We start from the raw sequence: 144,179 nt of genomic DNA, 5'->3' as shown, positions 1-144,179 counted from the left end.
ACCACAATGCGAACGCGTCAATCATATCTAGTCCTAGCAGAAGCAGGCGTACTGGAGTAACAGAGATCTGGACTCGCATGGTTTGGTTGGCCACACTGACGCTACCCATAAAATTCCCGTCCAGTGCCAGTTTAGCGTCCGATGCTCTGTGAGCAATTATCGATGCTCCTCTCCGCACAGCCAGCACGGATTTTTAGAAACGGCGGTGCCGGAAGAATGCTGTCTTTGTTGGCGTTCCCCCTTTGAGCTGACAGCTAAAACGCGCTCCGTCAAAAGACCTTCGATCATCGCACTGTCTCTCTTTAGGTTCATTAGACGGTGACACTCGGTGGACAGCTGCTGAAGCGTTGTACAGGTTCGATCCTCAATACGTGCAAGTAGTTGCGTTAGGAGATCAGCTTCATCCTCGTCCCTCAGGCCACACACGAACAACAAGCATTTAAAATCTTCTTCGATGAGCTTGCCAAGCTCGAAATCCACTGAAGATTTGTTGATGCGACATGCTACAAACGCGAATAGAAATCATGAGCGAGCATGTCAATACCCGGGCCAGGTAATCATAAAGTAAAGAATACCGCAAATAGGGAATACGATTGTCGCAAGGACAGGAACGTTGTGGTCCTAAACCAACTACGCCTATTCGCTTAGATTATTAGTTTACAACTATCAACATAGTTTACAGCAAATGGCATATGCGCGCGCATCGGGAATGGAAAGATCCAAAACAAACATAATTCGACGAAGCCACATCTAATAGCGAACGCATAAACAAACCGTTAACATCCAGCACCCAAAGCAAGGACATAAGGCATGTAAATGCAAGTAAGGAATAAACAATACAGAACCTCCTAAGTGGCCTAAAATGCAACAGTCTAAAAATGCAGAAGATGCAATGCACTTGACAGGGTAAACGGAATACGCCGAACGGACGGGTGATAAAACTCATTAAAACATATGGCCTTTGACAAGATAAACAAAACACATGGCTTTAACATTACAGAATAAGTTTTAGAAAGGTACAGCCTCCCCGACGATGTAAAATGTGGGAAAAAATTGTTCTATCTCACTTCGATCTTTTATTTCATTTCAACCCACAAACCTTAAGACACTCTGTTAGTATATAAGCAGGAAAAATTGTTAATAAACTTCACTTGTACTTCAAACCTTAACCTGGTATCTTCAAGCCATTGGGTTGGCAATCGAGTTGAACGGAGGTCCACATTTAGATACTTGTTCTGATTTTATTCAGAAGAAAAGGCCACTTGTCCGACCCGAACAATTTCGAGCGCCTTCACTTCCGTAGACGTTCCAGTGAAAGCAAAGGTCCACCGTTAGAAACACGCCCTGGAAAACCAGGGAAATGCCTAACGTTCGATCCGAGTTGATCTGAAAGGTCAAACGAGACTTGGGCGAGAGTTTCAAGGTAGACCAATCTTCGCGTGGTCGATCCTACCAACGGCGGATCTGGTATCCGGTTTGTTCCCGCAGCAACAAATGGTGGCTCCAGAGAGGAGATTACAGTAACTCGCGCGAACAAGTGTAATCTCTTTCGATCGAACTTACGTTCATGGTGTGCTGTCGCCAGAAGAACAGCAAAATAGTTTTGTGTATTAAAGGATTCGTGTGATAATCGAATCAAGTGCAAACGCAGATCCTTTCAATAGGCAAATACGGACCAAAGTGAGGCTCTTAAACTTAAAAAAAAACTAGCAAGAAACTGAACAATATTCAGCACGAAGACAGTGATTTAAGTTGTGCAGCTCCTCAGCCACAGTCGTAATCATCACCAAGGAATACAACCAGTGCATCGAAGGGAAGGTAAATCTATCCGAAACAAACGGTAAGTCAAACCATCCTTATTATAAGCACGGCTGGGAAATCTATAGATTCGTCCAAAATGCTTTACCAGTTTACCGTGAACGACAAGGGAAGTTGTCGTGTCTGCACAGCGGAAGATACCGCTGAAGAGAGTATGATTGCATGTGGGGAATGCGATCGATGGTTTCACTTAGAGTGTGCCAAATTGTCACGTAAACCATTACCAGCAGAATGCTGGTTATGCCGAAAATGCCAACAGATAAAGTATCAACTTAATAGACAAAAGGATGAGCTCAAGGTTCTCACGGAAAGAGACGTGAAAAACAGAGCAGAGCTCAAAGCTTTCAAGGAAAGCAACATGAACCATGGAGAAGGAAGTTCCAGAAAGGGACAATCCCTCGAAGAAATGGTAGCACAATTGATAATAAGCCAACAGCAGCAAACGAAGCAACTCGTTCAGCTATTGGCAACTAACGGTGGAGAATCCGCCCAGATAGGGATCTTGGTCAAAAGACAAGCCCTTATGCAATTACCCAAATTCGAAGGCAACCCTAAGCAATGGCCTAATTTCAAAAAAACGTTTGAAGACACGACACAAGAAGGGGAGTTTTCTAACATAGAAAACTTAAATCGTCTCAATCAAGTTTTACATGGAACAGCTCATAGGGCTGTTCAACAATTGATGATGGAGGCTGAAAACGTTCCAGAAATAATGAAACGTTTAGATGAAACTTTCGGAAGACCAGATTTGGTATATTTGGAGTTACTGAGTGATCTCCAAAAATTACGAAAGGATTCGAGAAATGTGATCTCGGATATGACAAGTGCCTTGGAAAATGTCATAAAAAATGTGAAACTAATGGGGAGGCCGACATACTTGAACGATCACAGGTTAGTGATGGATCTAACGGCCAAGTTACCGCATCACATTCAAGTGAAAAGAGCGGAACATATGGCAGCCGCCTCATCATGACTAGACGTTCAAAATTTAGAAGAATTATGTCGATGGCTCAAACCTTACGCCAAGACGGCGGAGATGATGAACGCGATCACGGTTCATACACATAAGGGAAACGTCCATTTGCACGAACAGGGAATGTCAGGAAGACAAGCCATGAACAAAGAGGGTAAAATAGCAAAACAAACAACAAAGGGTTGTTTGATATGTAGTAAACCGCATAAAACGGTTAAATGCTATACACTAGTGAATTTTCATGGGTTTTTTTTTTGTCTTTTTCCTATATTACTATCATCATTCACTTATCATCAAAACTCAACAATAGTTTATTTATACAAAAATTAATGAGGAAAGCAAAGGTGCGAACCCATTATAAGTAATGCGAACCGTTATTATAACATTATGAAAATCAAATCCAAAATAAAAATACTACTACTACTACTACTATACACTAGTGAGGCGAATTGCATCAGAGCGATTGAAAATTGCAATTGAGAAATAGTTATGTTTTGGGTGTTTGAACTCTGATAAACATAGCTTAAAGGATTGCAAAATCGCTAAACCATGTGGAATCATGGGATGTTCTGACAAGCATAACAAAATGCTTCATGTGAAACAAGTCGTACCAATTCAAACAGAACAAATAAACAACCACCACAACGTGGAGGTAACATGGACGACTCATTACCAGACCTTACCGGTCAAGTTGATAAACGGTAATAAGTCTATACAGACTTACGCGTTTTTGGACCCAGGATCATCATTGACTATGATAGAAGCGGATGTCGCTCGTCAATTGGATTTAACCGGGCCAACAGTACCGCTCCAGCTCACATGGGCGCAAGGAATAAAATCGGTACAAGAAACCAGTCAACAGGTCCAGCTGGTTATCAAAGGTGCAACTAAAAAGGGATTTCGTTTGAAGGATGTGAGGACAATTAAGGAATTGAAATTACCACTCCAATCGTTACGCTACAATGAATTGAGCGCGAAACGCTCTCCTTTGAAAGGGCTACCAATACAAGGATTTGATGTTGTTCGTCCTTCGATCCTGATAGGATCAAATAACAATCATTTATTAATGGGGCTTCAGCACAGATACGGTAAACCTGGGGAAAATATTGGTATGAAAACCAAACTAGGCTTATATTAACGAAAAGTCGGACGGACGATGAGGCAGGATGAAGGATAAATAACGATCGTGCTCGGCCGTTCCCAGTTTACGCAGCATCAGTCGAACCTTGGCGGGGGCATCGATTCGGGAAGCATCGTTCTGAAATCTGACAAACATGTTAAAACGAAATCAAATAAATAAACACAAATGTTTCTTAAGCACAAAACACGTTAAATCTTCAGAATTCTGAATCCCAAAACTCTTACGTTTATCTGTTTTTTTTTTTTATATTTGAATTTTGCAAGATTTTTTTTTAATTCAATGTGGTTTTCTAATGTTTTTTTTTCTTTCGTTAGAACAGCCTGGCCTGGCCGACCACGTAGTCGGATAGTCAGTCCTTGCTACGGGGGATTGGCCCGGATGGGATTTTGGTCCGTTGCGTTCGAGTGACGACCGGCGCCGCTACCATCATGCCACCGCCCCTTTTCTAATGTTTTGCTGGCGTTAAAAATTCTTCTAGCATCATTTCTTTCCTATGTTTTTTTTTAACTCCTCCGTCCACCACGATTTTGGTGTGTGATTGCACGTGTTGGTATTATCTTTGATTATTTTTTTAAGGTCTTTGGTAATGCTGATAATGTTTGTCTGCTCAGAGCTTTTCCACTGCCGAATTTGATGCTCTACTAGTATCTTATTGATTAGTTTGATACTATTGGCAGGAGTGGGTCCATGAATCGTCGTGTATATTATTTTATGCCCACTGTTGCCTATGTGATCGGCAACTATTCTATTAGTTTCCTGTGTTAAATCTAATGATACCATCGTAAGGTCGATTGCAGTGTCCCTTTTATTTGGGGTCGCTACTGATGAAGGTAGGTTCTTTGTTGTGAAAGAGTATGAAGTCGAAGCAAATGATTTCGTGTATAGTTTAGATTCCCTTGGTATCATTATAATGGTTGTCCCATATTCTATGATGAACGTTAAAATCTCCTGTTATTAATGTTTTTCTATTTAATAAGTCCATTATTTTCTTTAGGGCTATGTTGTAAAATATTCTAGGAGTTGATGGTTTTACGTAAGTCGATATTACTACCATATTAGTATTCTTGATTTTTATGCCCACCGTTTGAACAAAGTTACTAGTATGATGGTTGTGTATTGACTCAAATTTGAATTTGTTATGCACTATAAAACTGCTCCCTCCGTAACCATCTGCTCTTGTTTGGTATACGTGGTGGTAATTGGGAATTTTTACATCTTTTGCAGTGTTTTCAGTAAGCCACATTTCTTGTAAGCATGCAATGTCTATGTTTTTATCCATTATTATTTTTTTTCAATTCATCGTTGTTTTTGGTTTTGAGCCCTTGAATGTTTACTTGCATTACTAAGGCCATTTAAAGATGTGAGAGAAAATTGTTCAAGCTTGCTGTTATATTGCGGGTTTTTTTTTGTGCTTTTTTTAATTTTTTGTATTTTTTTTCCTTTTTAAGTACTTTTTTTCATATGTCTTCTTTAGAAGGACTCTGATTTTTTTCTTCTTGGGATAAGGATGTTTCAGGGATTGTTGTTCCGTGTGTTTTGGGTGTTGTGTTCGTTACATTATTTTTTTCATTGTAGTTTGTTTTGGATGTAGTTGGTTGTATTGTTTGTTCTACTGTCTGTATGGATGATTCTTTTTCTGTAATTTGGATATTTTCTGTGATAGTATTGTTTTCGTTTTGTGTTTCTGTCTGTGCTTTTGTTACGTTACTCGTTTCGTTATTTCTTGCGTATGTTTTTTTCGTTACCGTGTATTTTTAGGGGGCATAGGGCATTGCCTATGTCTAATTATTTTTGCTTCATTGTGTGTGAGCCTGTTTGTGGTTTTAATCTTTTCTATTTCCATCTCGTCTACGTATACGGGGCAGTCTTTCTTTAGTGTATTGTGGTTGTCTCCACATCATACGCATTTAGTTATCAAGCAATTGTCCTCGTGAGCTGGCAGGCTGCAGTTGGCACACGTACGTTCACCTTTGCACCATTTTTTTGTATGTCCGATTTTCAGACATGTTGCGCATCTCATAGGTTTTGGGATGTATAAGTTCACTAATATCGGGTATAGTCCAAAATCATTAATGTTCATTAATTCACCTTCCACTTGTCTCTTCATAATGTTCACTTCGATAACTTTTTAATTTCTTAGACCTTCCAGTATGTCCTTTTCGGTCATGAACTCTATATCCGGACAGCGGATTACCCCTTTAGTAGTTTTGAGCGTAGGATGTTCGTACACTTTTACCGTTATATCACCATTAGTGTCCGCTATTTTCTTGATGTTTTGGGCCCTTTCCGCCAATTTTTCGTTTTTCACTTTGATCATGAGCTTTCCCCCGCGAATGCGATTCACTTGCTCCGGTTTGCTACCTAGAGCGTTTTCAATCACTTTTTGCAACAGAAATGGGTTACATCTTGTTAGGTCTTTTCCTTCCACTGCAGATTCCATTACTAACACTACCTCCTCCTCTAGCACGTGGTTTGTGCTATTCGAGGCCATGCTTGATTTTTTCCCAATTTTACGTTTGGGTTCCCCGACCTTGCACAACGCGTCGTAAAAGTTTTTCAGGGGAATACTCCCCCTATTTCCTTGGTCTTGGACCCCCATTTTTTATTTGGTTATCCTCTTTTTTTGCTATTTTTTCCTTTTTCTTTGGCATACTGAAAAACAAACATTCACTTGGAAGCACTTAAAAATGGAGATATTGTGGCTCTCTTTCACTTTTTGTATAATGCGTATATAACGGTACAGTTGAAAAAACGTGTTCGTCCTATTCAGCGTCAAACTGTCGAATCATGCCATCTCGACGGTGCTCGGCTGTCAAATCTCCACGCCTGGATGTCAAACAGACGTTCCCCAAAAGGCGCTGCCGCGGACACGCAGCTTTGTTCATAACGAACAAAAACAGCTGTGGCCAGGCCCTTATACAGGTAGTCCCCGAGATACGCGGTTCCTCTCATACGCAGATTCCAAGATACGCGGTTTTTGGAAAATTGACAGCTGAGTTAGTTTATAGCACAAAATCTAAGCAAAAATGTGTAAAGTTGGTCTAAAATAGCTTCATTATCTCTAAAAACATTTGTTTTTAGTTTATTTCAATGTATTCTATCAAAAAGTAGCCTGGTTTGCTGAATAAATTAAGTGTACAGAAGGAAGTCAATTATCTAACTTTTAAACTTTTATAAACGATTTTACTCCCGGATTCGACTTACGCGGATTTTTCCCGGGTTATACCGGTTCGCTATAATAGCGTATCTCGGGGACTGCCTGTACTTGAAAGTTGTGCAAATACCGCGTATCGTGCAGACTGCCTGTATGTATGTATTGGACGTCATTTTTGTCGAATCGTCCCACTGTGCGATATTTGACTGTTTTGACATTGTAAGGTAACCGTCAGATGTAACAGATGACGGTTTTATTGTTTGTTTTCCTCCCGGCAATTACGCTGAAAGTGCAATTCGGTGGTGGTCTTGAAATTTGAAGATAGGTACACATCGATAGCATTTTCTTTCAAGTAGAAGCTGCATAGAGGAATTGAACAACAACTTCACATTACAAAAAAGGTCAAAAGCTCCGGAAAATTCGTGTTTATTTTCACACATAACTGGTACAAATAACCACCTAAAAGCGTATGTCAACAGTTTTTTAACAAGAATAGATTTATATAAAAAGAAGCTTTATTATTTCAGGATAATCTTTCAGCAGCCCTCGATTATACTGCTATCACAGTCATGTCACACGTTGTTATTGGTAAGTTACAATAAAAGTAGAGCATGACGCATAAATTGTAAACCTTCAAACGATCAACCAAGCAGGGATACAATGGGTGTAATGTTCACCAACTATTGAGTTGCGTTGCGTAATCTGACATTTTCTTAACATGATCGGCTATCGTCCATGTAGAATTACAACACTCGCTTACGATCGAAGTGATCTTCCTTTATTCTTTATTAGTGTTTAATTCAATCGTACCTTTCTTCTTTCAAGGTGGTGGAACCGGTTTCATTGGTCGCCGGTTGGTAAAAACGTTGCTCGCTGAAGGATATGAAGTGACGACGATTTCGCGCATGCCTGGTCCCAAACACATCAGCTGGCACGAACTTGAAAAACACGGCCTACCGAACGGAACAACGGCTGTTGTCAATCTTGCTGGTCAAAATGTGCTCGATCCGACTCGCCGCTGGACACCTGGATTCAAGCAGAACGTTTGGAACTCGCGCATTAACACGACAGCTGCCTGTGCCCGTGCAATCGAACGGGCAACCGTTAAACCGTCCGTGTTCGTCAACATCTCCGGCGTTAGTCATTACGCACCGGGCAGCCAAAAGCACACCGAACTGTCGAAGGTATCAGACTACGATTTCATGTCACGGCTCTGCATTGAATGGGAAAGGGCAGCTACACTATCGGATAACTCAATCTGCCGCAGCGTTCGCATCCGAAGCGGTGTTGTGCTTGGCCGTGAAGGTGGAATGATCCAGTCGTTAATACTGCCCTTCTGGTTCGGTTTTGGCGGGCCAGTAGGTGATGGGCGCCATGATTTGCCCTGGATACACGCGGATGACCTGTGCGGAATAATACGCTTCGCAATCGAACGGCCCGAGGTGACCGGCGTTTTGAATGGTGTAGCACCCGAATTGTCTACCAATGCGGATTTTACCAAAGCATTTGCATCCGCCCTGATTCGTCCCGCCATTTTTCCAATGCCCATATTTGCGCTGAATCTCATCTTTGCCGAGGAGCGAGCAGTACTACTGACGAATGGAGCGAAGGTGGTACCGCAACGAGTGCTCGAGTATGGTTTCCAGTATCGGTATCCGAATCTACAATCAGCTTGCAAGGAGGCAGCCCACCTGTTCTAATGCCAGTGCCACCGTTTTAAATTAAACCTTAAATTCATCCAATCTATTTATTTATTAGCCATTACAAGGTACTTTACCCCCTTTTTTTCTGAGTGAAAGTCAAATTTTCAAAGTCTGTACATATTGAGGCTTCTTTCATCATGGTGGAATAAACTGAATCAGGATACGCTCAATTCCGTGTGTTCGTACCTTAACTTTGAAACCTAATTTGTGGTAAACAAGGTAAGAAACCATATTATCTGGTATTGAGATTACCTTAGACTGTTCAAAATTTAAAAAAACAAAAAAATAGACAGAATCTCTGAATCTACCCTTCACATTTACCATTTACATAAGCATTACTTTCCCTTATTTAGTTCAAAGGTAAGGCCTGAAAAAATACACACCTGTGCTTGTATTTCACGAATTATTAAAATTTCCTGAGTAATATATCGTTGTGTCTTACAAATACATTTATTACCATGTGGAGCAACTATTAATTATTTGGCGAAACGCCGTTTTTTATATCGACCTACGTCATATGGACGCAGTCAGCCCTATGTTCACGGTCATGTTGTAATTCAGATTATCCAAAGTTCAACATAGCAATAAAAAAATTATCCTTTCGCGTTTTACTACATATGTATAGAAATCATAAATCAAATAACACCATCAATTATAATAATTTTAATTGATTTAGCTTTTCTTCTTGGCATAACGACCTACTGAGGTCCTGCCTACCATGACTAACTTCCTAGCTAGAGTTAATTTTACCACGTTACTGGAAGGTCAATCCTTTCAACGGGGTATTGGGCACTGTTTCTGTCCGGTGAAAGCTCGATCCCGCAATCTGCTAAATCGCCAGCCATTAATTCAGCCTAAGCAGACTATTTCGGAAGTGCTCCGTGGCAAAGCCATAAATGAAATTAGATGTGGCGCACAAATATTACACCCTACTCGGTGGTAATCTGCAACACGTGAATCGCTTTTTCTGTAAGCAACAGTAATATTTCGTCCTCGCAGCTAATGCCCAACACTTCTCCGGTGTCCTTCAAACTCACGAACTGATGCTGACCAATCGCTACCTGCATTCCATTACGGTTGCGCAAACCAGCACCGTAGCTACTTTTATAGATGTAAATTCCACGGTGAGACTCACAGATCACTGCATACCCCATGCCGGGTGAACATCCAAGATACTTCTGCTGGCGTTTTGATGCTTGCACATACCCGAATGCGTGCAACGTTCCTTCGTGTTGTAACCTACAGTCCTCCGTACCAATCGATACTGGCTGCAACTGCCACAGGCAAGCATCGACATCGTGCCGCACGGCAAAGGTCGCTGGTAACCCGGCACGTAAAGTCACCGCGAAAAGTGGTGGCCGATTGCCAAGAGATACAGCGTGCGTTACCGCATGGTCCTTGCAGGACAGTCGTTCGAGCGTATAATAGGTCTCCTGTTCACCTTCAAAGTCGCACGATTCCAGCGGAGCGCTTAGGTTCGTGACGGGTGGCAAATCGGACTGTTGGCTGTGATTGTCGGAAACTCCCGGTACAGCTTCCTCCGGGCCGCCGGGGAATAGAAATGGCCACCCAATACCAGCATTCTGCTTCTGGAGTGTAATTTCCAGTGTCTTCCAATCCATCGCCCAAATGGTCTGTTCGTGATCTATCTTTGAGCAGAGTTGCGACCCATCAATCACAAGTACATCGTTAGCAAACACCTTCAAATAGGGTTCGGTGTTCGGTGATGGCGGTTCAATCATAACTCGATACTGAACATCAGGCTGTTTATCGAACGTAACGTTCACTTCTTCCAATGTTTGCGTCCACCGGAAGGGAAACTGTTCCCAGGCAGGTTTGTCTTGTGTGTTGGCGGGCATAGAGGGTGTTTCCAGCATAACGACGGGATGCTCCGAATCGTGCAAGAAACGAAATGGCTCATCGCACGCCACCAATATGGCTGTTGCATGGTAATCGAGCACACAGTACCTCGGGTAGCCTTCACTTTGCAATGTCCGCGAAACACTCATAGCCCACGTCGATGGTACAGATTGCTCAAGCGTGAACCAATGTAGAAGCGATTTTGATTTTGCAACAGGCTGGTGATCGATTTGTAGCATTACAACGTGCAACGAACGCTTACCATCCCGCACGAGGAATCGCCCATCAAGCAACACACTACCACCGGGCAGCACACCTTCAGTGAGATTATGCTCCAGTGGTCTGAATGTACATTGTAACTTCCACTCACGTCCAATTGTTCTATCGCCTGTCTCTAGTACACGTACGGTGCCGCATCCATCCGAGAGAAGGCACAGCTGCTCGGAGGGGAACACCAGCGAACAGTTATAGCGGTGGTTGGCAATCACGTCATCGTGACCCCCATCAGGGGCCACCAGCGGTAGTTTAAACACTGGAACGAGCGGACGCATCCGCCCTAGCATAGTATCGTAAGACACACGCTGTACAATGCCAGTCACATCGATGTAGTAACACTGCCCGTTTGCCCATGGGTCTCGCACGAGATGATTCTGCATGCTAAAAAGCCGGGCATGGTAGTATGAAAACTGCTGTTCGTTAGGTTTTACACGGTGCGGGCCATTGGTGTTGGAAAAATCCGTCGAAAGTACCGGCACTGGCTCGAGAGATAGTTTGTATCCATCAAAATTCGTTTTTAACAGCTTCCGATCGGGCACTAGCTCAATGTGTGGCATAATTAGTTGTTAGTTATAACTCCATTCATTAATGCTGAAATGTTTAAAAGTGTTTCTCTATTAGTGTTAGGCTTAACCGATGTAATTTAACACTTTCACCGCCGTGTGAAAATCGTTTAGGGCAAATTGCATAGAGCATCACCCAAACTCGGATGAAGTGGCGCTGAACGAGTTAACAATATTATCTTATCTCATACCAGATATGTCACGCCGTCACCAACGCGATTCGCTTGGTTTTTAAATCCGACCCACGAAGGAATGATGAGAACTTCGTGTACACTGCTTTATACAATTTACTTTAGAATCGCTCAAAATATTGATACAGGAGCGGATTGCAATGTCAGCAAAAACGTGTATGCGGCACAGATTGACATGGAAATATATTGAAAGCTAGAGCAAGTTAGCTTTCCTTCGACGCCATTTTCAATTGATTTGACAATTTGGGTAACTATATACAGATGCTCCCCGATATACGCTATTGAATAGACCCAAACAAATACGGTTTTTGAGATAAAACTTGAGAGTATCCAACCGTGGTTAAATTCTACTTTTATTTATGCTTTCTTGTTGCTGAATACAATCCTCACCTGGACCACTACTACTTTGGTACCGGTCGATTCTATTTTTGGGGAACTTGATCGAATCCAAATTGTATCGATAGTTCCTCTTGCCGGTATAACATCCACATCTTGACCTCAACTCCCCGTCGGAGTTAAAACGATACAGGAATGCAACTCCCCTTCGGATTTGTTGGAAATCTAGTTTTATTCATCGTTCCTCTAGCTCGTATACCATCCACATCTTAACCTCAACTTACCGTCTGAGTTCAAACGATACAGGAACGCAACTTCCTGTCGGATAAGTATCACACAATCTTCCAACAATATAGTTGAAATACCAAAGTGACAGTATTAAAAAAATTTGCTTAACCTTCATTTCAATGACCACTTACCCGGGTATGTTTTACACTTTTAATTCTTATCATCAATAAATATAATAGAGCTATCCGTTTGAAACTTTAGGAATGTCTAGAAAACCATGTTATTCATCAATTCGTAGATGCAAAGATTTTTTTTTTTTTTTGAAAACATGTTTTTAATTTTATATTCGATTCGTACTCCTTAATTCTATGACCACCGTCCCGGGTAGGTCATACATTTTGTATGGGAGTTAGCACCTTTTCGTGTTGAAATGCGGGATCTCTTCAGTTTTAATTGATGAAATGTTTAATTATCAGTAAAGCTGCAACACATTGTTGTGTATAATATGTTTGAGATACAACAGTTTTAGTGCATGTAAAATATATTTCAGTCTGTTATTGATATTTTATACATGAAAGGATTTACACCCCAAAAACCTGTTACAAATCCATAAATTCTCATTAATTCATGATTGTATACTTCAAGTTTAGTATTAGCATCACAACTTTAAAGAACAGGAAAAGATAAAAAATACGCGTTTTTACGTTATGTAGTTCTATTTTCACTTATTACAGTAAATTTTGTTCCATGTGTGTGAAGCGCAGACGGGGGTTTCACATTTTTCACATGCCTTTCTTGCAGATCGCCGGTTTTCACACATGTAACAATTTCCTTATGTTTTACACGACCTGACGCATCACGGGTTTCTTCTACATCATGGGTTGGATCTACATTTTCTCTCAAAGATTGAAGCTAAAGATTGTTTTAACATACTTTCTACTCCACTGCGTGGTCCAAAATGTCGCATTATTTGCATATTTTCTGAACGTGGTTGTATTTCTTTTGCTACTAATTGCTTGCAAAGGTCTTTTAGAATAAGGCGTCTGTCATATAAAATGTATGACCTACCAGGGTGGTCTTAGAAGTCAGGGGTATAAAAAGCTTCGAATGAAAAATTTATATGAAATAGCATTTTTATAATTATTATTTTTTTTAATAGACTAAAAAATAGTATTGTGAAGCTTTACTAATAGTTTGAAAACATTTCATCAGCTAAAACTGAAGAGATCCGCATTCATCGCGAAAAGGTCCTAACTTCCATACGAAATGTATGACCTAACCAGGTAAGGAAGAAGTAAGGGTGTATTTTTGGTCATTGAAACAAAGGTTAAGCTGTGGAATAATACTGTTAGAAACCTCAAAGAAACTGCGAAACAACCAACGCTGATATTATAGAAATTCGATAGTAAACTGTTCAGTGACTTGTAGAAAGTTGCAATAAAACTTTATAATAACTGGCCAAAGAAATCTACCAGAAATCCAGAGGACAACAGAGAAAAACTCATTTTAAAAAATAAAACCCCGTAGAACGTTTCAGCAAAATCGCTGTCAAATCGCACGTTGACTCGATTGTTGATTGCAGTATCGACTACTGAAGGCAACACAAGAGTAATCCGGAGTCGCAGTGGTTTAATGAATTCATCCGATATTTCTTCTATTCCTTCTATTTAGTTATCTAGTATGTTGGGAACTACGTGTATTTCCTTTTCTCATTCTACAATTGAACCGAGTGGTTCTTGTGCGATTTAAATTGTTAAATTGTTTTGTATTGAAAATGTTTATGGAATTACAATTACGATCGAATATTAAATCCCTCGTACGCAAGGACTGACTATTCAGCTACGGGTAAATAAAGTCTCAGAAAGCCAGAAATGGTAGGCAAGACCACTTGAGGTTGTTATGTCGATAAAAAAGAAGAATTAAATCATTTTTACTAGGAACATAGCCGTTTTATGTTATATAGAACCGCTACAGTAATACGCCAACACAAGCAGAAATATTAATTGGTCTATTGCTGTCTGAGCATTTACCATGAAACGCTAGTATCGTAAAGCTTTACAGTTCTTTCAATACTTCAAATCATTCGTTCATCCAAAGCTATATTTAGACCCCTTTCATACGTCTAAAGTATATTTGTATATTTTATTTACGAAAATGGCTTTTTCTTAGGTTGAAAATACTCACGTAAATGTAGACAAATAAAATGGACAAAGCAAAATAAAAAGTAGATCTCTTCAGTCGAGTAAATTGCAGTACAAAATACGTAAACCGTACATACTTCCAAATACATTCTTCTAGCGCAGCATTTTGACCCACCACATACCTGGCGTATTGGCGCATAAACCTGGACTGTGAGGACGGAATACGGAATACTAAAATGCCAAGAATGGCGGTGAGCCCAAATCGAGTTTCAATTTGTTGTCAATCCTTAAATAATCCGATTATCACATAATTCTTTTCTGTGTATGTAAGTAGTTGTTGCCCTCTGCGCGCCATTCGATAAAGTTTGCTATCGCTTAAAATAAAATTTATCGTCCAATAGATCATTACAAATCCTATCTTGCAGTAGCAGTGTCTAACAAAGGCGATGGGGTAAAAGGGTTCTTAATATATCTTGTTTAAATGCTACAATTTCCATAAACATGCACAACTGTTTGTTTCGGCTAGTACTACTAATGCTACCATGTAAAAATTCACCAAAAATAAGTCACCAGTTTCGGCTCCTTTTAATGAGACTTGTAATGTAATTAAAATTCATTTGAAACAAATTATTGTTGTCAAATTCCTAAGCTCGTATACACACTCTCCTATCACTGCTTAAATCTTCTGAGACATGTAAAGGATTGAACTGATACGTGAGTGCATAGTTTTGTGAATAATATTGGCAGTATAGATTGTCCTTATCTTATCAATCCGCATTAGATATCTGATAAATGAGACATCAATATCTTTGCTACTATTGCTGAGCTATTGTCAGGTGTGGGAGCTAATCATGGCAGTTCGTATTAGAAATTGCTCACACAAAGGAACTAAAGCCAGGCAGTGGAGCCCGTGAACGTGCCATGTTGTTCATAATGATTTGTCCTCCGTTCAGGCTCATAACAGCCGATCCTTCAGGATCCGAGTCAGTGTAGCTAGAATAATTGCGCACCGGCTTTTGACGTTTCCAGGATTGCCGCAACAGATCATTGTTGACGTAATGGTTCACGAAAGAGTGTGGATCCGACCGGACACTTTCGTTTTCACTTTCCGATGCCTATGGAAAATATGTTATAAAAATGGATTTGAAAAATAAGCATAACGTGCAAACATGAAATGTATAGCAGTGTATAATAATTATTTACTGACCTGTGAATCGCTGGAGCTCACCTCGGACGGTTTTTCCGTAACACTGCTATCATCTGGATTTTCGTCATAACATTTTAAGCTCTCTTCATCACTGTGGTAGGCAACAGATGCGGGTGATGGTCGCGGAGGAGACTTGCCCAATGAAGCTGCCGCTGCTGCTGCAGCTGCCGTACTGGAACCCGCCCCACCACCACCCTTTCGACCTAGTATTGTACCGGTTCGGCGCCCGAGAGTGCTATGAATCATCGTGCCGGTGCCACCATTGACTCCATTCATTCCACCGTTCGTCGACACACCGTGACGAGAACGGTAAAGCTCCAATGCCAGCTCTTGCCGCTCATCGATGGACATAGCGATTGATTCTTCGAGAGTTTTCTGAACCTCTTCTATATGGATAAAATTTTAAAAATTGTTAACATGATACCTTAAAAAATATGATGAGAATAAAAGACTATCTTTGCCAAGCCATCCCATAATTAAATAAAAGAGCTTTAACAAATTAAAATTAAATTAAATTTAATTAATAAATTTAATTAAATAAAAGAGTTATTTTAAACAAAAAGATAATTAATGATAGTGTCCGAATAATTGCAGCCGAAACAGTGAATCATCATGCAAATAGTACTGGTTACCCAGGAGACGCATTGTAGCTTCTAAAATTAATAAAAATATCAACTCTTTGTTTCTTAATCAACAAATAATATATCAATTACAGTGTTCACGGGTTCAGTTTGATTTAACGATTTGAATCCTATATATATCAAAGTATTTTTAAAGTTAACCTTCGACCATTCGTAACAGAAATGGGACGAAGAAAGAGAGAATAAAGAATATGAAGTCAGTCGAACAACAGACGTGAAGGATGTACATGCAGTTCACTCAAAGAAGTACCAAAATAAAGAAAATCACAACGTAAGGAAAAGCGTAAGGGAAAGTAAGCAAATCTTATTTCTTTAATTTAATTTTTAAAATAATGACTAGCTAAAATCAAACACGAAATCTAGCATGCTCTGGATCAAGTAAAACACAAGGAGGAAATGCCTTGAGAGAACTGAACTCTCTTGAGTTCATATGCGACTGATGATACGGCGAAGAGTCGTGATAATTTTAATAACCAAATAAACAAATAAAATGGGGTGGCTCGGAGGGCATGATGGTAGCGGTGCTGGTCTTTACACGATAAGACCAGTCCAAAATCCCATCCAGCCCAAACCTCAGTACGCAGAACTGACTATCCAGCTACGAATCCTCGTGCCTGCCAGAAATATTGCCAGTACTGCCAGAAATGGCAGGCTCAGACCTCGAGATTGTTGTGCCGATGAAGAAGAAGATATAAATAAATGATAAAATAAGAAAATAAAATATAACCTAACATTCGGCCCTGGTCGCTCTTTCTTATTATAAACTAAATAAATCATAGGCATACTCACGTTTGTATTTATAACTTTTGCTCTTCACACACAACACGGCGATCACCATAATTACTATCACGATGGAAGTGGCCGCAAGTGCCACCATGAACCAAGTTTGTCGATAGAAAGGTTTCAGCTGCAGGTAGCCGTATTCCAAATACAGCTTCGAAGGTGTAAGGACGGCATCATCGGAATAGACTGGACAGCTTATACCATAACGGTTGTAAGAAATCACGCGGAATTTGTACGCAGTCGACGGCAATAGATTTTGAAAACTGACGGTAAATTCTTGTATGGGGCCATTCGTTGTCCGTGCTACTGTTTCCCAACGCAGATCATCTACCAAGAAAAATGCATAAACTTGAAATATATCTACATTTGCAAGATACACGGTTGATAGAATCCTACCTCTTTTTTTAGTTTCAATGTAATAACCTAAAATCGGCCCTTTGCCTGACTGTCCGTTGATCCAATGCATTTGTACGCTGGCCTGTGACTTTGCAATCATTAGTTCACGAGGCGAGCCAGGCGAACCATCCTGCGGTCCCGTGGTTACATTTCCACTGATTGCCGGACCATAATCAATGGTTTGTGCGCGCACTGTAAACGTGTAGGTTACTTCTTCCTCCAAGTTCTGTACGATCAAATTAGTGCCGGTTACCTTCTGTTTCACCTGTTTGCTAAATTCTGTTTAAGGAAAATATAGAAATTTAAACATTGCAAATTAATAAAATGCTACATTTAATTGTAACGAGGGAATACAGCATACATACTTTCATTATCTTCCGTTGTTTCGTAAGCTACAATATACCCAAGTATGAGGCCGTTTCGCTTACGGGGCACATCCCAGCTAACTGTCAAACTGTTCATTGTAATGTCCGAAAAAAGTAACTGCGTTGGTGGACCGGGAAGCCCGGCAAGTGTCTTTACGGTTATTGGTGCAGAACGTGGCCCATCGCCAGCTGGATTGAACGCTAATATCTGAATACGATATTCGGTATATTTGTCAAGAAAAACGAGATTGTGCGTCGTATACGATGCTGGTACAACTTCAATCTCCTCTTCTGGAGTTTTATTACGGCGTGCGACACTTCCACCATTAACTCCACCGACATCTGACGACGGTCCTGGTTCGAGATCTTGGGCCGATGAGTCGGTAACAAGATAAAATATCTTGTACCCCAACAGTTCTCCATTTTGTGTGTTTTGCTGTGGTGGATTCCAACGCAATCGTACTTCAGTAGAGGATATTGCTATACCCTCTATGTTGAGCGGTTCTCCAATTGGCACCGCTTCGCCAACATATACCGCAACGGGAGGCGACGGTGGCCCAGAGCCTTGTGAGTTGAATGGCTGCAGGATGATTTCATAATTACGATCTTGGGTTAAGTCAGCAAGTACAGCCGACACCTCATTCACACCAAGAACGTCCATCTTCGGTGTACTCTGCAGCGTGGAAGGAAAGTCTGATAAAGGTTGATAGAGAATACGATAGCCACCAGTCTCCGCATCACCGTTCCATGTGTTGGACCGCAAAGCTACCCATTGCACACGTACACTCGTCGTGGTAATAGGAACCACTTTTAGACCCGTTATAGCTTCGAATGGAGCGGCCGGAAGGGTACGAATTTGAATGCTCTCTCTACTGTAGCTAGATGGGCCCAGATCGTTCGTGGCTTGTATGCGAAACTGGTAATATGTATGGGGTTTCAAACCGCTCGCCGTGTAGGATGTTACGGCTGGATCTACACGTTCTGGTATTAGCGTCCAGGAGCCTTCATTTTCACGAAACTGTACTGAATAATAGCGCAGAGGAGCGAACCCATCACGCCCTGGTGTCCAACTGAAGGTGATCTGTTCTGATTGAACCTGAGAGCGTGAAATTTGTGGCGCTGAGGGTGACTGTGGGATTTGACGGTTGTTAGTAGTATAAACCAGGGCAGCCGCTGTCTTTCCCCATCCCAGTCGTGTCTGAGCTGTCACACTGAACAAATAGTATCGCTCGGCGAGCAGCTGCGTTGCACGGAACGTTCGGTCGGATGGAGGAAACTCTTGCGTGAAATTTAGATTCTGCGACCCGTTCAATAGGTACGTTACACGATAAGCCAAAATTTCACCATTGGGTTCTTCGGGCACATCCCATATAATGCGCGCCATGCTGAATGATACGTCCGGAAACGACACGTTCGACGGTGCGCCCGGTGTATCCTCAAACGTTTGAATGCGTACCGGGGGTGTACTGAGGACACCATCGCCGAGCCGGGTATATGCCAGCACCTGGATGTCATATTGCACATACTTTTTCAGCTCGGTTAGTGTTGTCGTAAAGGTATAGTTGTTGGCGATCGTTTTGTGTAGTACAGGGGTGCGACCTGCTACCGAACCATAGTACACACGGTAACCCTCAATTTGTCCATTCCGGTGTACTTTCGGTACTTCCGTCCAACGTACCACAATGGTTGTAGATGAAGTTGCATTAGCTTCTACTACAGCCGGACCCATCGTTGGTACTGCCTCGCGTGTACGTTCAAATGCATGTGGACTATCGTTCGATTCTCCAACTTCGTTCACTGCCGTCATAGCGATTTCGTACACTGACCACTCTTCTAGTCCATCCAAAACGTGTGAGTTGGCAGTAGGATCCTCAATTAATACACTACGTCCCCATAAGTTGCTCTCTGAAACGCCTGCAGATGTCCAATTGCCTTTTCCTACATCCACCGCCCTAATCGTGGTTGACTCAGATGAACGTAATATATCGTTCTCATGGATGTTCCGATAGGTGATGTTATAACCTCTCGGATTACCAAACCACTCAGTTTGCTGCAGCGGTATCCATCGTACACGCAATTCGGTGGCGCTCATTGCCCGTACTGTCACGTTAAAAGGAGAATGTTTCGGGCGTGCCTGGATCGTTTGGAAATCTTTCGTTGGTTCTGATGGTTCCGAGCGACCGACGACGTTACAAGCAGTTATACGCAATCGATATGTTGTGAAGGGAGTTAAGCCTAAAACAGTCACCGTTGAAGCGTCCGGATCGTGCAACTCATGCACTACAAACCATGTAAGGTTCCGAGCGGTTTGTGCCTCGACGATCCAACTAGTAATGGATGAATTGCCGTCGAAACCTGGTGTAAATTGTATAACTACCGAAAAAGCTTCGATATTGGACAGTGCCAGCTGATAAGGTGGGTGCGGCAAAACTGGTTCGATTCCCGACTGAATTGTAGCGACTTTCGGAGGTCCAGCTCCCACAACCGTCCATCCATTCACTTCAAACGTATAATGCGTCGTTGCCGTCAAATGTGTTACTTTGAGGCGTGTTTGTTCGGCCGTTAAGTTAACTAAACGTACTGTGTCCGGTTGATCCTTCACATAGTAACGAACTTGATATCCGATGAGTATGCCGTTGGTGCGTCGCGGTGGTTCCCACGCTACACTCACTTCACGATCAGAAATTCCACTGAATTGCAAAGCACTTACTTCGTCAGGAACATCTTCTAGCGTATGTACTGGTACTGGTTCGCTACGTTCACCATCTCCTGGATCGGTAAAGCACAGTACAGTAATATTATATGACGTATATTTCTCTAATCCGCTTAGCACTTCACTCTGTTCAGCCAATGGATCCAATAAATTCGGTGGTACGGTAAGTGTTTTCATTTCTGTCTCGATTAATTCATTATCATCGTCATTAGTTCCCCCAGTTATTACACCTCCAACACTAGACCCAGCAGCCGAAGATTGAAGAGGTGGCTTTTCGAAACGCCAGGCCTGCAACTTGTAACCCTGGTTTATACCATTAATCTGTTGCGGGTTAGGAGGGGTCCACCAAATACGGATAGCAGTCGAGTTGAGTGATTGTGCACGAACATTTGTCGGTGGCGCTTCTGGAACACCTTCTTTCGTCTTGATTTTCGCCCCGTCTGTGTAGTTACCAACACCCATATTGTTATAAGCGGCTATCTCGATAGTATAGTCCTTCCATGTGATTAGCTCTTGGATGAGATAATTACGCTGTGCCTCATTAGTAATGTTGCGATAATTCCACGGGCTCTTATTGTAGCCGAAAAGTCGATATCGAATAATATAGCCATGAATCTGCCCGTTCCGATGTTCTTCGACGGGTGGTTGCCATTGTATAATGATTTCAGTTGATGAACGTGCCGAACCAACGAATCCTACAGGAGGACCTGACGGAGCTGTTGAAGATAAATTATAAATATGAAAAAAAAGTTAATCTATTGCTGTAAGTTAAAATCACATAATTTACATAGTAACAAATTTTGTTATTGCAAGCCAAATGCCAGATTAAAAAACAAAGTGCCAAAAAGAACAAAAACCCGACACTGATAAGATTAATCAATAAAACGAATACAATAAATCCAAAATCTTTATTCCACCCTGCTGATGGTTAGAAAAAAGATGAGGATATGTTAATCAAAACAATATTCATTTACTGATTAAAATAAAAACTAAACATAAATATTTGAAGATAGACGTTAGATAAAACTCATAAATAGTAATCTTAACGAGAAATTTTTCTCTGATTATTCTGGACATTTTTCAAGATAACTTGAATTACATTAACCAGGGTTTTAAATATATAACTTGTGTGTTGAATGATATAAATACAATTATTTCTGTAAGATGAAAATAAATAAATAAAAACTTACGTTCTTGTGGTAATTTCACTACATTGCTCGGTTCCGACGGAGAACCCTCACCGACTCGGTTGACCGCGCTAATTCGAAATTGGTAAGCCGTTGCTGCCTTTAAATTTGTTAACAAAATCCATTTTGCCTGTGCGGACACGTTGGCCGCTTCTGTAATCCAGTTTAGTAGCGGATCGGGAAGGGGTCCTAGTTCTGGTACTTCACGTCGCTGAACGATAAACTTAATAATTTTACTATTGCCGTCAAAACCGGGGGTCCAGGACACATTGATCGCCCTGTTTTGAGGCGTGCTAAGTCGCACAGCCTGTACGTTTGACGGTGCAAATGGCAATTCAATGACACTCAACCTGGCTGAGCGTGTTTCATTTCCACCAGGAGAAGTTACGATACATGAATATTGACCAACATCTGAAGGACGCACTTCTGTAATTTCGAGTGTACCGTCTCCTTTAACGCCAATGCGTTGGCTATTTTTGATAGGCAAGCGACTGAAATGGTGAAAAATATATCATTTATGTAGCTCGTACAATGAATACTGCTAATTACTTACTTAGGCTCTCGATACCAATCGATATTATACGGTACCGTGGGATCGCTTGACACACCACATTCCAATGCGGCCGAATGCCCAAGCAGAACGGTTGTATCTGCTGGTGGACGAACAATTTGTGTTCGAACTAGAAAATAATAAAATAAATTACATAATTAGCTCTATACATTAACGTTTATGTGCATCCAGACAATTGCAAAGCTATTACTTGGATTATTATGACTTGGATTTATTACGGATGGCTCAGAGTAACTTGAAATGCCTTTCAATACGGTACGGTTACACGATACAAATCTTTAACTGCAAATCTTACCCATACTATCGCATAAAAATATATTATAAATATATATTGACACGCGTGTGTTTCGTGTTCAAACGATACTAATCCTTTATGAATATATTTACCTTTTTTTCTGGCAACTGAGATCAGATATCGTTCCTTCAGTACAACTGAATTTTTAAATGAGTTGTTAAAAGATTGTAAGCAAAAGATCTGTGCTGTCCACCAAAGTTGGCCAATCTTTTCTGTTCAAAGAGATTTACTATCACTGCTCGAATACGTTCGTATAGGATATCGTATCGAATAAATTCGCAGAGGGTGAACAAATCAGTAGGAATTGTATCGTGTGAACATACCTAACGTTTGATGCTGTAAGAGGTATCGATCACACCTTGGAAAATATATCAATAATAATATCTGTCTAAATGGCTAACTACTGTGTAAGTGGACCCAGGTTGGTTCAACCAATGCGGCGCGCGGGTTAAAAGTTTGCAGGCACATTATCTAGAATAAGTTCAAACGACAAAGAATAAGCAATGCTATAGTACTCTAAATCATTTACAATCGTCTTGCATCAGGTCTGTTGCAGGTTTTTCTGTTTATGCAGTTGTGCAAGATCGTACACGCTTGCAATCCATGCTTTCTGACTGAGTCATACCCATTTCAAAAGAGACTGAAGGGTTGAACATACACGCAGGACAAATAATATATGAATCGACCGGCCGTCAGTACTTTTATCATTCGAACCCATTTGTTTGCGCAGGGGTAGCGAAGGTATTTATAATTCCTACGAAGAGCAACATGCTTAACAGTGAACAAACTGTGATATTCCCTGAACGTTATGTATGAAAATTTCAATTGTATAATTTGCAAGAATCAATGACCATGTAAGTACCAGGTGCGTTTCAAGGCCGATATACTACCCTAAAACTTGTAGCCATAACGCGGCTCCATACATGAATGGCGTATAATGGCCATGACGAAATGCCATTGCTGCGATCCGGTACAGATTTGATGGCGGACTGAATGTATACAATCTTAAGTAGTGTATTTGAATCATTTTCTTATCTTTTTTTCTTTTGATATTCTTTTCAGCAACCCCGTCCGTGATAGCGGGCAAAGTATTTTAGTGTTAAACTTTCGGGAAGAATACCAAGAATTTACATATACCCCGCAGTTCTGACCTGTAATCATTCCGACTAGCTAGTCACAAAAGTATCACAAACACATAAATAGGCAAAGTTGTACATCACATACCTAGTACGTTTAAATATCCTGATCCAGTAATACGCCCTGCTTCATTTTCTCTTATACACGTGTAAAGCCCACTGTCGGCTTCACGGACGTTTGATAATAACAGATCACCCGAATCAAGAATCTGCATTCTGGCGGTAGTTTCAATAGGATATGTATCTGCAAATCAACAATAATGTTAAATTTCGTATCGATAAAATGAAGGATGTAAGTATGTAAACAAGCAATTAAAGTATGCAAGAAACTAGCCATTGAAATCATTTCTATTGTACATACCGTTGTAGATCCAATAAATGCTTGGTGTAGGTGCTGCAATCGCTCGACAATTCATTGTAGCATCTTTGCCATCAAGAACCGTCTGATTTGTCGGTGCCATTTCCATTATAGGGGTTGAGGCTAAATAGCAAAAAGAAAAGATTAATTAGAATAAAATACATCTCAGTGCTAAGAACAATAATCAGTAAAACTTACTTTTAACCTTCAGCCAAGTGTAGGCCGATTTTTCACCAGCCTCGTTTGAAGCAAGACATTGGAACATAGCCGTATCATCCATTCCCAGCTTGTATATTTCCAGGGAATTATCATCTTGAATGGTATACCGACCAGCTACAGGTTCAATCGGTCGCGCATTTTTGAACCAAGTTATTTTCGGCAGCGGTGCACCAATTACATCACATGCTAATACGGTTCGCGATCCGTACTCGCCTAACGTTTCGGTACGCAACGGTGTCACGAACGTAGGTGGTTCCTGCACGGTAACCTGCGCCACAGAGAACACGATCGGATGACCCCCGGTGCGCATTTGCACCTGACAGGTGTACTCACCCGTGTGTGTCAGGTTCACGTGAAGCAGCGTGACAGTGCGATTCCAAGGATCGGTTTGCGTGTAATGAATGCCGGTATTCTCAATCAGAATGCCATCCTTTAGCCAAATAGTTTCAAGCTCGTGTAGTGGACGCGCATTGGCAATGCATTCCAATTCGACCGTCTGTGCGCCACGCACAACCTTCATGCTCTGCGGATGCACAATTATCTCCGGTGCAATCTCGGTATACTGATTGCCAGTTACATTTAACCGCACAAAACCGGTGCTTTCCTCGCGGCCAATTTGTGTATTAAAGGCGCGTGCTCGATACGCACGGATATCTCCCTCATCAGCGCTCAAGATAATCAATTGGTTACTGGAAGTTTGCGCGTACTTTATGTTGTACTCTAACGGGCCTTCATCTGTTTGCCATGTCACTGAGGGTGCTGGGACCGATTCTATGTATGAAAGGTTTAATATTGCAGGATAGCCTGACACTACCGAAACGATTTTTTCAGACAAATCAACAAATACACCCATATCTGGAAGGTAACAATAAAGCCATAATATTTTAATTTATTCAGTCTATGAGAAGCCTATGATAATAAGATTGAGAATATGCTTACAAGCAACAACAACATCGATTTTTTCGCTAAAAATGGTCCCAGCTTTGTTTGCTGCTTCACACTGGTATGAACCGGCATTATCACGTGTAATATTCAGTATTTTAAGATACTGGCTATTGCTGAAGTTTCCTACCGGGATGCCATCTTTGATCCAACGATATGTAGGCTGTGGATAACCTATAACAGCCAATGATAAGTTAGTAGACAATGAGACAGACAGTTTAAAGATAAATTAGTAAAAATACAACCGAATTGGGACCTCAATCGGTATGTCTGCCTTGCAACATGCTTATTTCACCATGTTCATATTTTACATTTGCTTTTCAAGCATCAGTTATTATGAAGCTTACCTAATGCGTGACATTGAAGAATCTTCGTTCGACCTTCGTTCACAATCGAACCAGACGAAGACGGTTGAGTGGTGAATCGAGGTGCTTGAAGTTGGGTATCTGAAACGATTTTTTTTTGCGTTGCATTAATTTTCCTTCGCTTCACAGTTCACATTGTAATGGGAAAGGCATGAAAAAGAGCTAATCCAATGCATACATTGCAAACGGATAATTCATCTGGAAGGTAAAACAAGACGAACGAACGTAAGTGTGTACATCCATAATAGGTGAAGGTGGTAAAAGCAGAGCCGAGTATACAGAGCTGACCAATGTAGTTGAGCATTTCAAGTCATTTTTCCCGACTCGATTTTTTTTGTTCGTTAAACGGCCAAGACGACGTTAGAACTGGTCAGAACTGGTCACGTAGCCTGATAGTCAATTTTTGTTTTGGGCTAATGGTCCGGATGAGATATTATCTCGGTACTGTCGTGTGCGATAAGCGCTGCTACACCCAAATACACCAAATACACCCACCAGACCACGGCGACTCGATCTTGCTCGATATAACTTTGTTACAATTTCTCAAAAAAAAAAAAAAAGTCTACTACTAAACAAAAAATCCAGTTTCTACGAAGAAAAATGACATAAAAATATAACAAATCACAAAAAAATAATACCACATGAAGTGCATGTGCGATACATGTAGAAATACTTGATGCAATTTTTTTGTTATTTAAAAGTGGAGTTTACACATACTAAAGAGTATTGCGATTGAGAAACTGACTGTTCTAACATGCATTAAAGAAAATAAATAAACAGCTACCAGAGATGGGTTGCAATGTTTCCGTCTGTGATTACTTAACAATCCACATCCCCTCATCCACCTGCAAACTTTCTTCTTATTCGCATATTTTTCCTGCTAATAATGCTGCAGAATAAGAGGAAAACTCATACACGTCGTACAGTGTTCTTAACCTTTCTCTTATTTTTCTCAACTTCTTTAATTGTATTTCTATTTCTTCTTTATGCCCTCCATACTCGAAGCATAGCTCTTTGTGTCGTAGGTAACCCAACAAAATAACACATGGAAACGATTGAAAACAGGCATTCCAACACTAACACATTCTGTCCGAAATTATTAAATCCTGCGAGTATGTACGCACACCAACACGTACGCTTCTCGAGTGCCTGTGCATCTCAAAGTATGCTTCCGCTGAAATCTATCTTTCTTCTTCATGGTCTTATTATTATTGCCTTATTGCCGGCGTTAAAGTTATGCTACGCTATGATCAAATGCAAGCTGCTGCCACCGTGAACTTCATTGGTATACGTGTGTATGGCGTAGCATACTGCCGTGCATTTAAACATTACGTTGCTTAGCATCAAAAGAAAAGGAATCCGGACGTGAAAATTGTCTGTACAGTTTTTCTTCTCTGCTTTACTGTATTTTGTTTAAGCGATGGTGGGCGAGTCTGGGATTCTTGATTTGTTTGGTTTCAGTGCATTAAACACCGGTCAGTTAGTATGTAACGACATGGAAATGTTTTGTTTTCTACGGCAAACTTAGGGGGGTAGCTAAAAAACAGAGCATAAATACAGAATCGACGTCTGTTTTGAGGCTTCCTCGTTGGATTAATACAGGCAAGACGTCAAAGTGTCTTAAGCTAATTTGAACAGTATAGCGAATGATATCATAGAGTGCAACAAGGAAGGGTACCAGTAATGCCTAAAGTTACACTACCTACAGTCGTGAATTATTTTCATCAGTAGAACCAAAGTTCTATTGATCTAAAGAACTTCTTTTTTCTACTTCAGGAAAAAAAAACACAACGATACTAAATTGATGTACGTTGTTGGATACTTATTATAATCAGTAAAATTTACTTATTTATTGATTTACTGAATTTACCTAACTTCCTTTAAAGAGAACTTCGTATCCTTCCATTAAAGACAATTTACAAAAAAAATCAATTAACACATGACTGTTCAAGTTCAAGAATAACGAGGTAAATTAAATGAAGTATTGCCAGGGAAGTTATCAAACTACAGTGAATCCGGTATCCATTTGCATGAATTGTGCGCACAATAAGCAAATCTAAAGATACGAAAACACCCCTTTTGAAGAAGTAGAATCCCGCATAACAAGCATGTGCTTCCTGGAACCTCTGTTTTTTCGGTGCATTAGTCAATGCATTGAAGAACCTTAGGCCTGTTATAAAGTGTTCAGAAGCTAATCAGATCAATACCGCCAGACAACCAATCATAAATGAACTTGTGTCGTTGGGATATAATTGAGGATGAGTTCGTAACAGAGCACATGGAAAACTCCCAAATTAAGTTCCTTCGAAGAAATTACGGAGTTACTAATGCCAAAGAAAATGTTTACGCAACAGAAGGTAAAACAAATCCTCAACACACCGAAAACATGTTGAAGGTATAGAAAAAAAACCATGGGACATGGATTCGTTTTGTATTGACAAACATCTTGCTGACGAAGCAGTGGCTCTACGAGGAAATGACGAGCATGGGACGAAATGACGAATTAACATCACGAAAATAAACAATAAATGGTAAATAATTAATTAAGATAGTATATTTGAATAACCTTTGATTTGATGTAAAAGAACTCCAGTAAAACGAGTGAAGTGAATCAAAATAGCTTCAAGTGAGTTTAAAAAAAAAAACAAAAAAAACATTCACGAGGAAGAATTTATTTGATTACGGCAAAAGCCATCATACTGGAAATTAAATAAAAAAATATATTTATATGAAGCTAAATTTTAAAGTATATTCAAAATACCTTTCTATAATATACATTTTTAAAATAGCTTTAAGACCACAAGGAATCAATCTAGCAAACAATAGGAAAAGTGTACACGAACATTTTAATGGACTGTTTGCAAACTATACGAATAACATTATAACAGCTCTTAAGCTTCTGTTTTTCATCAGAACTTATAATCATTTCTTCTCACACGTAAGATTATTAGGCTGAAAATTAATACTTCTTTAATTTAAAATGATTTATGTTGACAAAAGGATAGCTATTGGATTTTGGAGTTATCTGTTACGGGAAGCTAGAATCCTACAAGCAGATCTCAGAACCGGAGTTTTATTTGTTTGCTATATTCCAATAAGGAAGTCGTGGGAAACTATTAAGAGCGCATAAAGCACATTCTGTGAGAAGGAATAGAACTGGGTGAGCAACAGAAAGCAACGGGAATATGAAGATGTCTCTAAAGAGAGCAGTTTCAGTTTGCAAGCCTTACCTGGTGACATGCTAAAACCGGTCACAGTCCCAGTCAACGGATTCTGTAGAAAACAGAACAACATCAGCAAGTGCATCATCGTCATACTTGTCGATCGTCCGTTGCTCCACAATAGTTGCCGTCGTCGTCCTCGCCGGCGTCTCCGTGATCGATGCGTTTCTTCTCTGCTGGGGTTCATCATTCCTACTGCAGTCCGGAGTATAACGGACAAATTTGTTTGCATCGGTCTATTTCCTATGACTCTCGTCAGTAGCCGCTGTTCGCTGTTTCGCCCCCGTATATCCACGCCCGTAAGACGCGATGCCATGTGTATCACGTTGTTGTATGTCGATCTTTATATATCGTCACGACACCACTGCTTAAACTCAGCCACGCCGTCCTCCACCTGCTGTACGATCCTGGATGGTCATACTTAACTACCAAAGTTACGCACTTCTCTAGATCCACCCTAACCAGCAGGAAGCCTGAGAACAGCTTGCTACGATAGCAAATTAATTGCCAAACGTCTCGGATTCGGCCACTAATTGTTAAGTGACGTTATGGAAGAGATATTTCTTATGATGTTACTATCACTTTACACCTCATTTGTGTAAATTCCCATTCAAAAATATGATTCAACGTATTACATTGGGCAGGTACGGACCAATGCAAAACTACACTTACACAGCCACACACTTTCACATAAAAAATCAACGCGTCGCTAGAAGCGTGTGCACGTATACATTGAAACTTCAACCGACCTTCTTACCGCGATGCACGTATGAAACAAAAGATTGTTCTCAGCACTGAAGCATGATTTATGCAGCCAAAATTCAACATAGCTCAAACTCTCATGCTTATGTATAACTGTATCTTGCGTATTTCTTGTTGTACACATGCATTAGTTAACATATTCAACAAAATAGATTGATTGTTAGACGCCCAAGCTGATCGATGACGGGGGTGTGTTTCTTTACATGAACTACGGCTTGATTCCAGGTATGTTTCTTTCCGTTCCGTTGCTATATAGTTGATCGGTGCTAAGACATGATCACACTGAATTTGATTTGATTACAACAGCTTTTAGTCACAACGCTGCTCTAGGTACGTAAGGCACAAAAAAGACACTAAACACAACACGTTATTCCTAAGAACACTAAAGAATTCACAGCGTTCCAGAATTTACACTGCTACGATCAGCCTGGACGGTTCCGAATGCTAAGAATAAGATGAAGCAGAATGTCGATTGTCCGTGGCTCACAAGCACAGCACGAATAAAAAAAAACAAAAAAAAAATCGAAAAGGGGAAAATCCGTCCGTCAAGCGTTCGAGCACTTTTACAATTTTTTAGTGGGAATTGGACACCCAACAAACAAATGCGATCAACGTTCAGATTTGAATTTTTGGGTGGCGGTGAATTTTAAATTAAGCTTGGATTATTTTTTTTATAAGCATATGGCATATAAGTCAGCATATGCAGCATATAATTTTTATATTCAAAACCATTAATTTATATGTCAAATATACAATTTGGAAATTCATATCGAAAAGAGTTGAAAACGAATGTTTCGATCTTTCAGCTTACAGGTATATACATATGAAACAACCCTGACAGTCAACCTTGCTAACCAAATTTCATGAATTTCCCAGTCAACCAAAGTTTGTTAAATCCCTCTGAAAATACCTTTAAATTACCGGGTTTTTAAGGAAAAATTAACAGTCGGTAATTTACCCTATCGAGCAGTTTTGACATGTTTACATATGTTTTTTTAGTTGTACTGATTTTCCCTTAATTTACTGCTAAATTAAACGGTAAATTAAAGGAAAATCTTTCATTGCAATAGGTTATGTGACGAAATAAGATAAAACGCAAGCAGACTAAACTTTTTGGCGAACTGAACAGCGAGTTCTATTTAGCGCCTGCTCCTTTATTTTGGTAGTTGCAAACCATATGAATTTGCGAAAACAAATTCTGAAAAATCTCGACCAAACTGGTTCCTTGCCATACCGATATAAAAATCAACTTCAAATAGTACACCTTGTGTTGTACCGTTACAATGGATTCTACTGTAAGTTGTCTGCACATGTCAAATGTAGTCAGTCAAAGCAAAAACATTCCGAGAAATCCGGCGGCAAACAAATCAAAATTTCATCGATACTCAATCACACGGCGTAAGAATCATGGCGACTAAGCTGGATGTAGTTGACTCCGAGTCAGCTTAACACTGGCAGCTGGACCAACAGGAAGGTGGTTAAACGACGAAAATTGTACTGCACAATGATGCTGACCTGGCGGTAGTAGGTTCACTGTGAACCGTGCCGCGTTTATGGCACGATAGTTGGTGCGTATAAAACGCAAACTCTCGGTCTAGCTGTTGTTGAATTTTCCATAGAAGCGTAAGACAAACCGCACAATACTAATATGGAACATTTTGTATAATTAATTATGGTTCTTTTTTTCAGTGAAGCCGTACTCGCTGTTAAACATGAGGCACGGATGTTACTACTATGCAGATCTGGTAAAACCAAATGAAGATTCCGCCCTACCATTAATGGACGAGGATTGGGAACAGGCCAGTTTAAAGCGTAGGTTCAATGTGGGCCTTTCGTTGCCATTGGTGATTAACTTTCTCTTACAACAATCGCTACTACACAAGTTTACATTATCGTGCGACGGACGGTTGCTTAAGACACGCAAATCCTGAGTTGTTTTTTCGCATCTAAAAAGAACAGAAGCAGTTTGAAACGCCCAAATTAATGTACTATCTTGAAGAACTGTAAAAACGTAGTAAGGCTGCAGAAAAAAAATATGCTCACGAACGAAATCGTTTTGATGGGGAGTTTTTTGCGTTCCGCGCTCGTTGCGAAATTAAGCATTGTAAGGTTTGCAAATGACTAGGATTTAGTTACTGTAAGGATTATTGTTGTTGCATAGATCATCAGCAGGAACACCTTGAGGAATATAATCTCATCTGTCCGTCAGGAGGTCCCGCGGGTGACAAACCAACGGAAATTAAAGATGACACAAATGTTGAGGCAATAATGACTAATATGCTTAAGAAAGCCTCTTCCGACAAAGGTAGAAGTAATTAATACCGCTATTCTAACACCGGATCGAATTTATCGATGTATGAACCGCTTGGTGTGTATGGTCGGGTGTTGGTGGCTAATATCGGCACATCAATGTCAAAGTGTGTGTTCATTGACTACGGGACAATTGCGTTCTTTAGCAATGATGCTTTACTGCCGATCGACGAAGCCAAGCTAGCGTTTCGGAAAGTGCTCGTGTACAAGCTAACTGATATTACAAACGAGCAAGGATACCGGGAAAATTCTGTACAGTATCTGCGTGATCTTGGGGACTGTCCTTTGTGGATGAAATATCACCTCGAGTATAACAATATCGTGAATTTGCAGCTGCAAGCACCCAAAGGAGAAAGCCTTAATGACATGATCAATAAATTGAACAAAATAAATCCTATCGCTAGCAAACGTAACGATATTTTTGTTATGTATAATGTAATGTGTAACGTTGAACGATATCTTACCCAAATTTTGATCAAATTTCTATTTTTTCAGGACTTGTTTTTATCAAAACCAACGGCGGGTGAAAACAAGCACATTCTGAATCAAACAACCATCCTGCTAGACAGCCGAGTAACGCGGATATCGATGGACGATCTTCCATACCCAAAGAACCTACAGAGCATATTACGGCAAGAAGGTGGTCGAATTTAAACATTCGTATTTATCATGGCACTCGGTGTTTTCGAACGCCGTGTGCTAAGGACGATCTTTGGCGGTATCTTGGAGCACGACGCTGAGCTGTTTGGGGGACCTGACATCCTCACGGTGGCGAAGGCCGGAAGAATACGCTGGTTGGGGCACGTCATGAGGATGCCGGACTCGTGCCCCACCAAAAAGGTCCTCGTCGGCGACCCGTTCGGCACGAGACGCAGAGGAGCGCAGCGAGCCCGTTGGCTGGATCAGGTGGAGCAGAACCAGTCGGAGATCGGGTGCAGCAGAGGATGGAGAGCGGCAGCCCTGGATCGAGTCTCCTGGAAACCTATTGGTGACCAGGCCATGTCAGCACGACGTGCTCAACAATAAGAGCGGGCCAAAGAAGAAGAAGAAGATTTATCATGCGTAGGAGAAATAAGTATGGTGCAGTGCCTTAACCATTGGTACCGTGGCGTTTGCTACGAAATGGCTGGCGATGGTAAACCGGCCATCTTTCTGTTCGATTACGGTTGCATGGTGCTAGTAAATCTTTCCAATATTCGCAAAAAACCGATTCATCTGGCAATGCAAGTGGTCAACACACACGACGGTATGGTAGCCAATCTGGGCGAAGCAAAGACGGACGAGTAAAGGTTTTCATTTGCCCTAAAATAAGCCGTTCGTGGTGGATATAATCGCACGGTACCCAGGTAGAATCGCCAGTACTCAGGAAAAAAAAACAACGTGCTAAATGTGCATGAGTTAAACATTTTTTTAATCTCACGACGTTAGCCAATGATAACGAAAGCATAGGAAAGGGCTCAATTTTCCGTGTAACATGTTCCTCATATCCTGTGTAACAAATCCATCATCCTATCTTTCTTTGACAGATTCAGTTGTTAGTTAGGCATAGTGTGAAAGTAGGATGATTTTTTCCGCAGGATAGGATAATGAGTTCCGAATGCAACGATATTTTGCCATTGTTTGCCTTCTTTTTTACTATTTTTTCAATACCAATTTTTACTTCCATTTTGCATTAATTCAAGTAAATAAATTAAATGAAAGTTTAAGGGCGACAGAATCAAATTTGAATTAAAAAATGTACTGAATTGTACCAAACATTTAAAATAATATGAGCTGTAATGAACTGTTGTATAACAAAAAGCAAAACAAATGAATAAAACAGACGTGCTTAAGCCCCGTCGAACACCTTATTGATGGGACATGAGTCCGACATCCTCTTAACATAACATGCCCCAGCTATCGTACCCTGCCGGCCTTCGCCATCCTCAGGATGTGCGGTTCGCCGTGTAGCTCAGCTAGCTCTTGGTTCATGTTTCCCCTACACACTCCATGCCCGAACACACCGCCAAAGCTGGTTCGGAGGATGCGTCGCTCAAACACGCCCAGAGCGCAGCAACTTGGTCAGCGCAGCAACATCGTAGAATTAAGAGCTTTTGGAACCTATTGGAGACTAAGTCTGTGCGTCAAGAAATACAGATAATGATATATTTGCTATGAAATGATAGTTTGTTATATTTAATGGAAAACCGTTATTTAACATGCGCAAATTGAATGTTTCGTCTCTATTGATTTAAAAATGAATGAGCTACACATTTTCATTTTCAAACTTAAATAATTCTGCATTGGAATATCGCAAATAAATTTCTTTAAACGTATCAATAGAAAAGATAACTCTCGTTCAAAATTTATCAAAGATGTGGGTTTTCGAAGGTTGGGAATACAATGTTTTGTTTAAGTTTTTCTCCACGATCTCTACGACCGGTCATTTTAAAACTTTAATAACTTGGATTATATTGCAAATACAAATTTTGAAACATAATTATGGGCATTAGTTTTCTTTCCAATCCACAAGAAATTGAAATTTCAAATTTATTCATTTAGATATTAGATGTTTTTAATTTAAAAATTTACTCCTCTGGCCAAACTAACTAACTAACAAATTAAAACATTTATTTAGTATTAATTTACATATGATTTGTGCATGAATGCATTTGATTGGAATATGCGTAGTTATTGGCATTAAAATCCGGTTGCAGAGTTGACGTTAAACGATTAAATTCAAAGGATGCTATGGCATAAATCCATGTATATGAAGCATCATATACCTACAGATGTCGCTGTGTATGTTATAACGTGCGTCATCTGTTGACAAATCAGAGCATTTAAAGCTGCATGTTAAAGTCGTGCGCCATCTGTTATGGATCGATTGTAAAGTTTTTTTTTTTAATTTATTTTAGCAGTTAGAATTAGAATTACCAACCATTGTACCAGATATCTGTAACATTTTCACTGCTTATAGAGAGGCGAAAGTAGTTTCAGAAACGCAAAGCCTCTATAAATAAACGATAAAAAAATTGCACTGCGCGATGACTTCCAATTGGCCCGCTAAGCAATTTAGAAAACTTTGAAATTTTATATAATCTGGTCTAGATGTATCAGAAGCCACATCATCATCGCTATACAAATTGTAGTTGGTAGTAACGTAATGCTGTAACGTTTCCATGGTAACGTTATTTCGCACAATCTTGGATCATTTTCTGAGTGGTGCTTACACCATTTCACATTTTTGCAGCAGACCTTCCCCTTTCAATGCCTTCTATGATCCCAGTGCTAACAATGCACTTTTTTCGATTAGTACTGTGGTTTTATCATTGGAAGATATTTTTAATGGAATGCAGTATTTGATTAAGTTATATGGTACAAATTTTCACGAGTTACCACAGGTCGTTTTCATCTGAGTTTATATTGAATTATAAACACTATAAAAAATGTATCATTCCCGAGCTACCGGGTGTCTGGAGACGTAGACTGTTGTAGAACCAAGTTCCAATGGTCGTGATGCCTACAAACAATAGGCAAAATATGTAATATCGCCAAAAGCTTCAGGAAACTTCGTCAGAATGGAAGGCTCGGTTAAATCATAGGTACAGGGTATCCTGCAAATTTTTTGACAGTTTCCCAAGGTATTTCGGATGCGACCTAACTATTTTTGAATTTGTCGCGAGATTTTTCAACTGCGTCCTATCAATTCTTGAATGCAAATGAGAAGGATTTTTGGCCCGTATATGTGGAACGACAATGAAAGAGCCGCTATAATGCCGAGTGCTATGAGCTGTACGGCGAACTTACTGTCGTACAGCGGATTAAAAACGCCAGGCGCTGTAGGACTGCTCACATCATGAGAATGACACCGAACGACCCAGCCCGTAAAGTCCTTTTAGACCGTCCACACGGACAGAGGAGACGTGGTAGGCCCAAATTGAATTAGAGTTAAGGTGCTCGACCGTTAGCGGTTTAGAGGACTCTTGTAGCAGGTGAAGACTGCGAAGCGGTTATAGCGCCGGATAAGTAAGCAAGTAAGAAGTACGCGCCATGAAGAAACATTTAGAAATATATGGCAAACCGCAGAAAACCTCGGGATGAATTCAAAAATATATGGGACGCAGTCAAGAAATCTCGGAGCCGATTCAGAAACAGCTGGGAAACTATAAAAAAATTGCGTGATACCCTGTAACAATCGTCAGTGCAAATCACACCAGCCAAGCACGATTGGTTTTCACCATCATCTTTATACTTAACCGGATCTAAGTACTTAACCGGATATTTCGGGTTTGCGATTGCTTAATTATTAGCGTCCATGTTTGGATTATTTACGGGACGAGACAATTTTTAGTAGTGTAAATTATTGTTTTTTAGCCCATCGTCTGTGCTTCTGTAATCCATTACACAAGCTAGGCAAAACCTTAAGAGATAAAGGCCTGCTAATTATGGTTTTTTTTAACTGTTTTTACCCTTAACCTGGACATTTGTTCCTGAATTGGTGCCAATAGGTTTCATAATCTGATGCAAAATTGTTAAGAACAGCGTAAGTGTAATTTGAAGTACTCATGTTAAAATGATACGTTGCATATGGGTATCACAGTCCAGGTTGGAGTTGAAATTAAACAGGATGTGTCGTATATTTTTACGATATATTTCATTCGTGATAATCGATCAAGGTTCAGGACTGATCAACTACAATGACCAAATATATAAAAAAGGCATCTAGCTGTCCAGATCAGACGAATGGCTATATTAGACTAAGAGACGAACGAATACCCTAAATAAGAACCTAATACCCAAGTTCTGCTGAAACAAATAACTGCTACAACAGCTTTATGTGATTTGTATTATGCTTTGCCAAACAATTTTTTACACGTCAAGGTCGGGCAGAAATTTAACAGCTTATTAAACTAATTAAAGTAAAATTAACACCGTTACTTATTGAAAAAAACACTTTTCCAATATCATTGAGTTTGCGTAAACATAGTTCTGTTGCATAGCCCTGCAACCGGGCCGATTAGCTAGTCGCTGTAAAAATAGTAGTAACGTAACGCCATAACGTTTCCAATGGCAACATCATTTTCCAACACTCTTGGATCATTTTCTGTGTGGTACATTCACCATTTCACATTTTTGCTGCAAAACTTCTTCTTTCAATGCCTACTGTGATCCTATCGCTAACAATGCAGTTTTCGATGAGCACTGTGGTTTTATCATTGGAAAATATTTTCTATGTATCTAAACTTTTTACCACAACAATTTTCAACCGGTATTTTTAAGAGATTTTCAAAATGAATTTCCTTTCACTCTGTGAAATAGTGGAAACGATGCCGAATTCAGAAACAGTTTCGAACAATATATTCTGCTCTATTTGAGTTTTTAGCAACTGATTTTCACTCGACCACTGGTCGTTTTCATCTGAGTTTATATTGAATCAGTTACACTATTAAAAATATATCATTCCCGGGCTACCGGGTGTCTGGAGACGTAAAATTTTGTAGAGTCAAGTTCCAATGTTTAAGATGCCATCGAATGCAAATAGACAAAATATGTAATATCGCCATAAAATTCAGGCAACATTTTTAGAGTGGAAGAGACGAGACGAGCTTTAGTAGTGCAAATTATTATTTTTTAGCCGGTCGTCGGTGCTGTGCTCCATTCCAGCAATCCATTACACAAACTGCGCAAAACCTCAAGAGATTTAGGCCTGGTTTTTTAACTGTATTCTGGCTTTTTCTAATTCAGGCTTTTTTTAACTGTAGTTACCTGTAACCTGGACATTTGTTGTAGGATTTGTTTCAACAGGGGGTATAGTCTGACGCAAGATTGTTAAGAACAGCTTAAGTGTAATTTGAAGTACTCATGTTAAAATGATACGTTGCATATGGGCATCACAGTCCAGGTGGGAGTTGAAAGCAAACAGGACGTGTCGTATACGACCCGGCTAAATAAGCATGTTGGTCTTCACTGCAAGGAACCCGGTCCGCAAGAGTGATACTACATGCACAACCGGCCCGGCGAGACAAAATTATTTTGTGTTCACTGCCTTAGACTGACGGCGGCTTTACACTGTAGATTCAGGAGAAAGGGAAATAATTCTTAGATCAACCGAAACATGCAACAAAAATGAATTTAAAAGTTTCAAAGTGTGTGTTCGATTTATATATATTTTTTTTCTGAGCGAGAAATTAGAGAGTATCAATAGAGTATTGGGAATATAATTTGTGTCCTCTATGTTAAGCATCACTACGAAACTAATATTTGATACTTTGTTTCTATTAGTAATTACCATCATGAGCATCTTTTAATCTGAGGATGTGAGTTCTATGCACCTAATGATACAAAACATTTCTTACTGGGAACTCTTATTGGACTGCGCGATAACTTTACACATCAGTTAGTAACTTATGTTTCACACACAACCCGATTCGGTCTATTACATGCTTCGATCGTTTTCGGTAGGTTCAGTAGGGATCAGTAGGGTTCATTTAATTAAACCTGATTTAAAGATCATACAGAGTTATTTTAGCAAGGTGCAAGACGTATCGCATATCCAGCGCTCCGCTGAACATAACAACAACTAAAACCTGTTCCGCTACTTGCAGAAGCCAACATGTGTTTGAAAGACGCTGCATCACGTGTCCACCGTCACTCTTCCTTCAGGTTGATATTTTTCGCAATGATGTCTAACAGCGCCAGTAACCGAGATAATGATGGTGCGATTGTTCTAATAGAAATTGTTTAATTCATACAATACCGTCGGATAAGTGTGGAACCTACACTTTGGTGGTCAGGTTGCGTGCAAGCGGAAAGCGTGAAGGAGATGGTTGCTAGATTACATTTACACATATATACACACTGAATTACTGACTATCGAACGGTCAAGTTAAACAAGTACGTAGTGAATGTATAGAATGGCAACCAAAGAATGCAGTTTTAAACGCTTAAGCGGAGGAATTCCTATCAGTACGATGATGGGCAAGATGGCGTATCTGGCAATACAATGAATCGACGGGTAATCGAATATTAATCGCATAAATAATAAAATCGAATTAATTTAGCTCGGTCACTTAATGCCACGTAGCAATGCACGGCGTATTTGAGAAAAGGCAAATTATTAGGAGATTACAAATCTCACATAATTTGTCAAATTACACATAACACAAATGACCAGAGATACTATTTTCAAGGTTTGATTTCTTTAATAATCTTCAATCTTCAATTTTATTATTGATCATGATTTTTGATTTTATCAACACATTTCAAATCACAACAAACACATACAGATATAATATATAATATACTGTCGTAAGCACCTGAACTGGATATTTCGTAAAGATTGCCGTAACTAAATAAAGGCAGCCCCCGAGATACGCGGTTTGTCTTATACGCGGATTCACAGAAACGAGGTTTATGGAAATTTGACAGCTGAGTTCGTTTATAGTACAATACCTAAGCAAAAGGATGAAAAAATTATCTCAAAAACTTCATTAAACCATACAACAAGTGCTCTTCTCACACTTGTTCTTTCGCGACACTAAAATTCCAAGGAATCTTAGCCCGCCATTTCTGAAATACCTTGGCTTAATTTGCCCCTAGATGGATAGTGTGTTCTGAATACACCCCGAAGTTATACCCCGTACGAGATTCGGTGTCGATCCTATCGCGTAAAGAACGATATCGTTTCAGCTCTATTATTGTTTTTTCGTGTTGTTTATTTACCCCGATCAACCCTGCAATTGAGTCGTAATTTACCCACTGCATTGTTGAGCGGGCAATAAAATAGTTACAGCAATTCGAGCGGGATTTGTCTTGATGCAATGACAGCAGGTAAGATACATCATCCAAGGCGATCGAGAAAACGAAGATATGATCTTATCGATTCATTTCAATTCGTTCGTATATCAAGCAATAGAAGCCACCTTACAGTCACCTGGACAGCCCCGAGCGGCAGTCATCTCGCATCGATTATTAAGTAGCGGTCAGCGTAAACGTACAAACACATCGTGCTGCTCCCAAACCGGCCACAAAGTCAAAGGGGCGCACATGTAACATGCGGTGTCAAGTGCCGGCATTTCCTGTAGCTACAATTAAGCCGACTTCATTTAGTATAATGTGGACACAAAACGGTACTCATGCGCAGCCTGAAACGAAACCGGCGGGGTGGGAAGCTGTATTGCAAAGATCTGCTAGATCCCTCAGCAGCTCGCATCGGCAGTATTGCATTTTTTCCCTGCATGTGCACTCATCAAGGGCGATGTAGCTACTTGGATGTAGTTATGGCAAAACGTTTTTTTGTGTTTGCTATACAATCTTCCATCCTGCTCTGTCTGACGTTGCGACAGTAATTGTAAGAAGGGATGCCATATTGTAGACCACGGGTAATAGTACTTAATAGATCTTTCCTACAAAATCGAATGCAGTTCGATTACAATGTGTGGGGTCGTTTAGAGGTAGTATCTAACTAGTTAGAGTTTATTAGCTTTTCTTTTCTCACAACGTCAGGAAAAAAAGCTCAAGTGGTTTTAAGAGCAATTTTCGAGGCGGACAAAGGCGTCAGATTGACTTTAAGCTACCCTGTAAAGCACGCGTGCTGTATCATGTATAAACATTGAATAGAAATATTTGTGGAACATACAACCAAACTAATTTATTATCGAAAAATCGTGTCGCAAAGAGCCTAAACAGCACTGGTGTATGTGTAAAAACACTACTATGTCAACAGCACTAGTATGAAAATTGCTACTCGCTATTTCACATTCTGTAGCAGTAGTCATTTGTAACACCAACCGGTTCTGGTATGAACCTTGTACCATTGGGTGCACTTTAGTCCCAGGTGTGCTTTCAATTTAGTGAGAGCAAAAATTACATTTCAAAAATGAAAAGGAAGGAAGATCCCACAAGAAATAGCAAGATTGAAAAGGAATTACCAGGCTCGGACATAACATTCATCAGGGATCTTTATGGGAAGAAAAGATGACATGACAACCGTTTCCATTGGCTTTTTTTAAAGAGATTATCCGTCAATGATACTATTGCATACATGGACAACTCGCTCCGAAGTGTAAGGAAGGAACTGTACTGTACTGTGCATCACCCTGCTCGGAATGTATGTTTCTAATCCCAACCTACTTTTTCCCCCGTTGCCCATACTTAAATTTTGGGTATAAAATGGAAACATTCATAGCGTGGACACGCCATGAATAGGACCGATTCGGGTCGTATAACAGCTGTTGGAAAATTTGGAATCCCACGCAATTTGTAAATACAGAACACTATTGGAGCACCAGCGGCAGTAGCGGCATCTTTACTAAGCAAGAGAAGAGGTACTTGTTTTGAAAAACAGCTCGTTGTTCCTGAAATGGATGACTTAGGCGAGACAGAGGACAATGAATGATTCTCATTAATGGATGATAACAGCATGATCATTCGTTTTTGAATGTTTTAGATTTTTTTTTTAGAGCTGGTCGATGTGTTTTCGTGATGGATGACAGGATGACCATTGTATTGAATCTATTCTATGAAAGTTTTGTTTCACAAAGACCCCAGCAGTTGTTAGTATGTTCAAACTATGAACATTCTCGTAGTTAGTTTTGAATCAAAAGACGACAACTACATTACCACGTTTTCAGTTACTTCATACTTTACTTTCTTTCATTGCATTCATAAGAGTCACAATTGGTTTGTCTCATTACACATTATTAGTTACATTAGGTGGCGCGGATCGGTGGCATGATGGTAGCGGCGCCGGTATTCACACGAACGGACCAGACCAAAATCCCAACGGGACCAATCCCCTGTACGCAGGACAGCCTATCCGGCTACGGATAATCCAAAGTCAAAGAGAGCTAGAAATGGCTCTTCTTTTCTTTTCTATTAGAAGGTCTAGCCTGATAGACTGATATTTTGTACCTTGAATTACCCCATTTCCCAAACAATCAATCCCGTATATGGGTATTCCAGGCGAGATTTGAAGACAGACTGGTTATGTTGTTGCCATGCTATTTTCCTGCTCAATTGTGTTATTATTATGTAAAAGTATGAGTTTTGTTTCTTGTCGCATTCATATGAACTACTTATGACCGTACTGTACCGTACTTACAAGAAACCTAAGCTAATTTTACCGTTATTTGTAACAGTTGAGTTAATCCTAATTATTCGATTGTAATAAATAAAGTAATATAGTAAATAAATTCTGTTCCTGTATATATGCCTGAATAAAACATTATTATTACACCATATTATATTTTATCGTTAGTGTGTTCTTAAACTTTTATAGTTTTAATACGTAACAGTGTGCAAACAAAATACGTAGTACAATTTGCATGTAATTTTGTTTAACTATTTTTGTATATTAGGATATATATGTATATGCATTAGGAAAAATGAATGCGAGCGTGTTAATAATTGTACTCTCCGTAGCATACCGAAATAACAGATTACAGGGGTTTTTGCCACAGTTGGGAAACGGGTGTGATTTTTACACGTATGAATAAATACGTTAAATAAGTTCATTAATTTCTTTTATCTTTTATCAGTTTAGTACGCTCCAGCAGTATTACCTAAAATTATTAGTAACTTTAATTTATTCGTTTCCAAGTCAAATAAATTAGGAGACATTTCCTTCGGCAAACAGGGAATTTTATCCCGGGTATGTTGGGCCTGTTAATTCGGTCTGGTTTTAGACCCGCACAATAAAATATGTAAATCATGGGTTGTGTCGAATTTAAATGAAATTGGTTTTATTTTGTTTCGTTTGTTTGTTTTTATTCGGAAGGAATGGGCAAAAATATGTTTTATGTTGACATTAAATGCAAATATTTGGAAAGGATATGCTGCTCATTATATTGCTATTGATTGATAACAAAGTATTTATAAAATGAATTTAAGAAACAGATCCATAACACTGTAGAGGAAACCTCTGTACATGGCCCAGTGTTGTATTTGGTAGCGGTGCCGATCTTGACACAACACATCTTGACCCAAAATCCCATCCAGACCCGTACGCAGGACTGACTGTCCAGCTAATGTTCAGCTTCGGTAAATAAAGTTAAAGAAAGCCAAAAAAGACAGACCTAGACTGATTGAGTTTGTTGAGCCAGTAAAGAAAAAAATCATACATAAGGCATCATTACTTATCTGGACGTGATAGTTTTTTTTTTCATTAGAATGACTTTAATGTAGCTGAAATCGCATAAATAATTATGCAGTTAAGCTTTTTTTCGTGGGAACGGTCACGTCATGCAGACAACGACTAAGTTGGTTTAGGGTATAAATCATTTTACATCCCTACGGTTGCGGTTTGTAAGTTGTATGTTACTTTTGAAATCCACTTTGAGTAATTAAACTATAATTGGTCTATATTTGCTATGAAACATGATTTAAGTTTACCATACTGGCGTTGGGCTTGAGTGTTTTAATTATTGTTATTTTATTTATTTTTTGTGTTGTTATAATAGAATTAAAAGGTATTACTTTCATTAAATGCATGAAACCCCTGTTGTCATGGAGTATCAACTTTCCAACGAATGTATCGGAACGAGATGACACGAGCAAGAGAGTGAGAACGAGAGCAACTAAGCCTCGTTCGGTAGGTACGGGCTGTTGGACGTTGCACTTGTGTTCAGTACGCCACGTGTTACCGTGTTTTCAACAAGTCAAGCGCTCGGTGGATCGTGCTCATGGAGTGTGCGTTTGGAGCGTACGAAACATTGCAAACGATTGGCTACATGTAACTCACTGGAAACGTGTTATTTCCGCTAGTTTAGCGCGTTCAGTTCACTGTTAGATTGCCTTTTCGCATGAAAGATTGGTGAAGAGCAATGCGACAAAAAGTTTATTTCACCGCCTGCGGATACTTAGGCACCAAATTCATGCAGCTTATGACCAAGTGTTTAAATGGTGCCATAAAATAATTTCTCGCCGTTAGAAAATCATTGCGTCTAAGTGTATGTGATGGTGCTGGTTGTGAGCAGCGCGCTTATGCACGGAGTTTTAGGACAGTGGTTATAGTGCGTGTATAATGTTTCTAAACCAATAATTTACTAGAATTTATGAAGGATATCCTGTTCCGACAGAAGTCAAGAAGAAAAAATACCACACGATCAACCAGAGCAATCAAAACGGAAGCAATGGATACATTAAAAGAGAAAATGCAAATCGAATTTTAGAGCTTTCAACTGAGTGACCACCCATCAAAGTGCGCTGTAACAGTCTATTGCGATTATCGTCCGAGGTTAAAGTATGTTTAAAACCGAGTTCTGTGACCTAAACAAAGTATTTCGACAAATTGTGAAGAGTAAATTATGTTGTAAGAAATTCGGGTGAGTGTTGTGATTATATTAAATATATTAGCTTACGTCACTATCCATTACGTTATCAACAATATAATGTTTCAATCCGTAAAAAAAACTCGTAAAATGGTAAAATTGATTACACATAATTCAACCCGAAACGCAAAACAAAAAAAAGTTGAGTATGCACTTATCGGCTTTATTTTCCTTAGCTACAGAACAAAAGGATTTTTGCCTTGAACAAAAACAAGACTCCTTCAATTCATGACACTTCATGATGATTGAAAAGCCGTAACAGTGGATTAGTAATATCTGTTTCCTATTCTTCAGCCTTCGCACAACATACTGTTTTTTGGCATGTCTTTCAATATCTGCTTCAGAACCTGCGCAACCTGAAATAAAAAGGCTGTTTTGTTCAACTCGTGCGGGTGGCTACGCTGTAATCTTGCAGTCGGGTACCTGTTGTGTATTTATTTATTACAGTTGCCTCGTTTATTCGTTTTGCAGTAATCTTTGTAAATCGGGTCCGACTTGCAGGATTGTTGCTCGGTGATGCCTTAATTCGGCGAAGATCTAATGTACTTTGGCTTCACATTGCAGACTTAAAATGTTGGGGGGAAATGCCCAAAGAGAAGCTAGGTAATTCAGCTAAAGTGTTTTCTTCGAGTGTGTCTTTCGAAAAGTTGGTCTCACTTTTGCCAACGCCCTTGATCATTCTATATTGTTGCATGTTTGGTTGAATTGAATGGTAAATCTGTTCCTTGTTCTTGGAAGTACGAGAGAGCAATATCTGGTGATGTTGCATGAGTCTGGGTTTTGTAGTAATGAAATAGATTTATTGGACAAGCGCACGCTTTTTAACACTTATGGTATTTTGTGGAATCATGTATCCAGGTCTAGAAATATGAGACTACATCTGTAGATTGGAACTGTATATAAAATTGTACATTCTTTACAATTGAAGTGCAGCTCGGAGAAAGGAATGTCTCCCAACCAATTTGAAATATATCCTAGACTAAATTACCTATACCAATAATAACAATACCAATATCAATAATACCATTAAGTAAAAAGGCCTGAGGCATGAAAAAGTCATAATGGAACGTATGATGTAATACGAGAATACGATGCTATGCTATGCTAAACGTTCTCCGTTAATAGCATTTTTTCACAATTGCAAGTATAATTATAATCACAGTTAACTTAAACCATTAAGATAGTAAAACCATAGAAACGGGCCAGTTAATTTAAGTTTTAACTAATATCTATAGACAAAATTAATCAGCTGATTCCAATTTTAACTCATAACCGAGTAAAACCTCATAACTCATAACCGAGTAAAACCTTCCAAAAGGGGGCGGCCCGGTGGCATGATGGTAGCGGCGCCGGTCTTCGCACGAACGGACCGGACCAAAATCCCATCCGGGCCAATCCCCCGTAGCAAGGACTGACTATCCGGCTACGTGGTAAAATAAGTCGATACGGCCAGGCCGTTCTAACGAAAAAAAAAAAAAAAACCTTCCAAAAGAATCTTGTGGTGCGTTCTGCAATATTGTTGCTCGCCTTGATATCTGATGTACAACACTAATTACTAGCGTTCCTTATCATAGACGAACACACGCTGCTTAGCTCTGGAATTTGGAAATGATAATATTGGTAAACTTTCACTACTGATTATTTATGATTCTCTTATCTTCAACCATGCAACTGTTCCTATTAGTTATTAAATAGAGCCATCCAAGTCTTACGTCCAATAAGTCCCCCACCAGTTATGATATGCAAGCATGCTGCCCGGTGAAATCGTTTTTATTTTCTTTTGTGAATCGAGGGGCGTAGTTTGGTGGTGTCGTCACACTTCAGCCTTACACTGGATGGATGATAAATTGCTGTTAGTGAATAATTAAGCTAATTAACCATTAGCTTACTCTCGCGGGCTTATTTGGAGCTTTGGTACGCTGCGGAAGAGGATGATTTAATGGACAGTAATCTGTTTCATTATTAAGGTTCATTTGCTTGCCACACTTGGACTATCCCGGTGTGGCTATACTGGTTTCTTCATCGCAGCTTCTGCCATTATCAATTAGTGGCAAACGCAGATTTGGGTTAGCAAAGTACTTAAAAAGGTGTTATAAAACATATTTGATGAAAGTCGCTTCCACACGTCTGTGGACGTTGCATGCATTAGTTGCGTTAGTATGAGCATACAGTGAGCTAAGATGTGAAACGAAAATTAATGTCACTTTTAGTTTTGTCTCACGGCCACGTAAAAGTGTCTGCAGAAATTTATCTTTATACTATAAAAGCCAACATGAGCTATGTTTCCAACCTTTTGTAGCTCTATTTCGAACCGATGAGAAATAATTTGTAGCCAATGTAATATTTCTGTCTTACAACTTGTATATTGATCTTTTGACCACTGGGTAATTTATCTTTTTGGTGACAGCAAAACACCATTCCTTACTATCACATAATTTAAAACTTTTTGTGAAATGGTTCTAATACACTTTTTACATGCTCAGAGGACCTTTGTAGAATTGTAGTATGATAACACTTTTACTAGTCAAAACTGTTCAATCGTCAACTCTACCAATATCGCTGTGCGTGGACAGTTGAGACAGCCTTTCCTAGTTGCTTTCCGTTGACAAACGTTTTCCGAACATCAGAAACTTCTTGTTGATCTCTTCGTGTTTTGTTCATGCTTCTACTATTGGTGTTTTACTAAAAAAAATCTCCCACATCATAACGTGTTGTTTGATTCTGTACGTTGGCGAAAGCTGAAGCGTTCTATTCATGGTCTTCTAGTGAAGTTCTTTTTACTACTTCATTTATCTTTGTCATTTATCTGCTGCAATAAAAATCGTACACAAAAACTGTCGCACAACGTTTTATGAATAATGGTGTTGTTATATTTCAGGTTATTCGGTAAAATTCAATGATTGGCTGATACTAACTTAAAGTATAAAATGCTATTACCATTCTATCAGCAGAAGTGGCAAATATAAGCAAATAAAATTTGAAATTGATGAAAACACGCTTAAATAATTGTGTACATATATTTTTAACACTTTTATTTGATAAAAAATAATTTAATGAGTAGTCGAAGCAGTTATACATACTAGTAGTTATACATATCACCAACTTTCTAAAAACCGGTTTATAATTGAAATTCATTAACATGAATACTGCTTTTCGTAATGATGATTTCTTCCGATACTTAGTTTTATGTTAAACAAATTTTCTTGGCTTGACATTATCTGTTTGTAAGTTGTTGTGATGGTTAAAATTTTTTGCATTTTAGCATTGATATTTTGTGGTTAATTTTCTCTATAAATACTACTCTATAATATGTTCATTGTTTTTATATTTACATATGTATCCCAAATTTTGTACACTTGTAACCTTAAAACATAGCGGAACAGTTCGAAGTCTTAGTAGAACGTACGAAGACAGTTAACAAAAAAGTCACTTTCATACCTCGCTAGCGAGAAAACAACAGCATTAAGGCCGAAAATGCTCGAATAAATTGTCCATTGTGACTAGTTACTTTATGGCGATTTTTGCCAGCTACGCGTGTAAACTCAAGATATCCACATAATTAATTCAGCACGAGATGAAACTTCGAAGTAAGGTCTCGTTTTGAAATCTGTGTCCTTTGGGAGAAAGTAGGGTGCCTTAAGTTTTTTTCTATTTTTTGCTTACCAAGAAACAAGGAAACAGAAACAAGAATGTAGAGTGTTGTTAGTATATAAATCACCGGGTCCCTCGCGATAAATGCGAATTCGACCTGTGGTCGAATTTCTTTTAGTAAACTTTTGTGTCAACTTTTAGGCCACACCTTGGTTTGTCGTACACCTGCAAGCAGCAGTATAATGTAAGTAATTCGAGACAATGTTTATTGAAAACGACGAAAACGGTGCGGTACGAAGGATTCGTGGATTATGGAATATGTTTATTTATCTTTGTTTCGTTTTTTGTTGTTATTTCACGAACAGCTCGTCTATGGATTGCCTTTCGCCTAGTACAATTTTAACGTCCGAATGTCATGTTACGGTGGTTTGGACATAAGCGTTTTTTGTCCATTAGAGTGATTTTTTTTTGTTGGAAAGTTAGCTTCCAATAGAGGTAATGTTTTGTTTGAAGTATTACGTAGAATGTCAAAGTCTACTTCGGCCGGCAATACGCAGGAGTGTCCACTACATATAAAAAAGTCAAATTTGCTGTTTGATTAGGATGTTTCACAGTTTTGAGATACTTTGAGTCATTTTAGTTTTTTTCGGTTTTACTGTTTTGTGCTTAATAACTTTAAATACTTCTTAGGTAAAATAACCGTTTTTATACTTTTTTTTATCACATTTTACTCGAAAATTGTTAAACATTTCTTGCATTTAAGCCATCTTTCCGGCAATTTATAATTATCGTGCCAAAAAAATTGTTCATCTTGGGTCTACATCCATTTAGTCAATCATTTATTGCATCATTTTTAACCTTTTCGCATGAGTTTGATTTGATCCACACATCCAATCACATTCATCCATACTGGTGGTAGTCTGAAAATGCCAAGTCTGGTGAATGAGTGGGGTGGGTAAGTGACTCCTAATTGAACGACTCCACAAAATTTTGGGTGGCTCTTGTTTTGTTATGGCAAAATTGGTATTTTGACTTGGTTTTGGTCAAAATTGGTATATCCTGCCAACTGTTACACCGGTCTTTAACCGCTGCTATCAATTTCTACCAGGTCGATATCATAAGTTCAGCATCTTCACGCTTTTTTGGTGACCAGTCACGCTCTTCGCTTTTTACATCAAAACCTCTACTTCGGAATTTTTGAAACCATTCCTGGCACTCTGTTTATGTCTGCTGTAAGCTTGCACAAAATTTCGTTGTGCCTCTGCGTTTTTCTGTAATTGAATGCAGTAATTCAAAATGATTAGTGGGCATGGGAATGGGCTGTTTCTGCTAAGAAATTCGATATTTTTAAGTCTTAGTTGAGTCGAAATATTGTCTTGTTGTGCAAAACTTGATACAAAGCGAATAAATTTAGTTGACAGATGACAAAAAAGCAAACAAAAATATTTTAACAATTTTATATGTCATACTAGCGTCGTTTATGAATGATGGTTGATGAATGGTTTCATATTTGTAGACCTGGTTTTCGCTTGAACAGTGATGAATCTTTAGTATAAACGTTACGTGTAAAGTTACCCTTCTTTTATTGATTATGAATTAAAAGTTATTTAAGAACTCAAATTCAATAAATCTCCATTAAAGAGTTGGGATATTTTTTTAATCGTTAAAACGGCCAGGCCGTTGAGTTGGAGCATATCATCATCATTATCACCCACGAACCCTGTCGAATCTTGCTGTCTTTACCGTATAACTAAAGTTAATTGCTGTTGTCATCAATAATCGCTATGTAATCCGCTGTGTAATCTCTTCTAAACAAGCACTGCTAATCCTGCACGAGTTAGATTGGGATTATCAAAAAGTTCTCGATACTTTAGAATACAATACCACAATAGGCTACTAAGCCACAATTCCAAAGGAAAACCTTCCTGGTATAAACTTTACAATCCTATGACAACTTCTTAACAACTGTAGCGAAATAATGCGCTACATGAATATTAACTAAACATGAATTAAAGCTCTTATCTTATTGTCAAGGTCAAGGAAGTTTGATGTGATGGAAAGTTTTCGTATTCCAGTAGTGTTCACCCTACCATGCGCTAGGTTCAGTGTGCTCTATCCAGCTAAAGTCTTTGACACCGATTACCCTTTTTATTAGTGTGATCAAAATTCATTTGCCCTTTCTCGCAGCTATGAAAAGTAGCTGTTAGTTGGATTGCTGACATGGTCGTCTGTTGCTTTTCCGTGAGCTCTTTTTTCCAGCTATAATGTTTGGTCGTAAAATGATACGTCGACCCGACGCCTATTCACATAGATTTCTTTACAACATGAATCGGATAGTTTCGTGAATCGTAAAATCCTATGACCCAATGGAAAACTTTCTATTGCAGGAGGGTTTCACGATAGCCGGCAGAAATTAAAGTCCGACTAATTATGGGGCGGTCTCGACACTAGGCCAACGATAAGATTATAAGGATCTTTGACGTGAAGAGTCTTAAACATCCGGCTCACCATCACACAAAATCTAACCCGGTTGTGTGTATAAACGGTATAACAACAAGAAAACAGCTTTAAATTAATTATTTTATTGACTAAAACCTGCCGGGAACAACTAGTCTATGAGTATGTGGCAATAGCATGTAAGTGTCACTATTATTTATTTATTTATTTATTAATTTATTTTATTGTACGTAATTCCTTACAATTTTATAATTGTATTAATTTTATTACTCGTACCATTTTATAAATCTTGAAATTCTTACCCTATTACCCATTACTGACTATCCAGCTTCGGGTAAACAAAGTCAATGAAACCCAGAAAAGGTCGGCATAGACTTCTTGAGGTTGTGGTACCGATAAAGTAGAAGAAAGCGTCTGCTTGTTTTAAATAACACTACATGATAATTTAAGTGATTCTTTAGTGTCAATAGCATTTCTTGGATAAATTTTGGTCGATTGTATAAGGTTTTGTAGATCGTAAAATTCGGATAAACTCGAGTCGATAAAGTGATCATTAATATTGTCGTAAATGGTTTTTTGAATAATTCAGTATTGTTTTAATTTGCAAAGAATTTGATTATAAAGTTTGTATTGAAAATTTTAATTTTTATTTCAAATAAATGAATAAATTGCTAAATAAAACTAATGTCCTTGTCCCTCATTTTAGGACTATAAAGTTCCATGCCATCTATCATTTCGAGACGTAATGAGTAGAATTGTATCATATTCCTATTTACATAACCAATCGAATCGCTATAGAGTTTGATTTTAAATATTACTGAAAAATATTTATTCTACACATCGTCGGGTTGGGAATTGTTGGTTTTGGTTACGCTATGCTACTAATGAAGCCTATTTGTGTCATAGCTTTAATTTTGCATGAGTAAAACTATTGTGGTACGGTATCATTTACCATGAAAGTTGGTGATGAATATACTATGTCTTAGAAATTGTGTAGGACGCGATGTGGATATGTCAGTTGCCCTTGTAGCCTTGGCCTTTGAAAGCCACAACATATTACAGGCGATCCAAAAAGTCTAAGATGAATAATTGATGACAATGCCAACTATCGTTCTGTGCCAAACAATACACAATTGTATAATTCTTAAGGGGTTGAGTAATATATTGCTAGAACCCACGCGAACTGGCTGGATCTCATCCAAGGCTGAAGTTATATTAGCCCATTACAGAAATAAAACTGAACAATTATCAGTTACGATGAGAAAAACAAGTTGTATGGAAATGTCAAGGTTACTCCAAAGAACATTATATTCTTGGGAGTTTCAGTCTTATGGGACATTATTGGATATTAAAGGCTATCACGTTAGCCAAAATTTTGAGTATTTCTGAAAATTTTCCTTATTTATTCCATTTCATATAAACTCATATTTTGATGAGGTTGACAATCAACAAATGAACATTTTTATTTGGAGTTAAATTTAAGCAGGTTTATGTAACAACCCCTATTGAAATGCAGATTCGTTCTCTGTGAAACGGAACAAAGAAAACGAAATTACCCATCCGAACGTTTTGAGTTGCGAACTGGATGAGTGTTTTGAGACGCGAGTGAGATTTGAGAATTGTGGAATCGCATACTACTGATGTGGCTGGTAAGGTCTCTCTATCCCCCCTCCCCCCCCCACCCCCCCCCCCCCCCCACGCCAGTCTTTTCGTAAGGCCTATGTTTCCCAGTTGTTTAGAGTACCGAAGAAAGTGAGGACAAAAAAGAGCCAGCCGTCTCTGACCTGGAGAACCCAATCTCCCACCCTTCCAAGAGGTTGGCTTTCCCCGTGCAACCAATCTCAAATATTTGGAGAGACATGTTACGATTCTGTACCCAGTGGACGTATTGGGTTGGAGTAGGGAATGGAGAGCGCTTTGTTATCCTTGAAGAGGTTTCGGATGAATCCCTAGGAGGGGGGGGGGGGTGTCTCGAAAATTCTATCGGAACCGTTCAAATCTCACCGGGAATTAAAGCAAAGGGGCATACTCTCCTATTAACTGTTTAGCATAGCTTCGGAATGTGTCACGAAAAGCGCGGGCTTCGTTACACGGAGCACGATTTGCACTCGGTTACTCCTATTCCTTGCCTTTGCGGATGATAACCACATCGAACGGACATCAGAGGTGGTGTGCGAAGCGTTCACCAGACTGAAACTGAAACTTGAATGCCTTAAGGATTGAATGGAAGATCAATGCGACGAAGACAAAGTACCTGTTTACCGGAGGCTCTGACCGTGATGACCGCTGCGGAATTGCAGAGAATTGTATTACAAAAGAATTAAAACAATTATAACAATAATTGTACCCGATTAAACATTTGCAACGGAATAATGGCATATCAATTAATTTCTACGGGAAAATTCACTTTGCGATGTGAGGTACGATCTATACGGATCGTTTCACCGTAACAAGGGCTGTTATGGTAAATGCCCGATTTAACAAAAAAAAATTTTTGCAATGTAATTTTAAGCGTCATGTGTAAGGTACTTCGGCCCGGCCCGGTGGTGTATTGGCAGCGACGCCGGCTGACAGAACCGGTAAAAAATCAAATGGTCAAAGAAACCAAAAAATGGCAGGCCTAAATCTCTCGAGGTTGTTGTGCCGATAAAGAAGAAGTGCAAGGTTATACCCTTCATTTTCTTTCAATACCTTTCAATTCAATAATGAACGTTAAGCTTGCTAGAATTAAGAATAATCAGCCGAAGAAAGGATAGCAGATCATAAAGAATTGTAAGCCAAGAAGAAGTATACATTATTTTTTCATGGGTTAAAAAAAGGTATGAGGTATTCGGTAATATCCATTGTTTTTACCAGTTTATCATTAACATTATCATTTAACCCATGAAAAAATGGTATGCCATGGTAACAAAATCGTTCGTTGGAATTAAAGTAAATAAAGCATTACAAGAATATTATTTCATACTTTCCATTAATTCGTAGAAAAATCATCAAAAACAAAAACATCAAAAACCGCTAAAAGCAGTACAAACGAATAAGAATAGAGAGCACAATAGGCAAAGCAAGCTAAAGCTCTTTAAGGTGTGCCTTTCAAGCGGAGATGACGCACCGCAATTTATTTTTTAGCCGCACGGATATCTGCGCCATCTTCGGCGAGTGTCTTATGTCCTTGCGAATGCAGGAAGCCATGTTCGGCTCATGGGTGTGCTTTGTGGCACATCTGTGATATTCCAGTCCATCAACCTTCGGGTCGTTTTACCTTCAGAGAAAAAGGATACACTATGTCAGTTTTATCGCCATCCGTCATCACCATTATCGTGCCTTACGTAGTTGCCACCGTGCGATGGTTTATGAAAGCCAAACCTGAGCACATCTCAGCGTCGATAAGGGTGGGCGGTTGGTTCGAAACTAGCCTTGCGCCGAAAGGTTTTGAAATCATAAAAAAAATCGTAAAAGCATGCTGAAAGATGCTAGGTTTTAAACACCTGAAAAGCTCTTGCAACTGTGCAGTATATCTCTTGAACTGAGCTATTTGTTTTTAAGCTAATGGACAACAATCGGCCACCCGTATGAACAGTCCGTTGCGTTATCTACATACAAACGTGTGTAACCGTTAAGGAAACCATAACGCCACTACTTGGATCACATTTTCTACGATTTACGTGCATATACAATTTTATATTACTGTAACGCCTTCTATGTTTTTCTCGCCAAAGGAACAGTTTTCTATCGGTTTACTTCTCCAGTAACAATCGACGTAGGTTCCTGTGTAGATAAAGGTCTATTTCGTCATAAACATAAATTTACGTTTTGAGCGATGGTTGCAAATGGTTTATTTCTGTGGTAAGCTTTTACTTACTGAACTTCTTCTACAATTTTCCATGTTTTATAATTGTCTCCGATCCAATACCGTGAATTTCTACCGTTCGCATGATGTTCGCGTAACAAGTTCGAAGAACCAAATTTAGATCGGCTGTCCGTGCGACAAGAAATGCAGAAATGGCCGAGTTTCTTCAAAAGTACGAACCTCCTCGATCTGTATGAAAAAACTTGTGATCATTTCGTCACATTTACACTCGCACATTTGCATTGGTATACACGGTCACTCAGCCGGTCTTCCCGTTTAGGCACAATTTGATAGTAAATAGCAAATTATAAGAAACATCACCACAAAGCATCTACTAATAGCAGTTTTTTTTTTTTCAAATGAACTGAGTTTTTAATGTAAAAAAAGATCTCTTTCAGCACACAGGATATCGCCAACATTGTTTTTTCAAGACTACTATGATGGCTTCTTTGCCGAACACATCGTTTTCAATCAATGCATACTGGATTTTTCCAGAATGTGTAACGATTCAAGAATAACGAAATCGATAATAACGAATAACGATTTCATCCAACCATATGGAATTTTGAACAATTTCAGTCTAACAACAGGTTTCTTTCCCGATTCGGTTAACTTATAGTTTTTTAACAGTTTCTCTTGGATTTTGAAGTATTTGCGGTGTGTTCCGTAGACGATATTTCGGTAGAAGATATTTTAGCCGTTCTTCCTTAAATTGTTAATAAGGTTAAATATATAAGTTAAATAACGAATAACTTAAAATACAATGAACAGTTTGAAATGGCATTGCAACAGCTCTGAGGTGGAAATATATAACGGAAGAGAGAGTTCCAATGATTGGAATATGAATCTATTCATGATGGATGGAAATCCTAGACACATCCTACGATATGTACACGGACAGATTGTTTTGATTAAATCATTATTAACGGCTTGGAAACTTGCCATTATTATTACAAGTGAAAGTACACAAAATTACGAAAATCAGAAATACTGAACAGAAAATTCCATAACAATTCTGTTCTGAAACATGGAGGTGGAACATTTTTGAATCGGCGAAACAAAACAATACCAGATGACGAATGGCAATAGCTGGTGAAGATGACGGAAGTGAAAAAAACTGGTCAACCGGAACATGGAATTTAGCCATACATTTTAATCAACAAAATATTTGTTTTTTTCATTGGTTTCAGATAATTGAATATAACTCATGCAATATTGGAATATTCAATATTTTGTGATTGATCCTAGAATGTCGCATTGCTGAATCCAGATCAATAGATGCCCCGCGAGCTCGCAAAAATCAAAACATTTTAATCGTGAGAACGGACCAGGTTTTATAGACTTATTTTACCACAAAACCGGATAGTCAATCCTTACTACGAAAATCTATATGGGATTTTCCTCTGGTCCTGTGGTGAGGGACCGATGCCGCTACCAAGTACACCAAAGATATTTCAAAGAGATTTTAGATTGTTTAGTTTTGTTAGGCTATATACAGTATATGTTCCCAACTGCAAGGCCTAGCTATTCTAGGTCTAGTGCCTCGCGGTAGGATTATTTTCGACAATATGAAAAGAAATGGAAATCTTAAAGTCAAAAATCCCGTTAGATGCACCTAGAAGTTTGAGTACAATGCAGAGTTCTCTTGCATAGCCGTGTAACCGATAATTAAAGACTTAATTTTCTTCATAATAATAATTCATTGAAAACATACTGAAGGTGTTAAAATATGTTGACGAACTTGATTGTGATGATGCAGAAGATCTATGAGAGAATATCTGTACGAGAAAAAAGTTCCTTCTAATTTTTTATCAATATTCAAGATCATCCACAACAACGAACGACCATTTGACTAAGAATTTAAATGGAGCAAAACTGAAAATATTTTAATTACTTTTTATACAAGCAGGTTGTTGCGTTATCGCATCAGGCTTTTCGAATGTTCGATTATACAACTTCTTTTGACACCATACGTCCTATTAACACTTTTATTAACCATACAAGGTGCACGAGGGTTCAGGTTCTGCGAGTCGACTGCCGCGCTCTCTATGGAGAAATACCGTAACATCGATCGGCTGGGTTTAACGATATCGGTCGGGCTGTTTGCATTTGTTAACACAGGATGCTAAAGAACTTACATGAATATCGATATTAAGCATTGTTTTAGTGTGAAACGGGTTAATTATCTTTTCATATAAATTATATGGAAAAAAGAGAGGTTAACTATTTTTTTGTACCTCTGTAACGGATGAATCTTGTTATCAAAGTGTCGATTTTCTACTTTTTAATCGGCACAACAACCTCAAGAGGTCTACACCTGCTATTTCTGCCTCTCTTTGTTTTTGACGTAGCGGAATAGGTAGTCCTGCGTACGGGGGTTTAGTCCAGATAGGATTTTGGATCGGTCCTGTTGTTTGAAAACCGGTGCCGCTATCTATACACATCAGGATCGCCCCAGAGTCATGATTTTACTTACTTGTCCGGCGCTACAACTTGTCCTGGCCTGCTGCTAGAGTCCTTTAAACCGCTCACGGTCGAACACGTTCGTCTGCCAATCAATTATCCCGGCTTTTCTGGCGGACGCATCAACGCCATCACTCCATATCAATTTGGGCCCACCACGCCTCATCTGTCCAGGTGGGTGACCTAAAAGGACTTTACGGGCTGAGTCGTTGTGAGTGTCATTCTTATCACGTGACCAGCCCACCGAATCCTTGCTAGTCTAATCCGCTGTACGACAGTAAGTTAGCTGTACTGCTCATAGTGCTAGTCCACACATACTTCGACAAAAATCCTTCTGATCATCTTCTGAAGTACTGGGACTATATGAGTTCTATATAGTCCCAGGTTCGTTCGTCATGACTTAAAATTCGACTCACTTAAAAAAATTAAGACTTCCCGCAAATGATGAATATAAGACAAGAACACACAAGCGAGCCTCATTGTACATAACAACAACGAAATATCAAAACGGTCATTATTTATTTGCGAGTCTTATATTTTACAATGCCTACTTAATAATAGCGTAATTGGACCTATATACTTCATCTCTTATACAGACAAACAATATTCAAATCTTTCATCCAATTCTAATACATAACATTTTTACTGGTTTCTTTTTCGAGTGTCTTATTCCAGTTATGACATTCGTTGTTCGATTATAAAATATATTTTTAATTGTTTCTTTTTTTTCTTTCCTCCAAAGGTATAATGGCGTTTGAGTGAATGTTGATGTGTAGTAAAGCGGCTGCCAAAAGAATAGTGGGGCAAAATGTGATTGCATGGATATCAAATCCATAGATAATGTCTAGCAGTGACAAAAGGCAAGAAAAACCCTAAAAACGGCTGACAATACGAACAAATCAAAGTAAGGAGTGGTTGATCAACAGCGGACAAAGGTTGCGTATTGTGCCTGCGATAAAACTATTGCAGGGCTAGTTTCGTACACCACCATGTGGCCAGGCTCTAGTGTAGATATCAGTGGTATACGAACGGAACGCGATGCACAGTTACTATTGTCAACAGTAACGTCGTTGTTGGCAAGTACGAGATCGCATGAGAATGGGCGATATGAAACGCACCACTCGAGTGATTTGATTCTCCCGGGCAGTGTGAGTAAATCGTTGATAAATATGTCCCACGAGCTGATACATGTCGTGACATCAGAAAACGACAGCGCTTTACCCGATGGCATAGAAAATTTGACTGAATTGTACGGTCCGAAACGAGACCCACTCTACGTGGTAATTCCAATCACGGTCATCTATCTGCTGATCTTCCTCACTGGTGTCGTCGGCAACATTAGCACATGCATCGTGATCGCACGCAATCGATCTATGCACACCGCCACCAACTATTATTTATTTAGCCTAGCTGTTTCCGATTTTCTCCTGCTGGTGTCGGGCGTCCCGCAAGAGATCTACTTTATCTGGAGCAAGTACCCGTACGTGTTTGGTGAAACATTTTGCGTGCTGCGCGGCATTGCTGCGGAGACGTCGGCCAATGCAACCGTACTGACGATTACCGCTTTCACGGTAGAGCGGTACGTTGCCATCTGTCATCCGTTCCTTTCACATACTATGTCCAAGCTTAGTCGTGCAATACGTTTTATATTTGTGATTTGGTTGATCGCGATCGTGTCGGCGGTACCGCAGGCGCTACAGTTCGGTGTCACCAACCAAGGTGGTATCGACCAGTGCGTGGTAAAGCGCATCATCATTCAGCACTCCTTTGAGCTTTCTACCTTTCTGTTCTTCTTCGCGCCAATGACGCTCATAACCGTGCTGTATGCATTGATCGGACTGAAACTGCGCTCCTCCACGCTGATGCAGCGCGACGGTACATTGCAGCGAAGAAACAATGTTTTGCCCAACTCACGTCAGTCATCCGCCAACACCCAGGGCACACGGCGTGTTCTCAAAATGCTTGGTAAGATATAATAAAATAATTCATCGCTAATTCACCCTCTTTTCATCTTGAATTGATAACAACTCCTCCAGTGAATACCAACCGTAATCCTTAGTGGGATGGTTGTTAGGACAGTAATTTCATATTTATTTTATTTATTTGTTCAATTTACTTTGTTGTTTATTTGATCGCAATTTCCACAGTACATCAATATGATAAAAAAGGCATTCAACACGCTGAACGAACAGTTTGAATACGGGTTTTATTTGAGATTAGATGACTGCGTTAACAATTTGATAAGGGACCCTTAAAGGGTTCAAGATGGAAAAAGGGTCATTGTTAGTTTCTAGCGTTATTCTGCAAAGCAAATATTTTCTTTTCCAATGTAAGTCCTATGTAAGCAGTTATGAATAACCAAAATATCTTAAAGATACCTTCACTTTCCGAAAGGTGCTTTTTGGTGAGATAATTTCGGTAGCCTGCATCGGCTTTGTTAGGTTTATGCATACCTATGTAAATTGTTAGAGGCTAATGTTACATTCAAATGAGGAGGCTTTGCGTATCATAAGTAATTATAATAGCGAATTAATTGCTATAAATGAACCAAACCTTATTAATATAAAACCAAGTATTCTATTTTATAACATAATTCATAGTTAGCTGAAGTCCGTTAAAAATATGTATTTTAAATCACTTAATAAACACAAAAAATCACAGTTATTTTATTTGTAAGAATTGCCAGGCCCGTAAACACAGAGTGTATAAGGTGTTAACAATACTAACCTTTCTTTTGGATTCTGGAGTTGTAAATTCCAAAATCTGTGCCATTCAATCTACAAAACAGCCAGTTATGACAGTTATTTACAGATCTCTAGATTATGATAATTTTACGGCATTACATTTCGTTATGAATTTCATGTGATACCCATGGACGAGAGTGTGAGGATGTTCAAGCACATAGATTACGGTATCATAAAATTACGGGACATTTTCATGAGGTTTTAGAACGGATGAGGGGAAACGATGAAGGAAATGGTTTGTTCTGCTGCATAGAAAGTTTTTCCATGTAGGAGTCGTTTAATCTGACAGGCAAGGTGTTGTCGGCAAGAATGAAAGATACGATTGAATGAAGATTGCGAGTCCGTGTACGTCATCAAAACTGTTACACAGGTCCGAACCGAGCATTGAACTCCAACTACTGGAAACAAAAAAGCTTTCTGTTTACTATGTTTCTGATAATAATTTAAAATCAGTCATTTATTGGTTATGTTCTCCTTACAAGTCCAGTCACAGGAAGTTTTTTTTTAAATTAAAGTAGATTATAGAAAATAGACATTTTATTTAAATTGTTATACATAATCTACTAAATTATACAGGAAGGACAGACTGAATTAGGTTTTGGCAAATGTTCATTCTCATCTTGAACCACATTGTTTTAGAATATATGTTTGGCATCTTGGATCAGCTCAGAAAACTTATTTAAGTAATAAAAGGTTCTTATAAGCTTAAAACAACTCCAAATGTGATCATCTCATTGATTTTGTTTTACTGTTTCATCCTTGTTGCTAATGTCGCATAAGGAAAATAGGAAGGGAGTTTTTTTAAGGATTTCGCACGATAAACATTGGCTGAATTCGTCGCTTTAATGGCACATGTTCTGCTTTCCATACGTTTTCCAGTGGCTGTTGTTGTTGCTTTCTTCCTATGCTGGGCACCATTCCATGCGCAGCGGCTTGTTTACATCTACGGAGTAGACAAGGACCACCAACCTTCCGACCCACTAATTCTGAAGCTGTTCGTCGTCACAACTTACATCTCCGGTATCCTCTATTATCTGTCAACGTGCATAAACCCACTATTGTATAACATCATGAGCAACAAATTCCGACAGGCGTTCAAGGTACGATCTTTACTTAATTTCCATCGCTTATCCTTCAGCGTCATTTTTGTTGTAAGCTTTGCTTGATCTGACGAACAAGATTATTTGGTATTCACTTATAATTGGGGGTCGAAATAGAAACCGTGTGGTGATGTAATGCTTTTCATAGGTGTAGTTCAATCTTTTCTAAGCCAATCTATTTAGTGTTAGTGTGCATGTTGACGGGATTATTGTTGAGCCTATTGGTAATGTGGAATTTCTAATTATTTAGACGTTGCATCCAGCTGGATTGAAATTACTATGACAACCACAACTGAAGTGCAATTGGAAGACCCGGAAGGAAATGCTACGAGTTTCACTATATAATGGATTTTGACATATTCATATATGATAGTTCTCTTAAAAACTGCCTACTCAATTTGTAGTTATAAATAACATCACATAATTTAAAAAAAAACATTAGAAAACCTTGAGGAATTGTTTCAACAACATAAGTGTAACATGATTATATTCTTGAGTTTGAGCATGTTTTTGTGGATTCTCTAACATCTGCATAATATCTACCGTAATGAAGTAAATGAATTTAAAACTAACTACTATTTTAGCTAAATTCAAATTCTTGAGCACCTAATATTTACACCTCTTATCTAAATTAATGTCGTCGATACGCATAAGACTATAATCTGATTTATCCATTAAGAGAAACACCTATTCTTGAGAAATAGATATAAAATTTAAAGCTGCTATGTAAATCTCAACGGATTTAGATTGTGTGCAATCGGTATTACTTCTGTGTATAAATTCGTCATTTTAAAATGTCGTTTTGCACCTTGAATGTCGCAAACTTCACACTAGTCCACCATACGTCTTTCAAAACTTGCTTTGCCAAAGTAAAATCTAAGCAAATAAGACAGTTAATGACCAGACCAGACTTGTGAGATTGTCACAACGCACCTAGCTCTATACTTCTAAAAATAAACAAAATGTGCTAACGGTTATAAAGAAGATGAAACTACCACCAGTTTATGCGACGAATCACGCACCTTCGGAGCACTCTTTATTTTATCAACCGTCATCAAAGCAAGATCTTGCTCTAGCAAATAGTAAAAAAAAAAACTGTGCAAAACTGAGAACAGAAAAGACAACTTCATGAAAATCCCGGTTGCCCCCTCAGCGATAGGTTACGGAAATGTAAATTTGTGTGGCTTATACCGGTCGAGAAGTAGCGCGTTGGCGAAAGATTTATGCCATACTGGAGCGAATGGGTTCCTTAGGTAGAGAGCAGCAGGCATGGCTGATATGCGGATCAGAGGTTAGGAAACAATTTACCGGGATCGATCTTGGGATCGCCCGTTCCGTGCCAAGCGAGCGTTTGTGATGGTATTTTTTTATGTTTTTATTTTCCACGTTCACTGGCAGAAGTTTATTATTATAGCTTCACCCGCGTTCCTTCTACGTAGGGCTGTAAATACACATTGCCTAGACCGCGGTTAAATTTATCTCCTTTGTATCTTATGCTTGCTGATGTGCGAAACGGCAGGAATTCTTCTGCAAACTGATTTATATCGTTCCTTCCTGACCCCCTGAATAGAGGTGATGAGAGGGTTTTTGATATAAAAGGTGGTACCTATGAATATATTTAATTATCTATCTAGTTGCAAACTCTAGCTCCAGCTTGAGGGATATCCGAGGGCTGACCGTTTCAAAGATCATAAAGCTGCAAACGGTACTTAACATAACGCCAGTTGAATGGCACTTAATGACAGTTATACCATAACATAGCTATAATATAGCAAATATACAACAGCTTCATTTGCAGATTATTGCAAACTTTTCAAATCGCTGCTTAACTACTGAAGACAATTCTTAACCAAATTAAAAACATTAAAATGTTTTATTAAGCAATTCTGTGATTTTAGCAATATGGCCGTTATGCTGGAATAAAAAAAAGTCTGTAATTTTGTTGTATCAGAAATGATTAGTTATTTTAGAAGAAGTGTTAGTTGTTTACCGACAAATAAAATAAAATTTTTAAGCTTAATATGCTCGTTTCAAAACTTCATCTGTTTTTGCTCTCATCGTTAGTATCGCGCAGTACTTTAAACAAACAGACATCAAAACTTCCCCACAATAAAAACTTTAGTTGCTACGAATGCTTAGAGCATCTGCTTGCATAAAAGTTATACATTCGCTGATCCTTCAAAATGCCACGTCCAGAACCGTTTAGTGTATCATAATCTACAAAACACGGAGGGTAAATACCAACGAACAATAGGTATGTGAGAAGTTGTAATATGAACCCAAAATTGCAAGTACTTCAACCTATCCAAAAGTTTTTAATGAAATAGAAAGGCCTCAAAATAAAATTTGATGGTATGAGCATTCCAAATTAATGTGGCCTAATGTGGTTTTAACATGTTTTTTTCAAAACCCTGTTTTTTCTAGTATTTATTCACGACTTGTTGTTTTCTAACGCATTCCAATATATTTCCAACGTTTTTATTTTCATTTCGCTTTACACCTTTAATCAGATACAGCTTTAAACGGGAGAATGGCGAAAGTAGTAAAGTCCTTTTGATATAGCGAAGGAATGAATTGTTTCCAGCCAAAGAAGCATAACAGTCAGAATCAGTGATGTCAACTTTTTAAGAAATAGATTTCTGTCAAGCGCTTGAAGTTGTTTTTTTTTCGCAGTTGATAATTTGAAAAAAAAATTGCAATCCTTGACAAGGTATAATAAAAAATCCTCGAAGAAACCCACCAGCATACATAACCATACCGCTATGTTTATTATGAAACGAATCAGATTCTAAAAAACATATATTCTTAGAATTCTCTTAGGTATACTGGAACAGCAGTGTGTAGCTGTTTATGAAAACCAGGAGCAAGTATTTTCGTAAATTCTATAGACCTGATTATTTACATGATTGGGTAAATCATAACCAAATTGTTTTGGGGTTTTCATAAGCGATTCGTTATAAAAGTTTGTGCAAAGTTGTAGCACGAAAATTGAGCGGCACGATAGGAACAATAATAAATACTTTAATCAAAAACGTACACAAACATACAAATGATCCATTAGAAACGCTTGGTCGTAAGCACGAACTCACCCGATACATCTTGGGCATCACGTTCTTGAAAATGTAAATATTACATCGTTCTCCACGGGACTACAGAATTGCGCGAAGCGTGTGCAGATCTCTGATTGAAATATCAAATAAAAATGCCGTCCAGACGCTGGGAACAGATTGGACCACTCTTGGTGCTTTTTCTTCCAACAAATTTACCCTCTAAGGAAAAACAATTTCCTTAAGCAACATACTTTTTTCAGGTGAACCAAGCCTACGATTGCTTTACGCTTATGTGGAAAAATCGAACGGCTTCAAAGAATCAATGAAGGATTTTATTTTTGATATTTACATACAGCAACTGCTTTGTGGAGCTTTTCCGGGTCGTTTCACAAACATTCTCCATGATACAGGATAACGTGCGGCGCGCAATCGAAATGCTCAATTTAGCAACCAGAAATATGAAATGCATACTACGTCCGCACTTCGTTAAGAGCAATTTAGCTATGAAAGTAATATTGAATATCCTTTGAAATAGTAATTCGCAAGGGTTATTTATCCTTTGAATATTGACACTGAAATACCTTATATTAATATGATTGTTATTATTATTATTATTATTATTTTATATTGTTTACCAAAACGGTTAGACGATATGAATTTATGTAACTTTACTAAACCTAATATTTAAGTCTAACTTAGGCCGAACAACTTTTAAAAGAAGGAAGATCAATTGGTAATGGAAAATAGGCGGGAACGATACGCTGATAAGGGGAGATGAAATTCAAAGAGATGAGATGAGGAGTTGATAGCACGAATTGCATCCAGCAGAGGATCTTTACGGCCTACTGCAGTGCGACGATTAAGTATAAGTAGAGAGGGACGAGAACGGAGAAATCGGATAGGAACATAAACAGCTCTGTAGCTCAGTAGTAAGAAAAATATTTGATGAATTGTAGATATTTGTTGATAAAGTATCAAATGTGAAGGTATATAAGATATTCATATTTTCATGTATTTTCTATGATATACTCAACACAATAGCCGCAATGAGGTTCGACTTTTACAACAAGTATATGTGAACATATTGACTTGTACAAAAATAAAACAAATGAATACACAAATCTGGTACAATGTTAAATAACGTTGGATACTTCGTTTATAAATTATCGCTTCAAAGGATTTATGAAATGGGAAGAAAAAAAATCTCGTTTCCAATAAAATAAGTTCAATGTATAGTTGTTTGAATCGGTAACTAAATACTTGATTTTATCAACATAGATTATCCTATGTAAAGTTTTCATCATCGGTAAAAAAATTGTTAACCAATTGTGAGATTTTTTTAACACGTTAGAACGGCACAAAATGTAGAATATCCTAAAATGTAAATCAAAGTAAAAGATAAAAAATGCTAATTGTGAGTAATAATAAATCATTCCCAACAATTGTGCTGCTGGTAGGCAACTGCCTAACATCATAATAAAAGACCCTATCAGCTATTTCTACTTTCTACCGACCAAAAAAAAAAGGTCAGACACCGTTATCAATTATCTTCTTCTTTGATGTTTTACGGAAACTGCACTGTTAAAACCGACCGGAAATGAGTTTACAAAGTATAACTTTTAGTACGCAAATGCGTCTATGAGCTGCTATTCAACGCACAACCTTATACGCCTGTGACTTGTCAACCGAACAAACACTAATTAACCCTCAAAAGAGTGCAAAGTTTTGGGCAAAAGGAAATTTTTTTCTGAAAAGGTGCTTACGGTAATCGAAAAGTTGTTTCCTTGCTTTTATTTCCAAAGTTAGAGTGAATAGGCGTTGCTAACTCGAGAACAAAGAACTTCGCTGTAAATTGTACACCCTGCCATTCGCAAAATCGGTTCAAAATCTTGCGTGAGGTAGGGGTGAAGCTTAACGATTCTGTGAGAATCTTCATCTTTTTTAGAATGCGTCTCGATACCTTAAGACCAGGAGCTTAACTAGGGCATTCGAATTCAGGTGGGGATTATGATTATGGATGTTAACACGTATAATGTGGTAATGCGTGACCCGATGATTGTCGGTAGCTTCCAAGATCTAAGCACACGTTCGTGTGCTGTACCATGCGTATCTGGAAAATACATAATATTGGTATGGTCCTATGGTGTAGGTGGTAGCGGCACCGGACAACACACGACGGAACCGTTTTAAAATCCCATCCGGATCGTTTCTCCATGGCTATTCGGCTATATTGTTGAAATAAAGTTTATTAAGAATAAGCTATGTGCACTTGCTAGGCTCAATCACCCAGTTGTAAATTATTAAAACTTAAACGGTAAATACATTGGATAGAGTTTGCTATACATAAAGCTCACGAAACGATAACAAACGTAGGCCCAATCGTGGTTGGATGAGGAACATGTGTATCAAAACTAGCTACTCTCACGTAATGGACGTAATGATTTTAAATGACAGTCAATAAGATAATAACGAGTTTAATCAACTTCAGTGTTTTAGTAGTTTTGGGGAAACATTATTGCGCGGGAGGTTTGCATTGTAAATCATTTGTATGACAACAATCGGTTTTATCCTCATCAAATTAATGATCATTAAAACTATAACATAAATTGTTTCTAAACTTCTCTTTAGCCTGTGCTGAAGTTGTATATTTACTGTCATCTGTCACAAATTGTACGACGGATGGAACTTCTAGGCGCTCCGTTAGAAATTCTGTGATATTACCGTCTTCATTTTCCAAATCTGAACTATTGGCCAAGTTCATAAGTACATTAACGATTGTCAACAATTCATGTCTATGTCTTCTTTTTTATCGGCACAACAACCTCAAGAGGTCTAGGCCTCCCATTTCTGGCTTTCTGTGACTTGATTTACCCGTGTCAGTCGGTCAGTCCCTGCTTACGGGGGATTGGTTCCGGATGGGATTTTGGTCCGGTCCGTTCGTGTGCAGACCGTCTCTGTTACTATCATGTCACCAGACCGCCCCAATGTCTATGTCAGTCAAACAATGTCTAAAAGGAGTATATTCGTAATATTTACAGGTGATTGTAGCAAAAAAACTCGTCATAATAGATACTCATTATAAAAGGGCCATTGTTGTGCAGTGTATGATGATGATAATAATAATGATGGTGAAGTCCCATCTCATACCCCAACACAGGTTTTGAGTGGGGCGAAATTATTTTTAAGATATTTAAACTCTAATAACCATGTATATAAAAAAAAACTAGTCAATAAGTGGCGGCTTTCCAAGGCACGCGTCGAATTCCATGCACAAGCTATTATAAGATTTTAGATTTAAGTACATTTAATTAAAGAATATTACCTTATAAAATGGTTTGGTTTAGAGTAATTAATTTATTTTTTTAGATTTCTGTAACCAAACACAGTGCATTCTTCTTTTTTACTAAGTCTAATACTAATTACATCGGAGCAGAGTTGCATAGTGCAATTGTTTCGTAGTTGTAAATAAATGTTTCGTTGCGTTTTTCGGTAGAATCTTTTTTCGCAAAACTAAATAATACATTTTCTCTTCGCTTTGGTTTCGGGTGCTTATCTCTCCGTTGTACTATTTCTGTTGCACTCACACGCGCACCTTAGTGTTGAGCTTGGTCTCCCGTCTGGTCTCATCTGGTTATTTAAGATGATTCATTTACAGTCCATTTTATTTAGGAGACGCTGGCCAACTGCTGTCAAATTGCGAGTCAATCAAATAGTACGCAGCGATCATACCGAATACTGCCCCGACGGGAACGACGTTCTGCTGCAAACAAGGAATCTTCCGATATCTCAGGTAAGCTAGTTTAAGGTTCTCTTGTATCTTAACACTTGATGGCAGTATTCCTAATAATCATAAAAAAAATTGTTTGACTATTGCAAGTTTGACTCAAGTTTCTGGTTTATGTCATTCGCATGCATTTATGAACAGTAAGTTCGTTCAAGGACGAAAGTCCAGTTTGTTATTTTCCGTATCACTACATATTACACCAATTGGTTTATGGTTACCTGATCAGGGCGTATCAAGGAAAAAAGTCTTTAAATCAATCACCGTGATAATTTGGAGGGCTTGAGATTTTCGTTAGATTCTTTTTTTGTTTTGAGTGTTGTTTTGTTCTGTGTCGCTATATATTACACAGTTATTTCAGACAGCTCTCCTACGCTTTTCGACGTTGCTGGATCAACGTTGGTGGCACGCATGCATTTGTAACGCTATTTGTGCTAACAAGACTTTGCAAGTGCCATGTTCAATACCACCTTTGCCTATCAGAGCAATCCAAGTGATTCGCTTCAATGAACGCAATTCAATTTTCCTACAGTGACATTTCGTCGGGGGAAATACATTACAGCAGATCGTGAAAGCTGTGCATTTTTTTGGGCGAAAAACAATTTCTTTTATTTGACAACAGAAGAATTGTGACAAATTTACCTTTGAAACAATAAAGTTTTTGTTTACTTCTAGGTCGTATGCACATTTACCACAAGCTTTTTTATTTACTGCTACTATTATTAGTAAACATCTATAAAAAACACTATTGAATGTTGCGTCCACAGAAAAATAAAGCATCTAGGAAAAATATTGGTTCCAAGACTTAAATTGATTTATGCTTATGTATGTGACATTTGCATTGATTTGGTTTGTTTCTTTTTCGAAATGGCATACCTTGAGTATTAGCAATCAGATAAAGGCAGGACTCCAATTTTATGAGAAACAACATATCTAAATCCATATGAGTGGAAAATCTTTAATACCAAAGGTTTGCCTATAAAACAAAATATAACAGATTTAGCATACCGGCCGGTAGTTGAGCAGACCCAACTGCTTCCCAAAAAGAAAGGGTTGGTTCGAGTGGAGCCCGTTACGTCTTCGCAGTCAAGGGCAGCAAAAATGCCCAAATTATTTGAGTGCTGAGTAAAACTCATCCGCTTGAGTCGACATTCATTGTTTTGGACTTGTTTATGTTGCCTTAAACTTGACATGTTCTGATAGAAATGTATTGTAAAAAAACTGTAAAAATGTAAAAATGTAAATGTAAAAAAACGCTCTATTGGCTAAGATGGTATTATGTGCTATCAACTATTTTTGTTTGCTAACTGTTTTTGTTTTTAAATATGCACTTCTCATTATACCAAGTATATTGTACCGGATCTATTAACAGTAAACTGTATGATTGGTATGTGAGCCTCCTATCCCGTTCTATGAGATGTTTGATTTATGCTGAGATAAATTATTATAAATAACGCTGAGATAAGATTGCTGAGATAAATTGAGATTATTGATTAACCGAAAATTCGCTGATGCTGTAGAATTTTAATTAAACGTTCAAAGAGTGGTGCGTGCGTTCATTAAACGGGTAGGATTTAAGTATTGTTTATGCGAAGATTTGCGTACAAAACGAAAATTGAACCTCTGTAAAGATCTTTGTTTGACACTCTGCCTTCAAAAGTCTGCTTGACCCGTGCATCTGGCTTACTAGTTCTGTTTTTATTTTTCGTTCTTATTGCAGGCAATTCCATTAAGGACGAAAGCTTGTACTCGTCCTCTACTCAGAAACAATCCTTCGACTCCATAACATTATCCCGAGGTCAATCACTTAGGCGCGCGTCGTCGACAACGGCACTCGGTGTGCAAGAGAGCGTTCTTTCTTCGCCGTTCGCATACACGGCCCTCTACCATAACCACCACCAGCCACATGCGAACGTTTCCCAATATAACTACCACTACGGACACCAGCATGCAATCATTCCACCATCGTACGGCGAGAAACCGGCTTACAATGTGCTTGTATCTAGCAAACCTGGTCGCCCAGGACTGGATCTGTACACACAGGAACGGGAACTGCAATTGAACATATTTGCATCGTCGAGCGAACCTGAACCCACAGGCAGCAATGGTGGATGCAAAGGTTCCGAACACCTTGCTGATCGAACGCTTAAGCGTATCAGTATCCAGATTAATCAGATTAGTGTGGGAAACTTTGCTGCGCGTAGTACTGGATTGTCGGAGATGGACATTACGCCAAGAAGCAATCGACTGTCGGAGCGCAGCGATACGCTGCGGCTTCTTTGCAAGCAGCCACGTGGTCAGGATGGTCGCATAGAGATATTCGTGCGTAACCGGCAACGACAGCAACAGCGCAGCCGGCTACGGTTGTGGCGTTTCTTTCAACATGTGCGTCCGCTGCGCCAAACCACCGGAACCAGTGCAGGGAAGCAAAAATTGACGTCATCTTCTGGGGCAGTCGTTCACTTCTACGAAGATCCCTCGTCGGATGTAGCATCTTTGGCCGAAGACCAATTACTTGCGAATAAACTCGCATCCGTAGCGGTTGATGGAAAACATATTGTCAGTGTTGAGGATAGGAGCTGTGAAAACCACTCAGTTCTAGACGACGACCTCGAAGCGTACATGAGGGAGATAAAGCTCCGCGAAACCATCAACCGTTAGACAATTGATGTCTTGCAGCAGCTATCAACGAAATTTATTAGATGCGTTAGACATATGAGGTTACCGTTGGAAGCAGAAACGGAATGGTTTCAGTATTGACAGCTTTTGTCAATCTACATAAGCAGAACCAGACGTATGTGCCGCTAGACTGTCGGCGAAAAAAATGTAGTAAGCAACAGAATTTGGATCGATGCAAAATTTTATTCATTCCACAATTCTCCCGCCGAGAAGGGCGAACAAATATGTGCATGAATGAAATGAAGCGTTTGTGCAATATTTCTCATTTTTGACACATTACCAGTAATCAGAAAAAATGGAAACTGCGCCCAGACGATGTGGCAGGAATATATACTGAGTGCTCGTAGTGATGACGGGCACGTACTGTTCGGAAGTACATCGTATCTGCTATGCTAAATTATTATGCTAAATCTGATAAGTCCATACTAAGTCTCAATGGTTTACGGCGGGGGGTAGCATGATTTGATGTGCTTCCGTCGAGTAACGATTGTGAAATGGTTAGAAAGCTGATTCAAAATAATGACCTTCACCTTCGTTTTACTAAAAAGAAGCTTTATAGCGAAATACCTGCGCTATATTAGTCCAGCAATGGTACTGAGTGAGCAATAGTACTGACTCTCAATTTAAAAGTAATATGTCATGTTAGTTTAATTAATTTTAACTAGAAATTAATTGTACTAATTATAAGCGCCACTAGCACACAAATATATTAAAAATACTGCTTAGCAATGCTGTACAAACTAGAAAAGAAAAACGCGAATAAAGCCTTGTTAAACGGCTAGGTTTCAATGTACTTATACTGCGAGAAGAGCAGAAGTGGTAATATTTTTTCGAACACTCTTTTCTGGCTGATTTAAAAGCTAATTTACAAACCCCCTCTACTATCTTCAATCAATCATATTAAGTTGTGCGGTGGGAGGCGAACAAGTGGCTTCACCGTTCACGCTTGCATGGCAATAAGTTTATAGGCATACCAAACTTAGCCACCTAAACCGGTATTACGTATGCATCGCTTTCCTGAAAATGAGCTGGAATGTGTATTTAGCCTACCGCTACCATGATTACTGTTATTGCTAGATATGATTATTACCGTAAGTGTTAAAGTAATTGGAAAGCTCTTATATATTTTCTACCAGCATTATCAATGGAGCGCCGATGAATGCCGAAAATGAGCGTGGATGCGTGCCGCATGAATAATCCAACAGGCAGCCAACTCGTTCTGGGTTACCGTTGCGCAAGGACAGCTTGTTTACCCATTTATGCAAATGGTGCTTTGGTAAATAAATTTCTGCGTGCTGTTCGGTTGGTATTGCTAGAAGTTCATCCAGTATGGTAAGTGAGAAGTTTAAAGAAATATTATGATTTCATGAAAGCAGCTTAGCCACATATTGACGTGTAATCTAATTTTCAATGATTAATGCCATAGGCAAGGACGTTAGCTCTATGCAACCAGTGGTACAAACAAAGCAAATAAGTATGGTTTCAGGGCAAATAAATAAATAAAGATAAATATTTGAGTTGACAAAGAACGGAGCTCACCGCACTGTACCTTGATAAAACACATTTTATCTTTCAAGCTGTTATAACAATTATTTCTGTAATAAAAGTTCATAAAAATAGTTTGCTGTTTGTTTTTGTCATAAATGTTTTTTACAAAAATGCCTTTCATAATAACACATCATTGAGTATATAGTCATATGCATCTATACATCCAAATACATTTGCAAGTTCTTTCGGTACGTTTACTTTCTACCTTGAATTGCGTGCAGGTGCATTAAACTTTGATTTAAAAAAAATCAGTAAATCTGGACTATTTACAATATTACCACGAGTAAAAAATGTAATATTTTATTGAAATGTTCCTATTCAGAATTTCCTCTAGAGATACAAGTAAATAAAGTTAAGAAATGTCAATAATTACCGGCCATGTGAGTTTTTTTTATAGTTGTACGTATGCTTATTTATACAAAACGCGAGCATATATTATTTTTTTCTAAAAGCAACAAGCAGAGAGAATATTTTCAGAGAAAATATGACTGTATCACTACTAAATCTTTCTTTATATTATTAACGACAGCTTGCCCGTATTGTTTAATACAAATCCTTAATAATCATTGGAATAGACACCTGCAACATTAATACATTTTGGGGACGGGTTTTTCAAGTCGTGAAGGTGCTCTCGTGGGCGTCAGTTGGGATGTTTCAAAAGATTTCTTTGAACAATCTTTTGGGTGTCCTCAATTGTTCTGAGAGCCCCAGTACTTCCCCTTTAGTCCTTTTTTTCATATGTGAAAACAAAAACAAGTTAAAGAGAGAGAGACCTGGAAGTCTGAGGTGTAGGAAAGCTGTGGAACCCCACCGGGGTAAGTATAGGGCAGGTAATTGTACACGAGGAACGCAGTGTGACTTGTGCGTGTTGCCGTGATGCCATTTGCATTTTTGTCTTTTCAGAATTTCTAGCCCCTACTTGTCACCGTCTACTATCGGTGTTCACTGAATGTTCTTATGGTACGAATTCGCTATACACGATCCTCATGGCCTCGTAGAAGATCCCGAGCATTATCTTGGTCTTCGATTGGCTCATGGGAGTTCGGTCGTCCTTTAACGTCTTTTGATACTATTAAACTTTGTAGTAGGATAAACACTTATCCTCAAAAGCCATCCTAAAGCATTTAATACGTATCTGATGTAGTCTTGCCATGGCGAAAGCAACATTTAATTACGTAGTAATGTTCGATTGTACAGAGGCTTATGGAAAGTTCCATCCCAGCTGAGAGCTTAGAGCCGACTGAAAAAATGAGGTACATTATTTTAAAGAAACCCCTGGTATGTTTTTCAGTACAAATGATCATTGCATGTAGTGTTTCTTGTAATAGTAGCTTTTGCATTACTGCTAATGATGTGGATAGTTCTAAAAAAAGTATAAAAGTATTAAGAGTTAAAATAAAATTGATATTTATAATGAATGCAAACAATCATTTCAATCATTGTCTACATCAGGGGTCGGCACACCTTTCACGAATATGACCAGATAGTAGCAACAATTCTGAAGCTGCGGACCGGTCTAAGGACCGGCACTACAATCGAGGGTTTAGACATATGAAATAAGTAATATCGTAAGTACTTTGCTAATATAATATCGTATAAGCGTATTGGTTGTTCTAAAATGGAGTTTTTTTAAACTATGGTTGCAAATTGCCTGTAGCGCTTTTTTAAAGTTACATATTTCAAAATTGATGGGTTTTGAAGTTGTTGGGGCCAGCAGAAATATAGCGTGATTTTGACGTTTTCAAAACGTAATAATTCAAGTTCGGGAATGACATAATCAAATTCATCAACAGATGAGTGCTTATTCGTGCGAGTAAAAGTTCTTTCTTCTAGAAAATATCTGATTTTGAGCCGAGTAAATGCCATATGAGGGAGGTGTTGCTGTTTCTGTTTCAATCGAAGAAAACGGCAGCCGAAGCGTATCGAGAATTTGTGAATGTGTACGGAGATGCTGCTCTAAGCGAAACAAGGTGTCGGGAGTGGTTTCGGCGCTTTCGAAACGGTGATTCCTCTGGGAGGACGCTCAACGTGAAGGAGCGTTTAAGCCGAGCACTGGGTAAAAAATGGCCACAATACTCATCACGGCACGACAAAGTCGTCGTATCTTTCTACTGCATGACAACATTCGGCCACTTGTTGCGCCTAACGCAAAAATATTACCTCAATACCCTCAAATGAGATATGATCTACATCAAAATCAAATGATCTATCGCACCCGCCGTATTCCCCGGATCTAACACCATCGGATTTTCATCGATTCCAATCCATGGCACATGAATTGGTTGACCATCAGTTCTCGTCGTACGAACAGATCCAGAACTGGTTGGATACCTGGATTGAGCCAAAGGACGTAGCATTATTCCGAAAAGGAAACCGCGATTTACCCGAAAGGTGGAACAAAGTAATACAGAATAAAGGACAATAATAAAGAATAAAGGACAAATGATTAACTTGGTTTTTACAAGTAAAAATGCCACAAATATAAAGAGTTAATACATCACCTAATACATCAGTTTTGTGCTTGCCACAATTACTTCGCTGAAAATCCTTAGAATTCTGGCAGGAATTAAAAAACTTTACTGGACAGGTAGTCAAATATATAATATCGATGATGTATCGCAGATATGTCGTGGTGTCGAAATCTTGTGATTTTTGTGAGGTTTTGCAAACTTTCTAACGGGCGCGTAAAATCTTTTGGCAAGCCGGATCTAGCCCGCGAACCGCTTTGCCGATCCCTGGTCTACATCATTCCAATGCGTCATGAAGGTAGTATTGATTTGTGGGACGAAAAGTGGTTTGAAAGTGTATACAGAGACGCGAATTGAAATGGTGTTTGCTGGGGATGCACAGACAAAGCGAGTACTGGGGTATACCCCAAAAACTCGACAGTATCGCGTAGCTAGAACCTTTAACAAACTAGTTTTAAACAGCAATGTTGAAAATGAATAATTAATGATTCATACCAATGCTTGCTGTAATTAGTTCCAGTTGAAGAGATATTCAAAATCTATATTATTACAATGAGCTAGTGTTGTTTTCCATTAAAAGGTCGATAATTAATGCCCACCATCGAATCCAACTAAGAATACAATATTTAAAGAAAACAATATTTATTTTGAAAACATCAACATTTTATCATATTTCAATTTAATGATCTATTTGAATTTTTCAAATATTTTTCCAAACTACTTTTATAATACACCACTAATTCATATAGACTTTATGTGTTTTTTGGTATGTTATAAGCATCAATTATAAAATTAACATATTTTCCACAAATGCTTTGACGTTAAATAAATCATTTAGCATTTGCAGTTTATTACACTAAGCGATCTAATGGTAAGGTTGCTAATGCGTGTATCAACAATTACACTCGGACTTTAAATCGCGCTTAGGCCTCTGGGGATGGTTCAGTTTTCTGGAACGCCAAACTGATTTTGAGATACTTGTTATTTATTTGATGTAAGCGTAGTCAAGTTCTTTAACTATGTTTTGTTTAATGTATATTACACAATGAAAGTTAATGGTACTGACTATATGAAATATTGATATTAATATTAAAGGTGCTATTTCCGATCCAGATGTCATTCGACAATTAGTTTATCCAACAGGTATTTGTAAGTGAAATGTCCCAGGAATTTCCATCAAGCTCGATGAAAATTTTCCATCACCTAAAATATTTGAATCTTTTATTTGTGCAGCATTTTAATTTCATGTTTGTGTATGATTTTTCAAATTGTCTAACTTTGAATGAATGAAAAATGAGTTGTCTAACTTTAATCTGCACATTTGTAGGCAATAGTTCCTAATTACACTTAGGATCTAATACAGTTAACCTACGAGTTTCAAAGCTTCGTTCCCGTGTTTTAGTCGTTATACGAAAAACGTTATACGAAAAAAAAAAATCATGCTGGTGAATACTATAGCGTACAATGTGTACGAAAAGGGAAATAATCCATTTCACTCCAAATTAATGGCAATTTCAAGTGCTTTTATACTTTTTATCTAGCTGATAAACCTATGAAAATATATTTGTCTCATTTATTAGTGTTCGTTTTGTTATGAGTGTACTTTCGTGATGGTTTGATGGTTAGTTATTTGATATTGAAAGAAAGGGAGAAAAAACAAATGTCTTCCAGAAATTGAATATTGTAAGTGTATCTTTGTATCTTTTGCTAAATAAACTTTTTCCTTGTCATCAGTAACACTCCAATTTCAACGGGGAATTCGAGTTTCCGATCCTTTAGAAACTCTTCGATAGTAATGTTTTCTTCTCATGAAGCCCTATGGCCAACGTTTCAAATGCATTAACAATTGGCTTTGCAATGATATAGATCTGAGCGGCTTCTGTGTACTCCTCGTCAGACTGAAGTGTCTTAAATGTTTCGAATTCGGCACTAAAGCAAACAACGAACGATGAAAGCTAGCAATAGGCTCGTAATACGAGATTTTTTTCGTTGAAACAGGTATTTTCGTAGCTTTTAGAATTACGCGTTATGCGCGTTACGCGAAAATCTGCGTTACTCGTGACGGTGAATAGAAAATGAAAATTAGGATTTTATTTTTCTTAAACCCTTGTTAAGCAATGACACTTTACTCTCAATTTTATAGCCTTTTCGAGAAAAATAAATAAAATTATAAAATATAAAAGTACTGATAGACGGGTGGATTGTTTAGTCAACGATAACGTTCACATGTCAATATTTAACATAATTTAAAATATCGCAAATCACTAAAGTCACATACATAATCCATTTACATTTCCCATTTTGTAAGTTCCTAAACTGTTTGAATTAAATAGCAAATAATAATAAAATAATAGCAATTAATGCTATTATTTTAAATGTTCTTCTTCAGCTAACGCGAGTTAACAAAGGAATTTTTTTTGACACTCAAGTTTGAAATGATTAACAGCTTGGGTTGGCAACGTGAAATTTTATACACGCTTGTAAAAATGTTCCTTGTTTAGATAAGATTAGACATGTTAGGTTTAGTTTAACACCACCGAAAAGTTCGTTTGAGAACTATGCTTTAGTGAAAATCATATCCATGATCATTACTGATTTTTAATTTCAGCTAATGACCAATATTCATAACTAATGTTATGACCAATGTTTTAATTATATAGTCCTGTTGTTTTCATCTCCTCAAAATTAAGTTCTAACTGTAGTGCCTTTATTGAAATTTCTTCTGAAATATAAGATCATGGGCTATTCTCAATTATTATATCACCGAAACAAGATAATTTGCATTTTTTGGGACTTTTCATAATTAATTTTCGTGCTGTGTGTAACTAATCAGAAATCTGAACCATGAATTGGTTAAACAATACCATAGTATTCTAAACATTATTATTGAAGATTTACTGTGCTGGAGTGTGATGGATTAGAAAATTAAATTTATATACCTTATAATGCATGCAGTGTGCTTTTTAAACCACTGGATAAATTAACTTTTCAATATAATCACAATAGTCTTTTTTCGATTTCATCAATATCGTTATACAATAATACATCCAGTGGATACTAAATTTCATGATCGTGATCTGATCTATTCTGCACCAAAGGTCCTTCGTAACAATTCCTTCAATTAATTGCTGTTATTTAACTGTTTGATTGAATATTTTAGCGAACTCTACACATTTAAGTATGATAAAAGTTCCTTTTATTTTTCAACCGTTATTGGTTCACACGCGACTCTTCACTCTTTTCCTATCCCATTTTCTCAGAACTCTAGGTCTTTCCGACTTTTAAGTCATCTGTCATATATCAACATTATTTGGGGCATGTTATATCGTTTTGCTTAAAAATATCGTATTAAAAATAACTACTTTTTGTATTTGCAATGCTGCGTAGCTCATACGAAAAACTATTTGCATCATCAAAGCTTTACAGTTATGCGAAGCTTTCAAAAGCTTATATTTATTGGATTTGAAGTAACGATGAAAGCTTACAATATATCTTGTTCTGTTTCGTTTGGGAGCTTCCTATGCCTGAAGTTCTGCTGAGCTTTGCGAGTGCACACCAACCGATTCTACGGCATATTGCTAATGAAGTATGGAGATGCAACGGTACTGTGGATGAATGTTTCACCAATACAACACAGCACGTATGTTATAGCCGCATAGGAAACAACCCGCTGTCGACATTTTAGTACCGGAACTGAATGCCGGTTGATGATGCCGATTATGTCCACGATAACCGACCGTTACCCTGCGGTTGAACTGCTTTCTGCCTGGTGGAGCATAAATCGTCTGCTGTCCGAGTACAACTCAACTTGCAGGCGTAACATCCCCATATAGTCCGGAAATATCTACCCGATACGTTGCGGTCTGGCCAGGTATGTGCATGGGTCCGTGCTAGTCGCACTGCGAGATACTACTTCTGTGGCTTGATGATGGTAACACCGATCCTGGATCGAAGTCGACTACTGGGGGTATCCGCAAATCGTTCCGGCCTACTGCTGTCTTTTTTGGGCCCTCCTGAATCTGGAATTGTCGTATTGATGAACATTTTCGTTGCTTCCAACTTCAGGGAATGTTTGAGTTGTTCGGGTGGATAAAATGTGGCACTGGAGAACCACACTGTTAGGCAACGATATTTACGACGTTGCAGTTATTTGAATTTGAGTGCCACGATACATTCCTAGAAAAAATGGACTTGCTTAGTGAATGGCAGAAGCGTATAAAATATAACGAGTTGAGCGTCTATCGAATGGAGCTATCAAACTACCATTTGATAATTTTTTTTTTAAGAGTAAAGGTTCTGTTATGTTAAAAGAGAAGATATATTAGAATAGTAAAGCAATATATTAAGATCACAAAGGTGAGTTTTCAACGCATTCGTTCTGAATAACCACATCTAGTCTGCGGAATATAACTGAAATAATCCGGACGAAAAGACCTACAAGTGTATTACATTTTACTTACTTTGAATGCTTCTCGGAATTTGTGGCTCATGATGTTATACAGCACCGGATTGATGCAGGTTGAGATGTAGTACAGAATACCCGACACACATGTAAGAATCTCGAATGCTGTCCGTATAGCAGCGTTTTGGTTGTGGTCATTTGCATAAACTGCCATAAGTCGCTGCGCATGAAATGGGGCCCAGCATAGGAAAAAGGCTATGACGACGGCCACTAGCGAGAAGGCGAAGATATCATTAGTGAGCGGTTGTTTTGTCCAGCGTTGCTGCCATAATCGTTATTTACGAACCATGATTTATTTGACTGTAAGTTATAAATATTACTTTGTCATGTGGTCTAATAGCAATGAAATAGTGTTTGTTAATGTTTATCGACTCTAGAAGTCGTGTAATCATTAATTTCATATTAGTTCTTCTTTCATTATCGAATGTATTAAAATAGATATATTTTATTATTTATCATTTAAAGTAATTTTATAGTTAAATATTATAGTGGCGGTAATGACAGGACATAAATAATTTTTGAATTTTTTTCTGATGAATTATAGATAAAGCCATTATCGTTTAAATAAATAATGAATGATTCGTTGAAGTCCGATGTAGATGGCGTCAATTCGCTACATTCGTGGTAGTTAATAGGCTATCACAGTCAGGATGCCACAAATATGTTGGTTTTTATGTCACATTATCGTATGCATTTATTTAATTGGGTTGGTTTAGCCTTTTTATATACAAGTTCCCTCCAACCTAAAAGGTGTATCCAGTATGCTTTCATCTTTTGTAGCTAGGAGGACAGACACAATTTTACAAAATTAGCAGTCAACCATCAACAGACATTATTTTCGAACTATCAGCGTCACAACGGAGCAAAAAAGTTTTATATCGTCATGGGCTTCATGTACGCCGTATAAATTCTTTTCTATAAAGTCTTTTGAGATGTCTTCTCATGTTTGGTGGCAGGTCAGAGTGTGTATCAGAAGCCTAGAAGAGGCTAAAGATGAATATCGAATGAAATGTGACTTCGTCGTTTCCTATGGAGGTCGCTGCTTTTGGCCAAACAGTGATGAAATACTTGATCAAAATGGACATTGCTATGCGAAAGTATCAGTTGTGGCCTAGAAGTAGTGGTAGACGGTGACGATGATAGGTTTCTTTTCGACGAAACGCACAGCAGCGGTCTTAATGGATGACAAATGTGGCTGACCACGACTGACATTTTCGTATTCAAACTTTCTTATGACTCGTAATACTATGTTCCTGAAAAAGGTATATGGTTATCGATCACCGAGAACAAAGTTATATCCTTCAAGGCATTTAACGAATTGGGATATGGTCAAATAATGAAGTCTCAACGCTTTTGTTATCAGCAGTCAGTACAACGCAAAGAGGTATGCGGATGTTAGGACTGCCCCGGTCTTGCTCATCATGCAAAGAAATCACTAGAGATGATGGGCTGTGAAGAGATATAGATAGAGGTTACATCGAAGACGTTAAACCCGCTCGATGGTTCTCGGCCAAGAAAACGGCTAAACAGACGCATATTTAGCCACGAAGACCACGCATATCAGGCCAGATGATGTTCCGTGACCACTAAGGCCTCCAAAAACTAAATCAAAAGTTGACATTCATGTTTTGAGAGGTTTTTTGGCAGTTGCATTTGACCAGCGGATAATCTCTCAGAAGGAGCGACTTGTTAAAATTCGGTCTCCGCGGTATCCTGGAAAATGTGTGTAACTTGGATGCCACATCGACGGTGCTCGGTTGTCAAATCTTCGCGCCTGACTGTCAAACAGGCGCTCCACGGAAAGCGCTGCCGTGGAAACGCCGTCTTGTTCAATATGAACAACTATGCGGAACAGGAGGCGCGGATAAGTTGACAACCAACTCAAACCGAGCTGAACCGAGCCAAGCCGATGTTCAGTATTGAAAACACAAGCTATACACGTTTTCCGGGGTACCACGACCTAACATCACCGTGTTCATATTTTTTTATTATGTGAAACCGTGAGGACGACATCATAATAACAATTCAACACTAGAACAATAAAAACATTTTTTTTTGAGAATCTTCCCCGCAGTTTGCGCATGTTTGTTTTAAAGTGTCGGGACCCTTGCATGAAAAGTGTGCCGACCCCTGTTTTACGCTATTTGAGAATTATTTATAGAGTGATCCAGCAACTGAGGAGTAGTCCAATCATTGAACCGTTTGCATGTAGTTTATGTAGTTTCCACATTCCTTCCTTTTCTGAAAGGAAGGCGTTTCACATTCTATTCGCGGTTATTTTGCTTTCTCTGAACCAATGTGCATAAATGAGAACTATTACATTGTTTTTAAATTTACTCGGATTCTAAATGCATGGTCGTAATTATGTGAGAATCAAGAAAATGATTTATTTTTCATTGGCTGAACTAAAGAACTAAATGGTTGCGGTTAGATAAAAGCAAACAGGAGACGGAGTAGGATTGATCCTGCGTTCATGTTCACCAATCTTAGCTGTAGGTAGTGATTAGAATAATGTTTATGGGGTTAAATAAACATGCAAATCCTTTGAACCATTTTCATACGCATTGCGTTGACACGGGTTGAAATTTGAACCACATAAATACAGTCCATAAAAAAAATCATGCCATTATATCGTTTGAACCTTCAATTTAAACCTTTTAACCCAAATAAATATTGTCCAATGATAGAATTAGCTGTAACTTACCTAGCATTTTCACCACATGCCGCGTGCTGTTGTAGTGCGCCCGAGTGGAATAATTTATTCGACCATCCTCCGATGCTCCCGAGAGTTGCTGTTCTAGTTTTTGGTGACTGTCTGTAACACTCGTCGAGCTACTACCTTCTCGAAACCCAACAGAAGAACTGCCCGTGGAACAATATTGAGACGGCAGCAAACTTTGCTTGCGCCTGTGATGATGGTGTAGATGGTGATGAGATGGTCTGGCAAGCGACATAACAGACTCTTTTGCCGCTTCCTCCGATCTTCGATGCTTTCGCACTGGGCTTGCTGGATAACTTTTTGCGTAGTGCAGGTAAGGCGACGATGGCGTTGACAAACTGTCGGTAAGCCGTGGATGTTGCATCGAGCTTGCAAGTACACTCTCGCTATAGTGATGCAGTGGTGAGACATTCTGATCGCAGTGCAATGTTACTACCGTTCTTTGTGCACTGCGCTTGAAAATGCTGCGCTGTGTACAATAAGGGCGATAAAATGTAAACAACATGTCTAATTTCAATAATAAGGGTGATAAAATGTAAACAACATGTCTAATTTCACTCCTCTCGTGCCGCACATCATAGCTGTACAATCACACATCATAGTGAAAATAATCGAGCTGGGCAGGGGCTTTGCTAACTGTTAACTGCTATTGCTAACTAGGTTCAAACATACCTTGAGCCGAACGCTCGAGCTTCGATAAGTCCCGCAACGAACTACCTTCGACCGTCGCAGTTGTAACCAGATTAGAATGTAAAGTATTGTTATCACACTCATCGGACAGACAAAAACGAGCACAGTAGAGATGAAGAAAAGATGCTTCGTCTGTTCGTGGCGTACAGTACACATACGAAATTGTGTGTCAATTTGCATCGATAGAGCCTGTGAAGTGAGATAAATAATGGTGTTTAATATTGGTCGGTTTTGGCCAATTTAAGTATAATGTTTAAAATGACAACACTAAAATACCTGTGGAATGGCTAAGCTAAAAGCAATCACCCAAATAGTTATCACAAACCGGACTGCTCGCGATAGTTTGGACATTGTGTGTGACAGGAAGGGTTTGCAGATAGCGACGTACCTGTTTAATATAAAGCGATGTAACGAGTTTTACTATTTTCCTGTTGCAATACTTCGGCGTCATTCGTACCTTTCTACAGTGAATGCCGTTATTGTAAGGACTGTCGCGTTGACAGAAGATTCAGAAGCAAAGCTTACTATTTTACAAACAGTGTTACCGAAGGGGTATGGGAACCTGTACCAGGTATGGTAGATATCCTGTGGTACGCCTGTGTTAAGAAAAATGGAAATTTATTTTCTCAAAAAAATACAATTTTCTATAATAATATAAATATTGCGAATTATTTGTGCATATTTTCAGATATATATGTGAGCGAAGCGGGTAAAATCGTGAAGCAGGAGAAAGAGAAAGAGGATCCCCAAAAGGGAAGAGAGAAACAGAAAGACAGAAGAAAGTGTGCAAGTGTAGTAGGGTGTGCTATAAAAAATTATAGCACAATCGTGTAAAAGGAGTGCATAGCCTGCGAGAGAGCATAATTGTTAATCACAATGATAGTGGAAAGTAGAAGATAACAGTCGCAGTTGGCAATCGGAGTTGAATTTGGAAAATAAATCTGTATCATTATACCCTTCTATCATACATATATCCTTATTGTTTATTAATGAGTTTACAAAATCTAGAAGAACTTTTTTAAATATCTTAAATATTAATAATCTGATAAAATACATTAAAGGTTATTGTGAAATCAAAGTAGACTGACAAAGCTATTTGAATTATTTGAAATTCAATATTGTTATTACTTGAGTAGCAAAAGATAGTCACAACATCAATAGAGTAAAACAAAGCATTAGGTACAAATATGTTTTTAGTATCTACTAACCTGTAATCAATAGCAGTAAATCCGAAATTGCTAAACTAAAAAGGTAGTAATTGGTGGCGGTGTGCATAGACTTATTACGTGATATAACAATGCAGGTGATGATGTTTCCAAGCATCCCGATCACGAAGATGGTGGAGTAGATGATACTTATCGGAATGACGATCCATAATGCATCCCTTATTTCGAATGGTATGGTACCATTTGCGCTCCCATTCACTGCATCAGCATTACCGGGTTCAGCTTCTCCCACAGTTAGGTTGAAACTCACATTCAATCCGATACTTATGTGCTCTTCTTGGCTAAATGTTAAATTGATAGTACCATCGACATCTTTTATCGCTGCCTGGGTATTGGTCAATATTCTTCTCTGTGTGAGAAGTCGATGCACGGTTCGGTTTGAAATGGAGTCCCATTGTCCAGAACCTCGTAATCCCTGGTTCTGATGGTCGAAGGAACTGTAGGATATCATCACGCTTGCTACACTGTGTTACATTAGACTTGCTAAATGAGTGAACCTTGATGAACCCTAGATGATAAGAAAAATCCGATTAAGCTCCGTTGTTCACTGTCCGTAGAGTGATAGCAGAGTCATATATGTATATGTAGAGTGATAGCAGAGTCATATATGTTAAGAAATCTGGAGGTTCGGGATGAACATCATTCGAAGTTCTTCGAAAAAATAAAATCTAATATTTATTCGAGTAAATCGATAGTTTGATTTTCATTTGTTGCATTTTACCCATTATTAACGTAATTACAAACAAAAAAATCTCCGTGAGTTTGGTTTGGATTTTTGTTTCTCACTCGATGTTATGGTCAAAAGTTATAAAAATCAACATTTATTCAAGATAAAACGAAAATTGTATCAATTAGGAGAGATCCTTAATCTAATTTATTATGCTATTTTATTCCATTACACAGTTTTGGGGATGTTATAACATAAGTTTCATTAAATAACTGCTATTAAAAATAATTTGAGTGTAGGCTGATAGGATAGGATAGGACAGTTGATTATGTTGTTGATAATTATAATTTAATAATGAAAAAAAAAAAATAATTAAAAATTGTTTACGATAGGGATTAAAGTGATAAAAGCATAAATATAAGATTACTGATGTTTCTATTTTATTATATTCCCTTATTTATTATTACGCCCGGCATATATTTTCATCCGTCAAGAAGCTTATGTTTAATAGATCTTAATTACATAGAACTTCCTGCAAATCGCTTATTTCCACATTACTATTCTCACAATTATCGTCACTACTATAGACGTTTCGCCGGTAAATATTTTCTAAAAGTTTATAAGTTTATTATGAACATCAAATTATGTGAAGATTTTTTAGCCTTTTAATTACATTGCAGAAGTTATCAGATCATTCAAACATTTTGTTATAAACTGTGATGCCTTAAAATGAGTTGATATTTTTCAAATCATAATAATCACCAGAAACAAAGATATAGTGCCGATTATATTATAGCTATAATACATGAAGTGCTCGTAATAGTGTGCATGAAAATATGCAAAAACAAAAAAATACGTATTTCATTGTTGTGTATATCATTGTAGATATCTCTATATATACATCTCTATATATCTCTCTGTCATATCTCTCTTCAATATGTTTTATTTTTCGCATAAAAATAAGTGCTTCATATTTATTTTACGGGCTATGTATATTGGCAGAGAACGATAAAATTGATTTTTTTTTTCAATATTTTCTTTTCAATAACTTTTCAAGGGGCACCTACGGGCAGCTACTTTTTCCACGAGATGAAAGAAGAAATGTTACACTACAATGTGGTTTGAAAAGATGTTTAAAGTTTTTTGAAGCTTTTGAAATATATGAAGTTAAACATGAAATTATTAAAGGGTTATCATAAAATGATGCTGTTTTCAACTCTTTTCATAAATATAAAATATATTATTATTGGACTTTGTACTGCTGTTAGATAAATGTATTTGTTGATTTAATATTTTTTGTATAATTTACATTAAATTATTGTTCCAATTTTTTTTTTATTAAACAAGGAGAGCCAGGCCGTATTGCTACTTTCCAAATTGTTATTGGTTATCAAAATCGGTGAAGAACTTGGTGAGATTCAGAATTTTGAAGTTGACATAAATTTTCATTTCATTTTCATACATTTTCAAAATTCTAACTTTGACCTCAGCAGACAGCGAAATGAACATCAATAAAAATGAGGAAATATGTAAACTTCTTAGTTTCATCTTCTAATTTATCAAAAAGTATTGGGAGAAAGAATAGGACAATTTTGATTTTTGAGGTTTTTTCCCGCTAAATGTCCAATGAGTTTATTAAATTAATAAGTAACGCGAAGATTGTCAATTTTCCCTTCTTTTATATCAAGACGTAACACTAGACGTAACCCTCCTCCATTAATTACGTAAAATTACGTCGACCCTCCCCCTCCTTGTTTAACATTTTTTTCATGATTTTTTTTTAATCAATATATTTAATTCCATCTTATTTCAACAAATGCAACAATAAACAAACAGACTGCCTAGTAAATTAAATATTCACGCCAGACTGATTTACTTAATCATTGCGATTTGAAGCGGTTCTAGAACCTTTTTCAATCTATACACCTTCGATACTGCATACGATACTTCATTAACAATGTTACTTTTCGGGCAGTTCGTATAATGCATCAATCATATTTCATATAATCATCATATTCGTTTCATATTTTACCTAAACCCAAGCCAGGCACCGGTCTTCACTATAACGGACCGGACCAAAATCCCATACGGATCAATCCTCCGTACGCAGAACTGACTATTCAGCTACGGGTAAATAAAGTCACAGAAAGCCACAAATGGCCGGCCTCTTGATGTTGTTGTACCGATAAAGAAAAAGAAGGCCATGTTTAGAATAAAGATAAAGAATTTTCTAATTCGCTTAAAGAATTCGCTAATAGTCCACCTAAAAAAGCTAAAGAAGCTTTGGTAGCTTACACTACATAGTACCAAGATGAATAGATGTAATCTATGAAGAAAAAGAATTCGTACGTAAATTATTTATCCGTAGTATTAGCAATAGCAGTTATTGTTTTGAGTTATGTTTCTGTTGTGCTTAAGAAGGTTTGAGCAAGCGGCAGAAAACCTCGGGTGGATATTACCGAGACAAAAACCTAGATGATGGTGGCACCAGCTAACAAATCATAACTTGCGCAGGGATGACGTACAAATAGGTGAACGAAGTCGTCCAAAATTTCACCTATCTTGGGTCAAAAGTCAACACCGACAATAACATTGATGTTGAGATACGCGCTAGGGTCTTTCTTGGACGCTAGGGTTACGCTGCTAACCGGTCTTTTTACAGTCTGAGGAAACTTTTTCACTCAAAACACCTATCGCAACGAACGAAGCTGGGACTATACAGACCCTGTATAGTTCCAGTACTAACCCTCTTAACCGGATTCGAGAGAAAGATGCTCTGAAGGATTTTTGGCGCCGTGTGTGTGGAAGGACAATGGAGAAGCCGCCACAATGACGAGCTCTACGAACTGTACGGCGAACTTACTGTCGTACAGCGGATTAGACATTCCGGGCTCCGGAAGACTGCTTACGTTAATAGAATGACACCGGACGACCCAGCCTGTAAAGTCCGTTTAGATCGTCCACATGGACAGAGGAGGCCCCCCTACAGCAAGCCAAGACCGCGAAGCGGTTGTAGCACCGGATAAGTAAGTAAGTAATAACAAAACCCTAAAAATACTGCCAAAGCTTCAACAGTTGTATCAAACTAGAGTACTTCCCGAGTAATGGAAACAGGCTAAAATAATAGCAATATCTAAATCCAGGAAAAACAAAAGTCTAGCAGCTAACTACAGACCCATAAGTTTTTCAAGCAGCATAGGGAAAATATTTCGAGAGCTGAGGTGTTCCCCAGGGCAACAATTTGGGACCGTTACTGTTTTCGTTGTTTATTAACGACGTTACTACTGTGGTCACTAAATCGAGCTGGCTACTCTACGCTGACGACGTTAGAGTTTTTTTCCGGATCAATGCATGTCTGATTGCAAAGATCCATTGACTGTATTACTAACTGGTGCCAAAATAATGACCTGCTAATTTCAATTGATAAGTGCGCGTCTATGTCCTTCTTTAGATCAGCTCGTCCTTTAGTCCTTGGGTACTCGATATCAGGGACGCTACTACAACGGAGTGACACTATCGGGGTCTAGGGGTTCATTTGATGTCCCTCGTCTGTTGTGTGGTCCAACAAGTTAGAATCTGATCAGAAAAAAATTACACATCTTGTCTTACGTTTTACTCTTTGGCGTAATGTAGCTTTTCGTCCGACATACTGCACTCGTTGTTTGTTGCTTGGTTTACAGACCCTCGTAAACCATAGTAGACGTGCCCAACGTTCGTTAATATGCAATCTGCTTGTTGAAGAGATAGACTCACCTGAACTGTTAACTCTTATAAAAATATATGTGCCACCTAGAACGTTTCAAAATTACCGACTACTTCGAACTGACCAAACAAGACGAGCATATAGCGAAAATGAACCCATGACTGCTATGGCACTTAAATACAACGTATCTTATTACGATTTTGACTGACACTTTTCGACGTATGTTTTAACCAGGACCACTCTCTACCCTGTGTGACTGTACTCCTTAGGCTAATTTTTAAGTTAAGTGATAAGACCAGTCTGTTTAGCCAATCACTTTACAATTACAAATACAAATATAAATACATTACTACATAGATAAGCCCGTGTGATAAGCGTGTCTAAACAGTATAAACCCTTGTTACAATAGCTTGTTACATGAAATGAAACAGCTAGGCAGTGATAATAACGTAGAATTAGTTTTTTGGTATTCATATGTGCTTCAGCTTGTACAGGTATAGGTTTAATATATGTGGATGTGTAAGGAAGTGAAAGAGGATTGAAAAAGAAAGAGAAAAACACTGAGCGCGAGCGAAGCAAGCTTAAACAGGTGAGAAGAGGTGTGGAAGAGAAAGAGAAGGAATAGAAAGAATATAATTAGCCACGCGCGGCTGGATTAGGGATTCGCGTATCGACGGTCAAAGAGGAAGCACACTGAATTTGTAATCCGTTATCTTTTAATAAATACTCCCCACTATTCTCTTCAACTTTACATATAGGTTAGGTGAGATTAGGTGAGATCACATATAACTGATCAGTGAGTTTTTATGTATCTTTTCCCACTTACTACGCATCATCATCAACATTATCATCGTATATCAACAATGTTTTCCAACTCTAATTCAACAATGAGAAGAGTCAAAGCGGACGGACCCATTACATACGATCAAAACACGAGCTATGCGCAAGATACGAAATATTCTAATAAAACTACTACTACTGTACTACTTGACTATCTGTACTACCTGTACTACCTGTACTTACTTCCTGACGCTACATTTAAGCGGCCTTACATGATACTACCTAATATCTACCAGGCGCCTCCATAGGTATATAGTGAGTAATATTTTTAATATTTTTCATATTTATTTAAAACTTAAAATTAAATTAAAAATAGTCCGTCTTGGACTACAGAAATTAACTAATTTGATGATTTACATAATGGTGTACAAGGAACTGTTCTAAGTCCCCTATTATTTATCTCATTTATAAATGACTATAATAATGTTTTATCTTGTAATAGACACTTGCTTTATGCAGAAGATATCAAAATGTTTCTTCCTGTATTTTCCTCAAATGATATATGTTTGGTTTAATCCTATCTTGACTCTGTATTTTCGTGGTGTATGTCTAACGGTCTAGAACTTTGGGCAAAAAAAGCTACTCTATATCTTTTGGTCGTCCCAACGCTAAGAAAATAGTCACAAACTATGCACTACTCATCTTTACCATACAACGAGTGCCTTTTGTAAAAGACCTTGGTGTATGGCTTGACAAATCATTGTCCTTTAAGGAGCGTATAAATATTGTAGTGGCTAAAGCTCGCAAAGCAAAGTTCTTGGGCTTGTCGTCTTTAAACGGCTATTTGTGACGCTCTTTTTTTGAAGGCGCTGTATTGCTGTTGGGGCCCTGAGAAATCTAGGCTCTGGCCGGTGTCATCCCTGCGGAACAAATCCATCATCCTATCTTGCTTTGACAGATTTAATTGTTAGGAAGGCAGAGCGAGAAAGTATGATGATTTTTCCCGCAGGGATTGCAATTCAACGAATAGTAAAATATTGAAAAAAAGTTTATTTATCGCATAGCTATTGGGTCTTTGATTCGCAAATCGAATGTCTCGATACCTAGGGAGAGTAGGGACTCTATCCGTTGTAGGGAATTATAGATGTCTAGTTAGTCACTCCTTTCACATGCGCAAGCTTTTTCATTGCTAAGATTCTCCTCAACAATATTGATGCCCCATTTTTACTATAATCATTAAACCTATATGTTCCTTGTCGTCGTCTCCGATCGCGTCCTCCTCTGCTCATTCCAGTCCGCGTTATTTCTTACTAGGCTTATTTTTTCTGTGAGCGATGAAATCATTCAACAGCTTTGCTCACCTAGCAACATCTTGATATCTGCTTTCCGGGCCCGATTAATCAACGATACCTTGTAATCATCTGTGTTTAGTTAAATTTTTCACCTACCATCTTATTATATTTAAGATTAATCTATAAGATTATTTTTGTTAAGCCTAATAGGTGGAAGTCCATAGTCATATACATTAGAAGAAACAATAAAAAATAAACAATACTGCTTGTTCTGCTAATATGTATCAATATTATATATACTTTACCATTTCTTAGCACCCCTCCCCCCTCCATAGTTCGCATCCAAGCGTTTAAATAAATAAAGTACATAATAACCTAAATTTATCTTACTTGTTGAAGAAAATAATGTAGTTTCAGGATACCGATTGCTTGTATAAAATTCGTAATCCAAGAAACAGTATAGCTTCCACTACTTAATTCACGGAAAGCTAAGCAACAACGAAACGCTCAAACAAATGAACATTACAAACTGGGACAAATGCGAAAAAAGCAATGAAATAGAAACGTTAGAACACAAGTACGCAACATGTGCCATGATAAAATGGGGAATGGGATGGGATTTTTTTAAGTAACCAAACAATCAAAAAGCTTAAAATCTCGTAGCAATTTATTTGCAAAAGAATTTGTTTTCCCTGACACTAACAAGATAGGAGCGGGTTTCAAACACTTCATTAATTACATAAATGAAACATAGTTACATAGTCAAAATCCCGATGTAGACCTACGTGAAGAATTGTTTAGTATAGATGTTTAGACTAAGATGTTTTATGTTGAAATGCAGCTTTTGTTTGAATCTTAAAAACAAATTTGACGTAATTCCAAATGTGTTTGATATTTTGATTGATATTTTACCTGTTACTTGTTTATACCTGTTATACCAGTTTACTTTTTGATATTTTACATTCTGTAATGTAGATAATTTACTTATCAGCCTCTTGTGACTGCTTTCCAGAATTTGATTATTGAAACGTGTAGCCTACAATGTAACTGATGATACGGAACACTGGAGCAGAGGATATAAGGATGATATTAGAGGGGGGTTGATAATTGTTTGGCCAATGATAGTAAAACATAATGTTTTTGCATTTTTTTTATTCAACATACATCCCTTCAAGGGTGATAAACCGATTATAGCGGTCTTTCTTAATTGTTCATTGTCTTAATGAAACAACACTTATTTTTCTTCAAATGAGGCCGTTTTTTAGGCGATTTCGTCCTTCAAACGCTCCAATAACTTGAGTCGCTGTCGCTGTTAATAATTTTTCCTTTTTTAAGATAGTCGATGAAGATTATTCCTTGTTTGTTGCGTTTTTCACCGCTTTGGAGCGTCCAGTCCACTCGGATAATTGTTTATTGGACTTTGGAGTGTAGTGGTGAAGCCAAGTCTCATCCATGGTAACATACCGACCGGAAATCTTGGAATTATTTCGCTCAAACAGTTCCAACACTGCTCCGAATCATTAACTCGTTATTGTTTTTGGTCAAATGTGAGGTCAAATATCCAAATACTCGTGAATGATATGGCCAACACGTTCCTTCGATTTCTTTGAGGTGTCAGCTATCTCAATCAACTTCACATTACGGTTGCTTTTAACAATTTTGTAGATTTTTTAATATTTTCGTCTGTCTTTTGGGCGTCCACTATATTCACCGTCCTCAGTGCTCATTTCACCACGTTTAAATTTAGCATAATTTTTGATGGTTGATTTTGGTGGAGCAGTGTCCAAAAACTCTTCATCCAGCCAATTTTTGGTTTCGACTGCACTTTTCCCCTCCAAATAGCAATATATTATCATCACGCGGAATTCATTCTTTTTCATGATTACTCAAAACACAAAAGTTGCGTCACAAAAAATGCTTTAGCTCACTAGGTTATTGTCCGAGTGCTGTCAAATTTTGACAGAATTCGTTTCAAGTTTGGTATGAAATAAAAATGATATGGATTTAAATCCATTAACCCCATCTATATGCCAGGCCAAACAATTATTAACCAACCTGTTAACATTAACATGTCTGTTCGATGTATAATGTAAACTGCATTACAAGATAATCAAACAATAGATTATACAGATAGATAAAAAATGTGCCACCGCATTTTAAAGAACAAGATCAAATAATATTTTAATTCTTTTCTTTACCAAGACACAACAATGTTCCTTTTTTTGCTGTATGTTTGTATGGAAATTCCTCTACCACAGCCAAATTCTTGCAGATCTGACCACGATTTATCAAAAAGAAAAAAAAACAACATCAAAGTGGTTAAATAGTAGAACGAGCTGTAAAGCTGTTTTTATTGCGGGAAAGTTTACATCAAATTGTTATCCAAAACAACCATTTCAAACTTGTGAAGCATTTCGCAATTTTACAGGGTTATTTAAAAGGCAAGGTACAGATAGGATAAATAAATTAAAATTCAACCACAATAGCGGGATGTAGAAGGAGGGCAAAGTGAAATATTTTTTGCAATGTTTTTTAAAGGCTCTCGTTCACACACGGTTTGGTGTAAGGCATACTGCCAAAGCTCTCTTTGCATATTAAAACGTGATTTTTACGAATATGAGTGCATTTGATCAGTATAATATACCGGGATGTAAAAACGTGGCAACATGCATGAAGAATCGTTCTTGTGAACTGAGCTGCATGCTGTGATAAATATGTGTAACTGTCAAGTAAACTACAAATTGACAAGAATTTCATATTTTCGTTCAGGGGAAGGTTGACAAGGTAAATGTAAATGTAGTGGTGGAATTTGTAAGCATGCAAACTATTTTTGAGGTGCTCCAAGGAGCAATCTTCGATATTTCAACGAAATTTGATTGAAAATACGTTTTTCTTTTGAAAATGCACGATATTTATCATTAAATATCACGAATAAATAAAAAAATCACATGTTTTCGTAAAAGTTCTATTGTACTTATAGTGATGTTATGGTTCCTATTGTGATGTTATCGTCCACCAAGAGTGCTGCTATTTGTTGTTCATCACTTTTCTTATAACACCGAGGTAATGAACCAGTTTCGTTCTCCATCTTTCGTAGGACCTGTGTGCAGTTTTTCCGAACTTTAGAGGTAATTTTTCCTTCAAATGATAAGAATAAGTAGACTGTTTCATCCCAAAAATCTTACGCCGTCCACTGATTTTCATAAATTTCATTCCAATCCATAATTTTCATAAATCCAATCTACATTCTGCATTTCCCCTACCTAATACAGGCTATCCGGATAACGGTCTCCACCTTCTTGTAGGATGATATTTTATTCCAAATAATTTGTTTCATGTTTGTTTCAGTTTAAGTAACGTTAGTTGAGTACAGTTTTAACTGTGAACCTTTATACTTCCACAAACCGCAAAATTGATAGGGCTCTTGCAACCGTGTCTCTTGTTGATTAAAGGCCCTCCTGCACGTTGCCTCATTATTTAACTCAAAGCAACGTGACTAGATTACACCTACCTCGATATTCATACTCTTTTATAAAAAAAATAATTTCCCTTGATATTTGGTCCAAATTATGGAAACAGACGGAGTATGGAGATACAAACCATAAAACCCGACATCTAAGAAAGTCAACATTTTTTGGGCCATCAATGTGATCAGGATTTTGAAATGCTTTCCTTGGCATGTCATACTTCGATTTTATAGCATTTTTCTTGGAAAATGTTTATCGTCAAAAAATATTGCTAGTTTATAAGCCTCGAATATCGCATATCTGATCTAAGGATTATTATCCCAATCGTTTTCTGTAGTGCGTCACACCTGCGTAATTGGTTTCTTGATGTTACAGTTTTCTAATCAGTTTTAAATGGTTAAAGAAGCTATTTATATATAGTTATAACTCTTGCCATGCTCAAGTAGTTCAAAATATGGAAATCTATTATGTTCATCGATTAGCAGATTGCCACGAATTAGAAAGTGCCACGCTTCTCTTAGTGTAGCGTGCGAAGGAGTTTTCACATATGGACCCAAAGGTGATTGGGAATGAATGATACTGAATATGAGACAGTTGCTTATTTTTATTAGACGTGCACTACGATATCAATAAATGTATTCTTTTATTTTTTTTGTTTTTGTTTTTATTCGAAAGGAGGTCGTATTGCTTGATGAATTCTTGTAATAATATTTCGAAATACCTCAGAAATAATTCTACCTTTCTCAATTCAGTGTTGGGGAACCAGGGAGGACTTATCGTCATCATTACAACGTTGCTATTTATACATGGCAGATTTTGAAAAAAAAAAGGGAGACAGCAACATTTTATTCGCATAGAGCTTTCACATCAAGAAAAAAACCAATACATTTCGAAAGATGACACTTTTGGGATGGATAAGCTTACAAACGAACTATTTTTAGTTTCCCAAGGGATGCGATGTACTACAATTGAAACAACATGTATGGTGAAGTTATTTGACGCTAAGGATAAATTTTGATTTGCGTGAATATTATATTTGGGCAGCGGCGGTATTAACGGTTTGCGAGTGGTTCCAAGTTAACTGGTGTATTAAATATCAACTCTTTTTACATTCATAGCATTAAACAAGGGCGCCATATGTTTCACAACCTACGGCCCAACAAGTCTGCTTAGGGCCCCCTAAAGTATAGATCCACCACTGGATTTGGAGATATTGTAATAACCATGGTAATGTGGTAGCCAACGAGAACATAGTCAATTCGTAATGTATAGTGCTTTCACATTTCCTTTTCGTACAGTGATGACAAATGAGACTCATACCCGTTGTAATCGGAAAGCATTTTCTATGGAAAAATAAATGGAGATAATAACAACGCTACGATGTTATCTACCGGATCTCCAACCACCCGCACAATGTGCAGGCAGGATAACAAAAGCAGGTGCTAGTATTACCTAGTCGTGTTGCAATTCAGCATGCATACACTATTGAAATCATTGGATTGTCGAAGGATATTGTCCAGAATTTATGATTCATGAAAGCAATCAATATTCAAATGAACGGCATGAAACGTAAACGAGGAAATCATTGAGTTTCTTCATCGAGTAACGTCGGATAAAAAATACGAAATTGGCCAAACACATCCAAACATGCGATGGATTTCCAGAAAAAAATTGTACACGTTTCCATTTTGATGTTTTGTTCGATTCTTAGCTGGTGTACTGTCGGACTCCACGTGTAAGGACATATTTAAACTCATACAGTAATTAAAGAACACCAACAATCACTGTATAGTTAAAGGATTTCTTGGACTATCATAGAAAAGTAAAACTCATTGGAGGTTTGAGCTTTAATTTCGTATTTCTTAGAGAAGTGTTTATGAAATTACAATGATTGTTTTACATTTTCGAATCAAGCTAAAGTATTACTTAAAAATTCAATGCACGTTTTACCATTTCTATAAACATATAAAAATTTCAAGTCACAGTGTTGTTATGGAATATCACCGAGACGGCCGCTTTGTATGAATTTTTCGGTCTATGTTTAGTAGGTATGAGAATATGTTTTAGTTTACTTTACATACCACTACACCGACTTGTCACTTTTTTAATTGCTTTTTAATAACGCTGATTAAAAATCCACAAGAATCATCGCAAATTTGAAATGTAAATGATTATTTCTACATTCAAAATATTTCATATTTAATATTCATCATATTTAATTTTGAAAAAAGGTCTCAAACGAGTGTCAAGAGGATACTTCATAAAACGTAATGAATTTAAAAACACTATTAGAGCACTGGTATGAAAATGGTCTTGAAATGAGAAATATTGAATAAAAAAAATTTAATAAAATTTAAACCAAAACTTAACCCAAAAACCAAGCGACCTCGATGCAAGGCGAAAACACAACTAACCATAGCATAAACATCCATTGTAAACACAGAAAAACCCAAACCCGGAAGAAACAAACAGCCACACATTTGCCAAACAAGCGATTGACAAATGTAGGCTGTCCAGCAAAGAGTTTTGATATAAATAAATCCAATCGAGAAGCCTAAGTAGACAGTGCTGAGTTACAGCTCGTGACGAAGCGTGTTGCTGATGCAACTCGAGAGTTTTACATGACGAAGTCAGATCCGTCTCGATTCTCATTTCGAACTATCGAAGTCCCCCTACCCAAGGTAAGGCTCGATAGCTTCTAACCGAAAAACGCTGTGTCCGAAAGTAGAACATCTCCACCTCGTCCGCAACAAAATTGCACCCATGCAATATGTACGTATCGTTTCGGCGCGACAGTGACGCACATCGAAGGTAAACGGAATTCCGCTGACGTTGTGCATCAAATGTGAGGCACTGTTAGCCCATTACTTGAACCCCTGCAGAAGGCACCACACACACACTCACATGTTCTCACATTTTTTATGTGCCTAAAATGAATAGTCGTAAAAAAATGAATTGAGTTTTTCACGTGAAAAACCACTAAATATTTTACGTTCACGTTCATTTTTCTAATTCCACGAAGAAATGTTAAAAGAAATGGCTCATGAAACGCATGAAGAAGAATTTCAATTCGTACCAAAACATTTATGTTTCCCGTTGTTCCAATAATGCGTGCTTTAATAGGTTAATCAGTAGATTCGCGTACTTTAACATTTTTTTTGGTACGTTTTAACGCTAAACTGAGCTCATTCCATAAATAATTGCTCATGATTGGCTTTAGATGTCTCTTTTCTACGGCCAACTCATGTCACAAATGCTTCCCAGGCAACCCTATCCTGTTGCACTAGTGCGTAATTAGAAAGTTGACCCATCATACTTTAATAAGTGCCAACCAGAGAAGTAAACACTGGCAAGGAGCGATAAAATTCTTTCAATGTTTGCTCTCCGTACCGCCATTCTGATTCTGTGGTGCATCATCGGATTATAATTACACCGGTACGATGATCTCATCGCAAAAGCTGTCACCAAGCGATGCCAATGATACAAGCATGTAAGCTGCATTCTGCTAAGTTCTTATTGGACACGTTATTGGAAGGAAACTGCATTCTTTTTTCATTTGCTAATGGACCGATCCTTTAATGGTACGAATCGATTCACTTCAATAATCGTAGAAAATCCATTAGCCACAGAACACTGTGACCGTTGGACCTGACTCGGGATTGTCATACACACATTTTGTTTTTTTTTTTTACTTTAAGGAAAGAATTTCCTTTGCCCACTCTTGATATTTTTCAAGATATTTTGTATTTGATAGTATTGTTTGTGTAGCTCTTTTTCTTACCATGTTTTAGTTTTTTTTTTATTAATTTAGATTCAGGCGCGGTCCGATGGTTTATTGATACCTGTCTTCACACGACAGGACCAAGAAAAAGTCTCATCCGGACCATACCGCCGTAGCTGGGACTGGAATTTTCCGGGTACGTGTTGAATTAAGTCGATACGACGTGGTAATTGTAACGAAAACATGAATGGTTTTCTATTAAATAATCCCTGGGCTTAAGATTAAATTTCATAAATATTAGTCTCAGTAAAATTGTACTAGTTTTTCATAACAAACAAACTAGACTGAGCACAATTTGAAGCTCTAGAAATTTAATAAACTGTAAAAATCGAGCTCTCTAGCAAGCGTAAATTTGCTCCATATGCCTTTTTAAACCCATTCTGCTTCCTAAACTTCATCCGTCTATTGTACGGTACGTAGCAAATAATAAATCGTGCAAACTGCTACAGCCGCTTGATCTCGCTAATTGATTTAAATGGTCTAGCATAATCCTTCATGATTTACCGCTTCGTCGCAGCACCCATACCCGCAGCTGACTAGTTTCAATAACTGTTTTAAATGAACTCTGGAACTTCAGGATCATCATATGTCGAAATCAATTTACTAGCATGTCTAATTAGTTGAGATAATACTATTTAGCCGTATGGCTAAGTTCCAGATGCGTCCAATGGTATGTGAATTGAGTTGCACAAAAATTCAATTAAACCGTTGCAGGGTAAAGTTTTTTCTAATTCTCTAGTGGCCCCGATGCTTACTCATATGCTTTCATAACATTAGATTAAAAACTAATACATCAAACACCGGAAGGAAACACTTGTATATTAACACTTTTAAGTCTTAGGCCTTAATGCTGTTTTTCACGTACCATTTTTTTTTTTTGAGTAATCCTTTTCATGGAATTGCCAATAGCACTTCCATTACCATTTAATTGAAATTGCATATATTATTGAAACATTTCTCTGTCTAATCGTAATGATGGACGATCGGAGTATCTGATGTGGGCTGAATGTTTGATCGTGGTTATTAAGAAAAATCTCAAAGGAAATCACTTTAATGTCGTCACACCATCACATCCTTCCATTCGTGGGGCAGATTGGATGCTGCTGTTTTTATTTTTTTTGCTTATTTACCTACATTCACTGGACAACGTATGGCATTTCCATGCCCAACACACCGGCACCGAATAGCATTCGCGAAGCACGATTAGGCGTTAAGATTCACATCTGCACAGACACGCGGTCTCCGTTATTGAAGCGAGAAAGATTTAGCACCATCGCGGTAACATCACGTACTTCATCGCCCACGGGGGCCAACGGTACTGTTTGAAGCGGCCTGGAATTGCAAACGCACGTGCTCTAACAGGCGGCACCGGAAACCGCTAGTTCTCCGGTTGGTAGAGTAGAAATCCGAACTGCTTCGGCAAACAGACCAGCCAAGAATAATCACGGCTAACGATAAGGCGGTAGCAATACACACGGTGCTTTCACCGTCTGTAACCCGATCTGAATTGGCCTGCAGAGCGCATGTTTAGGCGACGAGCTTGCACGAGCTATCTCAAAACGTTGCATGCAACGAGCCTTTTCTGCCGGTTCGGGTGGAGTGTATAGCAAATCGTTGTTTTTTTTTTACTTGTTTTTTTAGCGATAATGCAAAACATGTATGTAGGTTCCACTAATATTTTTCACAATCAATTAATCGTATCCAGCTTAATTGTCTTAAATTGTTTTCTGTTTTTAATTTGCGCCAGTGTTAACTATTATTAATTTGCTATAATCATTATTTGAAGTACAATGTACAAGTACATAAGTTTTTAATATCTTTTTTTATTGTCCTTTTTTAAACCATTTCGCTTCGTAGACTGTCGAACCAACAATACAATATTTATTTGCACCATTTATCTACACCAAAGACAGTATAAAATTCTACATTGTCCTAGTGTTGATGAATGATCAGTTTCATATTTTCAGTTGTTGTGTCCGATCGTAGAGAGTGTACCATCTTAAATATTGTTCGTTTCTTCAACTAAGCAGTTGTGAATTATTAATAATTTACTTACCTCGTGGTAGATATACGACCGGGTCCGTTCTTACGTGAATAAAAAATACTTACCTCGTGGTCTTTGACTGCTGCAGGAATCTTTTAAATTGTGCACGACCGACTTTAGTCAATCCCTACATTTCCGTCGTTCGCGTTCATACGCCATTATTCCATCTCAATTTCGGCCTACGACGCTTCCTCCGTTGTCCTCTGCTCGTCTGACTTAAAAGTACTTGACGGGTTAGGTCGTATGGTTTTGTTCTCATGACATGCCTAGCCAACCGGATTCTATAGCCAGGGGATTCTATTTTGCTGTACAATGCAGAGCTCATCGTGCAAGTCGTCAAACTACTAATTATAACGACTCTTCCATTGTCCTTTTTCAAATACAGGACTAGAACACCTACTGAACAGCTTCTTTTTCAAACCCCTGACAAACAGATACAAACAACTAAATCCAGGGTAGTAAAATTAAAGAAAGTCTAATTAAAGACTCATTTTGCATTAATGTCCCTCCATCGCTATTGTAAATAGCCAAGAAATGTGAAAGACACCCCGGTATTAGTACAAAGTGTTGAATAGACTAATGACTGTTTCATGGCATGTGCCCTAACCTTTCCTTTTATCAGCCGCTTTTTATCATCAGAGACACATGATTAATTATATTGGTAATCATGTCAGTGGTAAGTAAAGAGCGGCGATACTTTTACTATTAAATATTTGTAATGATTGTTTCTATGAAAGAGCATTATATTAAGAATTTAACTTTTATCTATTTTAATCTATTGAAGTGTGTGCACAAGTATTGCAAGTGATGCAAATTTATATACATTATTATAAACGTGATACACATTTTCAAAACTAGTAATTAAAAAAATAAAATAAAATTTGAAATGAAGGCTTTCATTATAATTTGTAAAGATCGTTTTAACATTGTGCGTGTTATTACACAATAACTAGCTAATAAAATATTATTTTATTTTTTCATAAATTTAAAAAAAAATATATTTTACACTTACTAGCCATAAGTATACTATTAATTTTAAGCAACTCGACGTGATCGTTCTACGTAGCTATACAAAATGAGCATTTAGACGATTATTTAGATATTTGATTGCGGAACACTGACCGATGTACACAAGTAAATGGTCAAAAACTATCAAGGGTATTGTAGCTATGAGAACTAGTTATAATCTGAGTTTTTTCTAAAACTTTGTTGATTATCCTATGCGTTTCAAATGCTTGGTGTATGTCAATCAAACTGGATGGTCTCAGTATCTGGTGAACGTTGCCCACAGCAACAACTAATCCCCAGTGAGAATGATTAGACACCGAAAAAAAGGAAATAGTTCCGGAAAGTTTAACCGAAACCAGTTGAAACGCATTGTAAATCATAACATACAGTCCGGTATTGTTGAGAAATGGTTTGTAAGGTAAGATGTACATTCCATAAATGAAATGCAAGATCGTTTATCAGGTGTTTGAAAAACATGTAGGATGATATTGTGTTCAAGTTAAAGTTGAAACAGTTTAAGACCATGCCAGGCAGTGTAAAATGTCTATTAACGTTATATAATTTTATATTTAAACGAGTTGACCCAGTGGTGTGGGTTGTATTGGAAACTGGTGTCTCACATTACAGGACCGGCACCAAATTTTTATTAGGATCGTTACTCCGTAGGAATAACCGACTATGTGTCTCTAAGGTAGAAATAAGTCTAGTAAGCCAATATTAAATTAATTTTGTGATTGTTCTCAGCAGAATTGGTCTACTTATACTTTAATTACATCTACTTATCAATCTATTCTCTTCTACTCTATTCTATGTGTTATTTCTATTTTTTTTTAATTTTGTTTACAATTCCGTTTACATATGCCAGGTCGCTTACATACTCCAATTTATTTAGATAAAAACATACTCCAATATTTAGTTTCTGATACACGCCCGTCTAGAATTAAGAATATAGCAGTTCAAATCATCCAAAATGAGAACAACGTTAAATACATTATTTCGATAAATTATTTTTAATTTCAATTGAGACGGCCAGATCTCCTTCCAATATATGATTTTCAAGGATGTGATACATGTGATTTTTATTTTAATTTATTTAAAGAATTCACTGGCTCATGGTTGTATCCGGGTTAAGCTTTATGATGTATGGATCAGTATGGAATTTATTCAACAATTTTTTACACAATCCACTCACATTTTACGTAGATACCGCACAGTAAGTATGTATGGCCATCATACAAAATAAAAAAGAAAATATCTCAAACATAAAAAAAAAACAATGCTTGGTATTAAAAAAGGAAATAACGAATGAAATCATCAACACAATTTAATATTCTCTAAATCGTTTCACTAGCCTGCACTGGAATACAACTTTTCCAGCAGTCAGCCTCTGCCAAGTAGTTAATGGGGAATCTGTTGCAGAACTCACAGAACAGTAATTTGATATAAAAAAATCGCTTTGCCGTTTGTACCTAAAATGTTTGTTTCGATGCATTACAGATATTTCGGAGCAGATCGTGACCCTTTGCTGGATAGTCTCATAATTGACATTGCGTTTTATGGCGGCACATGCTATTCATGTGAGGAATGTCACCCAAACGCTGCCTCATTCGCAACGTCGGTAGACTGCGCGGCTCTGCGAAACTTTACCGAAATTGTGCGGCGTCATCGGGTAACTTGCGAAGAGCTGCTCACGGATTGTCATTGGCAGAAGGAATCCTTCGATTGCTGTCGCTTCTTTCGCCCACTCGATACGGAGTTTGGACGATGTTTTAGTGTTAATGCAGCTAACTACGTGGGTGTAACGTCACCGGCCCCACCGAGGCTCGTTAGTAACCGGGCGTCCGGTCCGGGGTGGTTGGGTTTTCGTGTACTCGAAGACGTTCAGCTTTATCTTCACGATGAATTCAGTGTGCCTTACTCATATGTTGACCGCTCATTGCGCGAGACTGTGCTCTGGGGCACGCGTAAAGAAATTGTCGTACGTGTAATAGAAATGGAAAATATGGACACAGTACACGAGCTGCCCATTTGGCGACGTAACTGTCGATTCCCTGGGGAAACTGTGGATGAAGGTAAAGTTATTCAAAATGTAGCTTAAAACTAAAATCTTAACATGTAGCATACAATACAATATTTTGGGAGTCCTCCATTCTATCCTTTAAATATCCAAACCAAAAAACTATCTTACAATTTAAGAAAACACATGACTAATCGTCCAATTTGGTTAACATATTACAAACATGAAAGTTATCAAACCAGTTCAAATTCCGGAACTACGATTGTAATGTTGGGCAAATCCCTGTTTGAACTGTCCGATTAAAACTTCACAAATTGAATTTTTATCCTTATCACTATTCCAGCACATCAATTATACCGGTATTATAGCTTCTCCACATGCTCGATCGAATGTTTCTGGAGAACTCAGCTTCAGTTTTGTAATTGTACGCATCACCTAATGCCACGACCTTTGACAATTCCGGGTAATCCGTAGTAAATATTCTAGATAGACCCGTTATAAGACCGGTTTTTATTCTCTCCCTTAACCAGTTTATGAGACTCAAGTATGTTCTTTCGAAGGACTCACCTGTCTTACAGAACATTCGGCTGATATTGCTCGAGCGCGCAAGCAATGCTCCTGTTTGTCGTCCTGTGTGGAACCAGAACACTTCGTCGTATATAAATCAGATGAGTAAGTAATTTTAAATCATCTAAAAATCATATAGCATTTCTAGCATGACGTATTACACTGGAACTCGTTCGTCCAGTTTTTTTGCTGAAACAGAGGAGGAAGAAGGACGTGTTACAGTTCGACTTCTATCGCTGCCCTACGAGAGATTCGTGCGTAACATCGCCAAGACGGAGATGGATCTGTTCAGTAAGTATGGATAATAATTGTTGCTAACAGTTCGTGTAGAAAAAGGTTGTCGAGCTCTTCAAATTCTTACACTGCTCAATTCTATCACACTGCCTGCTGTGTACTGGCGGATATGTAGTAACATATGTTGACCTTTCGTTTTTCGCACAAATTGCTCAACCCTCGCTCACCGCACGCAACTACTAATTCGTATCTACAGTCGCGCTAGGCGGTTTGATTGGCCTTTTCTACGGAATGTCTCTTCTGACAACTATTGATTTTATCATAAACGTCTGCCGCCTGACTATCCGATTTCTCGGTTCCTGTCATCAGCGTTGGTTAATGGGGCATAAAACTTTGCCCGCTCCAAATGGTCTCGTACTACGTTGACTCCGTTTCCTATATGTAAGTTTAAAACCGATACCATACCGATACACCTCTAAAAACAACCGGATACAACTCCTCATGCTAAACATTAACACAACTACAAAGTCACATCCGCTCAACATCTATTGCAGTACAATGTTTGATATTTTGTTATTGCTATCTATTAAAGTTTTGCTAATACCTACATATTCTCCACACTTTGTAATGCCACAATGCTAACAAAACGATAATACGAATATTTATATATGTTATCATTTTGTAGCATTTCAAAATATGGAGAATAATATAGAAAAATAGATGGAAATAATTAAAATGGAGAAATAGTAATTGAAACACACAATAAATTAATTTAAGGAAGTATTATTATTGTGCATTGATAAACAAGTGTTTCGAGATGGCCCGCATATATAAATGACTTTTCATTAAGTTAGAAAGAGTAAATAATGGATAACAACCTATCCCATATATGCGTATGAATTAAAAATTTATACTTTAATATACCTTTAAATAAATTAATTATTGAAGGAATATGAGATGTGAGGTGAATGTGTGAGGTTAAATACATTTATATTTTAAATATAGTTATCATTTTATAAAAATCGTTCTGTGAAGTGTGCAACGTAAATGCCTTATGGAAAGAAGATAATCGATCATAGTTCAGCAATAATAAAACAAACACTTTTCTGAAGAAGTGGCAAGTAAAATGAAGTTTATTGTAGATCGTATCAACATGCACGAAGTTGGTATGGTAAGACGTTGTTGAGACAACATTAAAAAGGCATTTATTTCCCGCAATGAAAATAAAAGAAAACTCAACCGTATTGTAATGACTTGGGTGAATGCATAGAGGCATACCGAAAAGAATTTTTTTAACATTTTATACTCAAGAAAGTTTATATTTGTTGCATGGAATGATAAGTTGTAGGAATATTTAGGATAAATACTTTCAATCTTAAGAAACACCTAGTAAATGACACTAAACTCTCGCTGTCTCTTCTGAACCTGGAACTGATCCTGATAAAAGACATCTACTGATATTAATAAAAATAAAACCATTTTATTAATTGGTATATAAAATAAATTATAATTTTGCATACTAGTAAAGAAAACAAAAATTTACAGCTCTATCGATTGCCCGATACACGGGCTATTTACTATATGTCAGTTATTACCTCACATCGAAACCTCCACAGAATAATACGCCTTTGAGTGAGTGAGTAATTGATGAAGCAATAACATAAAAGGCTGACCGATGTGTTAAAGTTATTGACAAGAATGAAGCATTTTTAAAGCCTTTTGATCTAAAAACAAAATTACTTGAAACAATACCGAAAACACGAACATAATCCTAGCAGTATACTTACAATAAGTTGATCATTATCCTATAATAATACTTTAAACATAGCATTTCGATCAAAACAGATAAATAAAGCAATCGAAAGACGTGAAGTGGTTTGATCCCAAGGATGGTTCTGACTACAGTCCTGGAGCTCATTTGTAACCAATCAAATTTGTAAGCAGTAAAACGTCCTCGCTGTAAACTGGTGCGTAAACGAAGCGCTAGTTTTTGTGGTGGTGGACAGAGTCGAGGCGAATATTGTTGTTGGCTGTAGTGAATTATATGGCACCGTAAATATAATACCTTTATCGCACCCGCTGTATATATTTTCTTGTCTTCATTTTCGCGCAAAGAAACGATGAAAAATACTCGTTAAAAGTTTTTCTCGCCAGTTGGTTCTTAGTAGTTTTTCATGGTGCACACCGGTGCAGTTTTGTTGCAACTGAGTCATGGACGGGGTAATACTGCTTTGTCCTATGGACTTGCCCTTCACCGTCTTTCAATAACTGTCGCCAGGGTGATTGATTTGTTTGTTGCAAATTTTACAGTTCAATGTTCTACTCATCGTGTGCAGTTGTGGTTCGTTGAAATTTGCTCTTATAATTTACATTTACTCTAGGTACTTCAATTCCGTTAACGAACAACGGAAACACAATATTTCTGATTGTTGAGATCGGTTGAATCAGTTAACGAGCCAATAGTTAAAAAACTTAATCTCAAAACTAAATGGAGCTCAAACACATTACATTTCTTTTAAAAAAATATGTTAGCTATTGGGATCACATTGAGTGCAATGGCGGTCTGGCAGAGGTCCGCTCGGGCCTCCATAGCCGTTTTGATAGGGGAGTATATTTTTTAGCATCACTAGTGCAATACATTTTTATTGGAACTTGGTCTATTTGCATTATTGAACACCTTTGTCACGAGAAAAAAAAATCATCGCATGTCCTTGTATAATATTGAATAGTTTAGTAATGTTCAGTAATTTGTCAATAGTGCATTTCGCACTTTATTGTTTCAATTATTTAGAAAAGACTCACCAAGTACAAGCTGCCTGGATCCTTTTATTGATGACAGATGTTTTCTCTTACTTCTGTTTTGCCGTAAAATGTTTGCACGTGCATTTCCTCACATTTATCTTACAGTGCAATATAAGCGTAGTTCTTATCGTTTTAATAACTAAGTTTAAGGTTACATTGATTAAATTACATTTTATACACATCAATGATGCTTTACTTTATGTATATGATGAAGTGCTCAAGTGCTTTCAAAACTCTCGAAAGGTAAACTTTGTGTTTTTCGTCACCTCAAAAACAAAACGAGGGAAACAAACGCAAATACGGAGGTGTAATCTGATTTGGGAGGAACAGAAGAAAAAGAACATAAAATCGAAAGCAAGCGCAACGAACAAAGTAAAATCATTTTCATGTAATCACGACAGCGGTGTAGAATATGATCTTGATCGTATCTCAAGGTAAAATATTGCTCATTCGGTGGCTCATATCTAAAAACTCGTATCTCAGGGCATTCATTTATCGAGATACCAGTACACTTATATTTCTTATTGTATGTATAATGCAAACAAGCTTTTTTTTCAGGAAAAGTTTTGGAAACATTAATGAAGGCCGGTAACAATGAACAACCAGGCGGCCCCATAAAAAGAACAATATTGCCTTGTGCTACAAGTACAAGTGCAAGTGCACATTATCAAACATATTTTAACCAACATTATAACAAGGTTTATGTTTACTTAAAATGTTTCATAATAGTTCCCATACTATTTTATATACATCGTTGTTGGTTTAACGCCTCTAGGACATTTTTCATAATCTTTGGAATATAATATAATATTTTTTTTATATGCAAGTTTTTTTTAAATAAAAACCCTAATAAGAAACAAAAAAAATAAAAATTACTTTCCGAAAAATAAAATCGATATGTAATGCTCTCTTGCAAATCTGTCTTTCTTTCAAATCTTGCAGCTTCAACTACAACAACAACCCTTACGTTCGGGGCCCCCGCCGCCGCTTTTTGGAAGATCTGCCTCTGGTCGGCAGAATTCCATGATATCCTAACCTTTCAATGAACACCTGCGACATAGAAGATTGGCCTTGCATTAAGTTCATTCCTACGTATTCTTAAATGTCACTTAAATATCGCAGATCAAATCATACCTTACTTTCGGAATACTTCTAGCACATGGGTGAAATTTCTTTGGGTGAAAATCATACCTTAGTAGAACAATGTATGGAAAAATATTATCATGAAGATTCCGGTGAAGGTGTACTGAACATCGTGTTGTGCTATCTAAGGATAATGACCTTATTGATTAATATACCACGTACAGTGCCGTATGAAAACTAATTCCGCCGACCTGTTAAATCCTCACGATAAACACTGAAAAGTGAAAGAACACACGCAACGCTGCTCATTACCTCTACCCAGCTCCCCATCACTTCAGCATGAGAATCGCAACTTGTGCTACTTTGTAGATGCTCTGAACTTGCGATGCCTAACACGCGCACCACTTCCCTTGGTGGACAGCATGAAGACGAAAAATTCTTCGTTTTGTTGACCTTGCCACGCAACCCTATCCCATCCTATTTCCGGCTAGCTAGAAAGTCGACGTGTAAAATGTAGCCTTCGCTCACGAGGTGCCCGATCATGGGTTCGCTTTTCGGTGGCGTTGAATCGAGACGTTAGTGTACGTAAACAAGGACATCAGATATATTCAACGCGCACGATGAAATATGGCGTTCTTTGCTGATGAACGCTATTCAAGCGTGCGGAAGCAGAAGGCCATACGATAAGGCTATACACTAAAAGCGCAAAATTTTACATCACCATAAGAATGGTTGACCGAATCAAGATGTACTCCCACGTCGGTATGGTTTCAGTGGGCATACATCACTGAGTAACTTTATTGCCATGTTTGAGCTGTTATTCGTCTACTTATCCGGTTAATATGATTTTGTTTACATAACTTTCTCATTTCATACTACCTATGTATGGCTTAGTTAGCTTTTGTTTTCCTTTGTTAGGGTTACGATTTTAGTTAAATAAGTTAACTGTTGTACAACCTTAAAGGCAAACAAAAAAAAAAATACAAATACAAAATGTCTTAGTTTCGTTTGGGCACACATATAAACGCGCCTATCGTGTTGTTTATGTTGATTTTTACGTTACATGCTACCCACTACTATTCTGTTCCTTTTTTGTCGATTATTTTCAATCATCTTTCTTTTATGCGATGTATAGTGCCAACACCCTGTATCGCCCTCGACACTCAGTATTCCATTACCATCGCCCGGCAGCGACAGCACTTCGTTGAACTTTCGACCGTCACACGCCAGCACCTCACTGCCGATGACTATCATTGGCCTGAAGCGTCGTACAATTCGGAACTGTTGTGCCCTCCGTACTATTATGTACGGTCCCAACAACACGCAAGTCTAGCCGTACGCTGGCATTGGCTAACCCACATGCACTACCACATGAACTATATGGGGTTGAGGCGCGCGGAAACATTAGCGTCCGAACCAGCTGCCCACTGTGTGTCTCTGGTAAGTGTAGAGTTCCCCTTACCGTACCCGAGGCCGAACGGTAAGAGGATTGTGGGAAACGAAACTGTAAATACTAAAGTGCACGTTAAAGGACCCCGTGTTGGTGTTCGTGTGCTGCGGGAACCAAAAATAAAAGCTTAGCAAAGCTTTACTTCTACCTCAGTCGACGCTCGACGCCGAATACGAAGATACTGGCTCGGTTCGTATTTAATTCGGGCCACTGTTCAGATTATACGATTTCTTTCTCGTTTTCCATTCACTTTGTATCAAACAACAGCAATGTACGAGTTACACTAACAGTGTGCACTTTTCGAGTTAAGTTTTTTCATGGTGCGGTATTGCCACTTCAGTAAGGTGTACAACCCAGCAAGCGTTTGACGGAAATTCGGCATACTGCAAGTGTAAAACAGTGGAAGCAAGCGCTTTTATGGAGCTTTACCATCGACCAGTTTACTGAGTATACGGCAACGTATTGAATCACAGGTTTGGAAGATGCAATGTGTGTTGATCTAGTGGTTTTGTGTAGAATACAACAGTGCAAAAGACATTTAAATCAAATATGGATCGCATTAGTGTGCTGATTGCTCAAAAATTAATCTGCCGCATTTGGATTCAAAGTTGTTTAAGAAATCGCTTAGTGTGTGGTATGATAATAGGCAGTTTTTACAGACTTTTTACTGATGAGTCTTACGTGAACGAAAGTTAAACGGTGAATGTCTTAAAGTACGCAAATACTCATCGCCAATTCAAGCCAGTGATTACTGCCACTCTAAGTGATGTGTTGTACAGAGCTACAATGTTCTTATCTACTCCTATCACAACATCAATTTCTTACGGGATAAGCAATAAGTTATGTCAACAATCAAATGAAGTCTGCATCAAACCAACTTACATAAATACTTCCAAGTCTTGTTTTATTTTATTTTGATGTCAGGGGACGTTTAGTCTGAGTTATCTCAATAATTAGTTTGTATGTGGTTTGGAACTTTCCACAGTGATATCAGGGGTCTTTTGGTATGGTTTATCTCAATACTTACTTTATTTGTGGTTGGTATTTCCCAAAATGTAATATTCAGTTAAGGGCATAGGACTAATTTGAGATTTGTGCTTAAACGATAATCATTCTATAGTTTTTGCTTATATGAATTTCGTTTTATGTTTAGATTAAAATTAAATTATTAAATTAAAACGTAATTCAATTTACTTTCCTTTTGAAAAGGTAGCAATAACTATGCCATGGTGGGAAAATTGTGAACTAATCTATTATTACTTACTGTAAAATATTCGGAATGTACAACGAGTTTAACGGTACTTACAACAGCAGCCGCAGCACAGCCACTTATATGAATTGGTGAAATCTATTCAATTGCTACCGATGAATGCTCCAACGCACCACTAATAATTACATCCTACATTACTATCTCGTGGCTCTTGTTCTTCACTCTACACCCTACCTAGAACCGTTGCATAATTTATCAGATCACCGTGACCCGACAGTGTAGGGAAATCACCCAGTACCTGATCGCACATTTACATCAATTGTAGCTGTTTAGCGCACAGCAGACATGTGCGTCCCGCCGTCAAACTACCGGGAGCAACAAACAACCTATCAAATGTTTCCCACTTCAAAAACGCCTCAAAAGACTTTTATGCTGCTATGAAAGCGGTATACCATTTACAACCACAGCGGAAACCACTAGGGATGGACATCAGCTAAAGCGTTTATTAAACGCCATTATAGTTACAGATAGCAAAAGTATTTTAACCCACCATCGAGGGCAAAGATCTGACCTCATTTGGGGGTTTCGGTTTATTGCCTTTACATGTGAATGAACTCGGTGGTCATTGGGTATATCTAGAGACTATGGAGAACATTTTTGAAGTTGACCATGTGACATTTAAATGTTGTTCTCGTGTCCAATTCAGCATATGTGGTGTTCGAAGATTGCTGTTAACAACGTGTGGATCCAGAAGACGTATTACATTCCACACACTGTTGACGACGTAGCTTCCAGCAATAGCTTATCAAACTTCTGCTTTATTGTTCAGTACATCCATAGTACCGTTTAGTTGGGGATTTTTTTTTTCTTCCATTCAGGATAATGTCCAGAACACCAAACAATGGAATTGGAGTACAGACCGGGAATAACCCGCGCCCAACCAATGCAGCCTTATCGTCCCGTGGATTGGCATCTTCGTCGAATAGCAACAATGGTGGCAGGCTCACAACATCCGTACCACCGTCGGCCAATGTACTTCCCAGCACGACTGGAACCGAGGAACGGTTGATGGTGAGTAGCATATCGTGAAACGAAAAAAGAACCGGGTCAAAGAGGGTTCTTTTTTCGTCCCGGGCACCACTGGCTCGAGTTGGAATTTGCATAATGCCATTAGGTACGAGATACATTAGGTACAACGCTGCTCCCGGTCAAATCCCTGACCCTAGGCCAATAGGTCAGTCCGGTGACCAGCATATGGTAATAATGTCCCACTTACTCCTTTCTTTGTTGGTAACACTATTCCTGCAGTGCCGGGTCTACATACCACCGGATCTCCAACATTCACTGTGCTCCATTCCTATTCACCAACATAGCTTCTCATTACTTGTAGTCTGAAGTTGATGATATGCTTTTTGTTACTCTCCTTAAGGTACTCATTCCTATCTTTCTTTCTCGTGTTACCTACTTTTTTGGAACTGTAGGTCACCGTCAGGATACGTCCCCTCAGTGACTCGAGCGAGACTAACTGTATTCAAGCACAACCAAACCGATCCGGCTCACTACTGTTCGACGATGGAACGCGTAACAAACCGAAAAAGTACAACTACGATTGCGTCTTTGGGGAAGCTTCCACCCAGGTAGGGAATAGAACTTTAAAGTAGTAATTAAATAAATAAACCATTATTATACTCCTATACAATCTGGCTTAAACGAAAAAGAGACCATCTCTATCATAAATCATTATTTCAAAATAAAAGAACTTAGACATTCTCTCGGTAATCTTTCTGAATCTTGGTTCTGTACTACCTTTTCTCCAAAGGATGAAGTATATACAGTCGCAGTGGCACCATTGGTCCAAGACGTTCTGAATGGATACAACGCGGCAGTTTTCGCGTACGGTGCAACCGGTTCTGGCAAAACTCACACCATGCTCGGTCCCCATGTTCGACCGGTTCGTGTCAATCCCGGAACAAATTCCTCCCACGCCACTACAGCACAGCTCAGTGAGACTCCTACCAGTCCGTCGGAAGCACTGAACATTCCCGACCAGCCTGGTATTGTGACATCTATGGTACAATCGAGCAGCGGTCTCATGATTAGAGCGGTTGCAGACATCTTTGACTATATCGATCAGCATGCATGTGAAGAAAGCAAATTTAGGGTGAGTTTGATTAGTAAACCGTTCTTCTAAAATGAAACATACAAAAAATTGGTCATCCCTGGTAACTATATACATGACACAACAATATACATGAGTCGGAATAATTTTGTATACATGATTACCCAAAGTTACCCAATGTGTTATAGTTGACGTACTATAACATGCCTATCCTGACATCTGTGGAGAACCTGCGACTATTTGCCGATCAATATCAAGTATGTTTGAGGTCCCTGACATCCTTATCTCAAGTCCAAATAACTTTTCACTTGCTCTGGATAATTCACCGCAAAATTCTATAATTCTTTCCACGAGCAATATAAGCATTGAGACTAGAGATGGGAAAAATTAAGTTTTGGCCGGAATCGATTGCTAGCTCCGAAATTTTCTGGAATCGATCCCGGAGAGTAGCTCCGGAACCAGTTTCCGGAATCGGTTCCGGAATCAGAATTGATTTCGGAGAAAAGATTTTAAATTAAATTGTTAAGGTTAAGATTATGGTTCAATTGCAATGGAGATCGTTCGTATCTACGGTTATATCGAAAGCCGATCCAAGAGCTTCAAACCAAACGATAAACGATGCATTCTCATGGATTTTACAGATTGGGTGAATATATTAACACACACACAAGCATACTGTTGCGACTTGACCGGAATCAATTGCGGAACCAATTCCGGAACCGATTCCGAAATCGGAGTCGATTCCGGATTCGGAATCGATTCCAGAACCGAAATCGATTCCGAAAACGGAATCGGAACTAGGTAGCTCCGATTCCAAGCTCCCACCACTAATTGAGACGGAAGAAATTATAAAAACTTAAATTTCATTATCTCCAATGCATGTCTTCACGCGCTTCTGTTCTGATCAATTGTCGAAAAAATTTCATTGTACATCGTGCCAAAATTGTTCCATATATTTTTGATTTCTGTAGTATTTTTTGCTCTCTGGAAAACCTGACGGCTTTGTACAACCCTCTGAAAAGGTACAAAAAAAAACTTTCCAATTAACGTGGAATTACCCAAACCTACACTTTTCGAAAAGCTTTTCTTTTGCTATAGCTCTTCAACAAACAACATACAACCAACATGGATGTCAGGTTGATTTACCAGCACTAGTCTTACATACTTTGCTGCCATGAACTTTGTTTTCGTAGTTTTAAAGCTAAATTGTGTAGGGGACACGATTTACACTAACTATCGTGCAGTCTACGATAATCATTCCTATGCTTTCCTGTTTTGTTTTTAGTTAGGAGTTGGCATTAGAGTCGCATTCTTCTCGTGTATTTAAAGGGTAGTTTTTGCTTATAATTTACACGTCGTGCGTCTCTTGAGCAAGTGTGCTCAGTTCACTTTTGCGATCTCTGTTTGTTAATGATGTTTATAGTGTCTTTCCACCGGTCCTATCTCTCCCTCTGTTGATTGCGTTCCCACCGTTCCCATTGCAACCCACCTCGTTATATTGAATTGTTTTCTGCTTGGTGTGTGCCTTATTCCCTCCGCCTTTGGCTATGCACACTGATCTTCTTTACCCATTATCACTCTGTATTTCTTTATTTCCTCCAATTTCCTTTAATTACTGGTTTTCTCATTTTCCTCTTACATCCTCTGTTTTATGTATTCGTTACCTTGTGGTGAAATTCAGCGATAGGCTGAATATCAAATTACTATTGGATGATGTTCTATTCACAGCACACTTTATTTTTATTCATCATACGACCTACCTCTGACTGCACGAATCCGAGCTCCTTACAGATTCTGTTTTGCAGCCTGATGTGTTCTTTCCTGGAATTTCATCTAACATTAAAGATTGCTCTAGAATTGTGAACGTTCTGTAGTATTTCTTCCGAGTGGGTTTTCGGCGTGAAAAATGCTTTCAGTTTTTAGACTTTGTACCACAAATTTAAAGACGGACTTAAAGCCAAGCATTTTTTGTGAGCGAATTTTTTGATGATGCTTCAGATGCTCCCGATATGCTTTCCTCAAGATATATATATGTTCCTTCCTGTTCCCTCCGTCGTTGTGATTCGTTGGCTGTGGAAACTCGACCCATTCTGTATTGTTTTAACGATACACTTCTCTCTTGTTGCAGGTGGTCTAACCATTTAGCTAATCATTTCGATTATAATTCTTTCTCCCTTGCTTCCGTGCGCGTGCCCGTTCTCAAATTGCTCAAGTAGTGTCTTCTTGCTGTCCTTTATTGCTGATCGATTTGTTTTTGTGCTGATCGATGATTTTGAGTGAATAGTTTTTGTCTTAGTAACGTATAAACATTAATTTGGCCTTTATGGCAGTTGCAAGTTGATTACTAAAGAATATTGAACAGTTAAATCGCAGTGGTTGGTCAGCGGGGCTATTTAGTATTAATTTTGTTAATTTTCTGCTTCAAAAATACTCAATATTGAAAATGAGTTACACATTGACGGTTACACGCAACACGAACTGGTATACGTTAGTACAATTATTCCCGTTTGTATGGAACGAAAACCGCATGGATTTTGGTCGCGAATTATTATATTGATGATGGTTTCTTGCCAGTGGTACGGTTAATTTTATCAATGAAATCAAAGATTTGTTAGGCCAATGACATGTAAAATTTTTTGTGCAAAATATTGTTTCATTTTACATTTCAATTAAAGTTACCAAAAATAAGTCAAATTTTGTTTGTAGAAGATTGGTCTGACGGAACATTATCAGAATTTTATAATTATCAGTATTGATCATTTCAGTATTGATTGTTGTATTAGTCAGTTACTGTCAGTGAAAATCTTATTGAATTTAGTAATTGAGCGGTAGTTTCTAAGCAATTCATAGAACCTGTCAATCAAAAAGTACACGAGTACATTTGACTGGGGTCCCTTATTCCTTTATAGTTTTAATTACTGCCAATGGTGATAATAATGGCGTTGAACGTTTTTGTTGGATAACGATAGAGTCGCACTGAAGGATTTGCTTGGAAAGATGGTAATCATCGAAAGTAAAAGCTCTGTGGTGCACATTAAATATCAAGTTTATCCCTGACAGTCGTTTGTTTGCGTGTCCGTTTAATGAGTTTCTGTTAGTTTTGTTTCTTGTTTTTATTATTTATTGCCATGATGCATTTTTGACCAACAAGGATAAGCGTTTCCTTGAACATAAGTTTAAGGGTTGTGGTTTTGTTTAGTGAGCAGGAAATAAACACATTGACGAAATTAGTTAATGGTGCGGTACTAGAGGAAGTAGTAAGGCAGAACTTTGCATTAGCCATTAATCGATTAATAATCGAACGATCATGGTTAACCGAACTGGCTAACGTATATCGGTGATGTGATCATTTAAACCAATGATAACAAAAGGAAAAGAAGAGAGAATATGGAACCATATTTGTATTCACCCCACAAACAATAAGCGGCTTTCAAAACGGAATAAAACGTAAAAGTTGTGTATACAAATGAACCTTTATTTATCTATGAAGCTCTACCCACACCCACACCCACATTACCCTCACCCCTGTACCTCTGTGGAGAAGCATGTCAACACGCCAACAATACATTCTTTAGTAATGTGTATGGGATAGCTTGGCCTTCAACTTTTTTCGCTCCGTGCAGCAATGTGCACGTGTCTACTCAATTCCTAACACACTGGCATGCTTTAGCAGTTCTATGAGTAGTATATAGTCAACCCCTTTAAAAGAGTTTTTCGTATAACGACAAATTTTAAATGTTATACAAATGACTTTTTCAATGAAGAATTTCTCCCTTACACCTTTTGGGGATTTTAGGTCTTACTAGGCTTTTGGGAACTCTTCTTTTTTTTGCTGCTACTGAAGTCGTAACATTAAAGAAACATTGGCTTGATTTGGAATGTTCAGAAGCTGCTCAGATCAATGCCATCAGCAAGTCAATTATTAATGTACTTGAGACGTTGACGTGACGTATACAGCTGCGAATCAACTTTCAATCTCCTGACGATATTCTAAAGGTAGTTAAGGTATTGGATGTTGTTTCTTCACATATTACCCAACATCATCCTGACGACACAGTTGCTCCACGAATGAATTCCATGTACGAGACAAATGCAATTTCTGTTTTTCGGCTAATATTAAACAATTATTGTTGACCATTAAAGCGCTTTTATTTCCTTATTTTAGGAAACGATTAGGCATAATTTAAGTGTAATAAAGTATATATTCATTACACTATCATTCTTATAAACATTCATATTAATTCTATGGTTAACAAGACTGGTCCGATTTGTTTTAAAGAATTGTTCTGTGTTGGAGTATTGCTCTGTTGTCTGGGCCCATACTGCTTCACTTATTGAGCAGCTACATAGATCCTTCTCCCTTGCGGTTTTGCGATACGCAAATTCCTCGGTGATTACTCTGCCTCCTAACCTAATTACGGGTCTAGATATCATCTCCTCGGTATTGAATCCCTCGAGGGCAGCCGCATCCGGGGTCCCTCTTGGTTGATTGCATTAATGCCCCAACTACATCTCAGATGCCCAAACGCTGTTTGTTTCACATTCCTAATGGTTCTCTCCATCCGTAAGTTTTACCTCTAGCAGTCCTCCTTGTTCCACCTAAAATCTTCTTCTGAGCTGTAGCACCCCGATCGATCTATTGGTTTCCTGCAATCTGTGTGATTAGTTCTAAAGTATTTTAAGTTTATTTAAAGTAGTATTATAACATTACATTCCTAAAACAAACTGAAATAATCGCACTTTGAATAGCCATTACTTCAGTGTGAAATGACCTAGTTCACTGTTGAATACAAATTGTAAGAACAAGATTTTTGAAAATGGCGCCGCCCGGTGGGCTTTTTGGTAGTAGCGCCTGTTCCTCGCGACAGAACTTAGACAATATTCCACAATATCGAAACGTTCCTTCGTACTATAGACTGATTATCGGTTTCCAACAAAGGTTTGGAATCTATTAGTTCCTAGTTGAAGTACAAATAACAAAAATTGAATATTGTAAAAACAAAGATTAATAGTCACAAAAAGACGTAATAGTTCGCACCAGTCATTATTGATTAATTATACGTACAAATTTTGTTCTGTGTTAGGCGCTCAGGTGTTATAGTTCACAACAATCTTAGATTGATGGATCACATCGATAACTTTGTAAAGAAAATTGTTTTAAAAGTTTTAAAGGCTTATTTGAAGGCTGGTGAGGGATATCAACCGCTGTGTTAAGATACAACTCATCACTATTGGATTGTTCATTAGACCCCGCATGAGTGGTACATTACTTCGGCTAATATGTTGCGTTGAATATCTCTAAAAGCGTAAAAAGTATAGCGTAGCAACATTGCATTGAGACTTGTGCGAGTGCGATGGACTTTGTTTGGAGATTGACATTCGGTTGTGGCGAGGTAGGAGAAACTTGTAGTTCGGTGAAAACCTTATCTCTTTGTCAAATATTTGGTCAAACACGGATTTCATTTGGTCTGAAGTATTTTAATATCGACAGACATTTGGAGCATCTCAATTCCATGTAGGGGTTATTGGTGGGCCTTATTATCTATTACGTGGTAAAAATAAGTTGATACGTCCTGGACGTTCTAAGGAAAAAAACAGCTTTTTAAATATTCCTAGCTATTTTGAGCATTCTTTGAAAGAGGAATCCAAGTTCACGTTATTCAAGTTATAAAATTGAAGTCTAATATCATTTCAATCTTGATTTCAGATTTCATTATCATATTTGGAAATTTATAATGAACTGATTCGAGATTTGCTGAATCCAGGAGGACCGCTTGAATTACGTGAAGATAATCGAGGTAACCAGTCAGTAGCCGGTCTTTCTGAGGTGTCAACTGCAAGTCGGGCAGAGGTTATTCAACTGCTCCTCAAAGGAAATAAAGCACGCACTGTGGAACCGACGGCGGCAAATCAGACGTCCTCTCGCAGTCATGCTCTGCTGAGCATTACGGTGCAAAACCTAACAGCGTCTGGGACAAAGCAGGGCCGTCTTTTTATGACCGATTTGGCCGGTTCTGAACGAGCGCGTAAAACGAAAAACCGTGGCAAACGGCTGCAGGAGGGCGCTCACATCAACCGCAGCCTGCTAGCGCTCGGCAACTGCATAAATGCGCTGGCCGGCGGTGCCCGGTACGTTAACTTTCGCGACTCCAAACTGACCCGATTGTTGAAGGAAGCGTTAAGCGGTCGCTGCAAAACGGTCATGATTGCGCACGTTTCGCCAGAAACGCGTCACCGTGATGAAACGAAGAACACCCTCGTGTACGCGGACCGTGCGAACCACATTACCACGCGCCTACAAGAACCGACAATACTTGAGGTGGAGGAAGCGGCAGCAGCAGCACGGGAAGCATTCCCAGTGGCACACTATCAAAACTTAGTAGCGGAGCTACGCGATGAGGTTGGTAGGCTTAAAATGAAAATGATGACCGAACGACCACGAAGTGGGGCTGCACTGCAACGCCAGCAGCAACAGAAGCAGGAAGAGTTGCAGTCGCCAACGGAGGAGCAGATAAAGAAGGCCGAACTTAAGTTTCTGCGTGAGCAGATTGTGCAAACGTTCAAGCAGCAGATGAAGTTGCGGCGTCGCTTGCTGGAGGCCGACAGTCATCTTTTGGGATTGGAACTAGATGCCGAACGGCAACATATGGTAATTTCCCACTGGCAGAGTCGACAGGGCAAGCTGTACGATCGGCTAGACGAGGAGGATGAAGAAGGTATGGCACTATGTTTCGATGGTGCATAGTGCACTGTTAGAAAACATGTAAATTTATCATATCTCTCCCAACAGGATCAGATTCAGAGGGATGCTCAGCATTGCGTTCCGCCTGGAGCGAACTTGCCTCGATCGAGAAGGAAGTCAAACGATATCGCCAGATCAGGACTACCACCGAACACGAACTCGAAGAATGTCGGAAGAAAGGAGTTACATTGGAAGATGTACGGAAAACCCATAATTTCCTACCTGTGTGATGTGATAACGCTTGTTACTTTCTACGTTGCCAGGAACTTCCGGAGCGCATCAGCAGTGACGAAGAACGTGAGTTACTATCGTTATTGTGCAGAGTGCATGAGCTAGAAGCCGACAAAGTATCACTACAGGCAGAACGAATGGCACGTCAGGCTGAGTTACGACGCCGAGACTTGCAACTACTGCGGGCGGAACGACAACGGCGTTTGTGCGAGGATATCATCAGCACCCAACGGCGCATCATAGAAGGTCAAGCACAACCATTTCGGTATTACTGCTGAAGATCCTCACTCATCATTGAATGCTTATCCCATATTACAGAGGGCAAAGTTGAGATGCCGGAGGATTTGCGTGAGCTGTACGCTCTTTACCAGCAAGAAATTCATGCTAGTACGTACAACAGTGGTATGAATACAGCAGCTGGAGGTTTTCCACGAGACGTATTGTATGATGCTAAGCTGCCACCCATCTTTGGACAGGACCGAAGGTATCTTGCATTTGCGGAAATTTCCTATTTCTTAACCCGTTTTTTTAAAGTAAATTACATCAAAAATTTATATACTTATATGAGACTGCTGTCAACGTTCGGAAAGATTGTCAGATGATGTTTAACTTTTTTAATTCCTCAGCATTTATTCCGCCAGTTCTAGTTCCGGTTCCGAGTGGTCAGGTACATCCCCGCTCCCACCAGTAGATTCTGAAGGTAACGTAGTCAATCCGGATCGCGCAATGGGACCGCCAGTTGGACCAAGGCTACCATCCATCACCAGACTCAGAACCAACTACGGAAGTGCACAAAGCAGCGGGTCAAGTGACGAATAAGGAGGAAATCTTGCTTCAAGTAATGTGTGAGAGGCAGGAGGCAATCTAGCTTTGACTAATCTATAGAGGAGAGTTCTAAAATCGATAGACATTGTGACATCTCGCGAATACTTTGTTGTACAGCATAAGATTAATTGCGGTATATGAACCGTCCTATCAATAATATTCCGATTTACGGACATAATTAGAGAGACGCGGACGCACACATCCCAAAAGAAACATGTCTACTACTCTACTGCTTAGTATTATACGATAATATGAAAACTACCAAGATTGGTTTAAAAATTGTAAGAAAAAAGAGCACCGTTACCACTTATTATCCCTTAACTTATTTATAGATTCATCCATGTTCGTCATTAACTATGAAATACTAGTGGTCCAAATAATTTTATCAAAAGTTGATAAAAAAAGGGAAAGATTGAAGAAAACGACCAACAACAAATTAGGTATTAAAAATTTACTAATAAACCGGGCGAATCGGAAGAATTATAAAAATGTAACGCATTGGAACAACATCAGCCATTTCAAAGATCTATTATCTATTATCTATTAACAACAGGTATAACAAGTAGAACTTTGTCTTAAAAATACATAATAAAATTGAAATTATCTGAGCAATTGAAACTGAATGTTAATTTTTGACTGATTTATTTACTGGTAGTTTCAAAATGCTGTAATATGTGATAAAAAAGCATCTTAATTGAAAAAAATGGTCTAGAAAAATTTCCGAGTGCGACGACCAAGTAAGTAACCAATTAGCGGTACATGGTTAACTTACACACAAAATAACCAAATATGCAAATAAACAGGTACTAGTGACGACGATCACGTACAGTTAACCATGACTAGTTAACGTACACCGCGATCAATAACTTAGAAATTAGCTTCAAATGACATGCATGAAAAAATCAATGAGGGTGCTATGTTGTATGTGTATGTTAGGTTTCTTGACATATATTCACAAAAGTAATATCACTCACTCATAGCAATAATAAAATCACTTTCCTTTTTACACTCAATACCTGCTAAAGTGTTTTTACGATACCATCACTGGAATGCCAAGATTTCTAGGCCATATCTTTCCGCATTTTCTTGGATTTGAAATCATCAAGATTCAATATAGTGTGATCCTTTAATTTGGAATGCATTTAGTATCAAACATATCCGTGGTTAATGGGCTCAAATCAAACGAGTTAGAATGTCAATCTGTCTTCGTTATTAAACACATACCTGAACAAAGTTCGCAATATATTCGAGTGAGTTGGAATACATGATGATCATGTACATAGAATTGGTGCAAGTGTGGAAGAACGATTTTCTACGAAACTTAGCTTTTATAAGATGAAATTAAAATCAATGTTAGTTCGCCGAACTTACAAATGGCATTACAAACCATCAATGAAGCTGCACTTGAAAACGTGGAACATGCAAACGTAGAAATTGGCACTGCACTGAACATCAATTTGGGTTATTAGAATATTTGACTTAGATGCTGCCAACATCCGATCATTTCGAGTGTTTCTCATCCAAACAAATAGTTTCTCATCCAAAACAAACGCACCCATTACCAGCATTCCGTAACAATCATCTTATTTCTATCCAACACCTATCTATCTAACCAAGTAAATAACAACCGAACAATAAATGTAAATCATCATATATGATAGCGTAAGGCTAGATGAAAAGATGTAACTAGCACTCCTAGCAGGTATGCTAATCGTATGTCTTTAAAACTAATACAAAGAAGTGTATCCGAACGTATTGATCATGGAGTACACGCATAGGCAGATTTGCACAAGTTAAACGGCTAAATCCAAAGATATTCAGATATTCGATAGGATCTACATAATTTATAACGAAACATGTATCAGTTCTTTACAACATTTTCATTTCTTTTCTTACTGCCAAAAAATTACTTGTATAATGTTTCGTACCGTATGTATACCCAAATACACTATTTAATGATTTTGTTTGTAGTACAATATTCTACAATATTCATTTTGTGAAAAAAATGAGCTTGCATGACTCATTCCATAAATCACAAAAAACATCAATTCATTTGCTAAAGTTATACTTCTTTTTCTGATTGTATTAAACAAAATTTAAAAATAGGAAAAATACATATCAACAAACGATTAATTGATCGCAATAAAAGTAGCTACAACAAAGTGTATTAATATTAAGTGTTTTAAAAAACTGATCATTTAGATTTTTTTATTATTTAAATTTTGTAATAATTGACGCGTAAACTTAAATTCGCCGAACGTACATTTGCTACTGCTGTTGTAGGTTAGTAGAAACGTGGCAGAGAAATCACAACAATCAATATTTCACAATAAACACGTTGATCGGAGTAATATAGCAATAACACACTAAACAATGCATTACTCTTCACCATGAAAACTGTTTTCGGAAATTCGCAAAGTAATAGTAATGGTAATAATCGCATTAGTAATAACATGAAAAAATGGGTAATTTAGATTAGGGCTATTTAATTATCTGCTGAGTATGGTATTCCAAATCAGCACACAAAAAAAACGAACATAGATATCATATATAGATTACTTTATTATTATAGCATGAAGTATTAACTTTTAATCATACCAAATCAAAACTACAATATTTGTAATGCATGGGACAAAAATTTTATGGAATAGCTTTAATGGTGAAACATATAATAGCTCATAAATATTTTGATAGGATTTTTTTTGACATCCACTTGCATTGGAATATCTCTATAAAACAATTGTACCGATAAATTGCTTACTAAATCATAATTATTATATTTTGTTCCTAAAACTAAAAGCCATTGCTAGCGCTATAGAAAATAAAATTCCATTTCAAGATCAATTTGGAATAAAATATTCACTTTAGCAAAATTTCAAAACGAAGCGGAGCAACTCTTGAATCAACAGAAGGTATCCATCCAAGTATATAATCTTAAACGCATGGTTCCACATAGTTGCCCGGAAACAGTCCGGTCACACCATCCATAACGCCCTCCCACCACCCATCATCATTTTTCTTCAGCACGTACAAAACAGAGCTCTCCTGAAAACTAAGCTCGTCATCCTTGTCGGCATAATAGTCATAAATCGCAACTACCTTCTCAATGTAGTTCTTCGGTACCCAACCGGGCAAGTTCTGATCATCTGGAACGATCGGTGCTACCAAACTGTTTTGAGTATTGCGTGGACGACCAAAGTCAGCGTGATCCGATTCCTCCGGCGGTGGCGGTGGTGGCAGAGGAGGCGATTGTGATCCTGGGCGTGGCATGTTACGGCTCAGAGTGTGCATGCCTATATGACTGTGGTCTGGCAATTCATGTGTTACAGTCAGTGGTGAAGGTGGAGCTGGGTGATTAAAGATATGTAAATAACATGAAATGAGACAATATAAAAGCAATATTTTTGTTTGTTTGCTGCAAAAAAGGCCAAAAACCATAGTCATTCCCGAGATACGTGGATAATTCGTATATTTCGAATTTCCGCGTGTCCGACTCGAGTGTCCTTTTAAACGCTGCGTATTTTTCGTTTGAAGGGATCTAATGCTAATTCCCACGTTACGAAGCGCATTGAAATAACGTATTTCTACGTTTATTTCGTCAATTAGGCTACAGTTTCATAGAATGTAATTTTTAAAATAATAAAATGTAATGAGTTGTTCAGATTATTAAAAATTAACAAATAAGAATTTAAATGCTACATACAAAACTCCGTGAAATGTCTAACTTACAAAATCCGTGTATCTCCGAATCCAAGAACCATACAATATTGACTGTACCATATTATAAAGAACTTTCTTCAAATAAAACAAATATCTTAATTCACAGTCATGAAACTTATTCAGGAATGGCCTAAACTAAAACCATCTACAGGTAGTTGAGATATCTAATGAACAAGATTTAAGATTCAACATATTAAATGCTTGCTTTTCGTCATTTTCTTAGAAACGTGAAATATCTAATATCTAATAATATAAATATCTTAACTGTTATCATTTTATCTGCAAGAATAATACCGTTTTATCACAATATAGAAACCTATAAAATGCATTTTGTTATATCATTGTTGCTTAATTTTTCAACTTCATTTTACCTATACTTTGCACACTACGAAGCATAGTCAAATTGACCTATGATGTGTTACTTGGCAGACACATCATTAAAAGGCATTCTTTCATCATCAAGTATCATATTTAACAAACTGGACAAGATAAATACAGGGTATTTCTAAATGAGTAAAAGGAGAATATGTTTGCATAATAAATGTTCACAACAATATTTTTTTCGGAAAGAAAATATAAAATGTCATTTAATTAGTGCAAAATTTTACTAACATAAATAAAATCGATGATACACGTTGGATATAAAAAAAAAGCGTTGGGTATACATAGGACATCGACGTAAATCATAGGAAATTTGCCTAAATTTGTAATCTAATTTAAAGATAACTCAACTATTAATTACTTGTTTTTGAATGCGTATGCGAGAGCGATAACAATAGCATGGTAAATGTAAACATAAAAAGTAAAAATTAATTCGAGATAATCTTATACTTACGTGGCATACTATTGCGCTCCTCGAATGTCGATTGATGCTGCATGACCGGGCCGGACTGCATTGGGTGTACCATGCCAATCTGAGGCGGATGGTGCATTACTACCTGACTTGGCGGCATCGGCATAGGAAGGGCGCTATAACCAGGACCACGTTCAACCCCTCCTCCGCTAGATGTGCGACGCGGATGTCCTACCGGATAGTTTGGTGCGTAGTGCGAGGGCACTTGTGGTGGTACGACGACTGGTGGTGTGCGGTACTCACGAGACGCCTTTCCAAGCGTACCGGTATTACTGACAGGCTTACTAAGCGTACCGGAATGTCCTGCACTGCGCGTCATCTGAGGCGGTGTCGGTGGTTTGGTCGTAGGAGGTGGTCCGACAGACACGTTTGGCGAAATGGTCGACTGGATCGAGCCCTGGCTCGAAACACGATGTTTTTTTTGGTTATTGTTTGTCAGTGCGATACCATGACCTACGTCGTCCAGCACCGTGTAGTCAATCGGTTTGCGCACGTATTTAATAGGTTTTTCCGGATTAAGCGGTGCAACGATTTTGTACTGTCGCGAACTAATTTTGTTCGCGGTCAGTACACCGATTTCACGCCGTGCCACCTTCTCCTTGTGAATCATCACTGTTTGCGAGATATGGTTCATTTGCGACTCCATTTCCGCCATTTGCGTCGCCTGCAGATCCATCAACTGCAGAAAATTAAACGCCAGCGTGTTGATTTGGTATGCCACGCTTGCCAACGATTGTGTTGTGTAGTTTTTCGTCTCCTCCAGTGAGGCCTTCTTGTTGTCAGAGCTGTGAAACGATATAGTGTAAGATCAATACGATTCTGCTGTACTGTTTCCCACACTCTCCCTACTCTAATGTCTCGCTATATGCTACAGCGCTCACGAATTGTTCGGTTCGTTAAAAAGTTACTCCGGATATCAACATTAAGTGCCACCCTCAACTTTCACCCACCATATGTACTGTACCAACTAGTGCACGAGAACCGTACAAAATTGGATTAAATTACTCTGCAGCATCCACCAAAGGGACACGCCCAATGTAGCTCATGTTAAAAAAGATTTATTCTACATCTACAGATCATGCTGTTAACACGCATCTATGAATCAACTTGCAGGAAAAAACAGCTTTGTTCACGAAATTCAGAATCCTACCAAAAGAATGTATGGCGTTTCTTCCCTTTTTCGTTACTTACCGATAGTAGGTGTCCTCACAATATTCTGCTACGCGTTCGAGATTAGAAAAGCTTTCCTGGAGATTTTTCCGTCCCTCCGGAATTTCAGTTCGAATCAGCGTGATCAAGTCATCCATGTTCGAACGGTTGTTGTGTGTGATTGATGATTATGTATATGGCTACGCCTGTTGAGATGTAGATTTCACTTGGTTTTCCACCCAACACAGTTTTCGCACCGATTCGAATATTTCGATAGAATACGAGATCTTTATTCGTATTCGACAACAAAGTAGTATACAGAAATTAAAATTACTGATAGCACACAACTAATATCTTCCGCAAAACTTCAATTTCAATGCAAATGTTGGACCTACAGCAGCAAATCGTATCCGGGCTTGCTTTCAGCAGAATGTCGATGCGCGGTATGATTGTGTGCGTGAGATCTTTTTCTTCAGCGCAATGATTTGTCAGTTTGACAGTTCTCCCTCGTCCCATTGACGTTATGGGATTTTATAGCAACGGGATGCAATGTGATTCAAAAATAATTCAAACTGTTTATAAAGTTTGTAAAAACTCTCGAGACTCCGATTTTCCTTTTTCTGAAGCAGTTAGGAGCAAATAAACAACTTACTAAGATATTACGTTCATTTTCATAAAATTCAATATGCCGTAAGTTCTGCGAATCACGGTTTCAATGTTATTTTGTGGTATTGTTCATCTTCGGCAGTGGAATAAATTCGCGGTCTGTTTCGCGTAATACGCCTGGGGGAAAAAATCCTAACAGTGCCGTTGCATGTTCCTTCAATAGCTTTATCCTTTCTTCTTCGAGTATTTCTTGCTTACGACGTTCTTCCTGCTTCTGCCGTTCTTCCTGTTCCATCAAACTCTTTACGTCTTCCATACGTCTTTTCCTTCTATCTTCCAGCAATTCCTGTACATTACGTCTATATTCCATCATCTTTCGACGACGTTTTTCATTCGACATCATATCGATACGATCTCGTTCCACCCACATCTGTATTTGTTGCTCCTGGAAACGTTTCTCTTCTTCTGCCTGCAACTCACGCTGACAATTATTTTCAACGAGTTGTTTTTCAAGATCCAACCGTATCGCTATTCTCTTACGAATTTGATCCTCTAGCTCATTTTGCCGCTTTGTCTCTTCCTTTTCATTCCGTTCAGCTATGTACAGCTCTTGAAGCATATCTTCACGATTCCTTTGATCAGTCTATAATTGGAAAGGTTAAATATTTCAAAATTAAAAATACTAAACATGACGTTACTACTTACAATTCCCTTTTCCAAGCTTGCGATCATAGCTATGTTAAGCTCTTCTCGTTTTCGATCGGTTTCCTGCTTTTCTTTCTGTTTCTTCTGCTTCAACAGATCCTTTTCATGGCCATACTTTCTTATGCGTACATTTTCCTCCTCGTCCAAAAACATTTGTCGAGCTTTCCACGTTTGTTTAGCTTCTTGGAAATACTCCATTTCCTGGCGTGTACATTTTTGCTGTTCCATCTTACGTTGAATCGCTTCCAAATGCTCGTCATGTATTTTTTTCACTACTGCATCCAGATAAATTTTCTCAGTAAGGAACTCTTCATATAGGCATTTTTTCACTAGACGCGTATCGTCCATTTGCTGCTGTAGCACGGAACGAAGCTTTCGTTTTTCGTTTTCTTCGATTGCCTGTTTTTGCTTCATGTATTCAGCATTTTCGTGCTTCAGTTTATCAAACACTTCCATCTCTTTTAGCGCCTGCAACCGTTCATGTTTCTTTCGAAGTTCCGCTTCTGCTATTTGAGCAGCGATACCTTTGGCAACATATGCTGCTCTTAGTTTTGACTCAAGTAGACGCATTTCTTGGTTCGATTCACGAAGTTGCTGTCGGAGTTTTTCTTCATTAATCTTTAAACGTGTTGCTTCTTGCAATTGCTGAGTCTTTTCCTGCTCCTCAAGCAACAATGTTCGTCGTTCGGCTTCTCGTTTCAGGGCGATTTGTTGCTCTTCCATTTGTTGTTCACGATTCAATTGCTCTGCAGATTTCTTTTTCCAATGCTCTAAACAGTTGCGTTGTATTTGGTCGAAATCTTTTTGATAGTTTGCATTCATCCTATTGCTTTCAACGGCTTTACACAATGCATTCTGCTTTAGTTGTTGTTGTTTTTGGCGAGAGGGATGCTACATTGGAAAACATAAAATATGTAGATATTAATACATTCCTACCACTTATATTTTACAATACCATTTTATTTGTTATGCAAACGAAATCTTTTTTGTATTGGAGCACAACTGAGATATCGGTGGCAAATTAAATAAATTGTTTGCACTGAAAACTATTTTCTATGAATTTCTATAGCAACGTTTGTTTATCGGTTGCTCCTTGGTTTTGACAACTGTTGTGTCAGATGCGGTTTTTCTTCAGCGGAAGTGCTGCCAGTTTTACAAAATTTCGGCATCATCAGTTGCTTACAATTTGTTGCAAAGCTATTGTTGACCAAAGGCGTCAAGCATAAGTTTTCATTTTCCACTTTTAAAAATACAAGCATGATTTAGATTTTCGTGACCGTTTCAAAAATTATGATAAGTTAACAGGTATTGTGACTCTAGTAAGTACGCTTTTCAATATTCTTACTGTTATCTACTGCGGCGGCGCAGTAATGAACAAATCTGTTTTATTCTCTTTTGGTTAACTATTTTTTTGCATTACGCATAGAAGTTTCATTCCAAAACTTAGTGTTCAGAAGGCAAATCTGCAGCAAGTTGTGACGACAAAAGTACTGTGATTGGCGGCACATTCACATCTTTTGTATATTGTGTCGAAGTGAGCAGGTAAACATTGTAAACCGAGAAACAGAATCAACAATATTGAACGTTGCTCAAATTGAACTATCCCTGCCTACGACCTAGCACTTGTGTAAAAGTTATAAAACTACGTAATCAAGACAATCAATCGTTGGTATTAAATTACACCAGCAGAAGTGCATTCCGAGAAAAGTGTTTTGTCTTGCCGTTCGCATTACATCGAAGTATTTTTATCAAACATGTCAGCCATCAATCTGTTGAAAGAGTTGCTAAAAGCATCCGAAAAGGCTGCTAACATTGCACGTGTATGTCGGCGAAATCAACGCCTGTTCAGTTTACTGGTGCAGGAAAAAGAAAAGGATGAATCGAACTCACGATTCGATCACGATTTTAAAACGCTCGCTGACTGCCTCATTCAGGAGATGATAAAATACGATATCGGAAAGCAGGTAAATAATACAGGGTACTCGGGGTATTACCTAATTCCAAATAAAGTAATGGGTTTTTATCGATTAGTTTCCAGAATTACGTGACAACATCCGAGGGGAAGAAAATGCAAAATTTACCAACACTGCGGGTGAGTCTGTAATAGTGTCGGTGACGGACGATCCGGAAAACACCATCCAAGTGCTGGAAAAGGTAATTATGTAAATTGTGATTTCTGTCTCGTTACTTTACATCATTGTAAATGGGTTGTTATGTAAAAGAAGGAATGATGCAAAACATATTTAACAAAATTATTCAAATTTGCTAGATTCTTAACGGCGATAAAGAGGCCGCTTCAGCCCTCGTGGACGAGGTTTATCGTGATGTCGATCTGGACACAGAGGAATTAGAAATACCTACCGACGCAATACCGTTAGACAACGACTGGTCTGAGTTGGGAATTTGGATCGATCCGATCGACGGTACGGCCGAGTACATAAAGGGCGAAGAAAAATTAACCAAATTCTCAAATATCGCTTCATCGGGCCTAAAATGCTGCACGGTACTAATAGGTGTGTACGAAACCAGCCAGGGCACTCCAATCCTTGGCGTAATCAATCAACCATTTGCGGACAAAGCAAGCGAACAAGATGAGTTTCAAGGGAAATATAGCGGCAAAATCTATTGGGGTTTGTCGATAGGCGACCTAAAATTCAACAATATAGCGCCACATGAACCGGATGCACGTATTGCTATTCTTTCTCCGTCCGAGCAGTCAAAGTACGTTGATTTCATACGAAATCAATTGAAATATGACGTTATCTATTCGTCCGGTGCAGGATATAAGATACTAAAGATAGCCACGGGAGAGGCAGAACTGTTTCTCTTAAGCAAAGGCACTACTTACAAGTGGGATACGTGTGCACCCCAAGCAATTCTTCGTTCGATGAACGGTGACTTGTTCAACCTTCAAGACACACTCATTAATAAATCCGTAAAGAAAATTTCTTACCAAGATCGCAAAGTAACCCGTAATCTGGGCGGACTTATTGCCTATCAGAACATCGATAAACTGCGAGAATTTCTTAAACTGTAAACTGCATTGAATCACTGACGTGTGCACGTCTACCTATACGCTTTTCGGTATCAATTAATCAATATATAGTATTTCGAAAAAAAAAGAAACTTAAGAAATAGATTCGGATGGCTGTTAATCGTTGATATATAGACATATTAATGTTTAGACAAATTTCGTAGTAGTTCGTGTTGAACGTAGAATGAGCAGCTAACATAGCTGAAAGTTGTGTTATAAAATATGGATCAAACCTCAAGGAATATTTAGTGAGACTCTATTCAATCAAAGGCTGTCTTGTAGTGAACTTTTCTTGATTTGGCGAAATAATGACGCTACAGTTTAGTTAATAGAAGTCAACAGTTTTAGATATCTATTTTTATAGATACTTTGCTGGTAGTTGGTAAATCATAAGTATGTATCAATGAAATGTGTGGAATTATTCAGAATTGTTCCATATCAAATCTAAACGATTATAATAATAATAGTTGATTTCATTTCGTTGCAATTAACAATGCTTCCAGAACCCGTCGCATTCCATTTTGAATGTTTTACTGCAATTGTATATTGAATTTAGGCAGAAAAAGTAAACAACTATAAGTTTGTTTTATTCATAACGAACGGCCAGGCCGTTTTGCAAACCAGGTATTAGTTATGTGTAATAAAAAGCTTACAACCATCGATAATGATCATACAAGCAACAGGGTCAAGATATAAATCAGAATTATTATGAATTTTCTTAAACGACAGAAATGAGATAATGGAGAAAAATCATATTACGATACATTGAACAATTCAAAACACAGTAGCTGGCATAGAGCAGATGTTAGTGGCGTAGAGTGATATATCCAAGATAACCGCATGTTAGATTAACTGTAGGTTTGATGTAAAATAATCGTATTATCAAACAGTAGAAGGTTTGAACAGTTTTCTCATTTAACTTATATTTTGACAAACATTTTAATTGCAATACCGTATAATGCTGTTGTTGCGAAACATTAAAACCAAAGCATTAATGTGGATCGATTGCATTCGTTGAATAGATGTGCCGTAAAATATACAAAATGGAGTTCCCAATAAAGATTGAACTAGACCACCGACCCGTTCAATACAATCTTCGAACTACACTTACCTAGTATTAGTTGGATTTTAAAAGTTTCCAAAAGCTGTACGTTTCTCGTGTTTTCTAGGCCGTCGATAGTCTATTTTTTATATAAACTTTCATAATCATTTAAATTTCCATCATCCATCCCTACGTTCTTGACAATCAGCTTGTTAACCGTATTTCAGTTGATAAAGCATTTAGTACCGAATAGGACAAACTTCTCATCTTAAATCTTCCAATTAAATCCGTATTTCGCACAGCTTGGAGTACCTTTCTTTCTCTTCTTGGTGTAACGACCTTCTAGGTCATGCCTGCCATTTCTGGTTTACTACACTTTATATTACCACGTAGCCGGATAGTCAGTTTTTGCTACGGGGGATTGATCCAGTGGGATGTTGGACCGGTCCTGTCGTGTGAAGATCGGCGCCGGCGTAATACACCACCGGGAGGCCACATGCTTGGAATACCCTGGACTTGATTCGACGTTTTTTCCGCGACTTCGAAGCTCCCTTTGCTTGTAAACATTGTATCGTTGGTCGTTGGTTAGAAAAAAAGTAGAGTATTGTAGAGTTGTCTGACCGCATTGAGCAATATCACACATTTCATTTCATTTTCATTTATTTTGACTGCCACGGCGGGTTTAACAAAAAAATTGCTTAAGCCTAAATAATAAACTAAAGTAAACCTAAGGATACGGTAGGAAGTTAGGAACGGATGAATTGGGGAGAAAGCGCGGGAATACAAGATTAGGGAAAGCGTAGGATCGAAGTCGAGCACAAATACAATACAGCAAGAGAGGAATGAAAATCATATAGATTGGCCACAACATTAAACAGACGAAAGCATTCGCGGACGCGGTGTGAATGCTTTTTGCACTCTTTCAAATCTGAGGATGGAAGTAGAAAAGGAGGGCGACCACATTATATTCGCAAACTCTAGTATATACAGACTACAGTTCAGAGTTTTCAAACATTTAGGATCTGAAAAGTTAAATCCAATGCGGCGGAGGAGACCTGGTGTACCATAAGCCTAATAGTTTTGTTTTGCACTATGCAAAGTAAAAGAAAGCCTATCATCCTGCCATACACCGAAGTCTTTCGCCGATGACACCTTTGCAGAAACGTGGCACAACATTTGTATGTGAAACAAATAGGGCAAGGAGAACGACATTGATTGCATCGAGTAGGTGTAGCTTTTGTTTATCAGGTTTTCTGTAAGTAAATCCCTCCTATGTATTATCCTTCCCTCTGTCTCTATATGACACCAGTTGCTCAAACTGGACCCACTGGAACTTCCGTCTCCGATACCAAATCCCTATATTGTGGTTCAATGTCTTGTTCATACCAATGCTCCCGCTTTACTCTCAAACATTCCATTATATATACCATCACTTGTATTGCGTAATCGTCCCCATGTATCGATACCAACTCGTCGATCTCAAAAGGTCAAAAAGATCTTCTTGTATATGGAATTTGTCATTGTAATTCGACGTCCACCCTAGTCTTTCTTCCTTCCGTACCTGCCTCTAACCTCCCTGTTGTCACTGTTAGTCCCTAGCTCGCTTAACAATGGGGTAGATCACGGGATAAGCCAGTTTTTTGTATGCGTTTTGACAATTCCAGGCTTATAAGCTTACAGCTCCCCATACAAACTGCCAAGCCAGATAAGCCTGGGAATCGATGGTTAGATTGTTTTGCTTATGAAAGTGCTCGACAGCTGCTCGACAAATATCAAAACAAAGCATTTTTCTAGCAGGTTTAAACTAGGTTAGGCCATATTTCCCATAGGCTTAGGATGTTAAAAAAGAAAAAAAAAAATACATAAATACGCATAATTAATAATTTTTTTTTAATTTCTGGTGTTCTGGTGTTTAACAATAATTATTTTTAAAAAAAAATCAGTTAAAAAAAAAATTATCAAAAAAGGTAAATTATTATTTAAATTTACTTGCAGTTTTCCAGTTCACAGTTTATAAAGTCTAAACATCACTTAAATATTGCCTTGAAAATAACACGAAACATAAATTATGCTTTAAAACTGAACCGAAGTTTGCGTCCTCCGATTATTTCTCTCGATTATAATAGCATACAGATGAACATACCGTTTGTTGTTGCGTTGTGATGCGCAAGCTCATTTAATCTAGCTCGCCCTCGTAGCTTCTATCCTTTTATAAAATATGGTGATGTATTACTTTCTACTTCATGGAACTGCTTCGTGCATTTATACATTTTTAGCGTTTGATGTCAAACTTCAACAACACGGAACCCAAACTAAGCGATCTAGAGTAACTAACATTTTGTAGGCCTTTACTTTAATTAAACCCGTTGCGGTTTACCGTTGTACATGGAATTTTATATAAAAGACCCTGGCATTCTGTTAGATTCGAGATTCACCGACTGCTTTAAAATTAAGCATGTGCTGTTAAGAATAAACAGAGATCTTAATTACCTGCACCATTTGGAATGTCAGTTTTAGAAAATGGGATGCTTGAGAGTGCTATGTATCAATGCTATGTTATGCTATGCTATGTAATGTATCAATTATCGAAAATTTCAAATCTATGCTTAACACGTTAGTTGCCGGGTATTTTCTTGAAAGTCAGTCATTTGATTTACATATAACTTATATACTTTTGGCTATCAAACATAAAAGCCATGGCTACCAACGTGTTTAACAATACATTAACAACCTAATTGCTTTTACTTACATGTTGTCACTAGGATCACAAAAAGGATGTTTCTTTAATCACAGTATTTAAACGAATGAGAACGAAAGAGCGAATGAGATATAATCCTTTGATTTTTTTTTAACATGTGGCGTGACGGGTGACGGGTTAGTTGTCAGCATCGGATTGAATTCTTGAGTTCTTCGCTCGACTCAACAATTGATAATTTTTTTAGTTGAATGTTTTTTTTAATGTTGAAATAAAGGAATTTCATCCTTTATAAATCACATAAAATTGTTTTTGACTCACGATACTTGAGGAAATTTCTTAGCTTGTATTTACGTATTCCCATAAGTATGAGTATAAAAAACGGTTTGAACATGCTTGAACCAATCTTTTGAAAGACATGTAAATACCGAGTAGGATTAATATGCTCATAAAGGTTTTTGAACCGGCTTTTCTTGTTGAGACGGCTCAATTGACTGAGATATAAATAAGGTTAATTATTATAAGTATCTATGTATATAAAAAATGTAGATACAATTTTAAACTAAAATAAAAAAATAAATATCTTGAAAATCTCGGTACAGAATACCTAATGTCATTCTTTATGTCAAAAATCTATGTCCATATGTGATTGATGCAACCCGTTACCGATTCGCCGCTCGAAATCTGCTCGATTATTTGACACATACCGGCTTAAGCTTAAGCTTTCTAACTTTTGGGATGATCTACCTCAATATTAGATTAGGTTTTTGGTTTTGGGATATACTTTTTGGGAAAAATTTGTAAATCTGCGAGGAAAATGACAATGTTAATACAACAAAAATAATATCACTCTTACTATATTGATGAGTTTTGCGCAGTTATTGTATTCAATAGATTTAGTGTTGTATTCAACATTGAATTCTCCAGCTTTGTTCTTGGTCCTGTCTACACTTTAAAGGAAAGCGCATTGTAACAAAGTGTTGATAATGTTACCGTATGCTTTTTTTAACTCAAAACTATTATATTTCCGGTCATTTGGTCCCATATACTTCTATTCTTACAAGAAGTAGAAATTATCTTCTCTATATGCAATCCTTAGGGTTCGTATTTTGAACAACCATGTTTTAAGCATGTGTCATCATGTAAGTTGTTCAAGTATTTTCCACACAACACCGAAATTGTATCCCTAGTTGTAATATGAACAGTGTTATTATAGAACTCTGAATCTAGCCCTACTGGCATGTTTTAGATTTCCGAATCTGTTCTAAATTTGAGTTCATTTTTCTGGTTCATTAATTTGGTTTCTGACGGGGTCGATTAAAAATCCTCGCAGGCCTCCTTCGCAATATAGGCATGGGTGTACTAGTCGAAATTATACAATTGAGACTAACCACTATAAGGTTATTTCATATGTTATTCTTTTAAAAACAAATACAATACTACATCACGCGTATGTTTTTTCTCTCTTTTTATATGACTATTCTATAATATTTCTATATATATAGCTCTTAAATAAACATGAAACAACTATTAAAAATAATTTTAAAAATTATACGACAATGTATGTTAAAAACACAGGACATGTGTTGCTTTTAAATGTTGTTGACAATTTCTATCATTTGTGCTATCGCAAAGTAAGTGTACATTAAAAAATGTTTCAGTTAACAAAATGTAGAATATGAATTCAAATGTAGAACACGCCATTATTGGCTAATTTTAACGTTTTATCGCTTAAGATGAACCCAAGCGTTTCATTTTCATTCGTCGATTCTGAAACCAAACTTTCACTTGTCTTTCGCTTAACATAAGAGCAACGGCGATTTCATAACGACGCAGGCGGGTCAGGTAATGCGAATGCGTATATTCACATTCTAACGCTTTTATCTACAAAAATAGAAAAAAAATAATTGAATAGTTATAGCCTATTTTGTACCCTGACTTCTGAACGTTATAAATTACTTGAGCTTTGGTGAATGCAGTGCGAGCTTTACGATTGGTAATCGTTCCAATTCCCGATAGCTTTAGGTTTTGCGATTGGTCTGAAGAATCTTCTGCATCAAACGAATGGTCAACCTTTGGTGTCATGCTTTGATTAACGTCGTTGTTGTTTGCTTCCTTTGCACCATCGCCTATAAGAGAAATAAAATTTAATTTGATTTAACTAAATTTAATAATTTAAAAATTATTTTTTATAATATTTAATTTTAATATTTATAAACATAATCATAAAAGAATATTCAAAAAAGATATGTTTGCAAATGTTTCCTAAATGTTGTATAATGGTTTATTGGACAAAGTTCTAGAAATTTTTTGTTATGAAATTATTAACGTTCAACAGTCATATGCATTTTAAAGGCGATTTGTAAATGCACATTTTGAAAGAATATCTATGCATGATTATGGGAAAAGTATCCAAACGATGCCATTGAAAAAAACCACAAAAATATAGTTATACGTCATTTGATTTCGGGACATTTATGTATGGAATCCTAATTATCTCCTTTCCATGAGCAGGAGCAGGCCGAATCGAATTCGAAGGCATACGAATCTCAATTATGATAATATTATGATAATTAATGAAACTTAACCCATTTCCGGCGGCATGTTCAAAAAATTAAAATATTTTTTGTATAGTTTTTTGAGATTTAATGTTTTAGGGAATCCTAGGAATATAATCAATAATCCAACAAATGACAAATAAGTAATAATTTGAAGGTTACATTGTTCGTTGCACGAAAATGTAAATACTATATATTTGAACGAGTTGCTCCCAAAAGAACGTTTTTCAAAACTGTATCCAGATTTTCATGGAGATCTGTAAACCGATTTATCTAAATTGTTCATCAGGCGTAATTTAAACAAGTTACTAGTGTTTGAAGCTTTTTGTTTTTTTTTTGTTTTTTGTTTTGTTTTATAAGCAACATAGCATATATTCAAAATCTACGACAAGACTACCTTTCGAGTTCTTCCAATGCATTCAGCATCTTTTAAAATACTGTTGGATTCCGATAACTTATCACGAAATGCCAAATGATACCTGAAATTATTTATTTTAACAGCTCTCTTAACAGCAATAAAGCTCGATAGAAATGTCTGCTTTAGACAGAAGATAACAAAAGTTCGAAAAAAAAAATTATGAACAATTTTATTAATTTTTGGATTGGTAGTGTTTGTACGAGAAAGTACAAACAAAAAGCAAATAGAATAAGAAAATCCAACAATGTCAAAAGCTAGACAGCGGATATTCTCTATCTATGCTATGAGACATGTATGAGATCTATGATTATCGAGCCTGTTATGGTAAATTATCTATCAATGTTTAATTATCAAAATGAATGAGAATCACAACACGTTAATGTTAGACAAATCTATATATTATTTCGGTTTTTCTAGAAGACATGTAACTTCTTCGAGATTTCAGAGTACTCCCATACGCAAGAATGATTATTCCCCCTGCTGGTAAGCAGACTCAACGAAAGCAGATCAAAATCTGTTGATGTCTGTAGTGTCACAAAAGAAGAAATCTGGCTACCTGTTGGTTCAACAATGCACTATTTCCCCCAGTACATGGAGAACTATTTCTATACAATTGTTTTCATTTCAATAGTCCTACTCATAAAAATGTACCATAGTTGCGGATAACGTTAATTGATGGTATGCAAAGGAAGATGATGATAGAGAATTGAAAGTGCGTTATACAATCATAATTTTCTGTATCGTTAAGTAAAAATCACTGCCTGTAACATCACGTAGAACCTTGGTAGTTCCAGCTCCGAAAACCATGCTCTGAATACTGGCAACAACTCATCAATTCAAGTCTTACCCTCATCGCCAGTAGTGGTGAATAGCAGCTGTCGCATTAATGGAACACCATTTGACCATGGCTGAATGCATTTAGCGTCCTGTTCTTGTTGCGAGTTGGGTTTTTGGTAGGATTGAGAATTCATCCCTTCCACTGTTGGCTCAAGCTCGTTGTACAGAAACGGTAGTACATCATCGAAAAAGTTATCCGGGGTACGATTTCTATCGCCTTTCAGTTTCTGTCGAGCAGCTTCACTGTAGCTAGAGTTAGTGAGATAACCTACAGCGTTTTCAAAATCTTCTTGGTGATGTGGCAACGTATGATCATCTGCGCAAGGAGCAGAATTCAAATCCGAGAGGTGTGAGAGCGATTGCCGATCTGCTACACTGACGCAGTTGAATAGGATACCATTATCGTCATCGGGTTTGGTGGTGTTTGCAGAGAATTCGGTTCGATTTTCAGACACTACTTCATCTTCATAAGCCGAAACGTTTACAGAACATCGGTCGTCGTGCTGTTCATTCAACGTTGTCTGGGAGTACTCAACGTAAGGATGGGCAGACATATGCTGGCCCAATGGCACCATTGAATTAACTGACAACGGCGTGGTTGACTGAGGGCCCGTCAAATGTTGGCTTGGATAAAGATGATAGGTTTGTTGATGTGGATATTCTTGACTGTAGAACCCCGTTTGCGCTTCGTTAGCTACCCGGGGCGAGCCGCTACGATGACGAATAGTGCTATTGCCACTGTTAAACTCCTGATTAGGATCCTGTGTTAGGTGACATGCTACGTTAGAAATCGTTGGTGAAGGTGAAAGGTTGTATCTGTTGCGGGATATTAACGATCGGTCCTGGGACAAGCACTCTGATGCACTGCACGTCATTGTAATCGAACACTGCCCGTTACATTCATACATCCTGAATCGGAATAATATCCCACTATTCCACAATCACACTCTCCATTACAGATCACATTAATCACTTTGAGTTTTTTTTTCGCTTCACAAATATATGGTGGGGTGGCTTGATATTGTTTGTTACTTTTAATCGATTATCTGTGATTGATGCGTAACAGTAAATTTGAATAACGTCACTTTAGGGAAGCACTTTTTACACACTTAATTAAAGACAATGCACTGTACGTTTGAAGTTTTTACACTTAGAAACCAAAGTACAGGAGCATTACTCGCTGCGAAATACCAGAATAGACTGGCGATCGTTACACGAAACCACGTTCAGCACAGCGTTGTTGGCGCATTCAGCGCAGCCAAATCAACTCCGCCTACACTGATCTGCTAACCAATCAGCGTCACGCTTGTAGGAATTATGCCACACATCACAAAGCGTTTTTCTTTCCTCCACACCCGTAACCATTTTCACGCCTAGGCCGAAGTGAATTTTTAGTTTAAAATATCCGGCGGGAATGTCACATGTTCAACCCTTGCGTCTTGAACTTTCCAAAACTCCTACAATGCAATTAGTGTGATGCTAAGCAACTGCATATTACATGATCAGTATGCTATGATGATCATTTTTGTCCTTGTTTCTGCTTATTCAAGAGTTTATGAGATTTCGAGAACCATTTTTAAAAATATAACTGACATTGCCGAGACAAAAAATAATGGAGCTTGTTAAACTTTAAACGATTCGTGCAAGTCCTACGTTAAGCTCCATCAATAAATTGCAATCGTATGTTTCGAATGTCTTCTTTACTATGCTACACATACACACATGCACATATGTTGATTTGTTTGTTTTGTTTGATTTGTTAATCAATGTATTCTTGTAGCAAAATTGACCAAAGAGAGAGAAAATAAAACAGCTGAAGGGATAATAAATTTTAAGCGTTGCTGTAGCAGTGTTGTCCTGTCCTGTTGCAGAAGATTTCGCTGACAATAGTTTTATAAAATGGCACAATTTGAAAATCTTAAATATTTAAGAACATATCAAGTGTTCCTAATCCTTAAAGGCCTGGTTGGAAAAAATAAAATAAAATATTGTTTACAAAAGTAAGCCTACCGAAAAATCTTTATCGGAGACCTCAAAATTTGGCTTGAATTTCTGAATTGAATTAGAGACTGACCTAAACTAATTTTAATATTGTAAGCGATAAAGGAAACAACTACTACTATTGTTGACTTATAGTTCGTCAAATCATGAATACATGGCCCACTTAGCAATAGTTTAACCAGAAATTCAACCTTTCATCATAATAGCCGGTGATTCATGCTAGCAGAAAATACTGTGCCTATTACATATTAAACAACCTTCGATTTTCACTGATGATTAGACGTATCATTATTCAATTATAATGAAGGAAAGCATTTCTTACTAGTATTTATATATTAATTAAAACAAGCATAAGACTACAGGCAGGACTGATTTTAAAAGAATTAAAAATAAAAGAATTAATTGATCTGTAAATAACTTTCGTTAATATACTTGGCAGGATCATGCCACATTTATGAAATTGCTAGAGCTTAAATTAGATTGCTAGAGCTCTGTTTAAGTCTGTACTGCAAAAACACTTAACAATACCTACGTTTCCTTGGCAGATTTGATGCATAGCAATAAGTTGATTTTTGTTCAAACTGATGATAGGTTACAAATGTGACAAACGATCAATCGATTGCAGTGCGTTGTGATTTTAGGATAGTGTTACAAATCAACAGCGTCCGTTGAGCAGACGTTATTGACACTTTCCTGTTTGTTTTTAACTATTTATGACGAGAGATCATCTCCGGAACGCTTGCCTGCTACGTCCACGGCTTTGTCTGTCTTGTATTTTTTACTTAACGAATTGCTTTTCTATTGCTCATGTAGGATTTTACTTGTACTGTTTGATCTAAGAATGTCTTATTTATGTATACGGGAACTCATATGAAACCCATCAACCTCAAATCAACGCTCAAATAAAACTTCACGTTGCGATGCTCATGGCTGGTCTCACAACTGAAAAGAAAACTCCCATATGCCCGTTTGTCGATGCAATGTAGTCTCGAGCTAAGAACCGCAGTCAACATGTCTAGGAACTCCAGCATGATCAACAAACCCCAAAGAAAACACTATGCTTTTTCAGTCGCATCTCTCAGCGTCACAACATCTGTTGCATCTAATTGCAGCCGCTACCATTCTGCAGAGCTCGGCGGAAATGAATCTGCTGCATTGTGTCAATGATGCATAGAATAGCCGATCACTTTTCGCAAACATCAATCAGTTCGTGATACAGTTGCAAACGCATTGCCGCCGACAAATAATGCGGGATCGTAAAAGATCCATCAAATAAACCTGATACGCAATGATAGATAGGAACAGCTCGTTACACTTCGGCATGAACGCTTTAGCTTCCATCAGAATCGCACCACATGATGAAGAGTGCAACGCAAATGGAGTTGACACGGAGGAGCCTTATTTTTCATATACTGACACACATATCGTACGTTGGAGCTGTAGCTTACGGCGAATTTGTAGGTTTTGCATCGTTTTTTGTACTCTACTCTTGGCATGCCAGCGAAAAATACCGGATACATTGAATAAATACAAGACTGCCGGAACAGAAATACGATATAGCCATGAGCACAAGCAACATATTGTTTTTTTTTTATTAATATCTCTGCAAAGTGTTCCTGTTGTGTTGCATGATAGACATGAGACTGGTATTTTACGTTAATTGTACTGTATTATGTGAAACATTGCTAAATTTGCTGTTGAAACGATATCGGTTATCATCACACAGGTGATGGTTGGTGTCTGAGTGGTCAGACTTCGGTAAATCTGAACATATGACCCACGGTTCCCATCGACCAATTTCCCCATACAGTCGGTTTTGCAGCAAACGAAACATGATTAGATGTGAAATGCAGTAATAGAATTTTTTCAAAAGAACAACCAATCATGGCTTTGATGTTACGTTGTTATTTGATCGGGTGTAAGAAGCAACGGCCTCATGCAATTGTAATACCACATGGTATCCTCTTGAAACTTCACATAAGCCATGCCTGTTGACGAAGCGTACAAAGGAAATACAAGATAACGGGCTTTTTTGTCACTGTTGTATTTACACTCTCACACCGACATCCTAGCAATTCCGTTTAGAACGAAATTTATGGCTCTTAGGCGAAAACAAACATAGTGCCAGTGCGCACGCAACTGTTCCATAGCGGATTGGAGAAAGTAAGAAGTGTTGGCCTAAGCAGACCTCTTGGTGTAACTGGATGATCAATGAAAGGCAATGCAAACAACCGCACCGCCAATACAAACAACAAGTGCTCAGCTTCCTGTATTGATCCATAAATCAAGGACCGCTGAATACTGTTCTTTCCGAGACGTCGTGCAATGCGACAAGGGATTCGTGCGTCGTGGCAAACATCAGCTACAGGTGAAGGATGCAGGATATCCGTAAAACGGTCTTTTCGAATAACCTGCGTGATCAATGCGACAAGAAATGTCTTCTACAACAGATTGAGATAGATCATTAAATTTTTTTTCTTAATTTTAAGTAAGTACAATATTTAAGAAGGACCACCCTGGATCGCTCCTTTTTCTTGATTGTGCTTCTTGAGGGTGATTGACAGTTGTTAAATTTTTGAAATGCAAATTACAAACAACCCAACAGGAAGTTGTTTAGAGGGGGCAAGCGTATCAATAGTGGCGTAATTAGTCAGCATGCACATAATTTAAAACATGCTGGAGGTGTTTGGAAGCAGCAAATTTTGACATATCAACGAAACATGATAGGAAAAACGTTTCATTCCAAAAAAATAATGACATCCACCATTAAATATTTAGATTTGCAAATATGAAAAAAATATCAAGGTATTTTTTTTTATTCAACAAGGACGGCCAGGCCGTATTGGCCATTAAATTTACGAAATGAAAAAAACAAACACTTTATTTGTAAATGTTCTATTGCATCAACAATGATGGTATGATTCCTATAATGGTGCTATCGTGTACCAATGGTGGTGCTATTTTTTCATTACGTTATCATTGACACTTTTGCTATAACACTGAGATAATGTTCCAAATTCGGTGTTCATCTCTTGTGTGAGACCTGTGTACAGTTTTTTCCGAACTTTGAAGGTCAATTTATCCCTCAAATGGCAAGAAATGGTAGACCGTATCATCCCTTGAAACTTCATTGGTTTGTTATGTTATGTTCAATCTAAGAAGATTACTATTTTCGCTTCATATAAGTTTTCTATGCAAGTGCTACTACGACCACTATAGGAACATGCCTGTTTTTGGTTCCCATTGCAGCACTAGGTGGCACCAAAATCAACAAAAAAATTATGAATTAACACTCAAAGACCGCATATTTGCAAAAACCTTTGTTTTTTAGCATATTCGTGAAAAGTTCATATGATTTTCCTGTTATTTATAGCCCTGATAAAAAAATGAGTTTCCTTATGACATTTTAAGAAATTCTGCATAATTTTACAGCCTACCGGAACAAGTTGGAAATTTTAACCATTTTACCATAGAATGAGACGGTTCGTGTTTTAAACGATTCGTAGAAGACCAGAGATTCGTATTCGTATTATCTTAGTTACGTTTAGTTTGTCGTAGGGATATTATTCCACTACCATTACTATTGGTACACTTACCCTATAGTGAATTTCAAGAAATCAAAATGCTTCTTTTCTTCTTCTTTGTGATTTAGCCAAATTTTATGTAACCATCAAAAATTCACTCTTATTTTCCTCGTCCCGCTCATAGTTGAGCACGTTTTGCTTGTATGGTCCGGTCAACAATCTGTTTTCAAGAATCGCGATCCAGGGTTTCTTTCCTCCACCCCTGGCTCTATCCAATCTCTGCCAGGTCCAACACAACTTGGGCCAATCAACGAGCTCACCTTCCTCCTTCCTAAAGATGCGGTGGGGGCATCTTTACCACGTGCTCCAGCCATCGTATCTTTCCGGTCTTCAGCTCAACTAGTTCGTGGTTTATTTTCGTTCACACGCCCTACTCACTGATATCACGTCCAGGACTCAGGGATATAGAGAACCAAAGGACGTATATGGGTAAAAAATGGTAGAAGATTGATATTTACAAATTTCAAATGCCATACATTTTAATTTTATTAACTAGTTTCGCTACATTCATACATTTGCGAAAACTATGCGCAGTTCACAAAACTTACAATCTAACCTATTTCCGGTCCAAAGATCAACCCTTAGCATCACACATGTTCATTTCTAGTGACAAACAAGTTTTTTTTAAACTATGAATGAGCCCAGAAGATTCAAAACGCATTCATCTGCAATTCTCATTACCATTTTATTAATAAATAACTGCTTCATCCGCGCTGGGAACATTTTCGGTTGTTCCAGCGTAATGGAAACGGAAGCACCAAATACAAACCGGAATGGTGAGACTAATGTTTATGGTGCGTCTTTCGTCACAAGCGGAAAGTATTACAATAATCGTTAGCATCGAATTGTTCGTAACGGGGTTCGTTTACTCGGGATCTTGTCCCACTTAAAGTCAATTTAATTTTCCATCCCTGATATAATCTCATTACAATGGACTGCATGTGGTTCTAACGACATTTGATGATTTATATTACATTATAAGTATAATACTTGTTTCTTTGTTGATACTAGCAATTTTAATTGTAATTTGGTTGTTCAAATATAGTATTTCAAAAGATTTTGGTCTTTATTTGTAGTTTTAGTATAAAATTTCTTTACAGCATAGATTTTTCTCAAAAGATCGTTATTTTTCGTTATTTCACTTTTTTATTTTTACAATTGCAATAGGAACATTTACTAACGAAACACTGTCATTCTACTGTTACTATACTGTATTTAGTAATTTTTACCTTTAAAACAAATAAGGTCCTGGCAGATATTCCGTTAATAAAAAAGACTTCAGAAACAATAAAAAAAATATTGGGTTTCGTGAGAATGTTTGATCTTTTTAGTATACTATATATGCGGTGATTCATATACATTACAATAAAATTGTTTAATATGGGGAAAAAGGGAATAGGATATTATGTTAATTAAGTTTTCAAGGGAATAATTTGGCGTAACGAGCCATGCTCCAGAATAGAAACGATCACACGGCCACGTGTTAAACCTAATCAGTGTTAACACACAAAATATAAGGCTTAAGCTTTACAATACAGTAAAGGAAATACATAAATGGGCTGAATATGATTAAAGTAGTGCAATAAAGTGAAATAACTAATTAAGTAATTGCTTTTAAATAAACTTCCAATTATATACCATGCATGAGGAGACATATGACAACTTACCATATGAGTAAAAAACAAATGGTTTTGATGCCGAAAAATTAAGCATTCGAAATAAAATTTATAATCTTAATCCGTAGGAGCAGTTCTTACCCCCCAAAAAAACGACCCCTAAAATGCACCTGTCTGTTGTACAAAACATTTCTTGTCGCATTGATCACGCAGGTTATTCGAAAAGACCGTTTTACGGATATCCTGCATCCTTCACCTGTAGCTGATGTTTGCCACGACGCACGAATCCCTTGTCGCATTGCACGACGTCTCGGAAAGAACAGTATTCAGCGGTCCTTGATTTATGGA

At 37.9% G+C, this 144,179-nt stretch overlaps 11 protein-coding genes across 11 annotated transcripts; 5 read left to right on the top strand and 6 right to left on the bottom strand.

Annotated features, from left to right (window-relative positions):
• Positions 1 to 7,655: 7,655 nt before the first annotated feature.
• Positions 7,656 to 8,786, top strand: LOC128709656 (epimerase family protein SDR39U1). The gene is made up of 2 exons (XM_053804665.1): positions 7,656 to 7,674; positions 7,912 to 8,786. The coding sequence occupies exons 1-2, from the start codon at positions 7,656 to 7,658 to the stop codon at positions 8,784 to 8,786; spliced, it is 894 nt and encodes a 297-aa protein (XP_053660640.1).
• A 932-nt stretch (positions 8,787 to 9,718) lies between these two features.
• On the bottom strand, positions 9,719 to 11,482 carry LOC128710607 (nudC domain-containing protein 1). Its single transcript, XM_053805578.1, has one exon. It carries the CDS (start codon positions 11,480 to 11,482, stop codon positions 9,719 to 9,721), a length of 1,764 nt encoding a protein of 587 aa, XP_053661553.1.
• Positions 11,483 to 15,259: 3,777 nt separating this feature from the next.
• LOC128712952 (protein sidekick) lies at positions 15,260 to 29,099 on the bottom strand. The gene is made up of 13 exons (XM_053807821.1): positions 28,793 to 29,099; positions 25,545 to 25,643; positions 25,195 to 25,371; positions 24,235 to 25,110; positions 24,040 to 24,159; positions 23,767 to 23,922; positions 22,230 to 22,356; positions 21,680 to 22,167; positions 17,777 to 21,205; positions 17,412 to 17,690; positions 17,022 to 17,342; positions 15,592 to 15,977; positions 15,260 to 15,499 (listed from the first exon to the last, which is right to left on the bottom strand). Exons 1-13 carry the CDS (start codon positions 29,097 to 29,099, stop codon positions 15,260 to 15,262), a joined length of 7,005 nt encoding a protein of 2,334 aa, XP_053663796.1.
• A 28,414-nt stretch (positions 29,100 to 57,513) lies between these two features.
• LOC128708783 (substance-K receptor) lies at positions 57,514 to 69,860 on the top strand. The gene is made up of 4 exons (XM_053803767.1): positions 57,514 to 58,489; positions 60,148 to 60,368; positions 67,088 to 67,208; positions 68,920 to 69,860. Exons 1-4 carry the CDS (start codon positions 57,514 to 57,516, stop codon positions 69,858 to 69,860), a joined length of 2,259 nt encoding a protein of 752 aa, XP_053659742.1.
• Positions 69,861 to 78,040: 8,180 nt separating this feature from the next.
• LOC128708426 (pyrokinin-1 receptor-like) lies at positions 78,041 to 83,442 on the bottom strand. The gene is made up of 7 exons (XM_053803407.1): positions 82,974 to 83,442; positions 82,223 to 82,361; positions 82,042 to 82,153; positions 81,748 to 81,954; positions 81,061 to 81,544; positions 78,355 to 78,566; positions 78,041 to 78,070 (listed from the first exon to the last, which is right to left on the bottom strand). The coding sequence occupies exons 1-7, from the start codon at positions 83,440 to 83,442 to the stop codon at positions 78,041 to 78,043; spliced, it is 1,653 nt and encodes a 550-aa protein (XP_053659382.1).
• Positions 83,443 to 100,872: 17,430 nt separating this feature from the next.
• Positions 100,873 to 101,831, top strand: LOC128710590 (uncharacterized). Its single transcript, XM_053805577.1, has 3 exons — positions 100,873 to 100,946; positions 101,085 to 101,165; positions 101,231 to 101,831. The coding sequence occupies exons 1-3, from the start codon at positions 100,873 to 100,875 to the stop codon at positions 101,829 to 101,831; spliced, it is 756 nt and encodes a 251-aa protein (XP_053661552.1).
• An 8,147-nt stretch (positions 101,832 to 109,978) lies between these two features.
• LOC128708525 (kinesin-like protein KIF19) lies at positions 109,979 to 119,007 on the top strand. Its single transcript, XM_053803507.1, has 8 exons — positions 109,979 to 110,167; positions 110,578 to 110,733; positions 110,916 to 111,257; positions 116,923 to 117,931; positions 118,006 to 118,154; positions 118,221 to 118,434; positions 118,507 to 118,672; positions 118,815 to 119,007. Exons 1-8 carry the CDS (start codon positions 109,979 to 109,981, stop codon positions 119,005 to 119,007), a joined length of 2,418 nt encoding a protein of 805 aa, XP_053659482.1.
• A 2,940-nt stretch (positions 119,008 to 121,947) lies between these two features.
• Positions 121,948 to 124,893, bottom strand: LOC128719874 (abl interactor 2). The gene is made up of 3 exons (XM_053813517.1): positions 124,778 to 124,893; positions 123,569 to 124,371; positions 121,948 to 122,360 (listed from the first exon to the last, which is right to left on the bottom strand). The coding sequence occupies exons 1-3, from the start codon at positions 124,891 to 124,893 to the stop codon at positions 121,948 to 121,950; spliced, it is 1,332 nt and encodes a 443-aa protein (XP_053669492.1).
• A 560-nt stretch (positions 124,894 to 125,453) lies between these two features.
• LOC128710574 (meiosis-specific nuclear structural protein 1) lies at positions 125,454 to 127,305 on the bottom strand. Its single transcript, XM_053805576.1, has 3 exons — positions 127,300 to 127,305; positions 126,047 to 126,937; positions 125,454 to 125,984 (listed from the first exon to the last, which is right to left on the bottom strand). Exons 1-3 carry the CDS (start codon positions 127,303 to 127,305, stop codon positions 125,454 to 125,456), a joined length of 1,428 nt encoding a protein of 475 aa, XP_053661551.1.
• A 390-nt stretch (positions 127,306 to 127,695) lies between these two features.
• LOC128710212 (inositol polyphosphate 1-phosphatase) lies at positions 127,696 to 129,083 on the top strand. Its single transcript, XM_053805260.1, has 4 exons — positions 127,696 to 127,717; positions 127,799 to 128,010; positions 128,078 to 128,200; positions 128,316 to 129,083. The coding sequence occupies exons 2-4, from the start codon at positions 127,801 to 127,803 to the stop codon at positions 129,081 to 129,083; spliced, it is 1,101 nt and encodes a 366-aa protein (XP_053661235.1). The 5' UTR covers positions 127,696 to 127,717; positions 127,799 to 127,800.
• A 5,465-nt stretch (positions 129,084 to 134,548) lies between these two features.
• LOC128710558 (uncharacterized) lies at positions 134,549 to 137,538 on the bottom strand. The gene is made up of 3 exons (XM_053805575.1): positions 136,641 to 137,538; positions 134,777 to 134,946; positions 134,549 to 134,701 (listed from the first exon to the last, which is right to left on the bottom strand). The coding sequence occupies exons 1-3, from the start codon at positions 137,536 to 137,538 to the stop codon at positions 134,549 to 134,551; spliced, it is 1,221 nt and encodes a 406-aa protein (XP_053661550.1).
• Positions 137,539 to 144,179: the final 6,641 nt, after the last annotated feature.

Source organism: Anopheles marshallii, chromosome X, assembly GCF_943734725.1.
Source record: "Anopheles marshallii chromosome X, idAnoMarsDA_429_01, whole genome shotgun sequence".
Taxonomy (NCBI): Eukaryota; Metazoa; Arthropoda; class Insecta; order Diptera; family Culicidae; genus Anopheles; species Anopheles marshallii.
Note: the sequence above shows the minus strand (reverse complement) of the source record. Positions and strands in the feature narration are given on the sequence as shown.

Excerpts from the sequence above, each read along its gene's own strand:
- LOC128710607 (XM_053805578.1), bottom strand. The coding sequence starts at position 11,482 with ATGCCACACATTGAGCTAGTGCCCGATCGGAAGCTGTTAAAAACGAAT.
- LOC128712952 (XM_053807821.1), bottom strand. The coding sequence starts at position 29,099 with ATGGCATCGCGTCTTACGGGCGTGGATATACGGGGGCGAAACAGCGAA. Across the intron at positions 22,357-23,766 it reads AGGATATTTAAACGTACTAG|TTCGAACACAAATTGTTCGT; the intron begins GTATGTGATGTA and ends ATTATTTTCTAG. Across the intron at positions 15,500-15,591 it reads TGAGCTCCAGCGATTCACAG|GCATCGGAAAGTGAAAACGA; the intron begins GTCAGTAAATAA and ends TATTTTCCATAG.
- LOC128708783 (XM_053803767.1), top strand. The coding sequence starts at position 57,514 with ATGTGGCCAGGCTCTAGTGTAGATATCAGTGGTATACGAACGGAACGC. Across the intron at positions 58,490-60,147 it reads GCGTGTTCTCAAAATGCTTG|TGGCTGTTGTTGTTGCTTTC; the intron begins GTAAGATATAAT and ends TACGTTTTCCAG. Across the intron at positions 60,369-67,087 it reads AATTCCGACAGGCGTTCAAG|GAGACGCTGGCCAACTGCTG; the intron begins GTACGATCTTTA and ends CATTTTATTTAG.
- LOC128708426 (XM_053803407.1), bottom strand. The coding sequence starts at position 83,442 with ATGATATCCTACAGTTCCTTCGACCATCAGAACCAGGGATTACGAGGT. Across the intron at positions 82,362-82,973 it reads TTTACTGCTATTGATTACAG|GCGTACCACAGGATATCTAC; the intron begins GTTAGTAGATAC and ends TTCTTAACACAG. Across the intron at positions 81,955-82,041 it reads TTAGCTTAGCCATTCCACAG|GCTCTATCGATGCAAATTGA; the intron begins GTATTTTAGTGT and ends CTCACTTCACAG.
- LOC128710590 (XM_053805577.1), top strand. The coding sequence starts at position 100,873 with ATGTATGGATCAGTATGGAATTTATTCAACAATTTTTTACACAATCCA. Across the intron at positions 100,947-101,084 it reads TTTTACGTAGATACCGCACA|CCTGCACTGGAATACAACTT; the intron begins GTAAGTATGTAT and ends TCGTTTCACTAG. Across the intron at positions 101,166-101,230 it reads GTTGCAGAACTCACAGAACA|ATATTTCGGAGCAGATCGTG; the intron begins GTAATTTGATAT and ends GATGCATTACAG.
- LOC128708525 (XM_053803507.1), top strand. The coding sequence starts at position 109,979 with ATGTCCAGAACACCAAACAATGGAATTGGAGTACAGACCGGGAATAAC. Across the intron at positions 118,155-118,220 it reads AAGGAGTTACATTGGAAGAT|GAACTTCCGGAGCGCATCAG; the intron begins GTACGGAAAACC and ends CTACGTTGCCAG. Across the intron at positions 118,435-118,506 it reads CCAACGGCGCATCATAGAAG|AGGGCAAAGTTGAGATGCCG; the intron begins GTCAAGCACAAC and ends CCCATATTACAG.
- LOC128719874 (XM_053813517.1), bottom strand. The coding sequence starts at position 124,893 with ATGGATGACTTGATCACGCTGATTCGAACTGAAATTCCGGAGGGACGG. Across the intron at positions 124,372-124,777 it reads TGTGAGGACACCTACTATCG|CTCTGACAACAAGAAGGCCT; the intron begins GTAAGTAACGAA and ends ATCGTTTCACAG. Across the intron at positions 122,361-123,568 it reads GGAGCGCAATAGTATGCCAC|CTCCACCTTCACCACTGACT; the intron begins GTAAGTATAAGA and ends TTAATCACCCAG.
- LOC128710574 (XM_053805576.1), bottom strand. Across the intron at positions 125,985-126,046 it reads CAAGCTTGGAAAAGGGAATT|ACTGATCAAAGGAATCGTGA; the intron begins GTAAGTAGTAAC and ends TTCCAATTATAG.
- LOC128710212 (XM_053805260.1), top strand. The coding sequence starts at position 127,801 with ATGTCAGCCATCAATCTGTTGAAAGAGTTGCTAAAAGCATCCGAAAAG. Across the intron at positions 128,011-128,077 it reads AATACGATATCGGAAAGCAG|TTTCCAGAATTACGTGACAA; the intron begins GTAAATAATACA and ends TTTATCGATTAG. Across the intron at positions 128,201-128,315 it reads CCATCCAAGTGCTGGAAAAG|ATTCTTAACGGCGATAAAGA; the intron begins GTAATTATGTAA and ends CAAATTTGCTAG.
- LOC128710558 (XM_053805575.1), bottom strand. The coding sequence starts at position 137,538 with ATGTATGAATGTAACGGGCAGTGTTCGATTACAATGACGTGCAGTGCA. Across the intron at positions 134,947-136,640 it reads CACCACTACTGGCGATGAGG|GCGATGGTGCAAAGGAAGCA; the intron begins GTAAGACTTGAA and ends TTTCTCTTATAG. Across the intron at positions 134,702-134,776 it reads CTGCATTCACCAAAGCTCAA|ATAAAAGCGTTAGAATGTGA; the intron begins GTAATTTATAAC and ends CTATTTTTGTAG.